General features: G+C 43.1%; 4 protein-coding genes and 1 long non-coding RNA gene across 9 annotated transcripts; 2 read left to right on the forward strand and 3 right to left on the reverse strand.

The window, feature by feature from the left end:
- Positions 1–14432: 14432 nt before the first annotated feature.
- LOC106611384 (synaptosomal-associated protein 25-B) lies at positions 14433–87074 on the forward strand. 4 transcript variants are annotated; one of them, XM_014211548.2, is made up of 9 exons: positions 14433–14675; positions 46759–46896; positions 49926–49946; positions 51148–51189; positions 71278–71326; positions 81326–81443; positions 85874–85993; positions 86138–86282; positions 86439–87074. In XM_014211548.2, the coding sequence occupies exons 2-9, from the start codon at positions 46825–46827 to the stop codon at positions 86499–86501; spliced, it is 630 nt and encodes a 209-aa protein (XP_014067023.1). In that variant the 5' UTR covers positions 14433–14675; positions 46759–46824; the 3' UTR covers positions 86502–87074. The 4 variants fall into 4 exon arrangements, with proteins under 4 accessions (XP_014067023.1, XP_014067022.1, XP_014067025.1 ...); XM_014211547.2 differs by lacking the exon at positions 81326–81443 and adding an exon at positions 81644–81761; XM_014211550.2 differs by lacking the exon at positions 49926–49946.
- Positions 87075–90611: 3537 nt separating this feature from the next.
- Positions 90612–92751, reverse strand: LOC123744625 (uncharacterized). Its single transcript, XM_045723690.1, has 2 exons — positions 91496–92751; positions 90612–91400 (listed from the first exon to the last, which is right to left on the reverse strand). Exons 1-2 carry the CDS (start codon positions 91739–91741, stop codon positions 90735–90737), a joined length of 912 nt encoding a protein of 303 aa, XP_045579646.1. The 5' UTR covers positions 91742–92751; the 3' UTR covers positions 90612–90734.
- Positions 92752–119771: 27020 nt separating this feature from the next.
- On the reverse strand, positions 119772–122174 carry LOC106611383 (thrombomodulin). Its single transcript, XM_014211545.2, has one exon. The coding sequence runs from the start codon at positions 121531–121533 to the stop codon at positions 120418–120420; it is 1116 nt and encodes a 371-aa protein (XP_014067020.1). The 5' UTR covers positions 121534–122174; the 3' UTR covers positions 119772–120417.
- A 2438-nt stretch (positions 122175–124612) lies between these two features.
- LOC106611382 (complement component C1q receptor-like) lies at positions 124613–126564 on the reverse strand. Its single transcript, XM_014211544.2, is given in 2 exon segments — positions 124613–124939; positions 124942–126564. Coding segments are annotated over 2 exon segments (1488 nt in total). The 5' UTR covers positions 126383–126564; the 3' UTR covers positions 124613–124892.
- Positions 126565–127519: 955 nt separating this feature from the next.
- Positions 127520–141962, forward strand: LOC106611391 (uncharacterized). 2 transcript variants are annotated; one of them, XR_006756817.1, is made up of 4 exons: positions 127520–127606; positions 140410–140468; positions 140856–140969; positions 141070–141962. It is a non-coding gene; the product is annotated as an uncharacterized lncRNA (long non-coding RNA). The 2 variants fall into 2 exon arrangements; XR_001330101.2 differs by lacking the exon at positions 141070–141962 and having other exon boundaries at positions 140856–141061.
- Positions 141963–144179: the final 2217 nt, after the last annotated feature.

Consider the following 144179-nt stretch of genomic DNA (forward strand, 5'->3'; position numbering starts at 1 on the left):
TTCTGCCCTATACAACTCAGTATAAAACTCCACAGTCCGCTCCCGCATCTCACCCACCACAGAGGTCACCCGCCCATCAGACAGCCGTAGACAATGCATACCCTTGGCTTCACTGCTCTGTCTTTCCAAACCAAATAAGAAGGAGCTGGGAGCATCCATCTCCTTGAGCATGGAGAACCTAGCACTTACAAGTGCTCCCTTTGCTTTACCCTGGAAAAAACAGCCCAGGTACTTACGTAATTCAGCTAAATTAACCTGGAGGCCTATATTGCCTTGCCCCACCATCTCTACCTCCATCTCACTAATACTACGCTTGAGTTCCCCCAATACTCTCCTAGCCTCTGAGGATGAGAGAGCTGTGTACTGTTGACAGAAAAGCCGAATTTAGACTTTCCCCACATCCAACCATTGACTGAGAGACTCATACTCCTCTCTTCGCTGCCCCCACCTTTCCCAAAAGGTCTGGAAACCTGAGCAAAAAGTGGCATCTTGCAAGAGCTTTACATTGAACTTCCAATAGGATTCCTGCCGGGGCCCTGGTGAAATAGACAGCCAAGCCATGGTTATGTTGTGATCCGAAAAACCCCACCGGGAGAATGGTAGCGCCCAACAGCCTATTGCTCCGATTTATGGACATGTAAAAACTATCAAGTCGGGCTGCACTCACCCTAGCCCCAAAAACCTTCACCCATGTATACTGTCTTGTGTTGGGATGTTTAGTTCTCCAAACATCCACTAGGTCGAACTGATTAATGATGTCCCTTAACACTCCCACTGACACTGAATGAGGCTCTTCCCCATTTCTGTCTTTTGTAAAATCCATTGTACAGTTCCAGTCCCCTCCGACCACCAGCGTCTCCTCAGGCGCTACCTGTGAGAGTTCCTGTCTAAGACTCCCAAATAGAACCCCTCTTTCTCCCTGTATTAGGCGCATACATATTTATAAAGACAAAACCCATGTTGTTAATTTCTGCTTTTACAACAAGCAGCCTCCCCTACACACCTCCTTTGAGGAGCACATTTTTACAGACAGACCTGGTGAAAAAAGGACTGCCACCCCTGCAGTAAGATTTGTCCCATGGCTCAACATACTTGCCCCTTTCCACCAGAGCCCCCAATCGACTTCATTCAACACATCACTATGCGTCTCCTGCAGAAACAACACCTGTAATTCTTTTTGTTTTACATATTCACCCAACACACTCCTCTTTCCCGCACCTCTGGCGCCATTTATATTGAGCGAGCCTACCCGAAGAGTCTCCATAAGAAGTGGGAGAAAAGCCAGCAAAGAAAGAGACCAATAGCAAAGCTCAAAAAGCCCCAGTGCCAGAAAAAACTATTAATCTAAACAGTGTCTGAAGGTAGACCCATACGCACTGTTGTGACCCACTTCCTCAACCTAAACTGTTTCCTGGGTGAGAGGACACCATGCCCCTCATTTTTCATAGCTGAGGGGCATGGTTCATAGCTTCATACATCATTCATAGCTTCATACTGATCTTACAAACTTTCTCGGATCAGAAAAAAAAGCCTCAAGATGAACTTTCTTCCCCTTGGTCTCATTCAGGAACCTTGTCAGTTCTCTCAACGTGTACTTAGACCCCTCTGCTTGACAGGCTGTCAGCTGCGGGCCCATTGAAGAGGAGTCTGAAAAAAATATCTCCTCATCCTCTTCCTCAGACTCACTTTCCTCCTCATCTCTATCTCCCACCCTGACCACCTGCCCTTCCTCTCTGGTCAGGGCATCCCCCACAGCAACAGGCAAAGTTTCCATGGTGCCTTTGACCACACCCTTTTTCCTTTTCCGCTTGACACCCTCCTCCTCCGCCCTAGTATTACACTTCCCCACTATACTCTCCTCATCCACTAGCATAACCTGACTAGACCCAGCCTCATCTACACCACCCTCCATAGCATGACTAGACCCAGCCTTAGCTACACCACCATCCATAGCATGACTAGACCCAGCCTTAGCTACACCACCATCCATAGCATGACTAGACTCAGCTACACCACCATCCATAGCATGACTAGACCCAGCCTCCGCTACCCCACCATCTCTAGCCTGACTAGACCCAGCCTCCGCTACACCATCATCCCTTGCATGACTAGACCCAGCCCTGTTGTCCGCATCTCATTACCCCCTGCACGTTGACCTCGATTTCCCCCACTGGCGCTTGTACCCTCACCTTGTCTATGGCCTTTATGTGGGCACGCAAATCTCTTATGCCCCAAATCCCCACACTCAAAACACAGTAGACTATCTGTGCTGGCAAACCCTGCATAGAGCCCCTCCCCATGCCTCACTTTAAAATGCACATTTAGCTGTTGCTCATTGTTAATCAGAAACATAAAGACTTGCCTCCGGAACGAAACAACGTGCTTAACGGCATCTGCCTGAAAATCTGCCAACAGTACACAAAAACCGCTAGCAAACTTACCAAAATGACTCAGCTCTTTCCTGATTTGATCATCCGTAATAAACGGAGGCAAATTTGCGACTACCACCCTGGTCGAAGGGGTAGAGAGGTGAAATTTGCACCAACACACCCCCTTACAAATATTCCACTAGCAATTAGCCTACCGACCAAATTTGCTCTTTTCATGAACACAACCACAGCTTTGTTCATTCTAGAAGCAGAATGTATAAATTCAGCTCCTACCTGTTCACCGACCGTGAAGAAGAACCTCCTCCACCTTAACTCCATTCTCAGGAACACACCTGAATCCATGCCGTGTCGACAGCGTCTCCTCCACGCTACGCTGAGAAGCCATCGCACACACCACACCTTCAAAACCCCAGGAAACTTACTCTGTCTTCTTCCACCCTAACTTTGAAAAAACTGTGGATACCGCTAAAACAAATATTGCATTAACCCTCCACCATAGAAAATTTTAATTGAAAGAAAAGACCAAGAAAATAATCAGCATGCACTGAGAGAGTGAGAGAGAGAGAGAGAGAGAGAGAGAAAGGGAATGATATAGTTTAGAGAGTATGAGATATAGATGATATAGTTTAGAGAGTATGAGAGAGAGAGAGAGAGAGAGAGAGAGAGAGAGAGAGAGAGAAAGGGAAAGAGAGAGAGAGAGCGAGAGAGAGAGAGAACGAGAAAGAGAGAGAGAGAGAGGGAGAGAAAGAAAAAGAGAACGAGAGAGAGAGCGAGAGAGAGAGAGAGAGAGCGAGAGAGAGAGAAAGAAAGAGAGAAAGAGGAAGAGAAAGAGAAAGAGAGAGAGTATGAGAGAGAGAGAGAGAGAGAGAGAGAGAGCGTGAGAGAGAGAGAAAGGGAAAGAGAGAGTATGAGAGAGAGAAAACGAGAAAAAGAGAGAGAGAGAGAATGAGAGCGAGAGAGGGAGAGAGAGAGAGAACGAGAGCAAGAGAGGGAGAGAAAGAGAGAGAGTATGAGAGAGAGAGAACGATAAAGAGAGAGAGAGAGTATGAGAGAGAGTATGAGAGAGAGAGAACGAGAAAGAGAGAGATAGTATGAGAGTGAGAGAATGAGAAAAAGAGAGAGAGCAAGAAAGCGAGAAAGAGAAGGAGAGAGAGAGAGTATGAGAGAGAGAAAGGGAAAGAGAGAGAGAGTATGAGAGAGAGTATGAGAGAGAGAGAATGAGAAAGAGAGAGAGCGAGAAAGAGAAGGAGAGAGAGAGTATGAGAGAGAAAGAGAAGGAGAGAGAGAGTATGAGAGAGAGTATGAGAGAGAGAGAATGAGAAAGAGAGAGAGCGAGAAAGAGAGAAAGAGAAGGAGAGAGAGAGTATGAGAGAGAAAGAGAAGGAGAGAGAGAGTATGAGAGAGAGAGAGAATGAGAAAGCGAGAGAGAGAGAGAGAGAGAGAGAGAGAGAGAGAGAGAGAAAGAAAGAGAGAGTATGAGCGAGAGAGAGAAAGGGAAACAGAGAGAGAGTATGAGAGAGAGAGAGAGACCTATCCATTTCTCCATCGTTGTTGATTATCAGCACCCTCCCTCTATATGACACAGGATCCACCTCCACCGGGCCAGTCTTGACACCACTGCCTGTGACAGCCCCTCCCAGTTCTTCCTGACCCACCTCTCTGAGCCCAGGTACACACCCAACATTTTAAGCCCTTCACAACCCCACTGCAAACCCCCTGGAAGCAGAGGGGCCCTATCCCCCCACGCCCCACATAACAGAGCTTTGCTCTTGCCCCAGTTTACCTTAGCTGAAGAAGCTCCCTCGTACACCTTCAGACTGGTCTCTAGTGCCTGCATATCCTGACCATCCCTGACCATCACAGAAACGTCATCTGCATATGCTGACACTGCTATGCCTGTCACCACATCCATGCCTGTCCGGCACACTCCCTACAGTCTCCTGCGTAGCAGGCCCCAAAAAGGCTCAATGGCTAATGTGTCTAACTGCTCAGATAGAGGGCATCCTTGTCTAATGCCCGTCTCACCCAGACTGGCCTACTGAGCCCCCCTCCCACCTTGACCATACATGACGCCCCAGCATACAACAGCTTCACACAGGTCAAAAAACTCTTCCCAAACCCAAACACAGACCACATTAAACAGATACTCATGATCCACTCTATCAAAAGCCTTCTCTTGATCTCAAGAGACCAGTCCAAAGTTCACATTAGAACCTATCGACAAGTCCAACATGTCTCTGATTAAGAACAAGTTGTCCGTGATTGAGCGTCCCGGTACACAATATGTTTGGTCCTTATGTACTATCGAGTCCAAATTGGACTTCAGTCTGTTAGAGAGGACCTTGGAAAATATCTTGTAGTCTGCACAGAGTAATGCCACAGGCCTCCAGTTCTTAAGTTCACACAAGTCCCCTTTTTTGGGCAGGAGAGTCAGAGCCGCCCCATGGTAGCTCATCGGCAACTCTCCTACCCCGACACATTCACACAACACGCAAAAGAAATCCTGACCAATAATTCTCCAGAATTTTTATAAAACTCCACTGGGAGTCCATCGACCCCCGGTGCACGACCGGGGGGACATCTGGGTTACGGCCTCTGCCAGTTCATGGGACAACAGAGGAATGTCCATTTCATCCCTCTGTGCCAGAGAGATATTAGGGAGTCCTGCGAACAAGACCTGAGCACACATAGGATCACACACTTCTGCCCTATACAACTCAGTATAAAACTCCACAGTCCGCTCCCGCATCTCACCCACCACAGAGGTCACCCGCCCATCAGACAGCCGTAGACAATGCATACCCTTGGCTTCACTGCTCTGTCTTTCCAAACCAAATAAGAAGGAGCTGGGAGCATCCATCTCCTTGAGCATGGAGAACCTAGCACTTACAAGTGCTCCCTTTGCTTTACCCTGGAAAAAACAGCCCAGGTACTTACGTAATTCAGCTAAATTAACCTGGAGGCCTATATTGCCTTGCCCCACCATCTCTACCTCCATCTCACTAATACTACGCTTGAGTTCCCCCAATACTCTCCTAGCCTCTGAGGATGAGAGAGCTGTGTACTGTTGACAGAAAAGCCGAATTTAGACTTTCCCCACATCCAACCATTGACTGAGAGACTCATACTCCTCTCTTCGCTGCCCCCACCTTTCCCAAAAGGTCTGGAAACCTGAGCAAAAAGTGGCATCTTGCAAGAGCTTTACATTGAACTTCCAATAGGATTCCTGCCGGGGCCCTGGTGAAATAGACAGCCAAGCCATGGTTATGTTGTGATCCGAAAACCCCACCGGGAGAATGGTAGCGCCCAACAGCCTATTGCTCCGATTTATGGACATGTAAAAACTATCAAGTCGGGCTGCACTCACCCTAGCCCCAAAAACCTTCACCCATGTATACTGTCTTGTGTTGGGATGTTTAGTTCTCCAAACATCCACTAGGTCGAACTGATTAATGATGTCCCTTAACACTCCCACTGACACTGAATGAGGCTCTTCCCCATTTCTGTCTTTTGTAAAATCCATTGTACAGTTCCAGTCCCCTCCGACCACCAGCGTCTCCTCAGGCGCTACCTGTGAGAGTTCCTGTCTAAGACTCCCAAATAGAACCCCTCTTTCTCCCTGTATTAGGCGCATACATATTTATAAAGACAAAACCCATGTTGTTAATTTCTGCTTTTACAACAAGCAGCCTCCCCTACACACCTCCTTTGAGGAGCACATTTTTACAGACAGACCTGGTGAAAAAAGGACTGCCACCCCTGCAGTAAGATTTGTCCCATGGCTCAACATACTTGCCCCTTTCCACCAGAGCCCCCAATCGACTTCATTCAACACATCACTATGCGTCTCCTGCAGAAACAACACCTGTAATTCTTTTTGTTTTACATATTCACCCAACACACTCCTCTTTCCCGCACCTCTGGCGCCATTTATATTGAGCGAGCCTACCCGTAGAGTCTCCATAAGAAGTGGGAGAAAAGCCAGCAGAGAAAGAGACCAATAGCAAAGCTCAAAAAGCCCCAGTGCCAGAAAAAACTATTAATCTAAACAGTGTCTGAAGGTAGACCCATACGCACTGTTGTGACCCACTTCCTCAACCTAAACTGTTTCCTGGGTGAGAGGACACCATGCCCCTCATTTTTCATAGCTGAGGGGCATGGTTCATAGCTTCATACATCATTCATAGCTTCATACTGATCTTACAAACTTTCTCGGATCAGAAAAAAAAGCCTCAAGATGAACTTTCTTCCCCTTGGTCTCATTCAGGAACCTTGTCAGTTCTCTCAACGTGTACTTAGACCCCTCTGCTTGACAGGCTGTCAGCTGCGGGCCCATTGAAGAGGAGTCTGAAAAAAATATCTCCTCATCCTCTTCCTCAGACTCACTTTCCTCCTCATCTCTATCTCCCACCCTGACCACCTGCCCTTCCTCTCTGGTCAGGGCATCCCCCCACAGCAACAGGCAAAGTTTCCATGGTGCCTTTGACCACACCCTTTTTCCTTTTCCGCTTGACACCCTCCTCCTCCGCCCTAGTATTACACTTCCCCACTATACTCTCCTCATCCACTAGCATAACCTGACTAGACCCAGCCTCATCTACACCACCCTCCATAGCATGACTAGACCCAGCCTTAGCTACACCACCATCCATAGCATGACTAGACCCAGCCTTAGCTACACCACCATCCATAGCATGACTAGACTCAGCTACACCACCATCCATAGCATGACTAGACCCAGCCTCCGCTACCCCACCATCTCTAGCCTGACTAGACCCAGCCTCCGCTACACCATCATCCCTTGCATGACTAGACCCAGCCCTGTTGTCCGCATCTCATTACCCCCTGCACGTTGACCTCGATTTCCCCCACTGGCGCTTGTACCCTCACCTTGTCTATGGCCTTTATGTGGGCACGCAAATCTCTTATGCCCCAAATCCCCACACTCAAAACACAGTAGACTATCTGTGCTGGCAAACCCTGCATAGAGCCCCTCCCCATGCCTCACTTTAAAATGCACATTTAGCTGTTGCTCATTGTTAATCAGAAACATAAAGACTTGCCTCCGGAACGAAACAACGTGCTTAACGGCATCTGCCTGAAAATCTGCCAACAGTACACAAAAACCGCTAGCAAACTTACCAAAATGACTCAGCTCTTTCCTGATTTGATCATCCGTAATAAACGGAGGCAAATTTGCGACTACCACCCTGGTCGAAGGGGTAGAGAGGTGAAATTTGCACCAACACACCCCTTACAAATATTCCACTAGCAATTAGCCTACCGACCAAATTTGCTCTTTTCATGAACACAACCACAGCTTTGTTCATTCTAGAAGCAGAATGTATAAATTCAGCTCCTACCTGTTCACCGACCGTGAAGAAGAACCTCCTCCACCTTAACTCCATTCTCAGGAACACACCTGAATCCATGCCGTGTCGACAGCGTCTCCTCCACGCTACGCTGAGAAGCCATCGCACACACCACACCTTCAAAACCCCAGGAAACTTACTCTGTCTTCTTCCACCCTAACTTTGAAAAAAACTGTGGATACCGCTAAAACAAATATTGCATTAACCCTCCACCATAGAAAATTTTAATTGAAAGAAAAGACCAAGAAAATAATCAGCATGCACTGAGAGAGTGAGAGAGAGAGAGAGAGAGAGAGAGAAAGGGAATGATATAGTTTAGAGAGTATGAGATATAGATGATATAGTTTAGAGAGTATGAGAGAGAGAGAGAGAGAGAGAGAGAGAGAGAGAGAGAGAGAGAGAAAGGGAAAGAGAGAGAGAGTACGAGAGAGAGAGAGAACGAGAAAGAGAGAGAGAGAGAGGGAGAGAAAGAAAAAGAGAACGAGAGAGAGAGCGAGAGAGAGAGAGAGAGAGCGAGAGAGAGAGAAAGAAAGAGAGAAAGAGGAAGAGAAAGAGAAAGAGAGAGAGTATGAGAGAGAGAGAGAGAGAGAGAGAGAGAGCGTGAGAGAGAGAGAAAGGGAAAGAGAGAGTATGAGAGAGAGAAAACGAGAAAAAGAGAGAGAGAGAATGAGAGCGAGAGAGGGAGAGAGAGAGAGAACGAGAGCAAGAGAGGGAGAGAAAGAGAGAGAGTATGAGAGAGAGAGAACGATAAAGAGAGAGAGAGAGTATGAGAGAGAGTATGAGAGAGAGAGAACGAGAAAGAGAGAGATAGTATGAGAGTGAGAGAATGAGAAAAAGAGAGAGAGCAAGAAAGCGAGAAAGAGAAGGAGAGAGAGAGAGTATGAGAGAGAGAAAGGGAAAGAGAGAGAGAGTATGAGAGAGAGTATGAGAGAGAGAGAATGAGAAAGAGAGAGAGCGAGAAAGAGAAGGAGAGAGAGAGTATGAGAGAGAAAGAGAAGGAGAGAGAGAGTATGAGAGAGAGTATGAGAGAGAGAGAATGAGAAAGAGAGAGAGCGAGAAAGAGAGAAAGAGAAGGAGAGAGAGAGTATGAGAGAGAAAGAGAAGGAGAGAGAGAGTATGAGAGAGAGAGAGAATGAGAAAGCGAGAGAGAGAGAGAGAGAGAGAGAGAGAGAGAGAGAGAGAAAGAAAGAGAGAGTATGAGCGAGAGAGAGAAAGGGAAACAGAGAGAGAGTATGAGAGAGAGAGAGAGACCTATCCATTTCTCCATCGTTGTTGATTATCAGCACCCTCCCTCTATATGACACAGGATCCACCTCCACCGGGCCAGTCTTGACACCACTGCCTGTGACAGCCCCTCCCAGTTCTTCCTGACCCACCTCTCTGAGCCCAGGTACACACCCAACATTTTAAGCCCTTCACAACCCCACTGCAAACCCCCTGGAAGCAGAGGGGCCCTATCCCCCACGCCCCACATAACAGAGCTTTGCTCTTGCCCCAGTTTACCTTAGCTGAAGAAGCTCCCTCGTACACCTTCAGACTGGTCTCTAGTGCCTGCATATCCTGACCATCCCTGACCATCACAGAAACGTCATCTGCATATGCTGACACTGCTATGCCTGTCACCACATCCATGCCTGTCCGGCACACTCCCTACAGTCTCCTGCGTAGCAGGCCCCAAAAAGGCTCAATGGCTAATGTGTCTAACTGCTCAGATAGAGGGCATCCTTGTCTAATGCCCGTCTCACCCAGACTGGCCTACTGAGCCCCCCTCCCACCTTGACCATACATGACGCCCCAGCATACAACAGCTTCACACAGGTCAAAAAACTCTTCCCAAACCCAAACACAGACCACATTAAACAGATACTCATGATCCACTCTATCAAAAGCCTTCTCTTGATCTCAAGAGACCAGTCCAAAGTTCACATTAGAACCTATCGACAAGTCCAACATGTCTCTGATTAAGAACAAGTTGTCCGTGATTGAGCGTCCCGGTACACAATATGTTTGGTCCTTATGTACTATCGAGTCCAAATTGGACTTCAGTCTGTTAGAGAGGACCTTGGAAAATATCTTGTAGTCTGCACAGAGTAATGCCACAGGCCTCCAGTTCTTAAGTTCACACAAGTCCCCTTTTTTTGGGCAGGAGAGTCAGAGCCGCCCCATGGTAGCTCATCGGCAACTCTCCTACCCCGACACATTCACACAACACGCAAAAGAAATCCTGACCAATAATTCTCCAGAATTTTTTATAAAACTCCACTGGGAGTCCATCGACCCCCGGTGCACGACCGGGGGACATCTGGGTTACGGCCTCTGCCAGTTCATGGGACAACAGAGGAATGTCCATTTCATCCCTCTGTGCCAGAGAGATATTAGGGAGTCCTGCGAACAAGACCTGAGCACACATAGGATCACACACTTCTGCCCTATACAACTCAGTATAAAACTCCACAGTCCGCTCCCGCATCTCACCCACCACAGAGGTCACCCGCCCATCAGACAGCCGTAGACAATGCATACCCTTGGCTTCACTGCTCTGTCTTTCCAAACCAAATAAGAAGGAGCTGGGAGCATCCATCTCCTTGAGCATGGAGAACCTAGCACTTACAAGTGCTCCCTTTGCTTTACCCTGGAAAAAAACAGCCCAGGTACTTACGTAATTCAGCTAAATTAACCTGGAGGCCTATATTGCCTTGCCCCACCATCTCTACCTCCATCTCACTAATACTACGCTTGAGTTCCCCCAATACTCTCCTAGCCTCTGAGGATGAGAGAGCTGTGTACTGTTGACAGAAAAGCCGAATTTAGACTTTCCCCACATCCAACCATTGACTGAGAGACTCATACTCCTCTCTTCGCTGCCCCCACCTTTCCCAAAAGGTCTGGAAACCTGAGCAAAAAGTGGCATCTTGCAAGAGCTTTACATTGAACTTCCAATAGGATTCCTGCCGGGGCCCTGGTGAAATAGACAGCCAAGCCATGGTTATGTTGTGATCCGAAAACCCCACCGGGAGAATGGTAGCGCCCAACAGCCTATTGCTCCGATTTATGGACATGTAAAAACTATCAAGTCGGGCTGCACTCACCCTAGCCCCAAAAACCTTCACCCATGTATACTGTCTTGTGTTGGGATGTTTAGTTCTCCAAACATCCACTAGGTCGAACTGATTAATGATGTCCCTTAACACTCCCACTGACACTGAATGAGGCTCTTCCCCATTTCTGTCTTTTGTAAAATCCATTGTACAGTTCCAGTCCCCTCCGACCACCAGCGTCTCCTCAGGCGCTACCTGTGAGAGTTCCTGTCTAAGACTCCCAAATAGAACCCCTCTTTCTCCCTGTATTAGGCGCATACATATTTATAAAGACAAAACCCATGTTGTTAATTTCTGCTTTTACAACAAGCAGCCTCCCCTACACACCTCCTTTGAGGAGCACATTTTTACAGACAGACCTGGTGAAAAAAGGACTGCCACCCCTGCAGTAAGATTTGTCCCATGGCTCAACATACTTGCCCCTTTCCACCAGAGCCCCCAATCGACTTCATTCAACACATCACTATGCGTCTCCTGCAGAAACAACACCTGTAATTCTTTTTGTTTTACATATTCACCCAACACACTCCTCTTTCCCGCACCTCTGGCGCCATTTATATTGAGCGAGCCTACCCGAAGAGTCTCCATAAGAAGTGGGAGAAAAGCCAGCAAAGAAAGAGACCAATAGCAAAGCTCAAAAAGCCCCAGTGCCAGAAAAAACTATTAATCTAAACAGTGTCTGAAGGTAGACCCATACGCACTGTTGTGACCCACTTCCTCAACCTAAACTGTTTCCTGGGTGAGAGGACACCATGCCCCTCATTTTTCATAGCTGAGGGGCATGGTTCATAGCTTCATACATCATTCATAGCTTCATACTGATCTTACAAACTTTCTCGGATCAGAAAAAAAAGCCTCAAGATGAACTTTCTTCCCCTTGGTCTCATTCAGGAACCTTGTCAGTTCTCTCAACGTGTACTTAGACCCCTCTGCTTGACAGGCTGTCAGCTGCGGGCCCATTGAAGAGGAGTCTGAAAAAAATATCTCCTCATCCTCTTCCTCAGACTCACTTTCCTCCTCATCTCTATCTCCCACCCTGACCACCTGCCCTTCCTCTCTGGTCAGGGCATCCCCCACAGCAACAGGCAAAGTTTCCATGGTGCCTTTGACCACACCCTTTTTCCTTTTCCGCTTGACACCCTCCTCCTCCGCCCTAGTATTACACTTCCCCACTATACTCTCCTCATCCACTAGCATAACCTGACTAGACCCAGCCTCATCTACACCACCCTCCATAGCATGACTAGACCCAGCCTTAGCTACACCACCATCCATAGCATGACTAGACCCAGCCTTAGCTACACCACCATCCATAGCATGACTAGACTCAGCTACACCACCATCCATAGCATGACTAGACCCAGCCTCCGCTACCCCACCATCTCTAGCCTGACTAGACCCAGCCTCCGCTACACCATCATCCCTTGCATGACTAGACCCAGCCCTGTTGTCCGCATCTCATTACCCCCTGCACGTTGACCTCGATTTCCCCCACTGGCGCTTGTACCCTCACCTTGTCTATGGCCTTTATGTGGGCACGCAAATCTCTTATGCCCCAAATCCCCACACTCAAAACACAGTAGACTATCTGTGCTGGCAAACCCTGCATAGAGCCCCTCCCCATGCCTCACTTTAAAATGCACATTTAGCTGTTGCTCATTGTTAATCAGAAACATAAAGACTTGCCTCCGGAACGAAACAACGTGCTTAACGGCATCTGCCTGAAAATCTGCCAACAGTACACAAAAACCGCTAGCAAACTTACCAAAATGACTCAGCTCTTTCCTGATTTGATCATCCGTAATAAACGGAGGCAAATTTGCGACTACCACCCTGGTCGAAGGGGTAGAGAGGTGAAATTTGCACCAACACACCCCTTACAAATATTCCACTAGCAATTAGCCTACCGACCAAATTTGCTCTTTTCATGAACACAACCACAGCTTTGTTCATTCTAGAAGCAGAATGTATAAATTCAGCTCCTACCTGTTCACCGACCGTGAAGAAGAACCTCCTCCACCTTAACTCCATTCTCAGGAACACACCTGAATCCATGCCGTGTCGACAGCGTCTCCTCCACGCTACGCTGAGAAGCCATCGCACACACCACACCTTCAAAACCCCAGGAAACTTACTCTGTCTTCTTCCACCCTAACTTTGAAAAAACTGTGGATACCGCTAAAACAAATATTGCATTAACCCTCCACCATAGAAAATTTTAATTGAAAGAAAAGACCAAGAAAATAATCAGCATGCACTGAGAGAGTGAGAGAGAGAGAGAGAGAGAGAGAGAAAGGGAATGATATAGTTTAGAGAGTATGAGATATAGATGATATAGTTTAGAGAGTATGAGAGAGAGAGAGAGAGAGAGAGAGAGAGAGAGAGAGAGAGAGAAAGGGAAAGAGAGAGAGAGTACGAGAGAGAGAGAGAACGAGAAAGAGAGAGAGAGAGAGGGAGAGAAAGAAAAAGAGAACGAGAGAGAGAGCGAGAGAGAGAGAGAGAGAGCGAGAGAGAGAGAAAGAAAGAGAGAAAGAGGAAGAGAAAGAGAAAGAGAGAGAGTATGAGAGAGAGAGAGAGAGAGAGAGAGAGCGTGAGAGAGAGAGAAAGGGAAAGAGAGAGTATGAGAGAGAGAAAACGAGAAAAGAGAGAGAGAGAGAATGAGAGCGAGAGAGGGAGAGAGAGAGAGAAAGAGAGCAAGAGAGGGAGAGAAAGAGAGAGAGTATGAGAGAGAGAGAACGATAAAGAGAGAGAGAGAGTATGAGAGAGAGTATGAGAGAGAGAGAACGAGAAAGAGAGAGATAGTATGAGAGTGAGAGAATGAGAAAAAGAGAGAGAGCAAGAAAGCGAGAAAGAGAAGGAGAGAGAGAGAGTATGAGAGAGAGAAAGGGAAAGAGAGAGAGAGTATGAGAGAGAGTATGAGAGAGAGAGAATGAGAAAGAGAGAGAGCGAGAAAGAGAAGGAGAGAGAGAGTATGAGAGAGAAAGAGAAGGAGAGAGAGAGTATGAGAGAGAGTATGAGAGAGAGAGAATGAGAAAGAGAGAGAGCGAGAAAGAGAGAAAGAGAAGGAGAGAGAGAGTATGAGAGAGAAAGAGAAGGAGAGAGAGAGTATGAGAGAGAGAGAGAATGAGAAAGCGAGAGAGAGAGAGAGAGAGAGAGAGAGAGAGAGAGAGAGAGAAAGAAAGAGAGAGTATGAGCGAGAGAGAGAAAGGGAAACAGAGAGAGAGTATGAGAGAGAGAGAGAGACCTATCCATTTCTCCATCGCTTTGCTCTCTAACTCTACAGCACAGGGCTACAGAGACCTGCTTCTCTTCATGGAGACCAATAACACCTGTCTAGAATATGACAGAATCACAGAGCCAATCTCTAGCCGGTGGTTAACATGATGGTTCACAGGTACTCAAAAAAGGAAGTAGCTTCTTTTGGACATGGCTTTTATCGTGAGCTGTCTGTATTATTTGGTATCTGTTACAAGTTCTCAACATCCCTACTAGTCAGACTAGCTCCTCCACAAACATCAGGGCAGTGTATATCAGTCACCTACCATATAACTTTTTACCTGGTTATACTTTATTATCAGTAACCACTAATGCCTAAACATCAAGCTGTGAGCCTCATCTTCATTATGGGCTTGTGACGTCAGAGAGCGCAACCATCTTTGTTGAGGGTGCAGGCTGTCGCTTGCAGGCGGGGCGGAGTTTCCTCCGAGGGCAATCCTTTTGAAGCGAGGCAGCAGTAGGAATTAGAAGGTGGGGGTAGCACCAAGGAGACATTTTCCAGTCCTGAACTGACGACGGTCCACTGAAAACAACTTCAGGTAGGTTGCTGAACGATTCAGTTCAGTTGAGATAAATAAAAACAATAGGTTATTTAATTAAAGAAAATAAAGAGTTTATTTCTAACGACTGAGCAAAAACAAGCAGTGTTGTGTCGCCGATTATTTTGTAAATCATGGTTTGTAAAGTCTATCTCAACCACTTTCAATGTAGTATTCTTTAGTTTCGTCAAAATAAATTACTTTTACATCGGTATCAAATCAGATTATATTGTTGTTAAAACAGAGTAAGGATTTAGCTTCGAGTAACGTCCCATTTTAATTCCCCGTGATAAAGCTGCTTATCAACGGTGTTGCATGTTGCAAAGAGCGCGCGGTACGAGTGTGGTCAATTTCAGAACCACGGACAGCGCTTGAGCGCTCATTCCAGAAACAGCCCGGTAAACCACAGGCTACGCTACAGAAACGTTGAGAGCATTAGTAAAGGTTTGTTTGTAGAAAAGCTGCACGGCACACCAATTTGTTTGGGAGAAAAAAACATTTTGCATGCTAGACCTGTTTTTTGTCGTTTATCTCACAGAAATTGGTCATTCAGCCTTTACCTCCTTTAGGTTGTTCTCTGAAAACAAATATCAAGATGCTGTTCAAACTTAATTGCTAAGATGGTGTGATTTTTCTATTGCCCTTTCTTTGTAATAATTTAGGTTCAAATGTTAGGTTATATGGAGATCAAGAATTAGTCTGTTTTGTTTAGTGCATGTGGCTGTGTAATGTCAAGCAGATCTCAAGCCAAAGTGAATGTGACAATATAACATGAGTTATATGACATTTGCACCTAATCCACCCACGCCTGCTGCCAGAAGATCACTCATGTCACTGGACGAGAACATGTGTATGTTTATAAGGTTCAAAGTGGTGTCGCCATCCAAAACCACACCTTAAAATAGTGAAAGTTCGGTCCGCCAACACAGGGACAGGAAGTGATGATGATATAGTCTGGTCCGCCAACACAGGGACAGGAAGTGATGATGATATAGTCTGGTCCGCCAACACAGGGACAGGAAGTGATGATGATATAGTTTACTCCGCCAACACAGGGAAAGGAAGTGATGATGATATAGTTGGGTTCGCCAACACAGGGACAGAAAATGATGATGATATAGTTGGGTCCGCCAACACAGGGACAGGAAGTGATGATGATATAGTTGGGTCCGCCAACACAGGGTCAGGAAGTGATGATGATATAGTTGGGTCCGCCAACACAGGGACAGGAAGTGATGATGATATAGTTGGGTCCGCCAACACAGGGATAGGACGTGATGATGATATAGTTTAGTCCGCCAACACAGGGACAGGAAGTGATGATGATATAGTTTGGTCTGCCAACACAGGGACAGGAAGTGATGATGATATAGTTTGGTCCGCCAACACAGGCACAGGAAGTGATGATGATATAGTTCGGTCCACCAATAGAGGGACAGGAAGTGATGATGATATAGTTTGGTCCACCAACACAGGGACAGGAAGTGATGATGATATAGTTTGGTCCGCCAACACAGGTACAGGAAGTGATGATGATATAGTTTGGTCCACCAACACAGGGACAGGACGTGATGATGATATAGTTTGGTCTGCCAACACAGGGACAGGAAGTGATGATGATATAGTTTGGTCCACCAACCCAGGGGCAGGAAGTGATGATGATATAGTTTGGTCCGCCAACACAGGGACAGGAAAGTGATGATGATATAGTTTAGTCCGCCAACACAGGGACAGGAAGTGATGATGATATAGCCTATCTAATACAGAATATGTAATCGGAAACCCCGGTGGAAGAGGAGCTGGAAGGTTGCCAGATTCCCTGTGCCGTCTCCCTCTGCCAAGGGGATATCCTTCACACGTCTTAATAGTTTACACTGAGCAAAAAGCCCCAGAGCATTAACCCTGGGAGTCCTGTGTATTTCTGTATATGTGTGTCAGAGGAGACAACCTTCTCAGTCTGAGCTATCCACATTGAGGTAGAATACAATACAACATTTTCTTTATTAGTCCAGTTACACAGATATTCTTTATTTATTGTTGTCATAGTACCCAACCTGACACGCAACACACACATCACAGGCTGAGATCAGCTGCTGCCGAGCAGCGCCCCTGGATCAAAGTGCCTTGCTCAAGGGCACAGCGGCGGTAGGTAGTATACGGGATATGTAGGTAGAGAGATCAAAATGTGTTTGTTTCTGTATCAGTGACTGTGTGCCCTACGATAGGCCTGTATAGTGTTGTTGCTTGAATACGCAGGATTCTATGTTATTTTCCAGGGTTTTGTCCTATGAAGAGGAAGCCTGCACTCTTCAACTCAGTCACACAAACAACGGGGAAGGAAAGCTGCTCGTAGAAAGCCTCAGACTCACCCGGATCACATCCATTCATTGGGATGATGATACTGAGGCACTTGATTATCTTTGCTTTGCACTATAGGCCTAGTTTTAATGGAAGCAGGGTCTAGCAGGGACTGGCAGACTGACTGACGTTTCAGTATGACCCCTGACCTCTTCCTGAGATACAGTGTGTAGGTAGAACTCCAGCAGCTTGACATCCAAACTGATTTCACAGTTGATTCACTTCGTATTCAGTCTGGTTTAACCACACTGATCTCTCCCATTCATTGTTCTAACTCAGGATAATGAGACATGAGCACTAGATTATCTCTGCTCCAGTTTTAATGGGAAGCAGGGAAGGTCTGACACACAGACATCTTTCTGAGACGGTGTGTATTTTAAATGACAGTACGTTGAAGTTGTTCACGAGTGTGTATTTACAGGTAGAGAATTGACACATTCCTTGTTGTCCATGGCCTTAATGCGGCTTATGGAGCCAGGGTTTGGTCAAGCAGGGTGAGAACAGAACATAACAGCAGGTGGTGACCTAGTGGCTGAGTTAGGCTGTGAGGATCACTCACTAACACAGAGAATGGGGACGGGGAGGGGGGGGTCCAAAGTGGTAGCCTAAAGGCTAGCTCAGTGTAAAAGATGCCCTTGTACTGATCTAGGATCAGTTTTACTGTCCCTAAATCCCAAACCCCCTAACCATTTGGGGGAGAAACATTCTTCATTGCAAGATTGTTAGTGTGAGTGTGTGAAACTAATTCTAAGTGTGTGGGTGTTAGTGTGAGTGTGTGTATCTATTTCTAAGTGTGTGGGTGTTATGTGTGTGTGTGTGTGTGTGTGTGTGTGTGTGTGTGTGTGTGTGTGTGTGTGTGTGTGTGTGTGTGTGTGTGTGTGTGTAAGAGTGTAAGAGTGTAAGAGTGTCAGTATAGGCATGATAGGTGGATATACAGAATAGGACTATATAAATACTGATGGTAATATACTAATGGTAATATATACATGTAAACAGCAATAATAGTGGCCAGTAGCAGGATAAATATATACTAATGGTAATAATCAATGAACAACAGCAAAGTGGTAGTAATACATCTAATCAATAATCATTTTAGCAGCAGGGTAGGTGTGAGGGTGTGTGTGAGTGTGTGGTGTCAGTAATGAGTGTGTAAGTGAGTGTATGTGTGTTTGTTTGGTGTGAGTAAGGGTGACAGTGAGGGTGTGTGTGTCTGAGTGGGTAGTGACCTGTGGATGTACAAAGAGTCAGTGTAGCTAGTCTGTGGGAGAGGGAGAGTGGTCTAAGCCATTTAACAGTCTTATGGCCAGGAGATAGAAGCTGTTTAGGACTCTGTTGCTCTGTGCGTTGATGCACCGGTACCGCCTGCCAAACGGGAGCATGGAGAACAATCCATGTTTTGGGTGGCTGGAGCCTTTGAACTTTCTCAAACATTGCTTGGCATATATGTCCTGGATGGATGGGAGCTCACCTCCAGTGAAGCACTGGGCCGTCCACACCACCCTCTGTAGGGCCTTCCGGTCAAGGGCGGTGCAGTTTCCATACCAGACAACCAGTCAGGAGGCTCTCGATGGTGCAGCCGTAAAAGTTCCTTATGATCTGAGGGGCCATGCCAAATCGTTTCAGCCTCCTAAGGGAGAAGAGGTACTGCCGTGCCTTCTTTATGACTGTGTTGGTGTGAGAGGACCATGGTAAGTCCTCATTGATGTGGACACAGAGGAACTAGAAGCTCTTGACCCTCTTCACTGCGGCCCCATAGATGGGGATGTGCACCGCTCCCCTACTTCCTGTAGTTCACCATCAGCTGCTTGGTCTTGCTGATGTTGAGGTAGAGGTTGTTGTCTTGGCACCACACTGCCAGGTCTATGACCTCCTCCCTGTAGGGCTGACTCATCGCTGTTGGTGATCAGGCCTACCACCATCAGTTTGTCAACCAACTTGATGATGGAGTTGCAGTGGCCCACAGTCGTACGGGAGGGTGCTCAGCACACTGTTGAGAGTCAGCATGGTGGAGTTGTTGTTGCCCGACCTCTCCACCTGGGGTAGTAAGAAAAGACAAGCGTGAACGTAAGTGCAAGAAAAATAATGTAATATCTTGATCATGTCTGTGGGGGTGTAGTTCAGGGGGAAGAGTCATTCATGATTTATTGTATTTAAAAATATATATATATTTAACCTTTACTTAACTAGGCAAGTCAGTTAAGAACAAATTCTTATTTTACAATGACGGCCTACCCAGGCCAAACCCTCTGTCATGATCGTGAGGAAAGACGGACCAAGGTGCAGCGTGATTAGAGTTCCACATACTTTTAATCCAAAGTGAAACTACAACAAACAATAAACAAACACCGACTGTGAACAAACAGAGCGCACATCAGCACTCAACAAAACAATATCCCACAAAGCAGGTGGGAGAAAGGGCTTCCTAAATATGATCCCCAATTAGAGGCAACGATTACCAGCTGCCTCCAATTGGGAACCATACAACTCACCAACATAGAAATAGAATGACTATAATACCCCCCTAGTCACACTCTGACCTAAACACCAGGGCGTCAGGGCGTGACAGTACCCCCCCAAAGGTGCGAACTCTGGCCGCAAAACCTGAAACCAGACGGGGAGGCTAGGGGGGTGACTAGTGTCGGTGGCGGCTCCGGTGCGGGTCGTAGCCCACCGACACTAGTCACCCCCCCTACGCTCCGCGTCTGGTTTCAGGTTTTGCGGCCGGAGTCCGCACCTTTGGGAGGGGGTACTGTCATGCCCTGACGCCCTGGTGTTTAGGTCAGAGCGTGACTAGGGGGGTGTTCTAGTCATTCTATTTCTATGTTGGTGAACCCGGATCCGGCCATGGCGCCGGGCTGAACACCGTGCCTGGACTAGGCATCGGCGCAGAGGAAGGCTCCGGCCTTGGAGCGGTACTGGATGCTGTGCCTGGACTTGGCACCGGCGCAGAGGAAGGCTCCTGCAATGGAGCTGGGTTGGCCGCCGTGCCTGGACTGAGCACCGGTGCAGAGGAAGGCTCCGGCCTTGGAGCGGGACTGGATGCCGAGCCTGGGCTGGGCACCGGCGCAGAGGAGGGCTCCGGCCATGGACATGGGTTGGACGCCATACCTGGACTGGGCACCGGTGCAGAGGAAGGCTCCGGCCTTGGAGCTGGACAGGACGCCGTGCCTGGACTGGGCACCGGCGCAGAGGAAGGCTCCTGCCAGGGAGCGGGACTGGACACCGTGCCTGGACTGGGCATCGGCGCAGGTTGCACCGGACTGATGACACGCTCCTCAGGTCGAGTGCATGGAGCCGGCACAGGACGTACCGGACTGGGGATTCGCACTGGAGGCCTGGTGCGTGGAGCCGGCACAGGTGGCACCGGACTGGTGACACGCACTTCAGGTCGAATGTTGTGCAGAACACACCTGCACAACATCTCCTCTCTCTCTCTCCCAACTTCTCCATCGCCTCCCTGACGGTCTCTGGTTCTTCAGAACGAGTGCGGGGAGCTGGCACAGGATGTACCGGGCTGGGGAGGCGCACTGGAGGCCTGGTGCGTGGAGCCTGCACAGGTGGCACCGGACTAATAACATGCTCCTCAAAACGCCTGCGCTACAGCATACTCCTAGCCAACATCATTCTCCGATATCCCTCCTCACACTGCTCCATCGACTCCCAGGTGGGCTCTGGCTCTCTCCTTGGCTCGACCGACCATCCCTCGTGCCAACCCCCCAAAGAAAGTACAGCGCGCACATAGGCACTAACTGAAACAATATCCCCACAAAGCAGGTGGGAGAAAGGGCTTCCTAAATATGATCCCCAATTAGAGGCAACGATTACCAGCTGCCTCTAATTGGGAACCATACAACTTACCAACATAGAAATAGAATGTCTAGAACACACCCCTAGTCACGCTCTGACCTAAACACCATAGAGAACCAAGGGCTCTCTATGGTCAGGGTGTGACACCCTCCCCTAACCCGGACGACGCTGGACCAATTGTGCACAACCCTATGGGACTCTCGATCACGGCCAGTTGTGATACAGCCCGGGATCGAACCAGGGTCTGTAGTGATGCCTCAAGCACTGAGATGCAGTGCCTCAGACCACTGCTCCACTCGGGAGCACTTGTATGGTAGAAGAGAGAAGAAAGAAGAAAGAGATGTTATTGACTTCCTGCATGACGACTGACAGTATACCAGAGTCAACAGAATTCTATCTATCTGTACTACTGTGCTGATCATGTCTCTATACACTCTTACGTTCAGCTGTCACCATAGGAGAACCCTTTGAATAATCCTTTTTGGTTCCAGGTAGAACCTTTTTGGCTCCAGGTAGAACCCTGGGTTCTACATTGAACCCAAAATAGTTCTACTTGGAAGCAAAAAGGGTTCTACCTGGAACCAAAGTGGGTTCTGCTATGTGGACAGCAGAATAACTATTTTAGAAAAAAATTCTAAGAGTCTAGGAAAGGAGTATTTCCGATCTTACCCCTGGAGGTCCAGAGTACTGCTGGTTTTCTGTTCTACCTGATAATTAATTGCAACCACCTGGTGTCCCAGGTCTAAATCAGTCCTTGATTAGAAGGGAACAATTTTAAAAAGCAGTGGAACTAGCTTTGAGGTCCAGATTTGAATTTGAATGCTCTGTAGTCTGTTTTAATCAGTAAGAAATAGGTGAGATTATATACACATCGCCAAAGCTTTGTGCAGACCTATATGAAAGTATGCTCTGTAGGATTTAAAAAAAAAATCGCAATATATTTTTTTGCTGATGATTATTCATTTAGAAATTATATGGGCAGGTTAAACTTCTAGCAGTTTCATCATCTTGGAGGTGGGTCTCGCCAGTCATCCTATTAAGACTTAACATTCCCCATACTGGTCAATTAAGCATTATCTATTGATTATGATGGACGCAAGTGTCCTGAAGCAGACACCAAGCTATGATGCCTCTTCCACAACAACGGATATGTAGCGTTCCATTTCCTCTGGCTTCTGTTCCCCCGTGACAGATCGTTTCTGAAACCCTTTAGAATCTGAGACTGCGACTGCCTCATTGATTTGAATGAGACTGCGACTGCCTCATTGATTTGAATGAGACTGTGACTGCCTCATTGATTTGAATGAGACTGCGACTGCCTCATTGATTTGAATGAGACTGTGACTGCCTCATTGATTTGAATGAGACTGTGACTGCCTCATTGATTTGAATGAGACTGTGACTGCCTCATTGATTTGAATGAGACTGCGACTGCCTCATTGATTTGAATGAGACTGTGACTGCCTCATTGATTTGAATGAGACAGCAGATCCGCAGAAACCCGTAATGCACACACACACACACACTCAGAAGAATCCCCAAAGCAAGGGCATGCTGGGAGATACAGTCATCCACCAGAGCTATGGAGCCTGTCAGACTATTTAACTAACAGAGAGGCACAACTGGCCCAGACCAGAGAGACAGTGTTCCTCATGAATCCAACATCTGTGTGAGTGGGAATTGGAAGTGAAGTGGAAGAGTAGAGTAGAGGAGAGGAGAGGAGAGGAGAGGAGAGGAGCGTGTCACATCTGGCTACAGGAGTGCAGCCCTGGCACTTTGAAGTCACCACAGAGCAAGGAATCTTTACAGCTCTGTGGAGGATGGCTATTAACATACAGCTCTGTGGAGGATGGCTATTAACATACAGCTCTGTGGAGGATGGCTATTAACATACAGCTCTGTGGAGGATGGCTATTAACATACAGCTCTGTGGAGGATGGCTATTAACATACAGCTCTGTGGAGGATGGGTATAAACATACAGCTCTGTGGTTGATGGCTATTAACATACAGCTCTGTGGAGGATGGCTATTAACATACAGCTCTGTGGAGGATGGGTATAAACATACAGCTCTGTGGAGGATGGGTATAAACATACAGCTCTGTGGAGGATGGCTATTAACATACATATAGTAGCATACTGGCTAATGGCTTGGCATGTGTCAGGTTCTATATATACATGTGTGAGGGAGGGAGATAAAGGTGTGAGCATGTATGTCTGTGTGTGCGTGCATGAGGGTGTATGTGTGTGTTTGTGTGTCTACTGTGTACGTGAGCGTATGCATGAGAGCGTTTGTGTGTGTTTGTGCATGCGGTTGTTTGTGTTGATGTATACGTGTACGTCCATCGTTAGGGAAAGAAACATCAAGTGAGGGGGTTGGGGGTTAAGAGAGAGATAAAGCGTGGAAGATAAATGGAGAGAGAGAAAGTGAAAGAGGGACTGTGTTATGCAAGTGTATGTGATTGGTGCTCTGCCTGAGGGGAGAGGGGAGAGGGGGGATGAGGGGCGAGAGGGAGAGGGGAAAGAGAGGGAGAGGGAGGGGGAGGGGGGATGAGGGGAGAGGGCGGGAAAGGGGGAAGAAGGTGGAGAGGGGGGTGGGGGTGTGAGGGGAGAAAAACAACCTATAACTAAATTCCCCAAAATATTTAGCTCCAGATATATAGCAAAGGGCACGTATGAGGTGGGTGGGAGAGGGGGGATGAGGGGGAGAGGGAATGAGGGGGGATGAGGGGGGAAGGGGTGGGGTTAGAGGAGAGGGGTGGGTGGGTGGGTGGAGGGGCTGTGAACAGGCCTACTCCACTAGATTAATACTGTGGGCTTTATCCTCTCTGAATGGGACACTGGCTTTAGTCCCATAATCCCCTCTGGGAAAGATGATTGCTTTGAATATCCTGAATACTGCATTGACATCATAGGCCTTACCACAACACACACACACACACACACACACACACACACACACACACACACACACACACACACACACACACACACACACACACACACACACACACACACACACACACACACACGCCTCGCTCTTTGAAAGTTATATAATGAGGAGATGAGATCTGTCCATTTTGACATCACATTTTAATGACTGTATTTAGTTGGTGCACAAGACAGTAGCGTCTCATGTCACCGTGGTTAATTGATTCTTTGTGGAGCACATGCTTGAAGGCAAATTATATTTACGCAATAATGCACAAAGGGGTGTGGTATAAGGCCAATATACCACGGCGAGGGGATGCTCTTTAGCACGACGCAACGAGGAATGCCTGGAGACAGACTTTAGACGTGGTATGTTGGTCATATACCACAAACCCCCGAGGTGCCTTATTGATATTATAAACTGGTTACCAACGTAATTAGAGCAGTAAAAATACATGTTTTGTCATACCCGTGGTATACGGTCTGATATACTACGTCTGTCAGCCAATCAGCATTCAGGGCTCAAACCTTCCAGTTTATAATTGTAGTTCTTCCCAGCTCACCAGACTTTCTATTTGTTTTTTCTTCAGTGTCTCAACAAGGATCCATAATATTCCATAACGCCATATTGTCACAGTGTGTTAGCACTAGCAGTGTGTGTGTGTGTGGTGTTTGCTTTGTGTTGTTTGTCGTGTTGTGTTGTGTTATGTGTCACTTGTGCACAGATGCACTGTCAGGGTTACAGGTAAAATGGCGATGCACAAACAGACTGTGTGTACATACACATTCTCAACTGTGCATGATAATGTACACTTGTAATGTGGCCAATAATGACAAACGTGCCTAAACACACACACACACACACACACACACACACACACACACACACACACACACACACACACACACACACACACACACACACACACACACACACACACACGCAATGTGTATTTTTTTATAAAGTGTGGAATAAATGAAAAAAAAAACAACCTATAATTAATAAATTATAAAAATATTTAGCTCCAGATACATAGCAAAGGGCACGTATGTATATTGATCTTGTGTAGGCCTGTCTCACATTTGAATCTTCTCTGTTTGCCGGACCGGGTTCAAACACATTTCGTTTTCTGTATCTTTCTATCTGTATTTTGACTGCTCCAGGGTTATTATTATTACTGCTGCTCTAGGGTTATTACTGCTGCTCTAGGGTTACTATTATTGCTGCTGCTCTAGGGTTATTACTGCTGCTCCAGGGTTATTACTGCTGCTCTAGGGTTATTATTACTGCTCTTGGGTTATTATTACTGCTCTAGGGTTATTATTACTGCTCTAGGGCTATTATTACTGCTCAAGGGTTATCACTGCTGCTCCAGGGTTATTACTGTCGCTCTAGGGTTATTATTACTGCTCTAGGGTTATTATTACCGCTCCAGAGTTATTATTACTGCTCTGGGGTTATTACTGCTGCTCCAGGGATATTACTGCCCGCTCTAGGGTTATTACTGCTGCTCTAGGGTTATTATTGCTGCTCTAGGGTTATTATTACTGCTCTAGGTTTGTTATTACGGCTCTAGGGTTATTACTGCTGCTCCAGGGTTATTATTACAGCTCTGGGGTTATTATTATTGTTCCAGGGTTATTATTAATGCTATAGGGTTATTATTAATACTCTAGGGTTAGTATAATTGCTGCTCTGGGGTTATTATTATTGTTGGTCGGGGGGTTATTATTGCTGCTCTGGGGTCATTATTAATGCTCTAGGGTTATTATTTTTGCTCTAGGGGGTATTATTACTGCTGTTATAGGGTTATTATTACTGCTCTGGGGTTATTATTACTGCTCTTGGGTTATTATTACTGCTCTGGGGTTAGTATTACTGTTTGACCACCCCTCATCACTGTCAAGCGCTCCCTAAAACACTTCAGCGAGCAGGCAATCCTAATCGACCTGGCCCGGGTATCCTGGAAGGATATTGACCTCATTCCATCAGTAGAAGATGGCTGGTTATTCTTTATAAGTGCTTTCCTCACAATCTTAAATAAGCATGCCCCATTCAAAAAAAAATTAGAACTAGGAACAGATATAGCCCGTGGTTCACTCCAGACCTGACTGCCCTTGACCAGCACAAAAACATCCTGTGGCGTACGGCATTAGCATCAAATAGCCCCCGCGATATGCACATTTTCAGGGAAGTTAGGAAACAATATACACAGGCAGTTAGGAAAGCAAAGGCTAGCTTTTTCAAACAGAAATGTGCATCCTGCAGCACAAACTCCAAAAAGTTCTGGGACACTGCAAAGTCCATGGAGATAAAGAGCACCTCCTCCCAGCTCCCCACTGCACTGAGGCTAGGAAACACTGTCACCACCGATAAATCCACAATAATTGAGAATTTCAATAAGTATTTTTCTACGGCTCCCCCATTTCTCCTTCACCGAAATTCAGATAGCTGATGTTCTGAAAGAGCTGCAAAGTCTGGACCCCTACAAATCAGCAGGGTTAGACAATCTGGACCCTCTCTTTCTAAAATGATCAGCCGAAATTGTTGCAACCCCTATTGCTAGCCTGTTCAACCTCTCTTTCGCATCGTCTGAGATCCCCAAAGATTGGAAAGCTGCCGCGGTCATCCCGATCTTCAAAGGGGGAGACACTCTAGACCCAAACTGCTACAGACCTATATCTATCCTACCCTGCCTTTCTAAGGTCTTCGAAAGCCAAGATAACAAACCGATCACAGACCATTTCGAAACCCACCGTACCTTCTCCACTATGCAATCTGGTTTCCGAGCTGGTCATGGGTGCACCTCAGCCACGCTCAAGGTCCTAAATGATATCATAACCGCCATCGATAAGAGACAATACTGTGCAGCTGTATTCATCGACCTGGCCAAGGCCTTCGACTCTGTCAATCACCACATTCTTATCGGCAGACTCAACAGCCTTGGTTTCTCAAATGACTGCGTCGCCTGGTTCACCAACTACTTCTCAGACAGAGTTCAGTGTATCAAATTGGAGGGCCTGTTGTCCGGACCTCTGGCAGTCTCTATGGGGGTGCCACAGGGTTCAATTCTCGGGCCGACTCTTTTCTCTGTATACATCAATGATGTTGCTCTTGCTACTGGTGATTCTCTGATCCACGCAGACAACACCATTCTTTATATTTCTGGCCCTTCTTAGGACACTGTGTTAACTAACCTCCAGACGAGCTTCAAAGCCATTACAACTCTCCTTCCATTGCCTCTAAGTGCTCTAAAATGCAAGTAAAACAAAATGCATGCTCTTCAACCAATCGCTGCCCACACCTGCCCGCCCGTCCAGCATCACTACTCTGGACGGTTCTGACTTAGAATATGTGGACAACTACAAATACCTAGGTGTCTGGTTAGACTGTAAACTCTCCTTCCAGACTCACATTAAGCATCTCCAATCCAAAATGAAATCTAGAATCGGCTTCCTATTTCTCAACAAAGCATCCTTCACTCATGCTGCCAAACATACCCTCGTAAAACTGACTATCCTGCCGATCCTTGACTTCGGCGATGTCATTTACAAAATAGCCTCCAACACTCTACTCAGCAAATTGGATGCAGTCTATCACAGTGCCATCCGTTTTGTCACCAAAGTCCCATATACTACCCACCACTGCGACCTGTATGCTCTTGTTGGCTGGCCCTCGCTTCATATTCGTCGCCAACTTCCTCATCCCCATACTGTTATTTTGTATTTTATTTTGTTTTGCTCTTTTGCACCCCAGTATCTCTACTTGCACATTCATCTTTTGCACATTCATCTGTCACTCCAGTGTTTAATTGCTATATTGTAATTATTTCGCCACTATGGCCTATTTATTGCCTACCTCCCTTATCTTACCTAATTTGCACACACTGTATTTAGACTTTTTCTCTATTGTGTATTGACTGTATGTTTGTTTATTCCATGTGTAACTGTAAATGAGAACTTGTTCTCAACTGGCCTACCTGGTTAAATAAAGGCGAAATTAAAAAAAAATACCACAATGTGCCATCACAGCAGCAAGATTTGTGACCTGTTGCCACATGAAAAGGGCAACCAGTGAAGAATAAACACCATTGTATTTATTTTCCCTTTTGTACTTTAACTATTTGGACATGGTTACAACAATGTATATAGACATAATATGACATTTGAAATGTCTTTATTATTTGGGAACTTCTGTGAGAGTAATGTTTACTGTTAATTCTTATTGTTTATTTCACTTTTATGTATTATCTACTTCACTTGCTTTGGCAATGTTAACATGTTTCCCATGCCAATAAAGCCCCTTAAATTTAATTGAGAGAGCGAAAGGGATATAGAATGCTTTGATAGTGTGGAAGCTGGCTGCACCTATTTCCCCTTCTTAGAGCCTCTAATGGGTTCCTGTCCTCCATCTTTGTCAGATTGCTTCAAATATTTAGCAGGCGAGTGCAGGCTAGGGGAGGGAGGGGTATGGCTGGCTAGCGTTGTGATGTTCTCTCCTGTACTATGTGTCTGGATGCCCAGAAACAGGACCGTCTGGGGGTGAGGGGCAAAATCAAACATGGAAGGATATCAGAGTTGACGAGCAACAAGGCATGGTGGCCTACATACAGTACTCACTGAGAAATAACTTCAAGTTTGGACTGCCAAGCAGTGGATACACACACACACACATGTTGGATGTCCTGTTTCCCTACAGCAGGTCTCTGTGCGTTGACTTCCTGTTTCACTACAGCAGGTCTCTGTGGGCTGACTTCCTGTTTCCCTACAGCAGGTCTCTGTGGGTTGACTTCCTGTTTCCCTACAGCAGGTCTCTGTGGGTTGACGCCCTGTTTCCCTACAGCAGGTCTCTGTGGGTTGACTTCCTGTTTCCCTACAGCAGGTCTCTGTGGGTTGACTTCCTGTTTCCCTACAGCAGGTCTCTGTGGGTTGACTTCCTGTTTCCCTACAGCAGGTCTCTGTGGGTTGACGTCCTGTTTCCCTACAGTAGGTCTCTGCGGGTTGACTTCCTGTTTCCCTACAGCAGGTCTCTGTGGGTTGACTTCCTGTTTCCCTACAGTAGGTCTCTGTGGGTTGATGTCCTGTTTCCCTACAGTAGGTCTCTGCGGGTTGACTTCCTGTTTCCCTACAGCAGGTCTCTATGGGTTGACTTCCTGTTTCCCTACAGCAGGTCTCTGTGGGTTGACTTCCTGTTTCCCTACAACAGCAATTTGCGGGTTGACTTCCTGTTTCCCTACAGCAGGTCTCTGTGGGTTGACGTCCTGTTTCCCTACAGCAGGTCTCTGTGGGTTGACTTCCTGTTACCCTACAGTAGGTCTCTGTGGGTTGATGTCCTGTTTCCCTACAGTAGGTCTCTGTGGGGTGAAGACCTGTTTCCCTACAGTAGGTCTCTGTGGGTTGACTTCCTGTTTCCCAACAGCAGGTCTCTGTGGGTTGACTTCCTGTTTCTCTACAGCAGGTCTCTGTGGGTTGACGTCCTGTTTCCCTACAGCAGGTCTCTGTGGGTTGACTTCCTGTCTCCCTACAGCAGGTCTCTGTGGGTTGACGTCCTGTTTCCCTACAGCAGGTCTCTGTGGGTTGACTTCCTGTTTCCCTACAGCAGGTCTCTATGGGTTGACTTCCTGTTTCCCTACAGCAGGTCTCTGTGGGTTGACTTCCTGTTTCCCTACAGCAGGTCTCTGCGGGTTGACTTCCTGTTTCCCTACAGCAGGTCTCTGTGGGTTGACGTCCTGTTTCCCTACAGCAGGTCTCTGTGGGTTGACTTCCTGTTTCCCTACAGTAGGTCTCTGTGGGTTGATGTCCTGTTTCCCTACAGTAGGTCTCTGTGGGGTGAAGACCTGTTTCCCTACAGTAGGTCTCTGTGGGTTGACTTCCTGTTTCCCAACAGCAGGTCTCTGTGGGTTGACTTCCTGTTTCTCTACAGCAGGTCTCTGTGGGTTGACGTCCTGTTTCCCTACAGCAGGTCTCTGTGCGTTGACTTCCTGTCTCCCTACAGCAGGTCTCTGTGGGTTGACGTCCTGTTTCCCTACAGCAGGTCTCTGTGGGTTGACTTCCTGTTTCCCTACAGCAGGTCTCTGTGGGTTGACTTCCTGTTTCCCTACAGCAGGTCTCTGTGGGTTTATGGGTGTATTTATGCCCTGGGTAATGCTTCTTTAATATAGTGTAGATGATGTAAACCTCCAGGACCAGAGGCCAGAGTGAACAGGTAATTTACCCAGCATTGTCATGCTAAAACAGGGAATGGGCCTTCTCCAAACTTTGCCACAAAGATGGAAGCACAGAATCATCTAGAATGTCATTGTATGCTGTAGCATTAACACTTCCCTTCACTGGAACTAAGGGGCCTAGCCCAAACCATAAAAAACAGCCCCAAACCATTATTCCTCCTCCATCAAAAATTACAGTTGGCAATATGCATTCGGGCAGTTTGCGTTCTCCTGACATCCGCCAAACCCACGTTTCCACTCCCCCAGAATCCAATGGCGGCACGCATTATGTCACTCCAGCTGATGCTTGGCATTGCACATGGTGATCTTAGGCTGCTTGGCCATGGAAACCCATTTCATGAAGCTCCCATTGAACAGCTATTGTGCTGATGTTGCTTCCAGTGGCAGTTTGGAACTCGGTAGTGAGTGTTGCAACCGAGGACAGACGATTTTTATGCACTACGCAGATCAGCAATGGGCGGTCCCATTCTGTGAGCTTGTGTGGCCTACCACTTCACGGCTGAGCTGTTGTTAATCCTAGATGTTTCCACTTCACAATAACAGCACTTAGAGTTGACCGGGGCAGTTCTAGCAGGACGACATTTGATGAACTGACTTCTTGGGAAGGTGGTATCCTATGACGTTGTCATGTTGAAAGTCATTGAGCTCTTCAGTAAGGTCATTCTACTGCCAATGTTTGTCTATGGAGAATGCATGGCTGTGTGCTCGATTTTATACACCTGTCAGCAACGGGCGTGGGTGAAATAGCCAAATCCACTTATTTGAACGGGTGCCCACATACATGTGTATACAGACATATACATATATATATACAGTGCCAGTCAAAAGTTTGGACACACCTACTCATTCCAGGGTTTTTCTTTATTTTTACTATTTTCTACATTGTAGAATAATAGTGAAGACACCAAAACTATAAAATAACACATATGGAATCATGAAGTAACCAAAAAGGTGTTAAACAAATCAAAATATATTTTAGATTTTAGATTATTCAAAGTAGCCACCCTTTGCCTTGATGACAGCTTTGCACACTCTTGGCATTCTCTCAACCAGCTTCACCTGGAATGCTTCTCCAACAGTCTTGAAGGAGTTCCCACATATGCTGAGCACTTGTTGGCTGCTTTTCCTTCACTCTGCGGTCCAACTCATCCCAAACAATCTCAACTGGGATGAGGTCAGGTGGTTGTGGAGGCCAGGTCATCTGATGCAGCACTCAATCACTCTCCTTGGTCAAATATCCCTTGCACAGTCTGGAGGTGTGTTGGGTCATTGTCCTGTTGAAAAACAAATGATAGTCCCGCTAAGCGCAAACCAGATGGGATAGGGTATCGCTGCAGAATGCTTTGGTTGCCATGCTGGTTAAGTGTGCCTTAAATTTAAAAAAAATCACAGACAGTGTCACCAGCAAAGCACCCCCACACCATCACACCTCCTCCTCCATGCTTCACGGTGGGAACCACACATGCGGAGATCATCCGTTCACCTACTCCAAAAATCTCAAATTTGGACTCATCAGACCAAAGGACAGATTTCTACTGGTCTAATGTCCATTGGTCGTGTTTCTTGGCCCAAGCAAGTCTCTTCTTATTATTGGTGTCCTTTAGTAGTCGTTTCATTGCAGCAATTCGACCATGAAGGTCTGATTTACGCAGTCTCCTCTGAACAATTAATGTTGAGATGTGTCTGTTACTTGAACTCTGTGAAGCATTTATTTGGGCCGCAATTTCTGAGGCTGGTAACTCTAATGAACTTATCCTCTGCAGCAGATGTAACTCTGGGTCTTCCTTTCCCGTGGCGGTCCTCACACGAGCCAGTTTCATCATTGCACTTAATGTTTTTTGCGACTGAACTTGAAGAAACGTTCAAAGTTCTTGAAATTATCAGAATTGACTGACCGTCATGTCTTAAAGTAATGATGGATTGTCTTTTCTCTTTGATTATTTGAGCTGTTCTTGATAGAATATGGACTTGGTATTTTACCAAATAGGGTTATCTTCTGTACACCCCCCTGGTTGAGAGAATGCCAAGAGTGTGCATAGCTGTCATCAAGGCAAAGGGTCGCTCCTTCGAAGAATCTCAAATATAAAATATATTTTGATTTGTTGAACAATTCTTGGGTTATTACATGATTACATATGTGTTATTTCATAGTTTTGATGTCTTCACTATTATTCTACAATGTAGAAAATAGTACAAATAAAAAAGACAAACCCTTGAATAAGCAGGTGTGTCCAAACTTTTGACTGGTGCTGTACACATCATCGGCTACAGTAGGCTACTAAATACCATTTCCAGTGGCACACTGACTCACCTAATGATGAAGATGAAGTCACGGTGATGGTCGACACGCTTGTCTTGGCAATAGCCTATCTCAAGATGCGGGGGTGCTTATTCGTCAACAGTAAATTTACCACGCATGGAACTGCATCTTGGTCCTATGATTTCTTAATCCGGCCCTGTGTGTACAACGTTTACTGGGAGCATGCATGTGAGCAAGCGTTTGTCAGAGTATATGAGTGCATGTGAGTGTACCGCTGTCTGTACATCCAGGATACGTTGGACCACAGCGACAGATCCAGGACAGTGGCTAGCATGTGCAGAGGCTAGGTCATGTCTCAGTGAACACGTGTGTTGGAACGTGTCTGTGTGTAGGTCACATCTTCACGGCTGAGAATTTGAGTGTTTCTATCGAGACATGTCACCACACACACACTCGCACAGACACACACACACATGAATTCAATGAAAACCAACACTAACACATGGTTATATTAAGAATATGGTACTTTTAATGTTGCCTAATTCTGGTCAGCTAATAGCCCAACCACGGAACATTATGGACTAAACGTTTACATCCTGTTGCTACGACAATACTGGTCAAATGAAGAACCTATATATGCAATGTGTGTGCTTGTCAAGGGAACTTAGTTTGTGTACAGTACAGGATGTGTGAGCGTGTGTGTGTTTGTGTGTGTATGTTTGTGTGTGTGTGTGTGTGTGTGTGTGTGTGTGTGTGTGTGTGTGTGTGTGTGTGTTTGCGTGTGGGTGTGTATGTTTGCGTGTGTGTGTGTATGTTGTGTGTGTGTGTATGTTGTGTGTGTGTGTGTGTTGTGTGTGTGTGTGTGTGTGTGTGTGTGTGTGTGTGTGTGTGTGTGTGTGTGTGTGTGTGTGTGTGTGTGTGTGTGTGTGTGTGTGTGTGTGTGTGTGTGTGTGTGTGGACAGATAAGAAGTAGGTGGAGGAGCAGATCTATAGAAGGTAACGCTGTAGTAAACACCCAAATTCAATCGCCAGGACAACGCCATACCTCTGCTACTGACAGATGATTTAACACACACACCACAGCTACACGTCCACTGGGTTGAAATGTACAGTAAATACATGTAACCAAAGGTGATTTATGTTAAGCATGATTTATATTTATCACTGGGTAAAGCAACATTAATGAGAACATTCTCATTTAGGGACATGTTCAGTTTTGTTGGTTTCATATAAAGTCATTGCTGTGTGTATTGTCACACACACACACACACACCATACCCATACCATACACACACCACACTCCACACACCACACACCACAAACCACACACCACACACCACACACCACACACAGATAGAGAGAGAACCTCCTGCATTAATAATGTTGACCTGGTAGCAACCTGTGAATAATGAAACACATCTTGCCTTTGATGTGAAGGAGACAGATGTGACATGGTAAAATGGCGGCAGACCCCCCCTCCCCCTCTCCCCTCCTTGTCCTTGACACAGCTGTTCATTGTGGCTGTGTTTTAGTTATCCAGCCTATGTAAACCTTTACGTCCTAAAGGCTGGGTAGAGGGCAACGTCTGGGCACTGGGCCCCTCCATGGCTCATAATGAAATACACTCAGAAAAACAGTTAGGGTACCAGTATTGTTTCCCTGTTGTTTATTTAACCTTTATTTAACTAGGCAAGACAGTTAAGAACAAATTCTTATTTACAATGACAGCCTACCCCGACCAAACCCAAACCCGGACGACGCTGGGCCAATTATGCGTTGCCCTATGGGACTCCCAATCACGGCTGGTTGTGATACAGCCTGGAATCAAACCAGGGTCTGTAGTGACGCCTCTAGCGCTGAGATGCAGTGCCTCAGACCGCTGCGCCACTCGGGAGCCCTAGAGCTCTATTGCAGGTAGATTTTTAGAACAGTTTCAATATGTGTGTTTTTGCACATTGATTGATTAATTTTATGCTAAGACAAATAACTTACAAAACAAAATGAATCCATTCTGTTAGTAGTTACTAAGATTGGTTTATACCGTTTAGATGTATTGTCATAAAGAGTTTAATTTCAATTATAAAATATTGAGTCAGGCACTCGCGTGCAGTCTAACCAGATGTTGTCTCTGGAAGTAGCCTAGACTAGCTAGCAAGCTAGTCAACTTCTTTCGGCCAATTAGCTTCAGCCAGATAGCTAGGTGGGACAACCACACATCACAGGCATGTAGTAGTAAGTACACATTCCTTTTCAAAGGGATGAGTTTTTTTATAAAATGACTTCATAACAAAAGTGATCCTATTTACATTGTGTAGTCATATTTGGACACTAGAATACATGTTTCTGACTAATATTGATGCCGTTTTTCTACCAGAGAAGTAGTTTTTTTTTGTTGCTTTCAGTTGCTCTTTGAAGGCCTAGTGCAGTCAAAAATGCGATTTCCCTGTATTTTATATATATATCCACATTATAAGGTTGGAATAATACTGTGAAATAGTGAAAAAAATGTTAATGACCTTTTAGTGTAAGAGCTGTTTGAAAAGACCACCTGAAATTTCAGCCTGTTTTGGTAGGATGGAGTTTTGGCCTTCCTGGTGATATCACCATGCAGTAAATTAGTTAATAGACCAATAATAAAGAGAGTTCCAAATCTCTCTGCCAATAACAGCTAGTTTTCAGTTTTCCCCTCTTTAAGAATATGTCTAAGAGTGTACTGGGAGTCAGTTGTATGGGAAACAGTGAGGTCAGCATTGTGCAGTTGCATGTAGGTTGTTTAGGCTGTTGCTTATCAACACAATGGAGCTTAGAAGTTTCAAAATCAAACCCTAACGTGAGAGTTAAATTAGTAAGATAGAGAAGAAAACCTAAAATACACACAAGTACATACGCATCTACTGTGCATCTCTGTGCTTTAGTCCCGCTTTCAATAGTTACATTGTTTTATTAGATTTATTTAAGATTTATTTATCCCAGGAGAACAAATTCTTATTTACAATGACAGCCTGAAAGTACTTCAGAACCAGAATCAGGCAACTATAAGGTTACGGGTGAGGCTGACAGAGGTCAAGTGAATGAACGAGAGAAAGAGATCGACCGAGAGATTTAAGTCGCTGGACTAGCTAAAGCTCTTGTATTTTAATAATACCTTTTCAGGGAGTCGGCAGAGGTAGTTGTCATTGAGAGCGTGCTGTGCTGTATTGTAGGTCACTGCTGTGGGCAAGGAGAGGGCAGAGAGGGCAGAGACACACAGACCGACTTGATCCTAAGGATAGGGGCTTTGGCACACATGGTAGAATATCAACTACAGAGTGCACCATTAACATGAACGCTAATCCTAGCAGAGTGACACTGAGACTCAATTTACCCAGAAAATGTACACTGAAAATGTACTTTGAATAACACATTTACTCGAAAAACAGTGCAGAAACCGTAATTCCGTTACCAAACCTTGCATCTGCACTGTTCTTCAAGTAAATATGTTTTTATACAGTTTTCTGTGGGAATTATTAAAAGTTGTCCTTGTGCATAGAGTTTTGTGGTTTGTTTATCTTTGCTATCATTGGTTGTTGTCTTCATGCTGTGTTCTGGAAGTTTTGCATTTTGGGTTCTCCAAGGACTGAGTGTCAAAAAGACAAGGGCAGGGTGGTCCAAAACCACACTTAATTACAGGACAGTTCACATAAACGTACATTATAGACATTCACTGTTAGTGGTTTATGGTCCTCAGAATGGAATTTTCCGTTCCTGGGATCTTAAAATAGCTGCCAGTTGGATGCCTGGTCTATGGGGAGAATGGTACTGTGTTAATCATGTCAGACGAGGACAAGCATAATCCATATCCCATCCACCCCCCTACCTCCCTCCCTGCCCCATTCTACCTCTATGGGCTGCCACTGCACTTCCTACTTTCTTCAATACAGTCTGCCCCCTTATTGTGAATGCCAGGTAATTTTCCCTATCATGGCTTTATCTCTTGCAGAGGGTTTGTGATTAGCATAAAATAAAGAGGAGGAAAAGTGAGGGGAGAGAGAAAGAGAGAGATTGAGAGAAACATATGGAAATATGGATATAAATAAGAAGAGGGGGAGAACAATGAAGGGAAATAAATAAAAGGAAAGAGAGAGTGTGCAGGTTGCAGTAAATAATATGGAGAGAGAGCGAGAGACAGAGAGAGAGACAGAGAGAGAGACAGAGAGAGAGAGCGAGAGAGAGAGTCAGACAAATGGAGACAGACAGAGAGAGCGAGACACAGAGAGAGACAGACAGAGAGGGAGAGACAGAGAGGGAGAGAGAGAGATGGATAGAGAGAGAGAGATGGAGAGAGACGAAGAGAGAGAGACAGAGAGAGAGAGAGAGAGAGAGAGAGAAAGAACACTAAACAAACAACAACACGAAGAATTATCTATCCAAAATGTAGATGTATGGGTAAACCACTTCTCCAATCTTTTTGGCTCTATAACAAAGAACAAACAGCAAAAACATACTGATGATCAAATACAAATCTTAGAATCAACTATTAAAGACTACCAGAACCCACTGGATTCTCCAATTACCTTGAATGAACTACAGGACAAAATACAAACCCTCCAACCAAAAAAGGCCTGTGGTGTTGATGGTATCCTCAATGAAATGATCAAATATAGAGACAACAAATTCCAATTGGCTATACTAAAACTATTTAACATCATCCTTAGCTCTGGCATCTTCCCCAATACTTGGAACCATGGACTGATAACCCCAATCCACAAAAGTGGAGACAAGTTTAACCCCAATAACTACCGTGGGATATGCATCAACAGCAACCTTGGGAAAATCCTCTGCATTATCATTAACAGCAGACTCATACATTTCCTCAGTGAAAACAATGTACTGAGCAAATGTCAAATTGGCTTTTAACCAAATTATCGTACGACAGACCACGTATTCACCCTGCACACCCTAATTGACAAACAAACAAACCATAACAAAGGCAAAGTCTTCTCATGCTTTGTTGATTTCAAAAAAGCCTTTGACTCAATTTGGCATGAGGGTCTGCTATATAAATTGATTGAAAGTGGTGTTGGGAGAAAAACATACAACATTATAAAATCCGTGTACACAAACAACAAGTGTGCGGTTAAAATAGGCAAATAATTCACACATTTCTTCCCACAGGGCCGTGGCGTGAGACAGGGATGCAGCTTAGACCCACCCTCTTCAACATAAATATCAACAAATTGGCGAGGGAACTAGAACAGTCTGCAGCACCCGGCCTCACCCTACTAGAATCTGAAGTCAAATGTCTACTGTTTGCTGATGATCTGGTGCTTCTGTCACCAACCAAGTAACATTTGTAATATCTTTATTATTTTGGAACTTCTGTGAGTGTAATGTTTACTGTTCATTTTTATTGTTTATTTCTCATTTAATTAATGATCTACTTCACAGACAGACAGACAGACAGACAGACAGACAGACAGACAGACAGACAGACAGACAGACAGACAGACAGACAGACAGACAGACAGACAGACAGACAGACAGACAGACAGACAGACAGACAGACATTGGCTCAGCCCTCACCGGGGTCCTACGACTGCCCTCCAATCAAACGGAGTGACAGAGGCATGTCCTGTGGAGGGGAATGGCGGCACTTTGCACGAGATGTCACATGGTAACAGAGAGAGGGGTTGTATTTGCGGTCTCAATTCATCTTTCCACAATCTCCTCCTTCTCAACAGGATCCCTCCTCTCTGACCTTCTTTCCATTTGAGAGGGGGGTAAGGAGAGAGGATGTGGGGAATCAAGGAAAGACAAATTGAGACAGAGCTATGGAATCTGAATTGAGAAAGAGCATGTACCATACACATGTTTTGAAGGTTTCCCTGCAGTAGCCAGTTACAGGTTTTGACCCTTACCAGGTCTATGTGTTGGGAAAGAGACAACAAAGGAGGGCCTACAGCAGCACCTAGATCTTCTGCACAGATTCTGCCAGACCTGGGCCCTGACAGTAAATCTCAGTAAGACAGAAATAATGGTGTTCCAAAAAAGGTCCAGTCGCCAGGACCACAAATACAAATTCCATCTAGACACCGTTGCTCTAGAGCACACAAAAAACTATACATACCTCTGCCTAAACATCAGTGCCACAGGTGACTTCCACAGAGCTGTGAACGAGCTGAGAGACAAGGCAACAAGGGCCTTGTTGGGCCTATGAAAAGGAAAATCAAAAGGAACATCCAATTCAACATACCAATTAGGATATGGCTAAAATACTGGAATCAGTTAATAAACCCATTGCCTTTTATGGTTGTGAGGTCTGGGGTCTGTTCACCAACCAAGAATTCACAAAATCGGACAAACACCCAATTCTGCTAAAATATCCTCCGTGTACAACATAAAACACCAAATAATGCATACAGAGCAGAATTAGGCCGATACCCACTAATTATCAAAATCCAGAAAAGAGCTGTTCAATTCTACAACCACCTAAAAGGAAGCGATTCCCAACCTTCAGTAACAAAGCCATCACATACAGAGAGATGAACCTGGAGAAGAGTCCCCTAAGCAAGCTGGTCCTGGGGCTCTGTTCACAAACACAAACAGACCCCACAGAGCCCCAGGAAAACAACACAATTAGACCCAACCAAATCATGAGAAAACAAAAAGATAAATCCTTGACATATTGGAAAGAATTAACAAAAGAACTGAGCAAACTAGAATGCTATTTGGACATAAACAGAGAGTACACTGTGGCAGAATACCTGACCTCTGTGACTGACCCAAATTTAAGGACAGCTTTGACTATGTACAGACTCAGTGAGCATAGCTTTGCTATTGAGAAAGGCAGACCTGGCTCTCAAGAGAAGGCAGGCTATGTGCACACTGCCCACAAAATGAGGTGGAAACTGAGCTGCACTTCCTAACCTCGTACAAAATGTATGACCATATTAGAGACACATATTTCCCTCAGATTACACAGACTCACAAAGAATTCAAAAACAAGCCCAATTTTGATAAACTCCCATATCTACTGGGTGAAATACCACAGTGTGCCATCACAGCATCAAGATGTGTGACCTGTTGTCACAAAGAAAAGGGCAACCAGTGAAGAACAAACACCATTGTAAATACAAACCATATTTATGTTGATTTATTTTCCCTTTTGTACTTTAACTATTTGCACAATCGCTACGGCACGGTATATAGACATAATATGACATTTGAAATTTCTTTATTCTTTTGGAACTTCTGTGAGTGTAATGTTTACTGTTATTTTGTACATTGTTTATTTCATTTTTGTTTGTTTATTAGCTATTTCACTTGCTTTGGCAATGTAAACATATGTTTCCCATGCCAATAAAGCCCCTTAAATTGAAAGTGACTTGAGAGAGAAGACCACTCAGTGCATTCAATTTCTCTCAAGTCACTCAGAGGTCACTGTCAGAGAGTCATCTCTGTCTTAAGAGTTCTCTGCTTATTCTATTCTGTCTAATAACAGGATAGTGTGTGCGTGTGTGCACATGCGTTAGTGTGTGTGTGCGTGTGTGTGTCTGTATGTGTGTGTGTGTGTGTGTGTGTGTGTGTGTGTGTGTGTGTGTGTGTGTGTGTGTGTGTGTGTGTGTGTGTGTGTGTGTGTGTGTGTGTGTGTGTGTGTGTGTGTGTGCCTATTCCATTTTGTGTAATGTCAGGCGAGTGGTGTCATCGTTGTCAACAGCAGCCCAGCTCAGTGCAGCCGGGGTGATCACAAATTGCAGGATGATCGCCTGCTGCCTGCCTGTCTGCCTGCTGTACCCCATGCTAAAGGTCAACTCTAAATGCCACAAAAAGGCAGAGATTTTTAGTAACATAACAGAAAACGACCATGGCCTATTCACTCACTGCAGTATTGTTTCTGAGGCTAGTCTGTTGTGATCAGACTGATATGATTAAAAAGGTACGGCATGATAACAGTTGGGCATTTGATCTCTGTTTAGTAGTTTGTCAGTGCAGAAAGGGGACTGAAAGGTTCTGTTAGACTGTTCACCAAGTAAACTGAGTGCTTTAGCAGTGAGGGGAGGAGTTTGTTGTCTAAGCGTGCTTATAAGTCTGACTCACTTGTGCTCTTTCTCTCTCTCTCTCTCTCTCTCTCTCTCGCTCTCTGTGAGGCGATCATTTATAATATGCTGACCTAATATTTGACCTATGAAGATGGTTATGTCATCCCAGCTAGCACATAATGTTCTGAGAACCATCCCAACTAGCACATAATGTTCTGAGAACCATCCCAGCTAGCACATAATGTTCTGAGAACCATCCCAACTAGCACATAATGTTCTGAGAACCATCCCAGCTAGCACATAACGTTCTGAGAACCAACCCAGCTAGCACATAACGTTCTGAGAACCAACCCAGTTAGCACATAACGTTCTGAGAACCATATGTTTCTTAGAGCTTGGTGAGAGCGTGGTTGTTCTATGGTTATTTTGCATACAACCTTCCCACAACTTTTTGGGAATGGTGCAGGATAGTTGCTTGGCTCTGGAACATTCTCAGCACATTAAAGGAGCTTGACAAGAAAATGTCATTACTTTAACAGAACGTTTCCTAAAAGTTCAAACATGGTTACATTTAATTTTGGTAGTGTTCTAGGAACATTCTCCAAATGCTTCGACATTGGGAATGTTCTCAAATATTTTAGAGAACGTTAAGAAACAACATTCTGTGGGATTTTCATTACTTCAGCATGACGTTTTCTACAGGTTTCCTCGTGGTTCTATTTAAAGCCATGTTCTCAGAACATTCAGAGAATTCCAACAGAAGAACCTTGTTTCTTAACGTTCTCGTGAACAATGTGAGAACCTGTAGGAAACGTTATGCTGAAGTACTGAAATTCCCACAGAAAAACTTTGTTTGTTAACGTTCTCTGAACTATTTGAGAATATTCCCAATGTCAAAGCAGTTGGAAAATATTCATAGAACACTACCAAAATTGATGTTAAATATAACCATGTTTGAACTTTTAGGTACCATTCTGTGGTATTGAGTTGAAAGGGGCAATTATGATGATGTCTTAGTGTTCATCTGAATGACAACTGGAGAGTAGTCAACACATAGAAGCCTATCAGCTGTCTCTGTCTTTGACCTGGGAAAGGGTGTGAGTGTGAGAGAAGAGGAAGAAAAGGAGAGGAGGAGGAGGAGGAGAAGAAAGAGGACAGGGGGAAAATAATGGATAGATGATGGATAGATGTAATAGAGGGAAGGGTAATCAACTGGAAAGGAGAGAAATTACTTATGAGAGGAGGAAAGAGCAGGAGGGAAAATCTGACAACAGACAACTGAAAACAAACAATGAGGAGATCAACATTTCCCTCACAGTGAAATGAAATGGTAAAGAAGTAAAAAGAGATTGAGCGAGAGAGAATGAGAGATAGAGAAATAGACAGAGAGGGAAAAAGAGAGAGAGAAAGACAGAGAGAGAGACATAATAAAGAAAGAGAGAGAAATAAAGTGTAGAAGAGAGTGGCAGAGAAAAGGAAAGGGACATTCACGTGAGAAAGTGAGATGATGGAGGACAGAAGCCAGCTGAAAGAGAGAGATCGAATGATGGAGAAGAGGAGGAATGTGCTCTGAAATAAATTAATTGGCAGAGGAGAGGAGGAAATGAACAAGGAAGAAGGAATGATAAGCGAGAGAGGGGGAGAGCAGAAGAAGGGGGGAAGAAGGAGAGAAAGAGACAGACAGAGAGAGAGAGAGAGAGAGAGAGACAGAGAGAGAGAGAGAGAGAGACAGAGAGAGAGAGAGAGAGAGAACAGAAGAGAGAAAGGAGGGAGAGGCTTTTAAGTCTGACTATCCTGTACTGTGGGCTACTGTTCCTTTCAGATCCAATACTAAATTATTAAAGATCTACGGACGACTCAGGAGACGCAGAGGGAGAGAGAGGGAAGGAAAGAGGGGGGAAATGGGGTAGAAAGAGAGAGGGAGTGGAAAGACATTATCTGACATTAAATCATAGGATCACCTGACCCTGCCTACCCCCACACCTGAAAATAACTTGATTTGGTTGAATTGGACTCTGATTCAATTGGTAATCACTCTCTTTCACTTGTTCTTTCTCTCTCGCTCTCGCTCTCTCTCTCTCATGATTTTCCCTATGTATGTATGTAGTATCTTCATTTTACCAGTTTCTCACAGAAGAAAAACAATCCTGCAGCAACAGGGTGATCATAATAAGATCCTACACATTGTACATCCTCCAATGAGGAATAACAACCAAACTCATTTTTCATAAATAACGTTTCCACGTCTTTGAAACATTGAGTGTCTGGCCGCCTGCCTCCAAGTGCATGGAAATAGAAACGTTATCGTTGACCTCAAACAAACGCTGGTTCTTACCGTGTTCCGATGCTGTGTACTTGACAGCAGTCACATGTTATGGTTTTCCGTCTGTCCCGACATCAAAGCATCTCAGAGAAAGAAAGATATACATCACTCAGCAGATAAATTGGCTATTTGTTGAGTTCAGATCATCGTCTTCCAAACAGGTTTTCAAAAAAGACATGTCATTATGACAACTGAACTTAGAATTACAAAGTGTAGTGTTGTTTATGTTTTTATGTTAATGGAATAACGTATAGTATAATGTATTTAAACTACATCATGTATAGACCTAGATATTATTTAAAGTAAATCTGTATAGTGCTAGATGTTATTTAAAGTAAAGCTGTGTAGGCCTAGATGTTATTTGAAGTACATCATCTATAGGCCTAGATGTTACTTAAAGTAAATATGTATAGGCCTAGATGTTATTTAAAGTACAGCTGTATAGGCCTAGATGTTACTTAAAGTAAAGCTGTATAGGCATAGATGTTATTTAAAGTAAAGCTGTATAGGCCTAGATGTTTTAAAATAAAGCTGTATAGACCTAGATGTTATTTAAAGTAAAGCTGTATAGGCCTAGATGTTATTTAAAGTAAAGCTGTATAGGACTAGATGTTATTTAAAGTAAAGCTGTATAGGCCTAGATGTTATTTAAAGTAAAGCTGTATAGGCCTAGGTGTTAGTTAAAGTAAAACTGTATAGGCCTAGATGTTATTTAAAGTAAAGCTGTATAGGCCTAGATGTTATTTAAAGTAATGATGTATATGCCTAGATGTTATTTAAAGTAAAGATGTATAGGCCTAGATGTTTTCATTTTACATTTTAATTTAACCTTTGTTTAAACAGATTTTTCTCATAGAGATCAAGTCTATTTTTCAAGACAGACCTGGTCCAACAGCAGCAGGGGGAAGAAAATGTCAGACAAAACAACTTACATATACTGACAATACATTGAACAAAACTATAGACACTTATAGTACAACAATTACATATTATGTAAAGAAATACAAATGTCAGAACTAAAAACCAGCTGTCCTAAAGACAATTACACTATTCTATTCTATATACTTACATCGACCAAGTGTTTAAACACCACCAACATGACTAAATCGGTACATTTTTAAATGTTCAGGAGAGAATTCCAGGACCACGGAGCTGAGTAACTAAAACTATTTCTTCCATGACCTGTTCTAATTCTTGGTATTGTTAAAAGCAAATCAGAATGGGACCGTAAATTATATTTATTTTTCTGACCTGATTAAAAAATAACAGCGATAAAGTGGCATTTTACCCAATATGGCCTATACAAGGTCAATGATGACCAGCCAACGGTGCTCTAGAGATCACAATGATGTGTTAGATGTGTTTGATTGGTAATGAACTTGAGGGCCTCATGATATACTGAATCAAGTGCTCTCAGGGTAGTGGTTGAGGCCTCCATATATAAACTCAGCAAAAAAAAGAAATGTCCTCTCACTGTCAACTGCGTTTATTTTCAGAAAACTTAACATGTGTAAATATTTGTATGATCATAACAACATTCAACAACTGAGACATAAACTGAAGAAGTTCCACAGACATGTGACTCATAGAAATGGAATAATGCGTCCCTGAACAAAGGGGGGTCAAAATCAAAAGTAACAGTCAGTATCTGGTGTGGCCACCAGCTGCATTAAGTACTGCAGTGCATCTCCTCCTCATGGACTGCACCAGATTAGCAAGTTCTTGCTGTGAGATGTTATGCAACTCTTCCACCAAGGCACCTGCAAGTTCCAGGACATTTCTGGGGGGAATGGCCCTAGCCCTCACCCTCCGATCCAACAGGTCCCAGATGTGCTCAATGGGATTGAGATCGGGCTCTTCGCTGGCCATGGCAGAACACTGACATTCCTGTCTTGCAGGAAATCACGCACAGAACGAGCAGTATGACTGGTGGCATTGTCATACTGGAGGGGCATGTCAGGATGAACCTGCAGGAAGGGTACCACATAAGGGAGGAGGATGTCTTCCCTGTAACACACAGCGTTGAGATTGCCTGCAGTGACAACAAGCTCAGTCCGATGATGCTGTGACACGCCGCCCCAGACCATGACGGACCCTCCACCTCCAAATGTATCCCGCTGCAGAGTACAGGCCTCAGTGTAACGCTCATTCCTTCGACGATAAACACGAATCTGACCATCACCCCTGGTGAGACAAAACTGCGACTCGTCAGTGAAGAGCACTTTTTGCCAGTCCTGTCTGGTCCAGCGACGGTGGGTTTGTGCACATAGGCAACGTTGTTGCCGGTGATGTCTGGTGAGGACCTGCCTTACAACAGGCAGGTCCTCACCAGTGAGGACTCTATGGATTTACAACCATCCGCCATTACACATTGTGTACAATTTGATAGGTAATTTATAAACCAATCTAGAGCATGACCAGTAATTCCACAGCATTTTAACCTTTACACCAACACACTGTCGTCCGGGTTAGGGGAGGGTTTGGCTGTTGGGGGTTGCAACGATGAGACAATATCGTAATCACGAAATTGGGGGAAAAAAGGGCGTAAAAATTACCTGAAATATATATATGCTTTTTGGATAAGGAGTAGGCTCCGGAAAACCGGGAAACCAGGCTCCGCTTATGTAAATATAAATCATAAATAACAGATTGAAGTGAACTGAAATAAAACCTGTATTACAAACAAAAATCTGCCAACTCCTCTCAGTTTAAAATCTACCTCCCCCTCTCCCGCTCTCCTATGGAAACACTTGAGATAAGTTTCTAATTTCCCTGGAGAAAGGTAGCCAGGGATGGATATGGATTTCCAATGCTCTCAAAGAGAAGTGGGAGCTAAAGCCATCTGTCTGGGAGGCAGAGAGGAGACCCTTGACAGGAGCATTACCATTACACAGTGACAATAACACTTAATCCTACCAGGGGTGCTGGTTTTAGTGTAAAGGCCTGACTGAACCCATCTCAACTATTATATGCATCTCTCAGAGCAGTGAGGGAGACCAGACTGGGATACCACAGGAAGGATAAGAGAGAGGGAAGGACTCTTCCTTGCGGGATTTGGCTGCTGTGTCTGTCTGATCTTAATCTCAGGTTAACCCATAACTGAAATCTTACGTAATTTGGTCAGCTGTGTGATTAAATTCTAGCTCTATACATGTTTTAAAAAAATGGAGAGTTCCAGTATGCAAAGTCTCCACCCTCACAAAAGGAAACTCTCTGCCAAAGCCCCATCCTGTTAAGTCCAACTAACCAGTGACAAAAACCCAAACACTGGAATTACTGCTACTTGTTATCCCACGCATCCCATTCATTCCCGACAGATCCTACGTTTTACGCAAATATATCTGTCCACGAGAGATGAGACTAGACCAGGGAGGGGCAACTCCAGTCCTAAGGGGGGCCGGAGCAGTGTCACACTTTCCCCCCATCCCTAGTAAACACAGCTAATTAAACTAATTGCATTCTTAACTGAAAATCATGATTAGTTAATTATTGGATTCAGTGTTAGCTGGGGCAACAGTGTGACATCAATCAGGCCCCCGAGGACTGGGGTTGCCCATCCCTGGTCTAAACGATGCTTCAGTTAAGGTGGTCGCAAATGTTTTACTTGTTTGACTCAAAACTTTGAGAACTGGGATAACTGTGAGCCATCCACAATGCTTAATGGTAGACTAGATTCATTATCAAAGAAACGTCCTATCCTACAGTATCTGAAATGCAGCTTGACGTGTGTGATCTCTCTGCATATATATAATCTCTAAGCAACTCTAAGTGAACATTTTTTTCTGTTAATCGCCATCAAACACTAATGTGATGATACTTACCGTGGTTGTTATTTTCTCTTTCCCTCTCTGCTTCTCTCTCTACCTCCGCTCTTTCTTCTCTCTCTCTCTCTACCTCTCTACCTCCGCTCTTTCTTCTCTCTCTCTCTCTACCTCTCTACCTCCGCTCTTTCTTCTCTCTCTCTCTCTACCTCTCTACCTCCGCTCTTTCTTCTCTCTCTCTCTCTACCTCTCTACCTCCGCTCTTTCTTCTCTCTCTCTACCTCTCTACCTCCGCTCTTTCTTCTCTCTCTCTCTCTACCTCTCTCTCTACCTCTCTCTCTACCTCTCTCTCTCTCTCTCTCTCTCTCTCTCTCTCTCTCTCTCTCTCTCTCTCTCAGTTTTTACAATAGCAGCCACTTTTCTCATTGTTTGGAGGCCGACGCCCATCTCACAACCCAAAAGCCATGGCAGATGAAGCGGACATGCGCAATGAGCTGGAAAACCTGCAGACGAAGGCGGACCAGATAGCTGATGAGGTAAAAACACACACAAAGACACCTACCACACACACCTCACACACACACCTCACACACATTTCCAACCTGAGTGACGGCTCACAGTAGACCTTCATTGTTTCATGAACACAAATGAGATCCACATCATATTTGAAAGCGTCTCAGAGTACGAGTGCTGATTTTAGGATTTAATTTGCCTTTTAGATCATAATGATGGTTGAATACGGACAGGGGGATCAGCACTTGTACTCTGAGATGTTTTTCTGAACATGGGCCTTGAGCTCCACACCTGAGACAGAAGGAGACAATTAAGCATCTTTATTGCATATCAGAGCTCTGTCAACTTTTTCGTCCCACTTTAGCTACGCTGTAAAACAAACTGTACTTGAGGGAAGAGAGGCTATGTGGGGTTATGCAAGTCATGAATTAGAAAGATGTTTGAGTGCTGTTTGACTATAAATAGACTGTATTGCTCTAAGCTAAGCTGAGTCAACCAGACCCTGCCTGAAACAGACCATTTTGTTTTTGGTCTGATACATTGTACGTGTGTACATTTGTGCGTGTGTGTTTATTTAATGAAGAATGTACAGCACATTGCTATCTCTAGCCTACTATTTACCTTGTATTTTACAATCTGTATAAGTTAACAGATTGTGTTTTACTTTGACAATGAGCTTTGTTAATATTTATCTAGCTACACTTACCCTTTTAGTCCTGCTTACATGGATAGAAAGAGATCAAATCTGTGTATGCAAATCATGATAGATCCTGTATTTATGCTTTGAGGCAGCCATATTGGGATGACTCATGTAGCCTACTAGAGACAGAGTGGTCACTAGCTGGTACAACCACAAAGTTATCAAATTTTAAACCTAACCCTAACCTTAAACCTAACCCTAACGCCTTACCCTAACTCTAAATTAAGACCAAAGAGCTAATATTTGTTTACATACATTTTTAGGATATACAGTGCCATACAAAAGTATTCATCTCCCTTGGTGCTTTTCCTATTTTGTTGCATTACAACCTGTAATTTAAATGGATTTTTATTTAGATTTTATGTAATGGACATACACAAAATAATCCTAATTGGTGAAGTGAAATTTAAAAAATAACCTTTTTTTTTAAATTCTAAAAAATAAAACACGGAAAAGTGGTGCGTGCATATGTATTCACCCCCTTTGCTATGAAGCCCCTAAATAAGATCTGGTCCAACCAATTACCTTCAGAAGTCACATAATTAGTTAAATAAAGTCCACCTGTGTGCAATCTAAGTGTCACATGATTTCAGTATATATACATCTGTTCTGAAAGGCCCCAGAGTCTCCAACACCACTAAGCAAGGGGCACCACCAAGCAAGCGGCACCATGAAAACCAAGGAGCTCTCCAAACAGGTCAGGGACAAAGTTGTGGAGAAGTACCAATCAGGGTTGGGTTATAAAAAAATATCCAAAACTTTGAACATCCCACGGTGCACCATTAAATCCATTATAAAAAAAATGGAAAGAATATGGCACCACAACAAACCTGCCAAGAGAGGGCTGCCCACCAAAACTCACGGACCAGGCAAGGAGGGAATTAATCAGAGCGGCAACAAGAAGACCAAAGAAAACCCTGAAGGAGCTGCAAAGCTCCACAGCGGAGATTGGAGTATCTGTCCATAGAACCACTTTAAGCAATACAATCCACAGAACTGGGCTTTATGAAAGAGTGGCCAGAAAAAGCCATTGCTTAAAGAAAAAAAATAAGCAAACACATTTGGTGTTCACCAAAAGGCACGTGGGAGACTCCCCAAACTTATGGAAGAAGGTACTCTGGTCAGATGAGACTAAAATTGAGCTTTTTGGCCATCACGAAAAACGCTATGTCTGGTGCAAACCCAACACCTCTCATCGCCCAGAGAACACCATCCCCACAGTGAAGCATGATGGTGGCAGCATCATGTTGTGGGGATGTTTTTAATTGGCAGGGACTGGGAAACTGGTCAGAATTGAAGGAATGATGGATGGCGCTAAATACAGGGAAATTCTTGAGGGAAACCTGTTTCAGTCTTCCAGAGACTGAGACTGGGATGGAGGTTCACTTTCCAGCAGGACAATGACCATAAGCATACTGCTAAAGCAACACTCGAGTAATTTAAGGGGAAACATTTAAATGTGTTGGAATGGCCTAGTCAAAGCACAAACCTCAATCCAATTGAGAATCTGTGGTATGACTTAAAGATTGCTGTACACCAGCGGAACCTCTCAACTTGAAAGAGCTGGAGCAGTTTTGCCTTGAAGAACGGGCAAAAATCCCAGTGGCTAGATGTGCCAAGCTTATAGAGACATAACCCAAGAGACTTACAGCTGTAATTGCTGCAAAAGGTGGCTCTACAAAGTATTGACTTTGCGAGTGAATAGTTATGCACGCTGAAGTTTTCATTTTTTTGTATTATTTCTTGTTTGTTTCACAAGAAAAAATATTTTGCATCTTCAAAGTGGTAGGCATGTTGTGTAAATCAAATGACACAAACCCCCCCAAAAAATATATTTTAATTCCAGGTTGTAAGGCAACAAAATAGGAAAAATGCCAAGGGGGGTGAATACTTTCGCAAGCCACTGTAGCCAATTTTGACTTTGCAGCTGGCCCATTTAGCAGAAACCACTCAGTTCTACCTCCAGGACAAGACACATGACAATAAACGTCAATCTGTTGCATGACAGGACCTTTGTTGACTCTTTGAGGTAGTGCCAGCCCTAGGACTGCCTGCTTGGTGTCAATAATAACAGACATTCAGATATTTGCCCATTATCAGCCAAATCCAACTTCGTGTCAAGATCACTTGAGTATTTGACTCGGTTGGTGGACCAAAACCTTGCATGGCACAGGTAGTAATTTTTCTAAAATGGCCCTCAGTCTGGTCTGGGTTGATAATCAAAGGGATGACAACATTTGATATAATCACACATCGACACAGATACATCTCTTGTCTTGTGAACTTTCCTGCATCTTTGGGAAAAGTGTAATATGATGCATTATTATGATCCCCCCGTCTGTCGCCCCGCAGGGTGAACGTGTGGCATCTGAGGTCGGTAACAGAATGCATTGTCTAATATCTCACCCTAACATACTGTCGCATGTAGCCTACTGTCCTTGGGTTCATTTGATCACAGATTGACAATGCGTTATAATCTCACATTAATTATCTCACATTAATCCCTGGTTCACTTGTCTTGTTATCCACGTCACTGTTATTCTCTCACTATTCTCCTCTCTCTGTTATCAAGCCCTGCGTGTCAACTACCTTTAGTCAGACATAAACTATATTTGTCATAAACTAAGTGTCATGGTTATGGGTTATTTATCCTACTGTGTACATGTTCCCATGGTGTTTTAGACAGTGTTAACTGTACATCTCTCTAGCCTGTACTTTCTGAGTGGGGCACAGCCTTAATTCAGATGGCCAGAATATACACTAGCTCAAACGGACCTATTAAACTTTCAGGAAGGGATAATGTAATCCAGCCGGCTCTGGAGAGACAGGGAGATGAGAGAGAGAGAGATTGGATAAGTAAAGGAATGGGAGGGAGGGAGGGAGGGAGGGAGGGAGGGAGGGAGGGAGGGAGGGAGATTGAGGAGGGGAAGGGAGAAGTAGAGCAGAGGAGAGGGAGATCGAGTGAGATAAATAAACACATTTAGAGGGAAATATATGTATGGAAAGGGGGATAGATGGAAAAGGAGGGAAAGAGTGAGGAGAACTGGTCAAAAATCCAGTGGGAATGTGAAGACTTGGTAGATCACCGTGGGTCAATGTTAATATGTTAATGATATGGTAATGATATAGCTCACTGTGTGTCAGTGTTAATGCTATGTTAATGGTATAGCTCACTGAGTGTCAATGCTAATATGTTAATGCTTTGTTAATGATATAGCTGACTGTTTGTCAATGTTAATCATATGGTATACCAGGTGTATGCCCCAGCAGGAGTATGCCCCACCAGGTGTATGCCCCACCAGGTGTATGCCCCAGCAGGTATATGCCCCAGCAGGTGTATGCCCCACCAGGTGTGTGGTACAGTTCAGTAGTAGAGAAGAGATTCACCACCAGGTGTATTCATCACCAGGTGTATTCATCACCAGGTGTGTGGTACAGTTCAGTAGTAGAGAAGAGATTCACCACCAGGTGTATTCATCACTAGGTGTATTCATCACCAGGTGTGTGGTACAGTACAGTAGTAGAGAAGAGATTCATATGACAACTCTCTAATATGGGTGTTTTCTCTCCACAGTCGCTGGAGAGCACTCGGCGTATGCTGGCCATGGTTGAGGAGGTAAGGTCAACATTACACACACACACACACACACACACACACACACACACACACACACACACACACACACACACACGCACACATGCACGCACGCATACACACACGCACATACAAAGTTCTCTTATTCTAATAGAGAGACAAATTAAACTTCCTAATTTCCGAGTGGAATATAAGCACTTGTACTTCCTTTGTAGTAAAGTTGAATTTTTGGTTCAGTATTACATTATTTGTTTTAGAAAAAAAGCACATCTCCTTACGTTTTAGAGATAGACTCCTCCCAGTCAAGGGACTAGCCTCAGTTCTACAACACTCCTACTTCCTTGAAGACAATGGCTGAATAGTGCTTTAAATGTACCGTCAATCTGTGACTGTGTCTGTTTCCTGAGTGCTTTAAATTGTATAAACAGACAGAGGATGAAGGGTCAATATTCCAGCATGTATTATACATGAGTAGGTCCACAGGAGGTTGGTGGCACCTTAATTGAGGAGAACATGCTCGTGGTAATGGCTGGAGAGGAATAGGTGAAATGGTATCAAATACATCTAACACGTTATCCATGTGTTTGATGCCGTTCCATTTGCTCCGTTCCGGCCATTATTATGAGCCGTCCTCCCCTCAGCAGCCTCCTGGAAGTAGGTAGCTTCACATACATAACCATGGACCATGTGACGCCAACACTGTCTATAATCCTAGACCACAACATGTATTTAATATGTATGGCTGTTATAAACATACCTTCTATAGTCTAGTATGCTCCTGAGTGGCACAGTGGTCTAAGATACTGCATCTCAGTGCAAGAGGTGTCACTGCAGTACCTGGTTTGAATACAGGCTGCATCACATCTGGCCTTGATTGGGAGTTCCATAGGGTGGTGCACAATTGGCCCAGCGTCGTCCGGGTTTGGCCGGGGTAGACTGTCATTGTAAATAAGAATTTGTTCTTATTAACTGACCTGCCTAGTTAAATAAAGGTTAAATAAAAAAAATGTAAACGTTGAGCTTCAGCAATACCACGTGTGTCTGTAGGCTAGCACTCCACCAGTTAAAGCACTGAAGAAGAAGTGGGTGGGGGTTCAGTGCTTGGTTGTAGTACTGTGCTTTCGGAAAGTATTCAAACCCCTTGACTTTTTCCACATTTTGTTACGTTACAGCCTTATTCTAAAATTGATTAAATTATTTTTTTCCCCTCATCAATCTAGACACAATACCCCATAATAATAAAACGAAAACCTGTTTTTAGAAATGTTTTGCACATGTATTTAAAATGTAAAACTGAAATATTCACATTTACATAAGTATTCAGACCCTTTCTCAAAGTACTGTGTGCATAAGTACAATGTTATTGTTTACCTAGGCTCGCGCCACTCCTAAGATAATACCTTCTTTATTTCACTAATGTTGTTCGTTCAAACGTAGGATATTGACCTGTCAAACATCACTTTTATAGTTGTAACTCTTTCACGGCTATGAGGCTTGGTTGTGAAGACTAATACCGTAGTTCTTTAGCTACCAAGACTTTGAGAAACCCTCCCACCCAGGTCAATACTTTTCCAAATATCCAATTACAGACTTCTTCTCTCAAGCACAGGGTGGTAGCCGTTGAGTGGGCTTTGAACTAGCGACACTAGGCTAATAGAATCAGCTAAGAGTGCGTATTGGTGCATGGAGCGTATCCGTTCAGCGCAGTGAAGCCCTCTCTTTGACTGAAGGGGTGTTGTTAAGTTTTGTGGAGGTTGTGAATATGTTGACTGACGGTTTCCTGATCTATCCATCTCCTTGATTTAATGTTGTTCGCTCTGCCTCTGTCCTCTAGTCTGTCTTTAATCAGCCCCACAAACTGAGTTATCCGCTGAGCCGCCCTGTTATGAAGCATTATAGCGCTACGTAAGGTTGTCATTGCCTGAGATGTCATAGACTTGATTGGGCTTTATGAATTTAGCAATGGAGCATCAGGCACATATTCCAGTTGACTATTTCAATGCAAAGATTTGAACCAACTAGTGACAGAGCGGTTAAATCTACCTGTCTGTCCCCCATGTACGCTTTGAGCCGTTCAGGATGAGAAGAGAGAGAGACAGTATGATAGTCTGTTATTATCAGGACTCTGTTGAAATGTTGGAGGGAGGGAGAGAGAGACAGTATTATAGTCTGTTATTATCAGGACTCTGTTGAAATGGTGGAGGGAGGGAGAGAGAGACAGTATTATAGTCTGTTATTATCAGGACTCTGTTGAAATGGTGGAGGGAGGGAGAGAGAGACAGTATTATAGTCTGTTATTATCAGGACTCTGTTGAAATGGTGGAGGGAGGGAGAGAGAGACAGTATTATAGTCTGTTATTATCAGGACTCTGTTGAAATGGTGGAGGGAGGGAGAGAGAGACAGTATTATAGTCTGTTATTATCAGGACTCTGTTGAAATGGTGGAGGAGAGAGAGAGAGAGAGAGAGAGACAGTATGATAGTCTGTTATTATCAGGACTCTGTTGAAATGGTGGAGAGAGAGAGAGAGACAGTATTATAGTCTGTTATTATCAGGACTCTGTTGAAATGGTGGAGGGAGAGAGAGAGAGACAGTATTAGAGTCTGTTATTATCAGGACTCTGTTGAAATGGTGGAGAGAGAGAGAGAGAGAGAGAGAGAGAGACAGTATTATAGTCTGTTATTATCAGGACTCTGTTGAAATGGTGGAGGAAGAGAGAGAGAGACAGTATTATAGTCTGTTATTATCAGGACTCTGTTGAAATGGTGGAGGGAGAGAGAGAGAGACAGTATTATAGTCTGTTATTATCAGGACTCTGTTGAAATGGTGGAGAGAGAGAGAGACAGTATGATAGTCTGTTATTATCTGGACTCTGTTGAAATGGTGGAGAGAGAGAGAGAGAGAGAGAGAGAGACAGTATTATAGTCTGTTATTATCAGGACTCTGTTGAAATGGTGAAGGGAGAGAGAGAGACAGTATTATAGTCTGTTATTATCAGGACTCTGTTGAAATGGTGGAGGGAGAGAGAGAGAGACAGTATTAGAGTCTGTTATTATCAGGACTCTGTGGAAATTGTGGAGGGAGAGAGAGAGAGACAGTATTATAGTCTGTTATTATCAGGACTCTGTTAAAATGGTGGAGGGAGGGAGAGAGAGACAGTATTATAGTCTGTTATATCAGGACTCTGTTGAAATGGTGGAGGGAGGGAGCGAGAGGAAAATAATCAATGCTGCTAGTCGGTGGCTATCTCCAGAGAGACGGGATCTGAAGAACATATGTAAATCCCTCATCTCTGACAGACAGACAGACAGACAGACAGACAGACAGACAGACAGACAGACAGACAGACAGACAGACAGACAGACAGACAGACAGACAGACAGACAGACAGACAGACAGACAGACAGACAGACAGACAGACAGACAGACAGACAGACAGACAGACAGACAGACAGAGACAGACAGAGATTCTAGAATGTAGAAAGAGATGGAAAAGATTCTAGAACGTAAACAAGATGACACTTACAGAAGGTGAAAATCATAGATAATATATGTATGGAAACACTTTTAAAATCTGTCCTACTCCTACTGAATGTTTGGTGGGAAAGTGGCAGTTGAAATCTGTCCTGCTCCTACTGAATGTTTGGTGGGAAAGTGGCAGTTGAAATCTGTTCTGCTCCTACTGAATGTTTGGTGGGAAAGTGGCAGTTGAAATCTGTCCTGCTCCTACTGACTGTTTGGTGGGAAAGTGGCAGTTGAAATCTGTCCTGCTCCTACTGACTGTTTGGTGGGAAAGTGGCAGTTGAAATCTGTCCTGCTCCTACTGAATGTTTGGTGGGAAAGTGGCAGTTGAAATCTGTCCTGCTCCTACTGAATGTTTGGTGGGAAAGTGGCAGTTGAAATCTGTCCTGCTCCTACCTAATGTTTGGTGGGAAAGTGGCAGTTGAAATCTGTCCTGCTCCTACCTAATGTTTGGTGGGAAAGTGGCAGTTTCAAATACACAGTAATACCGGTGTCATATGTCTCCATGTAATTGGGTCATTATGTGAAATTGAACCATAAATAATGCATGTTGAAGAGAAGCATCTGGTGCTATCAGGTCTATTTCCATGCCTCGTACTTTCTCTACATTTCTCAAACCTATATGTAGGTATGCTAGCTGTATTAAAATTACATGCACTAAATAATACATGGTATGAACAGGGCCAGATTAATGCAGGGGCTTACAGGGGTTGAAGCCCCTGGGCCCAGGCCCGTGGGAGGCCCAAGAGGCAGCAAACATTTTTATTATAATAATACATATATACAGTTTATATTGTACAGTATATATTAGATACAGTGCCTTCAGGAAGTATTCACACCCCTTGATTTTTCCACATTTTGTTATGTTATAACCTGAATCAAAAATGTATTCAATTGCGATTTTTTTTTTGTCACTGGTCTACACTGGTCGTGTAATGTCAAAGTGGAATTAAGTTTTTTGAAATGTTTACAAATGAATAAAAAAAAGTAAAGCTGAAATGTCTTAAGTCAATAAGTATTCAACCCCTTCGTTATGGCAGGTCTAAATAAGCTCAAGAGTAAAAATGTGTTTAACAAAGTCATATAATAAGTTACATGGACTCTGTCATATAATAAGTTACTCAATGGACTCAATCTGTGTGCAATAATACTGTTTAACATGATTTTTGAATGAGTACCTCATCTCTATACCCCACACATAACATTATCTGTAAGGTCCCCCAGTCGAGCAGTGAATTTCAAACACAGATTCAACAACAAAGACCAGGGAGGTTTTCAAATGCCTTGCAAAGAAGGGGACTTATTGGTAGACTGGTAAAAATAAAAAGCAGACATTGAATATCCCTTTGAGTATGTTTTTTTACCCCTTTCATTCTCCCCAATTGGTAGTTACAGTCTTGTCTCTTTGCCACAACTCCTGTGCGGACTCGGGAGAGACGAAGGTTGAGAGCCGTGCGTCCTCTGAAACACAACCCAACAAAGCCGCACTGCTTCTTGACACAACACCCACTTAACCTGGAAGCCAGCCGCACCAATGTGTCGGAGGAAACACCGTACACCTGGCAACCGTGTCAGAGTGCACTGCGCCCGGCCCTCCACAGAAATCGCTGATGCGCGATGGGACAAGGACATCCCTGCCTGCCAAGCCCTCCCCTAACCCGGACAATGCTGGGCCAATTGTGCGCCACCCCATAGGTCTCCCGGTCACGGCCAGCTGCGACAGAGAATGGACTCGAACCCAGAATCTCTAGTGGCACAGCTAGCACTACGATGTAGTGCTTTAGACAACTGCGCCACTCGGGAGGCCCCTGTGAAGTTATTAATTACACTTTGGATGGTGTACCAATACATCCAGTCACTGCAAAGATACAGGTGTCCTTCCTAACTCAGTTGCTGGAGAGGAAGGAAACTGATCAGGGATTTCCAATGAGGCCAATGGTGACTTTAAAACAGTTACAAAGTTTAATGGCAGTGATAGGAGAAAACTGAGGATGGATCAGCAACATTGTAGGTACTCCACAATACTAACCTAATTGACAGAGGGAAAAGAAGGAAGCCTGTACAGAATAAAAAATATTCCAAAACATGCATCCTGCTTGCAACAAGGCACCAAAGTAATACTGCAAAAAAATTGGCAAAGCAATTCACTTTTTGTCCTGGATACAAAATGTTATGTTTGGGACAAATCCAATACAACACTACTGAGTATCACTCTCCATTTTTCCAGCATAGTGGTGGCTGCATCATGTTATTGGTATAAACTTGAGAATAAACTGGATGATCTCCATTCGAGACTATCCTACCAACGAGATATTAAAAACTGTAATATCTTATGTTTCACTGAGTCGTGGCTGAACGACGACACATATAATATGTATACAGTTGGCTGGGTTTTCAGTGCAGGCAGGACAGGACAGGACAGGACAGAACAGCTACTTCTGGTAAGAAGAGGGTTGGGGGTGTGTGTCTATTTGTCAATAACATGTGGTGCTCGAGGTGATAAGCTGCAGACCACACTATCTACCAAGAGAGTTTTCATCTATATTTTTTGTAGCCATCTAGTTACCACCACAAACTGATGCTGGCACTAAGACCGCACTCAACGAGCTGTATAAGTAAACAAGAAAATGCTCATCCAGAAGTGGCACTCCTATTGGCCGGGAACATTAATGCAGGCAAACTTAAATCCATGTTAATCTAATTTCTACCAACATGTCACATGTGTAACCAGAGGGGGGAAAAAAACTCTAGACCACCTTTACTCCACACACAGAGATGCATACAAAGCTCTCCCTTGCCCTCCAGTTGGCAAATCTGACCATAATTATATCCTCCTGATTCCTGCTTACAAGCAAAAACTAAAGCAGGAAGTACCAGTGACTCGCTCTATACGGCAGTGGTCAGATTATGCGGATGCTACACTACAGGACTGTTTTGCTAGCACAGACTGGAATATGTTCCGGGATTCATGCAATGGCATTGAGGAGTGTAACACCTCAGTCACCAGCTTCATCAATAAGTGCATCGACAACATCGTCTCCACAGGGAACGTTCATACATATCCCAATCAGAAGCCATGCAGTACAGGCAAAATCCACACCGAGCAAAAGGCTAGAGCAGCCACTTTCAAGGAGCGGGACACAAATCTGGACGCATATAAGAAATCCCGCTATACCTTCAGATGAACCATCAAACAAGCAAAGCATCAATAGAGGACTAAGATTGAATACTACTACACCGGCTCTGATGCTCGTTAGATGTGTCAGGGCTTGCAAATCATTTCGTACTACAAAGGGAAACCCAGCCATGAGCTGCCCAGTGACGCAAGCCTACCAGATGAGCTAAATCTATTTTATGCTCGCTCCAAAGCAAGCAACACTGAAGAATGCATGAGAGTACCAGCTGTTCCGGACGACTGTGTGATCATGCACTCCATACCCGATGTGAGCAAGACCTTTAAACAGGTCAACATTCACAAGGCAGCGGGGCCAGAAGGATTACCAAGACGTAAACTCAGAGCATGTGCAGACCAACTGGCAAGTGTATTCACTGACATTTTCAACCTCTCCCTGACCGAGTCTGTAATACCTACATGTTTCAAGCAGACCACCATAGTCTCTGTGCCCAAGAAAGCGAAGGTAACATGCCTAAATGACTACTGCCCTGTAGCACTCACGTCTGTAGCCATGAAGTGCTTTGAAAGGCTGGCCATGGCTCACGTCAACACCATCATCCCGGAAACCCCAGACCCAGTCCAATTCACATACCGCCCCAACAGATCCACAGATGAAGCAATCTCAATCGCACTCCACACTGCCCTTTCCCACCTGGGAAATGTGAAAATGCTATTCATTGACTACAGGTCAGCGTTCAACACCATAGTGCCCACAAAGCTCATCACTAATCTAAGGACCCTGGGACTAAAAACCTCCCTCTGCAACTGGACCCTAGACTTCCTGACGGGCCGCCCCCAGGTGGTAAGGATAGGCAACAACACATCTGCCATGCTGATCCTCAACACGGGGGCTCCTCAGAGATGCGTGCTCAGTCCCCTTCTGTACTCCCTGTCCACTCATGATTGCACGGCCAGGCACGACTCCAACACCATCATTAAGTTTGCTGATGACACAACAGTGGGAGGCCTGATCGACAATGATGAGACAGCCTACAGGGAGGAGGTCAGAGTCCTGATCGTGTGGTGCAAGGACAACAACCTCTCCCTCAACGTTTTATTTTTTTATTTTTTTATTTTATTTCACCTTTATTTAACCAGGTAGGCAAGTTGAGAACAAGTTCTCATTTACAATTGCGACCTGGCCAAGACAAAGCAAAGCAGTTCGACACATACAACAACACAGAGTTACACATGGAGTAAAACAAACATACAGTCAATAATACAGTAGAAAAATAAGTCTATATACAATGTGAGCAAATGAGGTGAGATAAGGGAGGTAAAGGCAAAAAAAGATCATGGTGGCAAAGTAAATATAATATAGCAAGTAAAACACTGGAATGGTAGATTTGTAGTGGAAGAAAGTGCAAAGTAGAAAGAAATAATGGGGTGCAAAGGAGCAAAATAAATAAATAAATACAGTAGGGGAAGAGGTAGTTGTTTGGGCTAAATTATAGATGGGCTATGTACAGGTGTAGTAATCTGTGAGCTGCTCTGACAGCTGGTGCTTAAAGCTAGTGAGGGAGATAAGTGTTTCCAGTTTCAGAGATTTTTGTAGTTCGTTCCAGTCATTGGCAGCAGAGAACTGGGAGGAGAGACGGCCAAAGGAGGAATTGGCTTTGGGGGTGACCAGAGAGATATACCTGCTGGAGCGCGTGCTACAGGTGGGTGTTGCTATGGTGACCAGTGAGCTGAGATAAGGGGGGACTTTACCTAGCAGGGTCTTGTAGATGACCTGGAGCCAGTGGGTTTGGCGAGTATGAAGCGAGGGCCAGCCAACGAGAGCGTACAGGTCACAGTGGTGGGTAGTATATGGGGCTTTGGTGACAAAACGGATGGCACTGTGATAGACTGCATCCTGTTTATTGAGTAGAGTATTGGAGGCTATTTTGTAAATGACATCGCCGAAGTCGAGGATCGGTAGGATGGTCAGTTTTACGAGGGTATGTTTGGCAGAATGAGTGAAGGATGCTTTGTTGCGAAATAAGAAGCATATTCTAGATTTAACTTTGGATTGGAGATGTTTGATGTGAGTCTGGAAGGAGAGCTTACAGTCTAACCAGACACCTAGGTATTTGTAGTTGTCCTTATATTCTAAGTAAGAACCGTCCAGAGTAGTGATGCTGGACAGGCGGGCAGGTGGGCGCAGCGATCGGTTGAAGAGCATGCATTTAGTTTTACTTGTATTTAAGAGCAGTTGGAGGCCACAGAAGGAGAGTTGTCTGGCATTGAATGTGAGCAAGACATAGGAGATGATTGTGGACTACAGGAAAAGGAGGACTGAGCACACCCCCATTCTCATCGATGGGGCTGTAGTGGAGCAGGTGGAGAGCTTCAAGTTCCTTGGCGTCCACATCACCAACAAACTAACATTGTCCAAGCACACCAAGACGGTTGTGCAGGGGCAATCAAAGCCAATTCTCCCTCAGGAGACTGAAAAGATTTGGCATGAGTCCTCAGATCCTCAAAAGGTTTTACAGCTGCACCATCGAGAGCATCCTGATGGATTGCATCACTACCTGGTATAGCAACTGCTCGGCCTCCGACCGCAAAGCACAGCAGAGGGTAGTGCGTACGGCCTACATCACCAGGACCAGGCTTCCCGCCATCCAGGACCTCTATACCAGGCGGTGTCAGAGGAAGGCCCTAAAAATTGTCAAAGACTCCAGCCACCCTAGTCATAGACTGTTCTCTCTGCTACTGCACAGCAAGCGGTACCGGAGCACCAAGTCTAGGTCCAAGAGGCTCCTAAATAGCTACTACCTCCTAGCCATAAGACTCCTGAACAGCTAATCAAATGGCTACCCAGACTATTTAGCCCCGCTATTGTGATTTACTGCTGCTCTTTAATCATTTGACGTTCTTATCTCTTACTTTTAAAAAATATTTTCTTAAAACTGCATTGTTGGTTAAGGGCTTGTAAGTAAGCTTTTCACTTGTTGTATCCGGCGCATGTGACAAATAAAATTTGATTTGATGAAAACCTGCTCCAGAGCACTCAGGACCTCAGACTGGGGTAAAGGTTTACCTTCCAACAGGACAACGACCCTAAGCACACAGCCAAGACAACGCGGGAGTGGCTTCGGGACAAGTCTCTGAATGTCCTTGAGTGGCCCAGCCAGAGCCCGGACTTGAACCTGATCGAACATCTCTGGAGAGACCTGTAAATAGCTGTGCAGTGACGCTCCCCATCCAATCTGGCAGAGCTTGAGAGGATCTGCTGAGATGAATGGGAGAAACACCCCAAATACAGGTGTGTGCGCCAAGCTTGTAGCGTTATACACAAGAAGACTTAAAGGGTCTGAATACTTATGTAAATGTGATATTTCATTCTTTTTAATTTTGTATAAATTTGCAAACATTTCTAAAAAAAAACTGTTTTTACTTTTCATTATGGGTGTAGATTGATGAGGGAAAAACGATGTAATCATTTTTAGAATATGGCTATAACGTAACAAAATGTGGAAGAAGTCAAGGGGTCTGAATACTTTCTGTATTTAAAGTGTCTTAAAACCTTTCTGGTATCACTGGGACGCTAGCGTCCCACCTCGACAACAGCCAGTGAAATTGCAGGGCGCCAAATTCAAACAACAGAAATCCCATAATTAAAATTGCTCAAACATACAAGTATTATACACCATCTTAAAGATAAACTTCTTGTTAATCCAACCACAGTGTCCGATTTCAAGAAGGCTTTACGGCGAAAGCACACCATGCGATTATGTTAGGACAGCGCCTAGCCACAAGAGAGGACTCACAAAAGTCAGAAATAGCGATTAAATGAATCCCTAACCTTTGATGATCTTCATCTGCTGGCACTCCCAGGACTCCATGTTACACAATAAATGTTCATTTTGTTCGATAATGTCCCTCTTTATGTCCAAAAACCTTCGTTTTGTTGGTGTGTTTAGTTCAGTAATCCAAAGGCACAAAGGGAGCTCTCAACATCCAGACGAAAAGTCAAAATAGTACAATAAAGGTTCGTAGAAACATGTCAAACGATGTTTAAAATCAATCCTCAGGTTGTTTTTGTCATAAATAATCAATAATATTTCAACCGGACAAAAGCTTCATCAATAGAAAAGGAGAAACAAGAAAGGCGCGCTCCCGATCATGCGCTGGACTCATGTCTGGAAATTTCCACTGTCCTCTCATTGAAAGTGCTGTATCTCCCTCATTTTTCAGAGTAAAAGTCTGAAACAATCCCTAAAGACTGGCCACATATAGAAGAAGCCATAGATATAGTGAACTGGGTCCTAAGTCTTTGTATGGTGGATAGGCTTTCAATGGAAAAACAGCCTTTCAAAATAAAAGTACTTCCTGGATGGATTTTCCTCAGGTTTTTGCCTGCCATATCAGTTCTGATTTACTCACAGACATTATTCTAACAATTTTGGAAACTTTGGAGTGTTTTCTATCCAAATCTACTAATTATATGCATATCCTAGCTTCTGGGCCTGCGTACCAGGCAGTTTAATTTGGGCACGCTTTCCATCCAAAATTCCAAATGCTGCCCCCTACCCTAGTGAAGTTAAACGGATGTTGGGTCACCTTGAGCTGCCAGAACAGTTTCAATGCTCCTTGGCATAGATTCTACAGGTAGACCTAAACCATGCCAGGAAAATGCACCCCACACCATAACATCCATTTTATATCTCTCATTTACTCAAGTGTTTCCTTTCTTTTGTTAGTTACCAGTTGCCTACAGTTGGGAAAGCAGCCATTTGGGCAGCATGCGGATCAAATATACAGCTTGTTGAGTTGTGGCCATAGACATTTAATCCATAGAAGCATTTTTGAACCTCTTACCCTGGCAATTTGAGTGTGAAACTCATGGGTACACTAGCAATGGCTGCAAGTGCTTACTTGAATGGGAACTGCCATCTATGGATTATATTTCTATGGTTGTTTGCAGCTGTCTGTTTGCCTTTTGCGAATTTCAAAATACATTTGCGGGAAAAACGTACAGTTTGGAAAGCAAATGCCTACCTTTGAAAAGAGAAGACAAATCTGTCTGTTGAACCAATAGAAACAACAACAAAAAAACAAGTCCCAAGTGCATCTGCCATCACCATGACTAGTAGCCTATGGCTTCATCTTCATCATTAGGTGAGTCAGTGTGCTACTGGAAATGTTATTTAGTAGCCTGCTGTAATCCAGGCAAAGGTATGAATATCATATGTCATGCAACCAACTCTGGCCATCCAATGGCTCGGCAGCAATGGGATACATGGGTGGGGGGGGCTGGGGGAGGTCGTTGTCATATCGATTGCAGATCAGTACAGGAGACATCGATGAAATCAATGATAATCTCCATCTTACGGTCAGTAACACACCTCTCTCTCTATCTCGCTCTCTCTCTCTCGCTCTCTCTCTCTCACTCTCTCTCTCTCTCTTTCTCTCTCTCTCTTTCTCTCTCTCTCTCTCGGCTGGGCTGCGTACACAATAGTGCCCTGTATACTAGGCTACTATATGGGCTACTATATAGTGCACTAGGGAGCCATATGATGGAGCACTCTCGCCCACCACAGGTGTTGTGATTCACTCGGTCATGAACCTGAGGCCTGGTAGTCATAGCAACAGAGTAAGTCGTTAGAGCCCTACTACTGTATCGGTGAGGAGGAGACTTCACAGAATGAATCAGGGTGTGCTACGTCAAACATGCCCCTGTCAGATTCAAAGAGAGGACATGGACGTCAACCTTTTTAAAAGACATGCACTTAGTGTATGAAACTAGTACCACTGGTCACCAATGTGTTTTGCCTCTATTTTAAGATTCCTTTCTGTTGGTTCCAGAAGCACTTTGAACAAAACCTATGCAAGTCATAATGCAAACCCAGGCGATGTAATTCCCCCCGCCACATATCTTCTATCTTAACTGTTTCATAGCTCAGTTATTGATGTGTGAGTACTGACAGGAAAAAAGAAGTCTGATAGATGTGATCAGTCATGACATTAGGCCTGTCTCTCTACATTTAAATATTAACATTTTAGTGAATTAGCAGACGCTCTTACAGTCAGTGCATTCCAGTGGCTGTCAGTGCCGTTTCAGATCAGGGAGGACTATTTTTTCTTTTCATCATCGTGGACTTATTTCTATTACAGCATATTGGATGCTTCTCATTCATATTCCATTCACCCAGCTCAATGTAACATCGATAGGTTTAGGCTACTACGTAATACTCTAATGTTCCCTATAACCATCATGAGGTTGCTACAACCTAGCCTATGAATGAAAGTTTACAATGTAGGTGCACACAGGTCAAGAGAAACAATTTAGATGAAAGACAGTGACATATGGACAGACAGTGACACATTCAATATTGCCTTGCACACTCTTGCCTGCATCTAGCTAATCTAGGGTGTAATTGGACAAATTCAGCTATTTTCATCCCCGTTTCGTTTGCTTCCATTTAAGAAACCTTTTTCAACAGAATCTGTGGAATGAATACACACCTGATCACGCATAAACACAATTCAATTTCATAGCAGCCACGTTGTATTCATTCTAGCCTCTATGTACTCTCCTCCTCTCACCTTTTCCATTCATTTGAGACATTACTGTGCAGCCGTATTCATCGACCTGGCCAAGGCTTTCGACTCTGTCAATCACCACATTCTTATCGGCAGACTAAACAGCCTTGGTTTCTCAAATGACTGCCTCGCCTGGTTCACCAACTACTTCTCTGATAGAGTTCAGTGTGTCAAATCAGAGGGCCTGGACCTCTGGCAGTCTCTATGGGGGTGCCACAGGGTTCAATTCTCGGGCCGACTCTTTTCTCTGTATACATCAATGATGTCGCTCTTGCTGCTGGTGATTCTCTAATCAACCTCTACACAGACGACACCATTCTGTATACTTCTTGCCCTTCTTAGGACACTGTGTTAACTAACCTCCAGACGAGCTTCAACGCCATACAACTCTCCTTCCGTTGCCTCCAACTGCTCTAAAATGCAAGCAAAACTAAATGCATGCTCTTCAACCGATCACTACCCGCACCTGCCTGCCTGTCCAGCATCACTACTCTGGACGGTTCTGACTTAGAATATGTGGACAACTACAAATACCTAGGTGTCTAGTTAGACTGTAAACTCTCCTTCCAGACTCACATTAAGCATCTCCAATCCAAAATTAAATCTAGAATCGGCTTCCTATTTTGCATCAAAGCATCCTTCACTCATGCTGCCAAACATACCCTTGTAAAACTGACCATCCTACCGATCCTCGACTTCGGTGATGTAATTGACAAAATAGCCTCCAACACTCTACTCAACAAATGGGATGCAGTCTATCACAGTGCCATCCGTTTTGTCACCAAAGCCCCATATACTACCCACCATTGCGACCTGTACGCTCTTGTTGGCTGGCCCTCGCTTCATACTCGTCGCCAAACCCACTGGCTCCAGGTCATCTACAAGTCTCTGCTAAGTAAAGCCCCACCTTATCTCAGCTCACTGGTCACCATAGCAGCACCCACCCGTAGCAGCAGGTATATCTCACTGGTCAGCCCCAAAGCCAATTCCTTTGGCTGCCTTTCCTTTCAGTTCTCTGCTGCCAATGACTGGAATGAATTGCAAAAATCACTGAAGCTGGAGACTCATATCTCCCTCACTAGATTTAAGCATCAGCTGTCAGAGCAGCTCACAGAACACTGCTCCTGTACGTAGGCCATCTTTAAACAGCCCATCCAACTACCTCATCCCCATACTGTATATATTTATTTATCTTGCTCCTTTGCACCCCAGTATCTCTACTTGCACATTCATCTTCTGCACATCAATCACTCCAGTGTTTAATTGGTATATTGTAAATACTTCGCCACCATGGCCTATTTATTGCCTTACCTCCCTTATCTTACCTCATTTGCACACACTGTATATATACTTTTTCTACTGTTTTATTGACTGTATGTTTGTTTATTCCATGTGTAACTCTGTGTTGTTGTATGTGTCAAACTGCTTTGCTTTATTCTTGGCCAGGTCGCAGTTGTAAATGAGATCTTGTTCTCAACTAGTCTACCTGGTTAAATAAAGGTGAAAAAAAAACACATCAGCTGTATTTGACCAGGCAAAAAACCTTTCCAAGCCAAACCATGTCATAACCACTACACACAAACTACATTGTTGTCCCAATATTAGCTGAAGTAACGTCCAAGTCAACATGGCTAATATAACTAATGCGTTAGTAAACCCAGTACAATCATATGTTACAGTACATAGTCAGTAAACAGTTACACCGGCGGACCCGGTGGCAATAAATTAATAAACCCCAAATCTTACCTTGACTTGGAAGAGTTCCTGTGTTGCCGGTCTGTCTGCTGGACTGTCAGTCGACAGAAAGTCTCTGGTTGTGTTCCAGAGACTTTGTGTTGACTTTGTGCTGACTGTATTTAAATTTCCAACCGTTTCAACATGTAGCCACAGCGCCATGCTTCCTAGTCTAATGTGCATTTTGTCAGAAGTGATTTTTATGCACTCTGGGAAAAGGGAGCGTTCCGTGACGCCGACGTAATATCTGTGTTCACGTGGGCATGGCCACTGACTTGGTTAAGACTTTATATGAAAGACTATTATCTCATTTAGAAGGCTAACATCACTTTACATCTTTAATCATATTCATTCACCACATTTGGATGTGAATCTGATCACTGGGAAATATACACATTCAGAGATAAAGTTATGATGTTCTACTGTCCTTCATGAGTTCCCAAAACACAACTGATATGACATAATTGTTCTTCGAGTACCCACGGATCACTCCAACCGCTTGGATTTACAGAGATATTGTTTAATTCCCAACTTTTGGATGATGGTGTTTTGGGCGGGAAGAATGTCTTTGTTCTCTATAGGTTTCTTTCCCCTCAATCCTGCCAAACTCAAAGTTTCTACACAGTACTTACGACCGGTCATAAAACTGGTGGGGGAGAGAGACAGAGAAAATGTGGGAGGAAAATCTGGCGCCTATGATCCTCACACAACAGGGCAAGTCATGACACTATAATGTGCTCCTTTCTGCAAGTTTCCACACAGCTGAGTTCCTGCAGATAGTAAAAACACGGGATGTGTCACATGCTGCGGTCGCACCCAAACGGCTCTTAGTTATACGTTTCAGTCTTATGACTAAGTCACACAAAGACAAGTTTATATCAGGTTAGAAAAAAAACTAGCCTATAACAAGAGACAATTCTATAACAAGAGACAAGTAAAAAAACAGCAAAGCATTTCTGAATGTAATTTTTCCCCTCAAAGGGTTCTACCCGGAACCAAAAAAAAGGTTATTCAAAGGGTTCTCCTATGGGGACAGCCAGAGTGTAGTAAGAAAAGACAGGTGCAAGGTGAATTGTCCTCGCTGTTGTCTCTATGGTTCTCAGTTCATCTTTCCTTGATTCCTCACATCCTCTTTACTCGCCTCCTTTTCCAAACACATTGAAGAAGAAGGTCCTAGGGAAGGAACCTAAGACCTTCTACAGTCGGTTGAAATGGGGGTAAGGAGATAGGATGCTAGGAATCAAGGAAAGGCGAATTTTGTGTGTGAGCGTGCGTGCGTGCGTGAATGTGTCAAGGAATATCTCGTTACATTCCTTGGTATGTGTGCCCGCGAGCGTGTGTGCAACAGTCATTTCAAACACAAAGGTCAGGTTGTTGGAACCTCTCTGAGTAAGTGCAGTTTTATCACTGGACAGTCGGGGAGGGGGAGTTCAAACCCTGGAGGGATCAGCAAAATAGCATATTCCTTAGATTAGTAGAAGCTTCTGATGGAATCAGTAACATAACATATTAATTCGTTTTGTAGGAGCTTCTTTGTCATCCTTATATATATTGTGTTCTGAGTCGGTCTAATAGCTCACAATCATACATCCTCTAAAAGCAGTTGTGATCAGACCCACTTTGGGCCAAATAGGATAATTTTTTGTATTGTTTACCAATAGAGTCTTGTTTTGCTCAGAGGTAGTCATGTTGCATCTATCACCATAGCTCTGAGTATTTAGTTGTTTTTTATTAGGATGCAAACAGGAAACAAAACACAACAAATAGAATACATATAATACATAATATACATAATACAATACATAACACAATACATAATACAATACATAATACAATACACAATACATAACACAATACATAACACAATACATAATACAATACAAAATGCATAATACAATAGATAATACAATACATAATACATAACACAATACATAACACAATACATACTACAATACAAAATAAATAATACAATAGATAACACAATACAAAATACATAACACAATACATAATTCCATACATAATACATAATACAATACATAACACAAAACAAAACATAACACGGCCTTCCCTGTGGCTCAGTTGGTAGAGCATGGTGTTTGCAACGCCAGCATGGTGTGTGCAACGCCAGGGTTGTGGGTTCGATTCCCACGGGGGGACAGTACAAAAAATTAAATAAATGCATGAAATGAGATGTATGAAATGTATGCATTCACTACTGTAAGTTGCTCTGGATAAGAGTGTCTACTAAAATGTAACTGTAACATAAAATACAAAATGCAATACATAATAAAATACAACACAAAGTACAATGCGTAATACAATATGAAATACAATACATAACATAACACAATCAGTAATACATAATACACTACATAACAAAATACAGTAAAAAAATACATATATAGCAATACCTCCTATATTTCCTGTACATGCTATAACCATGTATAGATACTACTGCATCATCAAAGGAATTATCTAAGTGTGTTTCAGAGATGGACAGAATATGAATGTTTTCTGATGTTAGTAAAGTTGTCAATTTCATTAACCTTTTTTTCAGGCTACAAATATTAATATGAGCTATTTTTATTTGCTTGTTTGATTTTAGTGCTATTCTGAGAGGCTGATCCGAGGTAGACATGTCAGTGGCATTTACATTTGAGCCAATGGTACTGAGTGGGCTGCCAACAGTGGATTTCTTCCTAAGACCGACAGTTTCATTGCAAATGGTGGAATTCAATTCTATGGGCATATGATTACTGCTGACAATACCCTCAGAGCTAACAGTTAAAGGAACATAGACGAAGTTACTATCAGATCTATAACATTATATCCATTCATCAGAGAGAGACATCAGAGTTTGGCAAAGACTTTTTAAACCATATTTCAGGCAATTCTCAAAAATTACCTGTTGGTTTGAGAAGCCAGAATTACAATAAGATCCATTTTTATGAAATCAAATACTTCTGACATTTACATGAGTTACTCTCTACTTCAGCACTGGTAACATACACTGCGTCACCACGGAACACCTCATGGATAAAATGTACATTGACTCTATCTATAACCCATGTCCCATACGATGATCCATCCCAAATGGTTCCCTATTGTCTATAGCAGGGATCATCAACTCCATTCAGCCGAGGGACGATTTCTTTTTCTTGAGTGGATGGTCAGGGGGCCGGAACATAATTACAAATCATTTGTAGACTGCAAATTGACCGCAAGAAGCCCAAACAGATATAATATTTGATTAAAATATAATCATTTCAAACCTTGCTTACATTTATATATGATCAGATATACACTGAGTGTACAAAATATTAAGAACACCTTCCTAATATTGAGTTGCAACCCCCGCCCTCAGAACAGCCTTAATTCATTGGGGCATGGACTCTACAAGGTGTCGAAAGAGTTCCACAGGGATGCTGGCCCATGTTTACACCAATGCTTCCCACAGTTGTGTCAAGTTGGCTGGATGTCCTTTGTGGTGAATGATCATTTGTGATAAACACAGGAAACTGTTGAGTGTCACCCTTCTGAATGGCACACATAAACAATCCATGTCTCAATTGTCTCAAGGCTTAAAAATCATTCTCCCCTTCATCGACACTGATTGAAATGGACATCAGTAAGGGACATCAGTAAGGGATCATAACTTTCATCTGGAGTCACCTGGTCAGTCTATGTCATGGAAAGAGCAGGTGCTCTTGTGGGAATATGCGTGGGAATAATTTGGAACAGATTTCCAAAATTAAAATCAATTGGATCCGATTTGCTGGTGTTTTTACTGTATGTCCAATAATAAAAAATAATAATCACTTAAGGGGCCAATAAAATGACCTGGGGGCCAAATTCAGCCCGCGGGCCACTAGTTTGGGAACCCTGCCCTGTATAGTGCACCATATATAGAATAGGGTGCCATTTGGGAACGATCCACGATGTCATGTTTGGATCAATATGTGTTGAGGAAGTGAACTTATTAACTGTCAGTATTCCTCCATTTCTCTACTGCCGTGTTCTGTTCACACTGAACTGTTTGATCTCCACTGCCGTGTTCTGTTCACACTGAACTGTTTAATCTCACTGCCGTGTTCTGTTCACACTGAACTGTTTGATCTCCACTGCCGTGTTCTGTTCACACTGAACTGTTTAATCTCACTGCCGTGTTCTGTTCACACTGAACTGTTTGATCTCCACTGCTGTGTTCTGTTCACACTGAACTGTTTAATCTCACTGCTGTGTTCTGTTCACACTGAACTGTTTAATCTCACTGCTGTGTTCTGTTCACACTGAACTGTTTAATCTCACTGCTGTGTTCTGTTCACACTGAACTGTTTAATCTCACTGCTGTGTTCTGTTCACACTGAACTGTTTAATCTCACTGCTGTGTTCTGTTCACACTGAACTGTTTAATCTCACTGCTGTGTTCTGTTCACACTGAACTGTTTGATCTCCACTGCCGTGTTCTGTTCACACTGAACTGTTTGATCTCCACTGCCGTGTTCTGTTCACACTGAACTGCTTGATATCACTGCCGTGTTCTGTTCAGACTGAACTGTTTGATATCACTGCTGTGTTCTGTTCACACTGAACTGTTTGATCTCCACTGCCGTGTTCTGTTCACACTGAACTGTTTGATCTCCACTGCCGTGTTCTGTTCACACTGAACTGTTTAATCTCACTGCTGTGTTCTGTTCACACTGAACTGTTTGATCTCCACTGCTGTGTTCTGTTCACACTGAACTGTTTAATCTCACTGCTGTGTTCTGTTCACACTGAACTGTTTGATCTCCACTGCCGTGTTCTGTTCACACTGAACGGTTTGATCTCACTGCTGTGTTCTGTTCACACTGAACTGTTTGATCTCCACTGCCGTGTTCTGTTCACACTGAACTGTTTGATCTCCACTGCCGTGTTCTGTTCACACTGAACTGTTTAATCTCACTGCTGTGTTCTGTTCACACTGAACTGTTTGATCTCCACTGCTGTGTTCTGTTCACACTGAACGGTTTGATCTCACTGCTGTGTTCTGTTCACACTGAACTGTTTGATCTCTACTGCCGTGTTCTGTTCACACTGAACTGCTTGATATCACTGCTGACCTATCTTATACACCCCCCTCTTTTCTTCTGACCCGGGGTGTGTAGAGTAAAGATGCCGGTATCAGGACTCTGGTTATGCTGGATGAGCAGGGAGGTAAGTCCCTATAGAGACACAATAGTACACTCTAATATTGGACAACTGTACATGACTATATACACTAAATATAATGTACTACACTGTACACTGTACTGTACTGAACTCTATTTTCATAGTACTAGTATACTATGTACAGTTAGAAAGTTAAAAGCACCAGGGATTTTAAATTCAGTTATTTCTGTAATGTATAATGTCTAAACTGTTTGCTGTCTTGCTTGTATCTTTGTCTTATAAGAGGTATAGTACATTTCCTCAGTAGACAGTAACAATGAGCTGTAGTATTGAGGTTAACTGCTTGTTGACTCAATAGTGTATCTGAGAAAAAGCACGGCTACAAGAAACATGTGGCCTTGCGGTTCAGAGGTGAAGTTGTTAGTTGATAGCACATCCTCTTTACTGAGAGGACACACTGATCAGTTATACTGGTAATGACAAAACATCTCATTCACATGCACTCAAACAGGACACCTTTGTAGAATCCCTGGGTTAAGGCTTTGGTTAAGGAAATGGAACCTTGTGGAAGTGGATCAGATGGATAAGGTTGGTTAGGCAGGAGAAACAGCTTGATAGTACTGATTCCTAGTGGCTGGTGATTTTAATGCAGGGAAACTGAAATCTGTCTTACCTAATTTCTACCAGCATGTTACCTGTGAAACTAGAGGCGAAAAATCTCTAGATCACCTTTACTCCACACACAGACACATACAATGCTCTCCCTTGCCCTCTATTTCACAAATCTGACCATAGCTCTATCCTCCTGATTCCTGCTTAGAAGCAAAACTAAATCAGGAAGTACCAGTGACGTGTTAAATACGGAAGTGGTCAGATGACGCAGATGCTAAGCTACAGAACTGTTTTGCTAGCACAGACTGGAATATGTTCCGGGACTCATACAATGGCATTGAGGAGTATACCACATAAGTCACCAGCTTCATAAATAAGTGCATTGACGAAGTTGTACACACGGTGACCGTGCGTACATATCCCAACCAGAAGCAATGGATTACAGGAAACACCCACACTGAGCTAAAGGCTAGAGCTGCCGCTTTCAAGGAGCGGGATACTAATCCTGATGCTCATAAGAAATCCTGCAACGCCCTCCGACGAACCATCAAACAGGCAAATTGTCAAAACAGGACCAAGATCGAATCCTACTACACCGGCTATAATGCTTGTTAGATGTGGCAGGGCTTGCAAACGATCATAGATTACAAAGGGAAACCCAGCTACGAGCTGCCCATTGACGTGAGCCTGCTAGAAGAGCTAAATGCCTTCTATGCTCGCTTCGAGGCTAGCAACACTGAACCATGCATGAGAGCACCAGCTGTTACGGACAACTGTGCGACCACGCTCACCATAACCGATGTGAGGAAGACCTTTAAACAGGTTAACATTCAGACAGATTACCAGGATGCATATTCAGAGCATGCGCTGACTAGCTGGCAAGTGTCTTCACTGACATTTTCAACCTCTCCCTGACTCAATCTGTAATACTTACATGTTTCAAGCCAAACACCTTAGTCCCTGTGCCCAAGAATGCCAAGATACCGGTCTAAATTACTTTGAAAGGCTGGTCATGGCTCACATCAACACTATCATCCCAGACACCCTGGGTCCACTCCAATTTCCATACCACCCCAACAGATCCCCAGATGATGCAATCGCTATTGCACAATGCCCTTTCCCACCTGCACGAAAGACACATATGAGAGAATGCTGTTCATTGACTAAAGCTCAGCATTCAACACCATCATGCCCTTCAAGCTCATCACTAAGCTAAGGACCCTGGGACAATAACACCTCCCTCTGCTCCTGGATCCTGGACATCCTGACGGGCCGCCCCCAGGTGATGAGGGTAGGCAACAGGACATCCACCACGCTGACTTTCAATGCAGGGGCCCCTCAGGGGTGTATGCTTAGTCCGCTTCTGTACTCCCTGTTCACCAATGTCTACATGACTCCAACACCAGCTTGATAGTACTGGTTGGTTATGCAGGAGAAGCAGCTTGATAGTACTGGTTGGTTAGGCAGGAGAAGCAGCTTGATAGTACTGGTTGGTTATGCAGGAGAAGCAGCTTGATAGTACTGGTTGGTTATGCAGGAGAAGCAGCTTGATAGTACTGGTTGGTTAGGCAGGAGAAGCAGCTTGATAGTACTGGTTGGTTATGCAGGAGAAGCAGCTTGATAGTACTGGTTGGTTATGCAGGAAAAGCAGCTTGATAGTACTGGTTGGTTAGGGAGGAGAAGCAGCTTGATAGTACTGGTTGGTTATGCAGGAGAAGCAGCTTGATAGTACTGGTTGGTTATGCAGGAAAAGCAGCTTGATAGTACTGGTTGGTTAGGCAGGAGAAACAGCTTGATAGTACTGGTTGGTTATGCAGGAGAAGCAGCGTGATAGTACTGGTTGGTTATGCAGGAGAAACAGCTTGATTGTACTGGTTGGTTAGGCAGGAGAAGCAGCTTGATAGTAATGGTTGGTTATGCAGGAGAAGCAGTTTGTAGTACTGGTTGGTTATGCAGGAGAAGCAGCTTGATAGTACTGGTTGGTTATGCAGGAGAAGCAGTTTGTAGTACTGGTTGGTTAGGCAGGAGAAACAGCTTGATAGTTCTGGTTGGTTAAGGAGGAGAAACAGCTTGATAGTACTGGTTGGTTAGGCAGGAGAAGCAGCTTGATAGTACTGGTTGGTTAGGCAGGAGAATCAGCTTGATAGTACTGGTTGGTTATGCAGGAGAAGCAGCTTGATAGTACTGGTTGGTTAGGTAGGAGAAACAGCTTGATAGTACTGGTTGGTTATGCAGGAGAAGCAGCTTGATAGTACTGGTTGGTTAGGGAGGAGAAACAGCTTGATAGTACTGGTTGGTTAGGCAGGAGAAGCAGCTTGATAGTACTGGTTGGTTAGGGAGGAGAAACAGCTTGATAGTACTGGTTGGTTATGCAGGAGAAGCAGTTTGTGGTACTGGTTGGTTAAGGAGGAGAAACAGCTTGATAGTACTGGTTGGTTAGCCAGGAGAAGGAGTTTTATAGTACTGGTTGGTTAGGCAGGAGAAGCAGCTTGATAGTACTGGTTGGTTAAGGAGGAGAAACAGCTTGATAGTACTGGTTGGTTAAGGAGGAGAATCAGCTTGATAGTACTGGTTGGTTAGGCAGGAGAAGCAGCTTGATAGTACTGGTTGGTTATGCAGGAGAAGCAGTGTGATAGTAGTGGTTGGTTATGCAGGAGAAACAGCTTGATTGTTTGATTGTACTGGTTGGTTAGGCAGGAGAAGCAGCTTGATAGTACTGGTTGGTTATGCAGGAGAAGCAGTTTGTAGTACTGGTTGGTTATGCAGGAGAAGCAGCTTGATAGTACTGGTTGGTTATGCAGGAGAAGCAGTTGGTAGTACTGGTTGGTTAGGCAGGAGAAACAGCTTGATAGTTCTGGTTGGTTAAGGAGGAGAAACAGCTTGATAGTACTGGTTGGTTAGGCAGGAGAAGCAGATTGATAGTACTGGTTGGTTATGCAGGAGAAGCAGCTTGATAGTACTGGTTGGTTAGGGAGGAGAAACAGCTTGATAGTACTGGTTCGTTAGGCAGGAGAAGCAGCTTGATAGTACTGGTTGGTTAGGGAGGAGAAACAGCTTGATAGTACTGGTTGGTTATGCAGGAGAAGCAGTTTGATAGTACTGGTTGGTTAGGCAGGAGAAGCAGCTTGATAGTACTGGTTGGTTATGCAGGAAAAGCAGCTTGATAGTACTGGTTGGTTAGGCAGGAGAAACAGCTTGATAGTACTGGTTGGTTATGCAGGAGAAGCAGCTTGATAGTACTGGTTGGTTATGCAGGAGACGCAGTTTGTAGTACTGGTTGGTTATGCAGGAGAAGCAGTTTGTAGTACTGGTTGGTTATGCAGGAGAAGCAGTTTGTAGTACTGGTTGGTTATGCAGGAAAAGCAGCGTGATAGTAGTGGTTGGTTATGCAGGAGAAACAGCTTGATTGTACTGGTTGGTTAGGCAGGAGAAGCAGCTTGATAGTACTGGTTGGTTATGCAGGAGAAGCAGTTTGTAGTACTGGTTGGTTATGCAGGAGAAGCAGCTTGATAGTACTGGTTGGTTATGCAGGAGAAGCAGTTTGTAGTACTGGTTGGTTAGGCAGGAGAAACAGCTTGATAGTTCTGGTTGGTTAAGGAGGAGAAACAGCTTGATAGTACTGGTTGGTTAGGCAGGAGAAGCAGCTTGATAGTACTGGTTGGTTAGGCAGGAGAATCAGCTTGATAGTACTGGTTGGTTATGCAGGAGAAGCAGCTTGATAGTACTGGTTGGTTAGGTAGGAGAAACAGCTTGATAGTACTGGTTGGTTATGCAGGAGAAGCAGCTTGATAGTACTGGTTGGTTAGGGAGGAGAAACAGCTTGATAGTACTGGTTGGTTAGGCAGGAGAAGCAGCTTGATAGTACTGGTTGGTTAGGGAGGAGAAACAGCTTGATAGTACTGGTTGGTTATGCAGGAGAAGCAGTTTGTGGTACTGGTTGGTTAAGGAGGAGAAACAGCTTGATAGTACTGGTTGGTTAGCCAGGAGAAGGAGTTTTATAGTACTGGTTGGTTAGGCAGGAGAAGCAGCTTGATAGTACTGGTTGGTTAAGGAGGAGAAACAGCTTGATAGTACTGGTTGGTTAAGGAGGAGAAACAGCTTGATAGTACTGGTTGGTTAGGCAGGAGAAGCAGCTTGATAGTACTGGTTGGTTATGCAGGAGAAGCAGCGTGATAGTAGTGGTTGGTTATGCAGGAGAAACAGCTTGATTGTTTGATTGTACTGGTTGGTTAGGCAGGAGAAGCAGCTTGATAGTACTGGTTGGTTATGCAGGAGAAGCAGTTTGTAGTACTGGTTGGTTATGCAGGAGAAGCAGCTTGATAGTACTGGTTGGTTATGCAGGAGAAGCAGTTGATAGTACTGGTTGGTTAGGCAGGAGAAACAGCTTGATAGTTCTGGTTGGTTAAGGAGGAGAAACAGCTTGATAGTACTGGTTGGTTAGGCAGGAGAAGCAGCTTGATAGTACTGGTTGGTTAGACAGGAGAATCAGCTTTGATAGTACTGGTTGGTTATGCAGGAAAAGCAGCTTGATAGTACTGGTTGGTTAGGGAGGAGAAACAGCTTGATAGTACTGGTTGGTTATGCAGGAGAAGCAGCTTGATAGTACTGGTTGGTTAGGGAGGAGAAACAGCTTGATAGTACTGGTTGGTTAGGCAGGAGAAGCAGCTTGATAGTACTGGTTGGTTAGGGAGGAGAAACAGCTTGATAGTACTGGTTGGTTATGCAGGAGAAGCAGTTTGTGGTACTGGTTGGTTAAGGAGGAGAAACAGCTTGATAGTACTGGTTGGTTATGCAGGAGAAGCAGGTTGATAGTACTGGTTGGTTAGGGAGGAGAAACAGCTTGATAGTACTGGTTGGTTATGCAGGAGAAGCAGCTTGATAGTACTGGTTGGTTAGGGAGGAGAAACAGCTTGATAGTACTGGTTGGTTATGCAGGAGAAACAGCTTGATAGTACTGGTTGGTTAGGCAGGAGAAGCAGCTTGATAGTACTGGTTGGTTATGCAGGAGAAGCAGCTTGATAGTACTGGTTGGTTAGGGAGGAGAAACAGCTTGATAGTACTGGTTCGTTAGGCAGGAGAAGCAGCTTGATAGTACTGGTTGGTTAGGGAGGAGAAACAGCTTGATAGTACTGGTTGGTTATGCAGGAGAAGCAGTTTGATAGTACTGGTTGGTTAGGCAGGAGAAGCAGCTTGATAGTACTGGTTGGTTATGCAGGAAAAGCAGCTTGATAGTACTGGTTGGTTAGGCAGGAGAAACAGCTTGATAGTACTGGTTGGTTATGCAGGAGAAGCAGCTTGATAGTACTGGTTGGTTATGCAGGAGACGCAGTTTGTAGTACTGGTTGGTTATGCAGGAGAAGCAGTTTGTAGTACTGGTTGGTTATGCAGGAGAAGCAGTTTGTAGTACTGGTTGGTTATGCAGGAAAAGCAGCTTGATAGTACTGGTTGGTTAGGGAGGAGAAGCAGTGTGATAGTACTGATTGTTTAGCCAGGAGAAGCAGCTTGATTGTACTGGTTGGTGATGCAGGAGAAGCAGCTTGATAGTACTGGTTGGTTAGGGAGGAGAAGCAGCTTGATAGTACTGGTTGGTTATGCAGGAGAAGCAGCTTGATAGTACTGGTTGGTTAGGTAGGAGAAACAGCTTCATAGTACTGGTTGGTTATGGAGGAGAAACAGCTTGATAGTACTGGTTGGTTAGGCAGGAGAAACAGCTTGATAGTACTGGTTGGTTATGCAGGAGAAACAGCTTGATAGTACTGGTTGGTAATGGAGGAGAAACAGCTTGATAGTACTGGTTGGTTATGCAGGAGAAACAGCTTGATAGTACTGGTTGGTTATGGAGGAGAAACAGCTTGATAGTACTGGTTGGTTATGCAGGAGAAGCAGCTTGATAGTACTGGTTGGTTAGGCAGGAGAAACAGCTTGATAGTACTGGTTGGTTATGCAGGAGAAGCAGCTTGATAGTGCTGGTTGGTTAGGCAGGAGAAACAGCTTCATAGTACTGGTTGGTTAGGGAGGAGAAACAGCTTGATAGTACTGGTTGGTTAGGGAGGAGAAACAGCTTGATAGTACTGGTTGGTTAGGGAGGAGAAACAGCTTGATAGTACTGGTTGGTTGTATTAGGTCATTTCTCTTTTCAGGTTCTTACCTTTATGTTGACCTCAATTGCTTCCATTCAGAATATAAAGCAGACTGAGAATTTTAACTAAATAGACCTCCTTCTTCAGTTGTACGGACATCAGCTCTTCAGTCATGGTTGTCTCATGGCAGTAAGAAAGACAGTCCCAGCTCTTCATTAGACCACTGAATAATGTTATAGTGGTATAGAACTAGGCAGTTACATTGTAACAGAAGCACAGTCTTTCTAAACTAAGCATTCACAGCCCCTTCTGCATTCATTTGGACACAATGCAGTGTTTCAACATAAATATATTTTGTAGAACACATGTTATGCCTCTCTGACATGTGGAGAAAGCAATCATATCAGCTCTATTCGTGGTATTTTCATCTCCAACGTTCAGTGTGTTGCTCCCTCCCAGGTTCCAGCATGGCAGGGGTTTAATTTGTGTGTTCAACTCCATGGGATGTCTTCCTGCCCCCCGGCTCAGTTCCACATGTCACTGAGGTACCTAATAGGCCTTTCAGTGGAACATATAGCCTTTCTCTCTGGCTTCCTGAGTAATGGTACTAACGTCCCGCTCGCTGCAACCGCCACCACCACAGAGCAATCAATTCCCAGATTTAAATTACCTCAGCACCAGAGAGTCTAGAACCAGGTGCCAGTGTTGGAGAGATTCCACCTCCAGAGAGTCTAGAACCAGGTGCCAGTGTTGGAGAGATTCCACCTCTAGAGAGTCTAGAACCAGGTGCCAGTGTTGGAGAGATTCCACTTCCAGAGAGTCTAGAACCAGGTGTCAGAGCTTTTTGTAAAAAGCACCTGTGGAGTGACTTCAGAATTGATCTGATTGGCTATCCCAATTGTTACCATTGATTAGTTTAGGGCAGTCTTCCACCCTCTGATTGGTCGAGTGGTGTTGTGTAAAGATGCCCCTCTCTTTCTCTCTCTCTCACATTCCCCCTCTTCTCTAATCCCTCACTTTCCATGGGATTACCTGGGGAGGCTACTTATTTGTGTGGTAGTGTTGTTGGGGGCGACAGAGACGCCAGAGAGGATAACAATACTGTTCCCACTATCTGTCTGACTGGCAGACTGCAGATGGTCACACTACAGAGAGGGAGAGAGTGAGAGAGTGAGAGGGAGAGAGAGAGAGAGAGTGAGAGAGAGAGAGAGAGAGAGAGAGAGGGAGAGAGTGAGTGAGAGTGAGTGAGAGTGAGAGTGAGAGTGAGAGAGAGAGAGAGAGAGAGAGAGAGAGAGAGAGAGAGAGAGAAAGAAAGAAAGACACTGAAAATGTAGAAGGGAGAAAGAGAAGGAGTCAGAAAGAACAGAAGCAGTCTAGAAGTCTAGTTCACTGCTCCACATCTAGTTCCCTATTTCATCTTGTGTCTTTGTCCATTCTGTGTCCAGTGACCAGAGACATGTGTATCTGTCTCAAACATTGTGAGTTGTTTCCGCATCGCCACAACCCAGGGATTGTTTACAAATGTTCACACATCAACAAGCAAGCCACCCCAGCCATGAATTCCCTTACCCTGCCTTGCCTATGCTACAGACCACTCCCCTCTCCCCCTGGACCCACTCCAGGTAGATCTTGACCCTAACTACAGGTCTAGGATCAGAGTACCCACAATGCTAACCAAACACACCATTTAAGGAATCAACCAATACTTGACCCTGTATCAGTGGTTTAGGGAATGAACCAATATCTGACCCTGTATCAGTGGTTTAGGGAATGAACCAATATCTGACCCTGTATCAGTGGTTTAGGGAATGAACCAATATCTGACCCCGTATCAGTGGTTTAGGGAATGAACCATTATCTGACCCTGTATAAGTGGTTTAGGGAATGAACCAATATTTGACCCTGTATCAGTGGTTAGGGCAAGCTCTTGGGGTGAGGTCATTACTGTTGCTACCCAACTTACATATTATTCAAACATTCTGCTTGCATCCCCCATAATGCTTTTCACCTCATCCACTGCTTCACAACACTTGTTCAGTTCATCTACACCCCTCCTTCACTCATCCTGTTTATCTCATCTGTCTGTTTATCACTTGCTCTCTCTCTCTCTCTCTCTCTCTCTCTCTCTCTCTCTCTCTCTCTCTCTCTCTCTCTATCTCTCTGTCCCTCCCTCTCCCTGGCTGGTTTTCAATACACTGTCCCCAGTAACATAAATTGGTTAAAATAAGTATTTTCAACGTTTTGTCAACGTCTTTTCAAACCAAAAAATACATATTTTCTACCCTAAACACGTCTTGTCAACATCTTGTGCTCATAGGGGTGCTCTCTTTCCTAGGCCCTAGCAGTTTGAGAATGAGAGAGGCTATTTTGTATTGGAATCCAGCCTTTATGTGTCCTTTACTGTCTGTCTGTCTATCACTCTCTCTTGTTCTCTGTCACCTGTTCTCGTTCTCGCTCTATCTCTGTATCATGCACCCTCTCTCTCTCGGTCTCTCTCTCTCTGTCACCTGTTCTCGTTCTCGCTCTCTCTCTGTCTCTCTTTATCATGCACCCTCTCTCTCTCGGTCTCTCTCTCAAACACTAGTATAAGTTGTTTAAATGCACTGGCTTTAATGCTGTGAGTCTGAAAGTGTGGCCCAGAGGCAGTGTTCGGGAGCATCAGACCTGCCTTATTCTCACTTGTTGAATAGGCTAAATTCCACATTCTCTTAACATCTGACCCCAGATTGATCTATTCTTGCAATTGTAGTATATGACATTTCAAATTTAGCTCACAAAGTAGTTTGTGAGCTAAAAAAAAAAAAATGTAAGCTCTACTTTTTTTTATAAGGGTAGCTTTTGTGTAGCTTACCTTCTTCCAGTGTGAAGTAATTGGTAGCTTGGTAAACTATATATTTCAGAGTAGCTTCCTCAACACTGCCCAGAGGTAAGGGAAGTAGGCTAATCATTGAACGGATACTGGTTCAAATCATCGCTGAAGCAAACTGCTGTTAATTAGCTGAATGATTCCATGTGTTAAACTAAATAGAAAGCAATGGAAATTCAGATGGAAGTGTCTGTCTAGTAAATATGTATAGAAATACATCTACAGTACACTGTCTTTATTGACAAAAGAATCAGGTGAGTATAGCCTATTAATGTGATAATACAGTTTAAACCTACGTCTATTGTTCACCAGGGACCTCCTCTATTAGCCTCTGGTGTGATGACAGAAACCCTGCTTTCCTGGTACATCTTTCCAATACATCTTACTTCTTGCATTGCATTATGGTTGTGTTTGATAGGCTGTACCTTAGAGCGCAATCATCAATCCGATTCATTTCACTGCTCTCATTACCTTTGTCCTCACCAGAACAACTGGATCGTTTTGAAGATGGCATGAACAAGGTCAACCAAGACTTGAAGGAGGCCGAGAAAGATATGAAGGGTTTAGGGCAATGCTGTGTCCAATTATGTCCATGTGTTGCCAAGTAGGTACCGGTGGCGACGGGCCTGTGTGGTGTTGGTAGTGCTGTCCAATGTCTGTCTCTCTTGTCACAGTCAATGTCTCTTTTTGTCTCCTCTCCTTTGTCCTCCCGCTCTCCTCTTCTTCTTTTTTTCCTTTCTTTTTGTTTTTTTTCAACGTGCTCTCGTTCTTTGTGGGGGAAAATTGACTTGTGTTGATAATCAGAGCAACTGGAGCGGATCGAGGAGGGGATGGACCAGATCAATAAGGACATGAAGGATGCAGAAAAGAATTTGAACAATCTAGGGTCTCTCTGTGGTCTTTGTTCATGTCCCTGTAACAAGTAGGTGCAGCCTGCATTGCCTGACTGTCTGCCCACCTGCCTGCTTGCCTGCCTGCTTTAATGTCTTAACTAGTGTGCATGCTGCTTCCACCTGCACTTTGACCTAGAGAGAGAGAGAGAGAGAGAGAGAGAGAGAGAGAGAGAGAGAGAGAGAGTTTATGAGTGTGCGTGTGAGCTTGATGCATGCTAGTCCACTGTAACATTTTCTCCTTAAAAAAACTCACCCATACATACAGTACATACATCCACACGTTCCATAATATTCTTACGAGGCAGTAGGCCTAGAGTACGATTTAGCATGACCTGATTACTGCTGTTGTTTGTACATCAGTCATGTGCATGAACATGCTGCCCAACGCTTTCTATGCGAATACATGACAGTCACATAAACACACACAGATACACACAAACAGACACAGAGTTTTTGCTTTTAGCTTGTATCCAAGTCTCTTGCTGTTGCATTCACCATATAGTGGTACATGCTGTTTGGTAGACATATACAAACCTTGGACAGGGGAACACAATGCAATAGATAAAGACCACTCATTTGACTCATTCCTACCAAAAGAACAATGACGATTGTTTATATTCGATGAGGTATTGAAACAAACTGCTTAGTGGGAAGCTAATGGTCTTATGTCTGTTTTGAGATTTATGCATCTAACTTTGAATTTTACATTGAAAAATATATCTTCTGAAGCTCAAGTTAATTGTTCAAATCTCAAGTCAGAATTCGGGTCCTGAGATGATAGACCTAGGAGGTTCATGTGTGTTGAAACAGGAGGAACAGAAACATTTCAGGAAGTTCAGTTTACGTTCACAATGTTGTGTGAAATTTGATTTAGTATTTAGAAGTCACATACACTACATGGCCAAAAGTATGTGGACACCTGCTCGTCAAACATTCTTATTCCAAAATCATGGGCATTAATATTGAGTTGGTCCCCCCCTTTGCTGCTATAACAGCCTCCACTCTTCTGGGAAGGCTTTCCACTAGATGTTGGAACATTGCTGCGGGGACTTGAATCCATTCAGCCACCAGAGCATTAGCGAGGTCAGGCATTGATGTTGGGTGATTAGGCCTGGCTCGCAGTCTGCGTTGCAATTCATCCCAAAGGTGTTCGATGGGGTTGAGGTCAGAGCTCTGTCAAGTTCTTCCACACCAATCTCGACAAATAATTTTGTGCACATTTTTCTTTTCTTTTTTGGGTACTTTTTACCCCTTTTTCTCCCCAATTTCATGATATCCAATTGGTAGTTACAGTCTTGTCCCATCGCTGCAACTCCCGTACGGACTCGGGAGAGGCAAAGGTTGAGGGCCATACCTCCTCCGAAACACGACCCCGCCAAGGTGGACTGCTTCTTGACACACTGCTTGCTTAACTCGGAAGCCAGCCGCACCAATGTGTCAGAGGAAACACCGTACAGCATGCGACTGAAGTCATTGTCCATGCGCCCGGCCCGCCACAAGGAGTCGCTAGAGAGAAATGGGACAAGGACATCACAGCCAGCCAAACCCTCCCCTAACCCGGATGACGCTGGGCCAATTGCGCGACGCCTCATGGGTCTACTGGTCACGGCCGGCTGCAACACAGCCCAGGATCAAACCCGGATCTGTAGTGACGCCTCTAGCACTGCGATGCAGTGCCTTAGACAGCTGCACCACTTTGGAGGTGACAAACCATTTCTGGATGGACCTTGTTTTGTGCATGCGGGCATTGTCATGCTGAAATGGGAAAGGGCCTTCCCCAAACTGTTGCCACAAAGTTGGAAGCACAGAATTGTCTAGAAAGTAATTGTATGCTGTAGCGTTAAGATTTCCCTTCCCTGGAACTAAGGGTCTTTCCCTGAACCATGAAAAACTAAGGGGCTTTCCCTGAACCATGAAAAACTAAGGGGCTTTCCCTGAACCATGAAAAACAGCCCCAGACCATTTAGCGTTCTCCTGGCATCCGCCAAACCCAGATTCATCTGTTGGACTGCCAGATGGTGAAGCGTGATTCATCACTCCAGAGAACGTGTTTATACTGCTCCAGAGACCAATGGTGGCGAGCTTAACACCACTCCAGCCGACGCTTGGTATTGCGCATGATCTTAGGCTTGTGTGTGGCTGCTCGGCCATAGAAACGCATTTCATGAACCTCCCGACGAACATGCTGACGTTGCTTCCAGAGGTCAGTTTGGAACTCGGTAGTGAGTGTTGCAACTGAGGACAGACGATTTTTACGAGCTGCACGCTTCAGCACTCGGCGGTCTCGTTCTATGAGCTTGTGTGGTCTACCACTTCGTAGCTGAGCCGTTGTTACCCCTAGGCATTTACACTTACATAAACAGCACTTACAGTTGACCGAGGCAGCTCTAGCAGGGCAGAAATTTGACAAACTGAATTGTTGGATAGGTGGCATCCTATGATGGTGCCACATTGAAAGTCACTGAGCTCTGCAGTAAGGCCATTTTACTGCCAATATTTGTCTATGGAGATTGCATGGCTGTGTGCTCGATTTTATACACCTGTCAGAACGGGTGTGGCTGACGTAGCCGAATCCACTAAGTTGAAGGTGTGTCCACATACTTTTGTATATATAGTGTACCTCTTCTCAAGACAATTTGCCATCATAGGAATAGTTTATATTTCAAAGCTATTGTTTTATGCACATTTAACTGCTGTAGTGAGCGACAATGAAAAATGTCTATAAAGTCCAAGTGATTTTAAACCGAACTTGACTTCCTAGAATGTTTTTCTTTCTCTATATTGTACAGGTGTGTGTGTGTACATTATGTGCACGTGTTTGTGTGTGTGTGTGTGTGTGTGTGTGTGTGTGTGTGTGTGTGTGTGTGTGTGTGTGTGTGTGTGTGTGTGTGTGTGTGTATGGTTATGGGGTGTGAATGGATAGTACCTAAGGAGCCACTGCAAATCCAAACTATGGCTTCAGTCATGTTCTGAGAGTCAAGCCTTTTCTGTGTTCATAACATAATGTCCATATCATTATGTTCATTAGTGTTGTCTATGTATTTTCCTTTACTTACAGTTGCGGGCACCAAAAAGCTATATTTTTTAGATTTTTGATTTTTGATTTTTTTTTACAAATGATCACTTGCACCGTGTTACACACACATTGCAGCAAAGATTCTGCTAGCACCATGGCATGACCTACCTTTTTAGTGTCCCACATCTGAAAAAAATTTATAAATAAACTTTACTTTTATCATATGTATTTATTTATCTATTTCCATGTCGTTCTGTAATTCAGTATCATTAACTATCATGTTCTGGTTTATTCCTGATTGTGATCTAAACAGTTTTCCTCCAGTAACCAGAGGGTGTGGATATGATGTCTCCCTGTCTGTCTTCCTGTCTGTCTTCCTGTCTCCATGTCTGTCTTCCTGTCCCCTGTCTATCTTCCTGTCACCTGTCTATCTTCCTGTCTCCCTGTCTGTCTTCCTGTCGCCCTGTCTGTCTTCCTGTCTCCCTGTCTGTCTTCCTGTCTCCCTGTCTGTCTTCCTGTCTCCCTGTCTGTCTTCCTGTCTCCCTGTCTGTCTTCCTGTCTCCCTGTCTGTCCTCCTGTCTCCCTGTCTGTCCTCCTGTCTCCCTGTCTGTCCTCCTGTCTCCCTGTCTGTCTGTCCGTTGGTGTCGGTCTGTGGTGTCTTCTGCTCGGTGTTCTGTGTGTTTAATGTGTCTGTGTTGGTGGGAGGGTTTATGTCTCTTCTATCTACAAGTCTATAAAGGACCCCTTTTCTATCAACCACATAGACACAGTAAATACACTAGAATTCAATTGATCAGTAGGCCTACTCGGATCCGTTATTCATTGATAGACCTAACATATATAATATATATATATATGTCCCGAATATACCATTGGTATGCTGTGTTGGTGGGCTGCCTAAGATATCATTGGTATGCTGTGTTGGTGGGCTGCCTTAGATATCATTGGTATGCTGTGTTGGTGGGCTGCCTTAGATATCATTCGTATGCTGTGTTAGTGGGCCGCCTTGCTGTTACTATGCATGGCTTTTGTCATATTTATATTACATCAAATTACAGTTTACATGCACACAAGCACACACACTTACTCACCTACACAGACCCTGACTGGTACGTGTCCCTGCAGGATAAAGGGTGGGGGTCAGGCATGGGGGGCCAACCAGGATGGAGTGGTGAACAGTCAGCCAGGGGCTCGTGTGGTGGACGAACGTGAACAGATGGCAATCAGTGGGGGCTTCATCCGCAGGTGAGAGTGTGTGTGTGTGTGTGTGTGTGTGTGTGTGTGTGTGTGTGTGTGTGTGTGTGTGTGTGTGTGTGTGTGTGTGTGTGTGTGTGTGTGTGTGTGTGAAGCTACCGTTAGTTTCATGGAATATCCAATGTGTGTTTCCAGGGTAACAGACGATGCCCGAGAGAATGAGATGGATGAGAACCTGGAGCAGGTGGGCGGGATCATCGGTAACCTGCGTCACATGGCCCTGGACATGGGCAACGAGATCGACACCCAGAACCGCCAGATCGACAGGATCATGGACAAGGTACTGTCCATTATGTTGACGATGACAAATCAATCAATACATTTTCAGTGTTAGCGATTGGCAGCCCATCCTTGAGTTGACAATCCAAAGATTTATTGATTGGTAGTTGATTGCTTGAATGATTTCATATAATCTCAATTCTCTCTTTCTCCTCAGGCTGATTCCAACAAGACCAGGATTGATGAAGCCAACCAGCGCGCCACAAAGATGTTAGGCTAAGCTGCAGCAACAAGTGCTTTAAACCCCCGACTCCAAAACCCCCACCGTCACCCCTGCACCCCTCTCAAGCATGTCATGGGGTGGTGCAAACATGCTTTTATCATGGGACTTTTGCTTCGTTCATAACCAAGTTGGAAGGTGGTATTTACCACATACGACTGGACAAAAATCCATTTGAACGCCCCTCCAACTGGTAATTACTAGTGGGAAACATGGCTATCACCCCTGAGTTCCCACTTCTCCCATATGGTGACCTCAAGAGGTCACCTACTAAGGAAATTGCATCTATTACAGCATTTTCGGTAGTTAAATGTAACAAAAAAAACATTATTTATAAAAAGCCATATATTAATTTGATTTTTGAACACTTTACAAGCATGATGGCTGTGGTTTTAGTTCATGGTTGACTCAGCTTGTTGGCGATTAGCCAATCTGCGTTTCTCAACGTGGTCAAAGCATGTGAACCAACTAGTATTGACAACTTCACAAATGGTAATTGCCAGCTTCTCACTTGATAATGAATGTAGCATTACTCAGTAGGTTTGCACACATGCACATATCAGCCCCCCCCCCTCTTCCTGTTGTAAATGTTGTTCTGTGTCATCGGTCTTTGGCTTTTATTAAAATGAGTCCTGGTTAATCGTCTCATCCTCTACCTTCCACTCTCTCTCCTACTAAAGTTGTTCCTCTACCCTCCACTCTCTCTCCTACTAAAGTTGTTCCTCTACCCTCCACTCTCTGTCCTCCTAAAGTTGTTCCTCTACCCTCCACTCTCGCTCCTCCTAAAGTTGTTCCTCTACCCTCCACTCTCTCTCCTCCTAAAGTACATAGTGCTTCTTTGATGGCTTTAGGTCACTTGTGAAGATCTGTTTCTGTCTCACTTGTTTCCGTTTCTTTTTTATATATATACAGTAGGTATGTATTATATAAACTGTATTTACATCATTACTCTGATACGACGACTACTATTGCTTTACATGAGCCGGACACTGCGTCACTACATGTGGTTCCTTCAATGAGTCAGTGTTATGTCCATGTCAGACGCTGGTGCTCTGTTGTTGTTGTTGTTGTAATGCTAAAGGAGAAAAACTATCCATACAAGTCCCTTTTCATAAAACATTGTCAACTTCCTCCCAGACTCTCCTCCCAGACTCTCCCATTTAAAAAAAATAGCCATCTGGATAATGTGCAACTGTACTGGGAACATGACCAGTGGTGCATCTCTTTTTTCAGCCAGGCCCTTCCCTCAATGCAAGTGATTTAGCATTATCATTGACAAAGATGAGCAGCAGTAGACCATAGATAGTTTATCTAAAGTGACTATACACATTGTGTAGGTGAGCCCAGGTCTCCCAGGTGGAAAATGTAACCCAACACCTAGGGTTTGGCAGCACCATGCTCCAACCAACTGGACCACATCAACTCATTGTCAGGGGAAGACAGTATCTAAATACCCCCAGCCCCCCTCCAGACAGACCTGGAGATGGGATGAGCTGGGAGGGGCTGGGAGGAGCTGGGAGGGGCTGGGAGGAAGTGAGTGTCTGGGAGGAGGTGGGAATAGCTGGAAGGGGCTGGAAGGTGGGAGGAGATAGAAGGAGCTGGGAGGGGCTGGAAAGAGATGGGAGGGGATGAAAGGAGCTGGGAGGGGCTGGGAGGAAATGGGAGGGGATGAAAGGAGCTGGGAGGGGCTGGGAGGAGATGGGAGGGGATGAAAGGAGCTGGGAGGGGCTGGGAGGAGATGGGAGGGGATGAAAGGAGCTGGGAGGGGCTGGGAGGAGGTGAGTGTCTGGGAGGAGGTGGGAATAGCTGGAAGGGGCTGGAAGGGGCTGGAAGGTGGGAGGAGATGGAAGGAGCTGGGAGGGGCTGGAAAGAGATGGGAGGGGACGAAAGGAGATGGGTGGGGCTGGAAGGAGATGGAGGGGCTGGAAGGTGGGAGGAGATGGAAGGAGCTGGGAGGGGCGGGAAAGTAGGAGGAGGTGGGAGGGGCAGGAAGGAGTTGGGGGTGGCTGGGAGGAGATGTGAGGGGCTGGAAGGAGATGGGAGGGGATGGAAGGAGATGGGAGGGGCTGGAAGGAAAGGAAGTGAAAGAGGGAGAGAACAACAACAACCGGTCTTTGATTACTTAACCCAGGTGGGCTCCAATGCAGTAGCAGCCATTCATGGTTGGCCCATCAGTCTCTGGTTGTCTGGCTCAACCTCTCTGTCTTACTCCCATTGATGTACAGTAGCCCCGTGTGTGTTATGCATGTCCGTCAGCAGATAGAACTCAACATCTTATGAATAAGACTAAAGACTAAAATCTGTAAGTAACATCTGTAGGTAACACAGCATGCCCAGCAGTGTGTAGAACACTCCCATGCTGAGAGAATACCCTGCTTCCTGCCACTCTGCAATAGTGCCACTCATTCTGTTCACACATATCTTTCCAGATTGTGACCATCGTTGTAAAATAATATGGAAAAATGCCAATAAAAACAACATAACTGTAGAAGAAAAATGTATGTATTTTTTTAATTATTTCAAATGTATTCACTATTGTGTACTGCTAAACTTGGGGTGGCAGGTAGCCTAGTGGTTAGAGCGTTAGGCTATTAACTGGAAGGTTGCAGGATCAAATCCCCGTAGCTGACAAGGTAAAAATCTGCCACTGAACAAGGCTAGGCTGTCATTGTAAATAAGAATTTGTTCTTAAGTGACTTGCCTGGTTAAATAAATAAACTAGACTGGAGAAGCTAAAGGGTAAAGACTGATACTACACACAGGCAACACTCCACATGGAAGGAAAGGACTGTCATTACACTAATGGATACCCTCTTTAGGCCTTGTCCTTAAAGTGGATTAGAGCTTGCCCTCACTAAGAACACACACTCCCCCCTCTCTTGCTAAAACAGCTCATCCCTGAATGTTATGAGACAGGCTGATACAAACAGTCATTTAAAAGTGGGGTCATTTAAAACAGACATTATAATTGACCTTGAGCCTAGACTCAAATATTGAGCCTAAACTCAAATATTGAGTCTAGGCTCACATAACCGCCAACATATTTCAGACAGGGTTAGCTGACCAGTACATTAGCCCCAACATGTTTCAGACAGGGTTAGCTGACCAGTATATAACCCCCAACATGTTTGGTACAGGGTTAGCTGACCAGTACATAACCCCCAACATGTTTGGTAGAGGGTTAGCTGACCAGTACATATCCTCCACCCTGGAGCACCTAGAAATGTGTCATTATTAGGGTGAGGGGTCAACGGGGTCATCTAACTGCAGATGAAGAGACTACTAGTTCTGGTTTGAGATGGATGGTTGGGTTTGTGGTTCTGGTATGAGATGGATGGTTGAGTGTGTGGTTCTTCATCCTGCAACAAGGGAAGCTTTTGGGGATGAGATACAACTTGAGATAACAACATGCACCAACAACATCTATTGGAATAACAAACAACGACAAATGTAGCTTTTGATCAGAATTCACATCTCTGAAAGAGACAGTTATTTTAGTGTTACTGTGAATTTAAGTCATTGATTTGCTATTGGTTTCAACCTCAAAAATCAACATAGAAAAGTCTGAATACAAGAAGTCTATTTTCAGTCTCTATACATGTCCTGTACCTTTAGTTATACCACATCATTGTTGAATACTTGTTTCTGATTGGCTAGAAGGTCATTCTAGAACTTACATTAAGCCTCAAAGTCTAAGCCACTGGGAGGAACTGTTAAGATATGGAACTGTTTTACAGTTTTTCCCAATTGCTAAAACACAATTTTGCAAACTAGGCTGGTTTTATCAAAATAACTAATACAATTCACAAAACCACACACCCAAACTGCAAAATACCTCATATATCCTGCAAAATGAAGCACTGCAACCAAAACTACATATAGCATTATCAAAATCAAACGTTTGCACGAAATGGCACGCACTTCATTCATATTACCAGATTTTTGTCTAACCAACTATACACTGTTTGGGCATAATGAAAGGCACTCTCATCTTTAGTATGCTTTGCCATAATACTAAAATAGTTCAAATTGTAGAAAATTCTTCAGATGCACAGATATATTTGCAGATACACACACATGCTGTTGAAACCTTTTATTTGTCACCAAACAAGTCAGTGCAACATATGCACAACAGATGTATTTACATTGGACTGAACAAAAATATGAAAAAGAAAATTGCAGAAAAAATGTGCAGAAAAAATATATTGAAAAAAGATGAGGCAAGAAAAATAATTAGGCAGCATCTTGCCACACAGCTGGGTCTGGCCACAACGCCTCGTCCACATCACAGGCAATATCTTCCCTTGCCAGACATCGAGGGAAGAAGCGCCTTGAGTGCCTTATCCATCCCTGAATCGCACCCACATCAATCTCATCACATGCCTCTTCCATAGCCTGCACAAGAGGCATGCGCACAGAGGGCTGCCGGTCGTATACCTTCCACCGCCATGCCGAAAATAACTCTTCTATGGGGTTCAGAAATGGTGAGTATGGTGGGAGGTATTGCACGAGAAATGGTGGGTGGTCAGCAAACCAGTTTTGGACTGGGGCTGCACGATGAAAGCTCACGTTGTCCCATACTACAACGTGCTGGGTTCTTTGATGGTCTGCATCATTCATACGCTCTGGTGGTATGAGAATGTTGTGGAGTCTGTCAAGAAATGTGAGAATATGGGCTGTGTTGTATGGTCCAAGGTTGGCATGACGGTGGAGGACACCATGCGTATTGGAGATGGCAGCGCACATTGTGATGTTCCCACCATGTTGGCCAGGAACATCTATAATGGCTCTGTGGCCAATGACGTTTCTCCCCCTTCTGGTCTTTGCTAGGTTGAACCCAGCCTCATCTATAAAGATGAACTCATGTGGGATTGCATGAGCATCCATTTCCAGTGCTCCCTGAAAACAAAGAACAAAAGCAGTCAATATGGTGTTATCCAGTACACTGGGAAACAATGTTGCGTGTAGTGTACTGCAGTCAATATTGTACTTACATCCACATATGCTCGTCTGACCTCTTTGTTTCTTTGAGAGTTTCTCTCAAACGGCACCTTATAAAGTTGTTTCATTCTGATTTGGTTTCGCTTGAGAATGCGGGCCAATGTGGACAGACTGACTCGTTGAATGTTGTTGAATATGGTGTTGTCTTGGATGATGTAGCTTTGAATTTCTCGTAATCTGATTTCATTATTTTCCAAAACCAAGTGTACAATGGCAGCTTCCTGTACCCCGGTGAACATTTGGCCCCTTCCTCCACCATGGTTGCGTCTCTCAGTCCTTTAGAAAAACAAAAAAACTAAAATATAGGGCTTGGACAATGCAGCCTAAAGATATTTCCCCCACAATAGAGTAAATTCTACAGGAAATTTGTGCAGTTAGTGTATGACATCAGCCATTCATGAAGTAAACAGGTGTCACCCAACTGATACACTATGACATCGGGTGTACTACATAGTGTGAAAGAAATGTTGGTTACATACCTGTACTCCAGTCTAAATGTCCGGATGACACAGGCGACAGTAAAACGGCTCAAGTTAGGCTGCACACTCTGTCCAGCCTCTCGCATTGTCAGCCCATGGTTGATGACATGATCAACTAAGGTTGCTCTGATTTCATCTGAAAGTTTTCTTCTTTGGCCATAATCTTGTCTACCAGCTCTACCCCTACCTCTCACTCTTCCTCCCCCTCTCATTCTCACCCTTCTTCTCTCTGCAACGGCTTCCATTGTTGTTGTAAAACAAAAGGTGCTCACCTGTGGTCTTTTCATAGTGCTTACTTCCTGATTGAAGTGGTAACATTTAACCATTGAGGTGTTTGGCCAGGTGGCACATGCATTGGCCAATTAGCTCATGTCGTGTCATTTTGAATGGCAGTATTTTGAAATGGCAAACATGTGACTTTATGTCAGATTGTTGTGTCTTATGCAGAGAACCGTGTGCAGTGCATTTAAAAAGTGCCATTTTGAATTGCAAAATGTGTGTAAAGCAGAAAATGTGTTTAGACTTTTGGAGACTTGAGAAGAGGTTTTGCTCTCTGTGTGTCAGTTTAAATAATTGTGCTGTGCATGTCATTTTAGTGTGTTAGCATTTGGAAAATACCATCGATCATTCAGCTAATTGATTTTGAATTTTAGTACCCCTTTAGATATCCCAAAATTATATTAAACAATTATTTGAGAAAATATTGAATTTGGACTTTACTACTACAGCCCATAGAAACACATTGAATGACACATTAATAAATGGCAAAAAAAAAACAGTACAAAAATAAATCATAAGGAATAAGGTTTTGAAGTGTCTAAGAAAGCTCAGGAAATACAGTGGCTTGCGAAAGTACTCACCCCCCTTGGCATTTTTCCTATTTTGTTGTCTTACAAACTGGAATTACAATTGATTTTTTGGGGGTTTGTATCATTTGATTTACACAACATGCCTACCACTTTGAAGATGCCAAATCTTTTTTTCTTGTGAAAGAAACAAAAAGACAAAAAAATTAGATATCTTGAGCGTGCATAACTATTTACCCCCCAAAGTCAATACTTTGTAGAGCCACCTTTTGCAGCAATTTTTGCTGCTCCAGCTCCTTCAAGTAGGATGGGTTCCGCTGGTGTACAGCAATCTTTAAGTCATGCCACAGATTCTCAATTGGATTGTGGTCTGGGCTTCGACTAGGCCATTCCAAGACATTTAAATGTTTCCCCTTAAACCACTCGAGTGTTGCTTTAGCAGTATGCTTAGGGTCATTGTCATGTAGGAAGGTGAACCTCCGACCCAGTCTTAAATCTCTGAAAGACAAATAGGTTTCCCTCAAGAATTTCCCAGTATTTAGCGCCATCCATCATTTCTTCAATTCGGACCAGTTTCCCAGTCCCTGCTGATGAAAAACATCCCCACAGCATGATGCTGCCACCGCCATGCTTCAGTGTGGAGATGGTGTTCTCGGGGTGATGAGTGTTGGGTTTGCGCCAGAAATAGCATTTTCCTTGATGGCCAAAAAGTTCATTTTAAACAAGTCAGTTAAGAAGAAATTCTTACTTACAATGACGGCCTACACCAGCCAGACCAGGACGACGCTGGGCCAATTGTGCGCAGCCCTATGGGACTCCCAATCACGGCCGGTTGTGATACAGCCTGGAATTAAACCAGTGTCTGTAGTTTCACCTCAAGCACTGAGATGTAGCGCTGCGCTACTCTTCTCACAGATGGGGCACTGGGGACACCTTTCCCTATTGTGTGCACACTTGTGGGCTGTAAGGTCAGATTTTAGACCAAAGCGCTCTCCACAGTCAGAAGAAATAAGGTCTTTCTCCTTGATGTGCCATTATCTGGTGAGGTTTTAATTCTCTGGAACGTGAAAATCTTTTCTCACAAATAGGACATTGTTGAGGTGTCTTTCCAGTGTGTGTGTGTGTATACAGATGTTGAGTAAGGTCTGATGCTCTGTTGAACGTCTTCTGACAGTGAGATCAGTGGTAAGCTCTCTCACCAATATGTAAATGCAAGTGTTCTTTAAGATGCCCTTCCTGTGAGTACCTCTTCTTACAGTTAGGGCACTGATAGAATGTACTAGCAAGTGTTGATTAAGATCTAATGTCACCATGCGATATTTCCTGACATTGTAACTGCCTGTGTTTCTTTAAAGCCTGCACTGTCGAAAATGTTAGCCCACAGTCAGAGCAGTGGTGAGGCTTCTCTCCAGAGTGTACTCGCAGTAAGAACTGAACACTCTTTGTATGTCTTCTCACACTGTGAGCAGCGGAAAGGCCTGTCAGCACTGAGTTCACAACTGCTTTTTAAGACATTTATTGTCAGAGAATCTCTTCTCACATTCAGGACATTGGTAAGGTTTTACACAAGAATGTATCATCATGTTCTTTCAACTGATCTAATCTAGTGTACTTTTTAGCACACTCTGGGCAGTGGAAAGATTTTTCTCCTGAATGTAACAGCATGTGTTTCCTTAAACTTTGCCCGCACTCAGAGCAGTTTTGACCCTTCTCTTTAGGACGGACTCTCTTGTGTCTCTTTGACAATGTCACAGAAGCAACACTTCCTTTGCTACTTGCACAGTGGGAAGACATCTCTCCAGTGTGGTTGTGATCGTTTTTGTGGATCTCTTCTTATGTTGAGGGCTGTGGTGAGATCTCTTTGCTTCGTCAACTTCCTGGAGTTGCACCACTGATGTAGATAATTTCTCCACTGATGGGTCTGAGGACTCGGGACCCTCTCCTTGCAGGCATGACAACAGAAAAAACATGTAGTAATAAAGCAGAAGATACATTTCCATGATATATGAACTAACAAAGTACATCTTATAAACACAAGAGCACAGTTGGAATTTTTGCCGTAGATGTCTAACCATGACAGTCATTAAACAGTTATTGATTCACACACACATTATATATATATATATATATATATATATATATACACACACACACGCATATAGATATCCATCCATACATACATACATACATACATACATACATATACACATACATACATATATATGAATCAATAACTTTGGGATAGGATATATATATATATATATATATATATATATATATATATATATATATATATATATATATATATATATATATACTGCTCAAAAAAATAAAGGGAACACTAAAATAACACATCCTAGATCTGAATGAATGAAATAATCTTATTAAATACTTTTTTCTTTACATAGTTGAATGTGCTGACAACAAAATCACACAAAAATAATCAATGGAAATCCAATTTATCAACCCATGGTGGTCTGGATTTGGAGTCACACTCAAAAATTAAAGTGGAAAACCACACTACAGGCTGATCCAACTTTGATGTAATGTCCTTAAAACAAGTCAAAATGAGGCTCAGTAGTGTGTGTGGCCTCCACGTGCCTGTATGACCTCCCTACAACGCTTGGGCATGCTCCTGATGAGGTGGCGGATGGTCTCCTGAGGGATCTCCTCCCAGACCTGGACTAAAGCATCCGCCAACTCCTGGACAGTCTGTGGTGCAACGTGGCGTTGGTGGATGGAGCGAGACATGATGTCCCAGATGTGCTCAATTGGATTCAGGTCTGGGGAACGGGCGGGCCAGTCCATAGCATCAATGCCTTCCTCTTGCAGGAACTGCTGACACACTCCAGCCACATGAGGTCTAGCATTGTCTTGCATTAGGAGGAACCCAGGGCCAACCGCACCAGCATATGGTCTCACAAGGGGTCTGAGGATCTCATCTCGGTACCTAATGGCAGTCAGGCTACCTCTGGCGAGCACATGGAGGGCTGTGCGGCCCCCCAAAGAAATGCCACACCACAACATGACTGACCCACCGCCAAACCGGTCATGCTGGAGGATGTTGCAGGCAGCAGAACGTTCTCCACGGCGTCTCCAGACTCTGTCACGTCTGTCACATGTGCTCAGTGTGAACCTGCTTTCATCTGTGAAGAGCACAGGGCGCCAGTGGCGAATTTGCCAATCTTGGTGTTCTCTGGCAAATGCCAAACGTCCTGCACGGTGTTGGGCTGTAAGCACAACCCCCACCTGTGGACGTCGGGCCCTCATACCACCCTCATGGAGTCTGTTTCTGACCATTTGAGCAGACACATGCACATTTGTGGCCTGCTGGAGGTCATTTTGCAGGGCTCTGGCAGTGCTTCTCCTGCTCCTCCTTGCACAATGACGGAGGTAGCCGTCCTGCTGCTGGGTTTTTGCCCTCCTACGGCCTCCTCCACGTCTCCTGATGTACTGGCCTGTCTCCTGGTAGCGCCTCCATGCTCTGGACACTACGCTGACAGACACAGCAAACCTTCTTGCCACAGCTCGCATTGATGTGCCATCCTGGATGAGCTGCACTACCTGAGCCACTTGTGTGGGTTGTAGACTCCGTCTCATGCTATCACTAGAGTGAAAGCACCGCCAGCATTCAAAAGTGACCAAAACATCAGCCAGGAAGCATAGGAACTGAGAAGTTGTCTGTGGTCACCACCTGCAGAACCACTCCTTTATTGGGGGTGTCTTGCTAATTGCCTATAATTTCCACCTGTTGTCTATTCCATTTGCACAACAGCATGTGAAATGTATTGTCAATCAGTGTTGCTTCCTAAGTGGACAGTTTGATTTCACAGAAGTGTGATTGACTTGGAGTTACATTGTGTTTAAGTGTTCCCTTTATTTTTTGGAGCAGTGTATATATCAATAACTTTGGGATAGGATATGTTATTTCCCAACTCCTCTGTAGTAGTCCAATAAATAAGCTCGACATTTTTTTGAAAAACAGAGGTTGATGACAGCTTTGCACACACTTGGCAATCTCTCAACCAGCTTCATAAGGAATGCTTTTCCAACAGTCTTGGAGCTCCCACATATGCTGAGCACTTGTTACTACCTTGCATGAATTTGCAGGTAGCTAACCAACCAGGTTCAATGTTAGATGGCGAACATTAGGCTATAAGAAGCCAAGCAAATGGCTCTGAGATATGAATAAAAAGATCATACATGTAACGTTAGCTAGGTAGCTAACGTAACTTGAAATTAAAAGATTGTCAAAATTAGAAACGTATAATATCTGAAAATGTAGCTAGCAAGACTATGTTACCCATATGCATCATCAACTGTCTCCTGTCACGTATGCCATGGTTGCCCTTAGTTGGAAGAAGACGTAATCCGGAGACAGGTGTTTTCTCCTTAGCAATCACACTCAAATTCCACTGATTTCAAAACTCGGTCCTCCGGAAAGTGGAGAGCAATACTGACCAGCTCAAATAGACAGAAGCATGCTATATGGCAGACCAATCCCAACTCACCTCTTGGCCTGTCCAGCCCACTCATTATCTCAGCCAATCATGGCTAGCAGGAAGGTTGCTGTTTTTTTCTGTGGCTAAACCAACTAGGCTTGTAATGTAACAATTTTATTTGTATTTACAGATGGCATACAAGTTTGTTATTAAGGCACATGAAAGTTCACATGTTACAGAAGGCATTTCTGCCCCAAAAACAGGCATTTTCATTTAAAAAAAAGGTTACGTTCAAACGGCTCTCCTAGTGACCCACGACATACGCCTAGTTTCCTGAAACGGGTCACATATGGAGAATCTACTCTGCGTTCGCTAGCTTGAGCTGGCTAAAGTCAGCCACTAGCCATGCAGAGTGTTGGCAGTGGCGAGCTACAATCCATCAATCACGAGGTGTGATGTAAACAACTAATTAGATTCCCCACACGTGGGGGCCGCATGATCCTGCTCGGCTACTCCAGTCTAGGCAGCTCTGACTTGGAAAATCCTTCCTGCCTGTGCTAATTGTTTAGTACCTTGTCTGCTCTTCATTTGTTTTTCATCCTCTAATTAACTTCTCGACCTGTTCTGCCTCTGGATTATTGAGTCAAGGATTTATCTATACTGAACAAAACTTGTAAAACGCGTCATGGAATAATTTCTATGATTTTACTGTTTTTACAGTTCATATAAGGAAATCAGTTAATTGAAATAAATTGATTAAGCCCTAACCTATGAATTTCATGACTGGGTGGGCCTGGGATGGATCAAAATGATTGGCCCAGCCAATCAAAATGAGTTTCTACACAAAAGGTCTTTATTAAAGACAAAAATGCTCCTCAGTTTCATCAGCTGTCCGGGTGACTGGTCTCAGACGATTTCGCAGATGAGAAATAGTTTGTCGAGATTGGTGTGGAAAAACTTGACTGGCCTGCACATAGCCTTGACCTCAATCCCATCAAACACCTTTGGGATGAATTGGAACGCCGACTGCAAGCCAGGCCTAATCGCCCAACATCAGTGCTCGACCTCACTAATGCTCATGGCTGAATGGAAGCAAATCCCCACAGCAATGTTCCAACATCTAGTAGAAAGCCTTCCAAGAAGAGTGGAGGTTGATATAGCAGCAAGGGGGGGGGACCAACTACATATTAAGATATTCAACTAGCAGGCGTCACATACTTTTGGTCATGAGGTGAAGTACTAAGTCAGACAAACACCAACTAGACTAGAACAGGCACAAACCCACAGAACACAACATAAAAGCCAGCAGATATAAAGTAAAGAGAGAGTGGAGACTTACCGATTTGACAGCTGAGTTAGCTACCAAAGAGCCAAGGAGTCGAGGGAGAGTCAGCTAATCGAATAGCGATATAGTGAGGTAAAACAAAATAATATTTGTCTGTAATAAAGACCTTTTTGATATTTTAAATGTCAAATTAAATGGGGTAGGGATCCCGGATAGCACGTGTTTCATGTAGTTTTATTGAAGAAGCCAACAGTGCCTTAGCCAGTGTGTAACAACTTCTATATACCGCCTGCTGAAAAATGGCATCCGGTCTATAACCTAACAGTTCAGCACCTTACCAGCAGGTGGCATCCAAGCATTACTTTTTATTTTATTTAATCTTTATTTAACTAGGCAAGTCAGTTAAGAACAAATTATTATTTACAATGACTGCCTACACCGGCCAAACCTGGATGACGCTGGGTCAATCATGGCCGGTTGTGATACAGCCTGGATTCGAACCAGGGTGTCTGTAGTGACGCCTCTAGCACTGAGATGCAGTGCCTTGGACCGCTGCGCCACTCGGGAGCCCGTATAACAACACGGACACTTATTCCACCATGCCTAGATGGAATACAGCTTATGTAAACTAGACGTCAAAACGTTTTAGAAAATGGCACTTTAGCCAAACCTAACTATTTTCCTAACCTGCTACGTTAATTATCACCCGCTACGAAAAGTTAATTTTGACAAAAGCGGCATACCTTCTAGACAAAACGACCCCCCCCCCACAATGGTCTAGTGGGCCAATAAAAACAAACAGATATATGCCACCATGCGGCTGGATTGTTCCCCTCATAGGGGAAAATGACTTCAGAAGGAAACAACCCTTTTTAAGATCTTCTGTTGAGATTTATCCAGCGGGGATGAGATCTGAATTCAGGGTAAAGCCTTTATTATCAGTGATCAGATCGCGTATCGCTGGTAATAAAACCTGCTCGCTTACCTGCTTAATCATCATATTCCCAAAATCTTAAAATTCCTCTTTAGTGACGGACTGTCAGCAGGAATGTAAACTTATTCAATAAACATGTACATAAATACCTTTATGGAATGGCAAAGATCCGGTTTGAGGTACTACAAGGACCTGTTTAGGCTGGGAAGCATGCGAACATCTTAATAGCCGATCACTTATATCATGGTTCATCAGTCTACACCAGTCTCTTGGTAGTTATTGAAAAGGAACTAGTTTCCCCTTATTAGAATGAAAGATGTTCTTTTTCTAGTATAATATGGAATGCATGTTACAGTATACTACAGTTCTATTATCTCTAATGCATATAAGAATTTGAGGAATGTTGAGAAGTGTGTAAATGGTAAAGTTGGTTAATTCAGAACTAAAGTGTTGGGTAATTGGTCAGCTGCACAATTACATTTCTAGGTCCATACGTGTTAAGAAAAAGGGATTAAGAGATTCTAGAAAATGAGGAGCTTCACCCTCTCTCTTTACTAGTGACGAATCGAATGTCCCCTCTCCTTCCCGAAATTCAGAAGACGCTAACATCTGCGAAATCGTGATTTGTCCAAATAACCAGTGACGAAAACGCCAAAACACCAGACCTACTGCCGTTCGTTATCACACGCATCCCATTCCTTCCAGACAGATTCTATGGTACCAGTTATGTTTACATAGTCCATGAGAGAATATCTAGGTGGTAACTGGAAGTGGCATCTCTACACCCCTCTATGGCATAACAAGGCTATTACTTTCAGGTAATAAACCATTTGAGCCAAAAGCCTGGTGTGCAAAAGAGATCAAAAATCTAGGAGATATATTTAACTCAGAGGGTCTCCCTAGTTTTCCAGGAACTTTGTCTCTTTATCTTAGTCGACAGTCTACACTTTGTGCCTATGGTGTACCATTGGGTACAAATGTGGGAACTTGTCCAGAGGTTTGGTGTCTGCTATTTATTTTCATCTTCAATTACTAAAGCAAAAATATCTTCCAAATGGTTAAATCATGGGTAAAGTATTTGTCTGATGATGAGGCTATTGACTGGGAGAATGTTTGGGAGAATATAATTTCACTGATCAAAGAACACAAACCATCAATTCATTCATTGTAAGCTTTGTCATAGGTTGTACTGGACACCACTTATAATATTTCATACAAAACAGGCTTTAAGCCTAAACTGTAACCTGTGCCCCCCCTCAATAGACTTGGCACATATAAAACAGATGATTTGGGATTGATATGTTTTGGAGGAAAGGATAATCTATTCTGACTTCACTCTTTGAACCGATTCCTCTTCTACTTAATGACAATTCCAGTGAACAACAGTGTATGGTTTGGCCGGCTGGGTTGACTGCTGGCCAAAAATGTATTGTTCAGTGCTGGTTGCCACCACATGACCTTCATATAACACAATGGTTAGCATGTTTCCGCAGGTGTCGTTCAAGATATGATGGGAATGGGAAACTCTTCCCACAGTCAGAGCAAGAGTAAGGCTTCTCCCCTGTGTGAACTCGACGATGAGAGGTTAGATGACTTGATGTTGTGAAGCATTTCCCACAGTCAGAGCAGCAGTAAGGCTTCTCTCCAGAATGTTTTCGCAGGTGTCTTTCAAGATATGATGGGAATGGGAAACTCTTCTCACAGTGAGGACAGTGGTGAGGCTTCTCTCCAGTGTGTGTTCGCTGGTGCACATTCAAACCACTCAGTTGAGAGAAACTCATCCCACAGACAGAGCAGGAATAAGGCTTCTCTCCAGAATGTTTTCGTAGGTGTCTTTCAAGATATGATGGGAATGGGAAACTCTCCTCACAGTGAGGACAGCGGTGAGGCTTCTCTCCAGTGTGCGTTCGCTGGTGCACGTTCAAGCCACTCAGTTGAGAGAAACACCTCCCACAGACAGAGCAGGAATAAGGCTTCTCTCCAGAATGTTTTCGAAGGTGTCTTTCAAGATATGATGGGAATGGGAAGCTCTCCTCACAGTGTGGGCAGTTGCGAGACCTCTTAGCTTTGATCCCTTCCTGATGTTTCTTCCCTGATGCAGGAAATGTCTCAACTTGGTCAGAGGAGTTAGAGGTCTCTCCTGGGTGAATGACAACATAAAAACAGGTGAGCAGGTACAGCACACATCCATAATCATTGGATCAAATTAAAAGAAAGAAATGTGCCTGATAAAGCAAAGGAGTTACATACTGTAGGTGTGTCTGCTTGGAATTAATGCTACATCTGCTTTATCTTCTTTTCTAAGTGACAATACTGCTGTTGAGCATCTTTAAAGACCCACTCCAGACTTCCTATCACCTAATGTATCACTTGATGTACTTAACAAAAGGCACATCTCAATGGTTGGTCAAGGTGAGAGCTTAACACAGGAACAGGAATTCAGCGGGTTTTGTGAGATTCTGGCAGGTATGGCAGTGAAATTGGGAGTCTAGTTCGGGACAGGACAGGATCAACAGTCCACAGGAACAGGCAGTACAGGAAGTGTAATATTGCGTTTGCTTTTTAGGTGGAAATATGTCACGTGAGGAGCATTTCATATAAACAACAAATGTGTAGGGTAGGCCTAACATAGTTTACATAATAAAAACGTATACAAAAATGTAAGTCATTTCCACACTTCCCCTTCCGTCAGCTCACTCTTGCACATCTAGGACCCATCACTAACATTAACATTAGAGCCAAGGAAAGAAAAAAAATGTTTTACCTAAATTTGATGGAGTTGTCTTTGACAATGAAGGAACCAAGTACACGGCTTGTAAAAAATGCTGCGGTTTAATCAAATAGGCGAGAGCGACACGCAGCCTGAAGCGGCATAGCTGCTCATACTTCCAACAACTTTACCTTCAAACCAAATTGTTTGCACATTTAACTAAACCAATGCCTTCGGAGGTGAAGAGTGAAATAAAAATAGATTGACTTATGCAGTACTGGCCCTCAGGTTTTTTTAAATGTTTTATGTTCATGTTGTAAATGTTAATGTATTGTAAATCTTCATATGTGCTCAAATGTAGGCTGGTGCTGTGCTGAGCTGTAGGCCGGTAGTGTGCTGAGCTGAGCTGTAGGCCGGTAGTGTGCTGAGCTGAGCTGTAGGCCGGTAGTGTGCTGAGCTGAGCTATAGGCCGGTAGTGTGCTGAGCTGAGCTGTAGGCCGGTAGTGTGCTGAGCTGAGCTGTAGGCCGGTAGTGTGCTGAGCTGAGCTGTAGGCCGGTAGTGTGCTGAGCTGAGCTGTAGGCCGGTAGTGTGCTGAGCTGAGCTGTAGGCCGGTAGTGTGCTGAGCTGAGCTGTAGGCCGGTAGTGTGCTGAGCTGAGCTGTAGGCCGGTAGTGTGCTGAGCTGAGCTGTAGGCCGGTAGTGTGCTGAGCTGAGCTGTAGGCCGGTAGTGTGCTGAGCTGAGCTGTAGGCCGGTAGTGTGCTGAGCTGAGCTGTAGGCCGGTAGTGTGCTGAGCTGAGCTGTAGGCCGGTAGTGTGCTGAGATGAGCTGTAGGCCGGTAGTGTGCTGAGATGAGCTGTAGGCCGGTAGTGTGCTGAGATGAGCTGTAGGCCGGTAGTGTGCTGAGCCGAGCTGTAGGCCGGTAGTGTGCTGAGCCGAGCTGTAGGCCGGTAGTGTGCTGAGCCGAGCTGTAGGCCGGTAGTGTGCTGAGCTGAGCTGTAGGCCGGTAGTGTGCTGAGCTGAGCTGTAGGCCGGTAGTGTGCTGAGCTGAGTTGTAGGCTGGTAGTGTGCTGAGCTGTATGCTGGTAGTGTGCTGAGCTGAAGGCTGGTAGTGTGCTGAGCTGTAGGCCGGTAGTGTGCTGAGCTGTAGGCTGGTAGTGTGCTGAGCTGTAGGCCGGTAGTGTGCTGAGCTGTAGGCTGGTAGGCCGGTAGTGTGCTGAGCTGTAGGCCGGTAGTGTGCTGAGCTGTAGGCTGGTAGGCCGGTAGTGTGCTGAGCTGTAGGCCGGTAGGCCGGTAGTGTGCTGAGCTGTAGGCCGGTAGTGTGCTGAGCTGTAGGCCGGTAGTGTGCTGTGTGCTGAGCCGTAGGCCGGTAGTGTGCTGTGTGCTGAGCCGTAGGCCGGTAGTGTGCTGAGCCGTAGGCCGGTAGTGTGCTGAGCCGTAGGCCGGTAGTGTGCTGAGCCGTAGGCTGCAGTTTTATGCCGATGCTGTGCTCAGCTGTAGGCTACAGTTTAATGTGCTCAGTGCTGTGCTGAGCAGACGATCCTGCTGGGGTCTCTGTCCTCACCTCCAGCCTTAATCCATCTACATTTAGGTCATTTAGAGTACGCTCTTATCCAGAGAGACTTAGGCAAAACAACCACATAACTGTCACATATTGCATTAATGAAATGTTCAATACTTGGTAAACCATAAACTATTAAAACATTTAGGTAATTTAATAAACTATTTGTATAGTTTATTCGCCATTAGTCAGGAACTCCACACAAAATTATTTTTCTGGGTGTGCGCCAGCTCATGTTTTTAATAATACTTGGTAAACCAACGCAATAGCCTAAATATTTCTGCGGGCAAAAAAAGAGCAAGAGATGGGAGTGATTTTTTATCAGGAAGGGACAGGAATGTTCCGGGGTTACAGAACTGTTGCGGGATCTGGACAGGGAAAAAAATTGCCAGGACAAGAAGGGACAGGAAAGAATTTTCACTCCCGTGTGAACCTCTAGGTGTCCTCTGACATGGTAAAAGTGTGGTTGTGGTGGGGTGCTCTTTTGTCCTCAATTGCTCCTCCATTGTTTCCACATGCAACTCCTTCAATTGCCAAACCTTAATTTCATAATTGTGTCTAAACATATTTCACCCTGTGTGTGTGTGTGTGTGTGTGTGTGTGTACTTTACTGAATTTATACTTGGAATATACTTCAAATCAAATTTTATTGTTCACATACACATGTTTAGCAGATGTTATGCGGGTGTAGCGAAATGCTTGTGCTTTACTTTTTTTAACTGGAAAAGTTCAAAGATAGCTGGAGTGGGAACCGTTAAATCAACTAACGTGTTACTGGATCATCTGACATGCCTAAAAATAGTACATTAAATCTGCTCTTACCATGATCAGCAGATTCCCCAATGTCTTCCTTCTGTTCTTCATTAATGGCGACATTTAGCCCCAGTGTTTGACTGCTGCCTGCCAGCTCTACTGATGCCATGTCTGGACTCTCTCCTGTGTAAATGAGAATAGAAAAAAAAACGTGTCAAAATGTGACATATGCATTTAACTAACATGTTGCATTCACTTGAGGAAATAAAATAAATACTAAAACCATGTAACAAAGTGGTTGGCATGCAACTAAATAACCTAACTGTGTACTTGATATCTGCCTGGCTCGATCAACAACAGCCCCAGGTATTACATTTACATTACATTTAGTCATTTAGGTATCTTAAGGTATCTTAAGGAAAAAAAATAAAATTGGCATCTTAAAAATAATATTCTAATAAATCAGTCTCTCACTAAAAGGCAAGTATGAAAACCAGCTGGCACTGTGGCCCTCGAGGACCAGAGAAACAGTGTATCCGCTGTTGATAAAACCTGGGATGTAAATCTTAAGTGAAAACGGTAGCAAACTGTTTGGCCAGTAACCGAAAGAGTCGGATCCCCGAGCCAACTAGATGGGGGGGGGAGATCTGTCGATGTGCCCTTGAGCAAGGCAGATAAGAGCATCTGTTAAATGACTAAAATGTAAAAATGAATACGCAGTGTGTATAACAGTATCACAATGCAATGTAAAGTGGTAGAAACATTTGAATGAGCCATGTTGAGAATACAGTATTCTATATACATTACAATACCTTATGAACATACACAAGGAACCAAACACAAGCAAAAGGAACGAAACAGGAAGGGACCTACCTGAATGTATCCAATAAAAACTCTTATTTACATTGTAAACGGTTTCTGTTGTAAACGTTTTGCAATAGACCAAGGTTTTGCTACATTCTGCAACTAATGAATACACCCCTGCTCTCTTACCTTGGTTGTAAACGCTGTTGATAAAACCTGCTCTCTTACCTGGGTAATCCTCACATTCCCAAATCTTCACTTCCTCCTCTTTATCTTTCGTGATGATATTCAACAGGAGTGTTTGACTGCTGTCTTTCACTGATGCCATTTCTCCTGCGGTGCCCAGGGGACTCCTTTATCACAATCAGGACCCAGTCAATACAGGCTTGGGCTCCGTTTGGGTGGAGAACGGCAGGCTAGTTATCTTCACTCTCCTTAAGTAAAGACCAGATAGATAAACAACCTGTAAAAGAAAAACCTGTATAAAAAAAAATGCAGGGCTGTTATGTAATTTGGTGACTTGCTATCTAGTTAGCACACACAGCCATTGTTTTCTGATGTAGACAGTGATTTAATCAGTGTTGCTACGCTAATTTAGTGACCCGTACCGGGTCTCGGCTGGCTAAGCTACGAAATAAAGTATCACATTGCAAGATAACCGTAACTAGCAATATGTTATTTGGGGTTTGGGTTTTCGCCACAATGTATTGCTAGCTACATATTAACCTATTTTGATCAAGTATGTGATGGCATTTGTTTTTCAATTGATTAACTTTAGCAAATAGTTGAGTAACATTAGCCAGTCCTTGCGGTTTTGTCTAGTCCTGGCTTTTATTAAAATTCACTTTTATTTCAATTTACTTGACCAGGCCTTGCCTGGCCCCTGCAACAGACTCCTCGACAGGGTGTTCTTACCTGAGGCCTTGCTTCGCTAAAACGGAATCATAAATGCTTTTTGTGTACTGGATTAAGTTATGTGTCCATTGTTTATCGAATACAGTATTACTTATGGCTTAATATCTCCCCCAAAAAAAGATCAAAACAAAGGCGATGGCAATTTTCACATCTTCTTTTTCGACAGACTGGGCTTGTCAAACTACACAACCGTAGGGGTGCGCCACCTGTCTGCGGGAGTGTGCATCGCAGGGCGTAATATAATCATTACTCAGGTTTAGGTTATTGTCCCTCACGATGAAATCGGAGAGGGGTTTCGCCGGTGAAAAGAGCCAATAATGAGCGGAATGAGCTACTATCGCCTACCATTGAAGCACAGATAGAACAATGAGACAGATATTTCACTGGACGTATAAAAGTAAAGCATCCGCTGGTTGTTTTACACTCACTCGAGAACTGACCATATAATTAATCAACTTCATTATGTTGTATTCCTCACCAAACTTAAGAGATAAAACAATTACTCTGTATAATTGACACTGCATATAACATATAATAATAGAATAAACAATTGTATTTAACATTTTAATTAGATCTGTGATCAGCTAGTTTATTTATTGGCCTGTATGTGTCCAATAGAAAAAATACTGGTAAGTCCTGTCTGCACAACCATTACAATTATCAGAGAGAGAAAATAATTTGGGACTTAGTAATTGCTCAGTGAAACATTGTTGACAGTATATTGACATTTTATTCACTCACACAAAAAAAATGCTTTGGGGCACCATTTGTGCCTGTAGGGGAACCCTATCTAACCATTTAAGATCAGATAAAACTCTTGGTGATGGAGGAGGCAGAGAAGGTGACCGTGGTCAACATAGAGGAGGCAGCTGACTAGGGGCCCGTGGTGATGGAGGAGGCAGAGAAGGTGACTGTGGTCACCATAGAGGAGTCAGCTGACTAGGGGCCGTGGTGATGGAGGAGGCAGAGAAGGTGACCGTGGTCACCATAGAGGAGGTGACCGTGGTCACCAAAGGAGGCAGTTGAGGAGGGGCTCGCGGTGATGGATGCTGTGGCAGATGAATCAGAATTAGTTGGGTAACATAGATAATTAAGATGTTTTATTTGCATAATATGCTTATGTGAGATACTAACAGATAATGTATCTGTTAAACCATGTGAAGGGATGGCGTGATTAATGGGGAACCAATTATTTGTCTCCACAATGTCTGTGCACAAATCACTCCCTCCTTTGGCATTGGGGGAAGGTGTAAGGCCGTGTCTGGACCATTGTATGTCCTCTTTGATGTTGCACTTATCCTGGGATAGTGTATAACCTAGAGGCCCACTCCACTCTGGAGTCAAGAGGGGGTTGACTTGAGATGGGAGTATCTAGAGTTGTCAACTGATTTATGCCATTGGATGAGCTAATGGTTCTGTACCAGGGAGAGACGGTTCCAGTTTGGAAAGGAGGACCAGACACTGGTCTATACAATGAAAACTGTTGATACAGCAGTTGCTGTCTGCTATGTTTTATAGATATCTTTCATACAAAACTTAACCTTTGTGTACTGTTCCTAAGATCTGTGGTTCGTCATGTACGTTGAGAAGGGTGGGTCTTGGGTATAAAAGATCTTTGTACTTTTGTGTAGTCACTTTTCAATGGTTCATTAGAGATAGCGCATCAGTGAAAGTCAAGTGCTTTTGCAAAAGCATCTTAATTATTAAAGATGTAGATTTAAGTATAACTCTGACTGGTGTGTGAAGTTTGTAACTCTCCTCATTTGGTAATGCAGAAATTAGCCACCACAATGCAGAGCAGGTGACCGTGGTCACCATGGAGGAGGCCACTGATCCCAATCAGGGCAGGTATGCGAGAAAGCTGAATCTTAAACAGAAATAACACTTGGGACTAAATCAAAGTTTCAAAGTTTCAAAGTTGAAATCAAAGTTTCCTCATTCCTAGAGTTTTCCAGACATAGCCTAGGTTACATGCCCTGAAATAAACAGGAGTAGCTGAGATGGCGCCGAAGAGGATGGCAGATGTTTTACATGCTCCTAACCAACTGTGCTATTTTGTTAGTTTTTTTGCGTTGTTTGTAACTTTTTTTTAAACTTATTTTGTACATAATGTTGCTGCTAGGGTTAGCTACGTCTGGTAAGACGAGGGGTGGGGGTGTGTGTCTATTTGCCAATAACAGCTGGTGCGCGATATCTAATATTAAAGAAGTCTTTAGCTATTGCTCGCCTGAGAGTACCTTATGATAAGCTGCAGACCACACTATCTACCAAGAAAGTTCTCATCTATATTCTTCGTAGCCATCTATTTACCACCACACCCCGATGCTGGCAATAAGATCGCACTCAGGCAACTCTATAAGGCCATAAGCAAACAAGAAAATGCTCATCCAGCAGCGGTGCTCCTAGTGGCCAGGGATTTTAATGCAGGCAAACTTAAATCAGTTTTACTAAATTTTTACCAGCATGTCACATGTGCAACCAGTGGCTCAAGAAGAAGCACATTAAGGTCCTGGAGTGGCCTAGCCAGTCTCCAGACCTTAATCCCATAGAAAATCTGTGGAGGGAGCTGAAGGTTCGAGTTGCCAAACGTCAGCCTCGAAACCTTAATGACTTGGAGAAGATCTGCAAAGAGGAGTGGGACAAAATCCCTACTGAGATGTGTGCAAACCTGGGGGCCAACTACAAGAAACGTCTGATCTCTGTGATTGCCAACAAGGGTTTTGCCACCAAGTACTAAGTCATGTTTTGCGGAGCGGTCAAATACTTACTTCCCTCATTAAAATGCAAATAATTTTATAACATTTTTGACATGCGTATTTTTTGATTTTTTTGTTGTTATTCTGTCTCTCACTGTTCAAATAAACCTACCATTAAAATGAGAGACTGATCATTTCTTTGTCAGTGGGCAAACATACAAAATCAGCAGGGGATCAAATACTTTTTTCCCTCACTGTCAGGGGAAAAAAAAAAAAAGGCTGAATTTACCAATTCTGTGGCGACAAAGGGATGCTGGACATGTTTTGCGGAGCGGTCAAATACTTACTTCCCTCATTAAAATGCAAATAATTTTATAACATTTTTGACATGCGTATTTTTTGATTTTTTTGTTGTTATTCTGTCTCTCACTGTTCAAATAAACCTACCATTAAAATGAGAGACTGATCATTTCTTTGTCAGTGGGCAAACATACAAAATCAGCAGGGGATCAAATACTTTTTTCCCTCACTGTCAGGGGAAAAAAAAAAAAAGGCTGAATTTACCAATTCTGTGGCGACAAAGGGATGTCCAGAGTTAAATTAGGATATTAAGATGTGTTTCTGTAACATGAACAATTCTCAGGTCAATAAACTGCAAACATGTGTATAGGGCATACATTCATTAGCTGACAATAAAATTCATACTTAATCGGTATTTTTCTGGATTTTTGTTGTTGTTGTGTTGTTATAGTTTGCTACGCTGACACGATTGCCTCTACACAAAACATTTCTACGTGACCGTTCTGTAACGTTGAGCCCTGCTGAACAGGTCCCGTATTTTTAGTAAAGCTCGCAATTGCTTGTATTACTACTACAATTACAGGAAATAAATTGTACATTTTACCTGTTATGATCATAACAACAACTAAGAATGGTTAACATGCACTTCGAACAGACATCATCTATGTGTTGTCTTCTTTGTCTTTTGGGTCACTGCTGTGTCCTCGCCGTACGGTTACGTCGCGTGACGTCACGTGACGTTGACACTCCTTTGTAGGAAGGGTATCATGATTCGGTTGACTCGGACACTATTATTTTATTATTCGATTTTTTTAAAGCATTTGATACATTTGAACACAAATTACTAATACATTTGTTGTACTGTACACATTTGGTCTCGTGACTAGTTTGTCTCTGTTATCGATATGTTTAATAAAGATGTTGATAGTTCTAATATGATTAATCGTAACACATCTAAAATATTTAATATTCACCGTAGTGTACGCCAGGGTTGCCCTATGTCAGCTTTCTTATTCATTTTAGTTGTAGGATTACTATCTATTTTCATTTTAAACAATGCTGAATTAAAAGGTATTTCAATATTTGGAAAATAACAAACAATATCTAAATTAGCAGACGATACAACTCTGTTTCTAAAAGACAAGGATCAAGTTGCTATTGCACTTAATATTATCAAATAATTCTCTTCTGCTTCTGGTCTGTAACTTAGTTTAAATAAATGGAAAATATTGTCCCTGCTGCATAACTCAAATTAACAATCTGTTGAGAATATTCCAGTGAAAGATCATGTGAAAATTTTAGCGGTGCACATGGTGAAAAACATTATTGCCCGTCAACATCTCAATTTCTCTCAGAGATGAAAGAAAACAAAATCCATCTTTAATAACTGGCTTTAATAAATGTTCAAAGCAGAGGGTCTGTCACGTTGTCTACCCTGCTCTATCCCTATTTGTAGCTGATCAAACTAGCAAGGATATCAACAAAACTTTTCTAGACTGTACATGGAAAAATAAAGAACGCAAACTTAAGAAGCCTGTAATATCAAACCAAAGAGCTGATGGTGGGCTTGAAGTTGTCATGGTTCCACCTGTCACCACAGGGCGGCAGAGACCGTCCTTGAGACAATAATGACAGGTGGTTTCTATCACTTATTATGATTTCCCTTTAAGAAAGGTGTGTTTTCTGTTTCCCTTTGCAGTAGCTTGATTCGTTTGCCGTGTGCGTTTGTCTCCTGAGTTTCTAGCCCTAGTGTTTGTTGGTTTCCTAGTGTTACTGGAATCATTCTGTTACCGTTTCTCAATAAAGTATTTTTGTTTATCTGGTCTCTTCTCTGCTCCTGGGTCCAACCTCATATTGTCACAGAAGTACTAGACCTCATTGATATCAACAATACCTTTAAAGGTAAACTGGATAAAAAATATGTCTGCTTAGCTCTGGAATCTATATGGTACTTCATACTTAATTCTTGAATTTTTGTGGATGTGCAACTATTCTCCAGCAAAATTATCCAATAAACTGTCCAAAGATTCACGAACAAGCCCTTAACGATGTTATGTCCACAACTTCTCCCCATACAAGGCACTTTTGTGGAACAACAAAGATATTGTTGTTAAAAAACTAGTCTTTGTTTTTCCCTAAGTGGTTGAAAGAAATATTATATTTGTGCTTGATTTATTTGATAAAGAAGGAAATATACTCTCTTATAGGAAGTTCTTAGAAGCATATAACTTCTCAATACATTATAAAATAATTTAATTCTATATGCAAACAATACCTTCAGGACTTACTCAATTAATGAAATCTCCTTTGTGTTTTGGAGAACATGTCAAGATAAATGCACAACTTATGTTAGAAGGTTTCCCCCTGCTGGATAAGAAATGTAATAATATATACATTTTTAACTCCAAGAACAAGATCTCTCCTAGAGGAAAATTATTCTGGAATGCATTTTTTACTGAAATTGAATGGAAGAAAGCTTTGTTGCTCCCTCACACATTTTGTAAATCAAATCAAGTAAAATAAAATCTTGCACAAAATAAACCCTTGCAATAAATTAATGGACTAAGAGGACATATGCCTTTTCTGTGATAAAGAAGGGGAAACTATTATACCATTTTTTTAATGAGTTTGACTCTGAAGTTATTTTGAAGCGAGTTAAGTATTAACCTTTTTAATTTCATCAATAAGACCCATGTATTTACAATGAAAGTTGTAATATGTTATTATTCAAATGAAAACAAAACTTACTGAATTTGTCGTTTATTTCTTCTGGTAAATTGTATATACACAAAAACAGATATTTGAAATCTGTCCCCAAAGCAATATATTTTTACTTGAAATCCAATATGAAATTAAATATCTAGAATTAATCAATAACAAACAACACTGTATTCTTACAACTCTACCATAGATTTGTAACTGTAACCCCTGACCTTATTTTATCTATTTTAATTTAGGAACTTTAACTTTTGAATGTCAATTCTTGTGATAAGTTGTTTTTACTTTAATGTTATTTTATGTTTCTTCAGAGAAAATATTCTTGTAGTGATGTCCTATGTTTTTATGTTATTGTATTGTAATTTGTAATTTTATGAAAATAAATAAAAAGGAAGGGTATCATGTGATCCTGTCAGATGTGTATTATTACTTTTTGATAGTGTTCATAAATTATTGTAGTTGCATCTGTCTTTACTTTGAATCACGTTTACGTTTGCTTAAGCAATATCCGTTTTTGTTTTTATCATGTATGCAAAAATGATGACCCGTTTTCTACCCTTAACCGGATAAGATGTGAACTACAAATATGGCGACATTTTGTAGTTTATTTTTCTGACCCTAACCCTAATCGGATTCTTATCAATATATTCGCCAATATCATTAAAATATGCCTGTAAATCGATATTTACCTTCATTAAAACCTACATAATGCTTTGCTGCATGAGCACATGCCAACTCAATGTTCAAATTGGTGCACTTTTTAAAATGTGTTTTTAAGTCCTTAATATTTAACTTTGAAATGTTGTAGCCTAAGGATTTAATTATGTCAAATAATGTTTGGATATACTCATCTGTTCTTGACTTACAAATCATTAAAGTTAGGGAGAAATTGCACCTTTGGGGGGCACTACTGAGCACCTCATGGCCACCGGGAGTATGAGATTTCACAAATATTTCTGATTCCTCCCAAGTATATTTTGTGCTAAGTCACAAGTCTGAGCTACAAAAAACAAAAAACATAATTTTGGGGATTCCATGACTAGACATGGCTTGTTAAAATATAAGGTTTTCTAGAGGTGTATAGAGGTTCATGGCAGAAAACATGTATATCTGTCACGCCCTGACATTAGAGATCACTTGTATTCTCTATTTGGTTAGGTCAGGGTGTGACTAGCATGGGAAATCTATGTTTCTATTTCTTTGTTGGCCTAGTATGGTTCCCAATCAGAGGCAGCTGTTTGTCGTTGTCTCTGATTGGGGATCATACTTAGGCAGCCATTTTTCCCACCTGTGATTGTGGGATCTTGTTTGTGTGTAGTTGCTTTCTGCACTGCATATAGCTTTACGGTCGTTTTTGTATTTTGTGTTTTTTTCCAGTGTCATTTTTAATAAAAGTAAAATGTATGCCTACCACACTGCACCTTGGTCTCATTCCAACAACGTGCGCTCCCTGTGGCTCAGTTGGTAGAGCATGGTGTTTGCAACGCCAGGGTTGTGAGTTCGATTCCCACGGGGGGCCAGTACAAAAAAAACAATTTGAATGCATGAAATGTATGCATTCACTACTGGAAGTCGCTCTGGATAAGAGTGTCTGCTAAAATGTAAATGTAACAATATCTTTGTAAATGTTTATAGAAACATGTTTTATATTGATATTTGAGCCTTGAGCACCTCTGAAAAATACTATTTAAACATTCATCAACCTTTATATGGCCATTCAACCCCTATACCCATTATTCACATAATGTCCATAACCGCACCTCTATTGCAATGGTTTTCAGCACAGCATATTTCTGATAAAAAAGACAGATAGGTACTGATTACTCACTGCCTAACTAAATACAGCAGCTGGGCCACTATTTGGCTTTCATCCATCAAATACATCCCTCTGTTAACCCAAGCAAATAAACGCACATGTCGCAAAACATGTCGCATGTCAGTAGGATGCAGTGGTAGCATACAGAAAGAATTCTCGTAAGGTAATAAACATACTAGCATGGTAGGCTATATATACAGCATATAAGCTATGATGATATACACTTAGGCCTATATGTATTATAATCTATACAGTAGCTACACCTAGCCTATTACAGGCCTATAATAAACTCCTCTATGAAGATGCGCTTCCTATTTGAAAGTCAGTCGGCAATATAATAAGCTATAGCCTAATAAGTTGTTACCTGTTACAAATGGTAACAGGAGCCCTGCACGGCCTAAAAAGTCCAACACTGTATCAGCCCCCTTTCAAAACGCCCTAATTCTTCATGACATCCCTGGCGCAGGTCCACTGATGTCAGGAATTTGCCTACATATTCAATCTAAGTATTTACTTTACAAAATGCTTTATTCCCATCACTTTTGCTGATTGTTTTCTCATTACTCCCAGTAAAATCAATAGGCCTACTAAAGTTGTTTAGACCAATCCACTGCTCGTAACCTGCACTATATCAATCAGCATTGTGCCAGGTTCCTATCTTAGTAGGCTATATTTTTGTTAACTGTATACTATATATTGTTTTATACGATAAATATATCAACTGACATCAATTCATTTTGATAAAACAACTGTCAAATCATGTGCAGCTGTAAATAGTGATACGTTATTGTCCTTCATCAGCCAGTAAGCTTCAGTAGGACACATGGAAAGAGCCCCTATGTCCCACCATTTGAAATGATGGCGTAGGGTACAATGCCCTGCTGAAGTATATGGGTTAGGCAACAGTACATTCCACACAATATCAGATTTTCATTGATACACCGCTAACTGATTTAAAGTCAAACATAAAAAACGAGTGTTAGGCTACTGTTAGATTTGGCGAATGACATTTTTAGAAAGGTATTGTTGTACTTACAGTGTTGAAAGGGGCAGCAATGGCTTACAGCATGCTGCCCCAACACTTTTTATTACAGCAAAATAATTCATTCATACTAATGTATGTAATTGATTGAAACACACAGAGCTGTTACTGCTCAATGCATTGATTTATTGACATGGTTTCAATTCCTGACAAGGTAGGCACGTTGCTAGGAACTAGGACAATGAGGGATGTGGAACTCAACTCCAGATAAGGTCAACAGTTGAAGAGAGAAGACACTGCTGGGAGGGGGGCCATAGGGGCCCACCCTGAAAACCATCTGACTACAGTCCTATTCCATACACACACTGCTGGGAGGGGGGCCATAGGGGCCCACCCTGAAAAACCATCTGACTACAGTCCTATTCCATACACACACTGCTGGGAGGAGGGCCATAGGGGCCCACCCTGAAAAACCATCTGACTACAGTCCTATTCCATACACACACTGCTGGGAGGAGGGCCATAGGGGCCCACCCTGAAAAACCATCTGACTACAGTCCTATCCCATACAGACACAGCTGGGAGGGGGGCAATAGGGGCCCACCCCGAAGACCACCTGACCACAGTCCTATCCCATACAGACATACTGCTGGGAGGGGGGCAATTGGGGCCCACCCCGAAGACCACCTGACCACAGTCCTATCCCATACAGACATACTGCTGGGAGGGGGGCAATTTGGGCCCAACCTGAAGACCACCTGACTACAGTCCTATCCCATACAGACATACTGCTGGGAGGGGGGCAATAGGGGCCCACCCCGAAGACCACCTGACCACTGTCCTATCCCATACAGACATACTGCTGGGAGGGGGGCAATAGGGGCCCACCCCGAAGACCACCTGACCACTGTCCTATCCCATACAGACATACTGCTGGGAGGGGGGCAATAGGGGCCCACCCTGAAGACCACCTGACTACAGTCCTATCCCATACAGACACTGCTGGGAGGGGGGCCACAGTGGCCCATCCTGAAGACCACCTGACTACAGTCCTATCCCATACAGAGACACTTCCATGCCCATAAGGGTCCTGGACTTGGGCAGGCCATGACAATTTAATTTTTATTTTTATTTCACCTTTATTTAACCAGGTAAGCTAGTTGAGAACAAGTTCTCATTTACAACTGCGACCTGGCCAAGATAAAGCAAAGCAGTACGACACAAACAACAACACAGAGTTACACATGGAATAAACAAACGTACAGTCAATAACACAATAGAAAAAAAGAAAGTCTATATACAGTGTGTGCAAATGGCATGAGGAGGTAAGGCAATAAATAGGGCATAGTAGCAAAGTAATTTCAATTTAGCAGATTAACACTGGAGTGATAGATGAGCAGATGATGAGCAGATGATGGTGTGTAAGTAGTGATACTGGTGTGCAAAAGAGCAGCAAAGTAAATAAAAACAATATGGGGATGAGGCAGGTAGATTGGGTGGGCATTTACAGATGGACTATGTACAGCTGCAGCGATCGGATAGCTGCTCAGATAGCTGATGTTTAAAGTTAGTGAGGGAAATATAAGTCTCCAGCTTCAGCAACTTTTGCAATTCGTTCCAGTCACTGGCAGCAGAGAACTGGAAGGAAAGGCGGCCAAAGGAGGTGTTAGCTTTGGGGATGACCAGTGAGATATACCAGCTGGAGCGCGTGCTACGGGTGGGTGTTGTTATCGTGGCTAGTGAGCTGAGATAAGGCGGAGCTTTACCTAGCATAGACCTATAGATGACCTGGAGCCAGTGGGTCTGGTGACGAATATGTAGCGAGGGCCAGCCGACTAGAGCATACAGGTCACAGTGGTGGGTGGTATATGGGGCTTTGGTAACAAAACGGATGGCACTGTGATAGACTACATCCAATTTGCTGAGTAGAGTATTGGAAGCTATTTTGTAGATGGCATCGCCGAAGTCGAGGATCGGTAGAATAGTCAGTTTTACTAGGGTAAGTTTGGCGGCGTGAGTGAAGGAGGCTTTGTTGCGAAATAGAAAGCCGATTCTAGATTTGATTTTGGATTGGAGATGTTTGATATGAGTCTGGAAGGAGAGTTTACAGTCTAGCCAGACACCTAGGTATTTGTAGTTGTCCACGTATTCTAGGTCAGAAGGGTCCCGATTATTGATGTTAGTCGGGCCAGCGGGTGCGGGCAGCGAACGGTTGAAAAGCATGCATTTGGTTTACAATACCAGTGAGAGGAACCTATTGTGTTTCTGCAACAGAGAAGGAGTCTTTATCTGGGACATTCAAGGTGTCAACTCTACCTAGTCAGAAGGTATAAATATGTGCTTGTGGGTAGAATAAACTTGGTTTGAGCTTTTCTGGTTGTCCGTTCCAGTTTTTTCTTTATTTGTTCAGAACCTAACATACTTTCAGGCCACTGCGGGACCTCAGCAACCCACTCCTGATGCAGAACGTTGTTGATTTCCAGCTCTACCCGGTTTCCATCAAGGAGACTGGTCTCCTCCTTCATTCTTTTGACATTCTGAAAAAATACAATTAAATTAAGGAATAACATACAGTTGAAGTCAGAAATGTACATACACCTTAGTCAAATACATTTAAACTCAGTTTTTGTCATGTCCTGACCAGTATAAGGGGTTATTTGTTATTGTAGTTTGGTCAGGACGTGGTAGGGGTGTGTTTGTTTTGTGTTGTCTGGGTTTTTGGGTTGTGTTCTATGTTTTGTATTTCTATGTTCTATTTTCTAGTTTTCTATTTCTATGTCTAGTTTATTGTTTTGACCTTCAATTGAGGCAGTTGTTCCTCATTGCCTCTAATTGAAGGTCCTATTTAGTAGGGGTGTTTTTCTATGTGTTTTGTGGGTAGTTGTTTCGTGTATAGCTGTATGCCTAACAGGACTGTGTGTCGTCGTTGTTTTTGTATACGTGTTTTTTTGTTTTGGTTTTCCTTCTTACTGCAAATAAAAAAGATGATGAGTATACAGACTCCCAGTGCATTTTGGTCCACTTTATACGACGGCCGTGACAGTTTTACACAATTCCTGACATTTGATCCAAGTAAAAATTGTCTTAGGTCTTAGGTCAGTTAGGATCACCACTTTATTTTAAGAATGTGAAATGTCAGAATAATAGTAGAGAATTATTTATTTCAGCTTTTATTTCCTTCATCACATACCCAGTGGGTCAGAAGTTTACATACACTCAATTAGTATTTGGTAGCATTGCCTTTAAATTGTTTAACTTAGGTCAAACGTTTCGGGTAGCCTTCCACAAGCTTCCCACAATAAGTTGGGCGAATTTTGGTCCATTCCTCCTGAAAGAGCTGGTGTAACTGAGTCAGGTTTGTATGCCTCCTTGCTCGCACACGCTTTTTGAGTTCTGCCCACACATTTTCTATGGGATTGAGGTCAGGGCTTTGTGATGGCCACTCCAATACCTTAACTTTGTTGCCCTTTAGCCATTTTGCCACAACTTTGGAAGTATGCTTTGGGTCATTGTCCATTTGGAAGACCCATTTGCGACCAAGCTTTAACTTCCTGACTGACGTCTTGAGATGTTGCTTCAATATATCCACATACTTTTCCTTCCACATACTTTTCCTTCCTCATGAGCCATCTATTTTGTGAAGTGCTCCAGTCCCTCCTGCAGCAAAGCACCCCTACAACATGATTGTCACGCCCTGACCTTAGAGAGCCCTTTTTATTCTGGTCCTCGTGTCCATCCTCATGAAGTTATGCAGGACACAGGTAGCCTTCACACACCTGAATTCCTCCAGGAGGCAGTACCAGATGGCCCTGGTCACCCAAACCTTGCAGTGCCCTACACGTTAATTGTATTCAATCGTTTTGAAGGAATCTCCAATTACAAGGTATCTGTAGGAATGTGAAAGACAATGTAATTATTAGACTTTTACATCACCAGGTCATTGTGGATTACTAAAGTATAATATCCCTGATAACAAATCATGATAACATTGGATTGATAGATGCATGGGCACACATATGTGTGTACCTTCCCTATCCAGAATAGCCTACTCACTTTGACAGTTGGGGCTGCTATCCTTTCACCCTCCTCCAAGACTGTTAGCTAGCTACCTACAAATGTACATTTTTACATTTTAGTCATTTAGCAGACGCTCTTATCCAGAGCGACTTACAGTAGTGAATACATACATTTCATACATTTTGTACTGTAATGTATTTGGAGTTTGTTTTTTACAGTGATAAATACATCAAGATAGCAGCTCATTTGAGTTAGCCTGCACTGTAGCTAGTTACCTAATAATACATCTTTTTTTTTTTTTTTACATTTTCGAAATGTATTTACTTACTTTTGGACAATTGGAAACAGGGCAGCAAAGTTTGTTTGCCACCAGAGCGTTTTAGAGGATATTAAATGTACACATTTAATAACCAGACCTTCATACAAACTTGCAATGCTGAATTCTTGACGCACAATGGAACATGCTGCTATATGCTGCCATATGCTGCCAGCACGCCCACAAGCGAGTGGGCGGCCTAAGCGGTACGCCGCAATTTACCGCTATCTAGTGTACATGCAACATAACCCGAAACCTTTTCCTAACCATAACCCAATTATCCCAACATGACACGTCAATTCTCCTAACCTTCCACTTTAATTACCATAACTTGCTACGTTAGTCATCCTAACCTCTCACATGAATTATCCTAAACTCTCACGTTAATTATCCAAACCTGCCTACTGGGCCTGGCTAAAATGCTACAAGGAAGCAGCAAGCAGCCACTCAAAATGTGTGCCTGGATAGTCTGAAACAGACCCCTGTGTCTTTTTGTACTTTGGATCTAATGGTAGACAAAGGAGAACAGTCATATCCTATTCCAAAATACTACTCATATAATGGAATGTTAATTGTATTTTCTTACACTGTAAAAGATGTGGTGATGTTAGGTACACCACGTCTACATGCAAAAGTTGATTAGTCAATGGGCCAAGTGAAATGAGCACGTTGATTTGTTTGTACATTTGTTTTGACAAATTGAGGTCATTGTAAACATTGAGACAGAAACTGCTGTATCTATGATATATATTTTTATTTCACCAAATAAAGTAACAAAAATGTGTCCCCTAATGGATGTTCTTGGGGCTTCATTTTACAATACTGATAATAACAACAGGGTCGAAAAAAAGTGATTCTACCAAACTACAACATCATGGGTAAGCTCAGGACCTCCCTCAGCCTGTACATTTTGACAATTCATAGTGTAGTACTAATTCTAACACTAGCAGTATAATAATTAGGCCACATTGATATTATCAAAAGCATGAATGGTCCGTGACATTAAGCAAGCAATTGTTATATTACTTTGATTGAAACAACCATATGCCCTTGTCTGGAAATGTGTATGCATCATTTGTAGGGTATCCATCAACGACATTTGTACTTTTATTTTGAATTTTTACTATTCATAAACAGTTTATAATTGTTTTTTATCATACACTATTTAGCAATCATTATGAGAATGTTCTACATATGGAAATGCTATAAGTCGTTCGTTGTTTCTTTTAGACAGCTTTACTTAGACATCTTCATTTAGGTTTCATAACATTTATGACAACATGGCTATAGAGGTAATATTGAACAACAGTCACAACAGTAGCATTAACTACTATTAATGTTGATAGCTTTTGCTCATTCCTTTAATGTGGCAGTCACTGGTTTCTATAACGCCTCATCATTACGTCCCTGTTGGCTATCAACATTCTGCTCATGACGCTTAATAACACAATACCGAACAACAAGTATCAGCACTATGACCGCAACTGCAATGAAAATCCATACCCAAATAAATCCCCCCGCTGTTGCTGATGACACATTACTTGTCAAGTTAAAACCTGGCGCTAAAAAGTCAGTGTGGACAGCCGTTGTTTGGGGTACACTTTCATTTCCGTCTGTTTTGACACATTTAACGAGATTTTGAAGGGAAAATCCTGCTCTGCATGAACAAACAAAACTTCCAAACGTGTTAACACAAAGTCCATCACAATATCGATTCTCGCATTCGTCAATGTCATGGCAATAATCATCACTCTTTATGAAGCCACTAGGACAATCACATTGTGTCCCATCGCTGTTTCTGTCGCATATTACTGGACATTTGGCCAAAGGACAGTGCATTTTACACAAGTTGGGGTTTTCGCTACTTGGAATATAGCTTTCATAACACGTGCATTTGTAGCCCCCAGGTACCTCTGTGCACATATGTTCGCAAGGAGCCTCAGCGCATCCATCATTAATAAACTCTTGAGCCTCCATATGCGGTGTTTGGCACGTGCTTTTATGAACATTCTGACACAAAAATCCATCGACTTTTTCCTGGCAAAGTCGTTCTGTCCACATTCGATCGGTAGTAACGGACACACACCGTGGAGCGCAGACATGTACGTTGTCTTTCCAGTTGCTGAATTCTGTGATTTGAAATCCAGTTGTCCACTGGTATCCTCTCAATTTCGATTCGATGTTGCTACATCGGTCATCTGGTAGGCGCAATCCAATCCAGAAGTCTCCCGTTACGCCTACAAGCAAATCTCCAATCATTTCGTTTGATGCTGCAGATCGAACGGTCAATAACTCTCCTTCCATCTTTTGGCAATTTTTTCCCGATGTCTGGAAATCGACAGCACCCAGGGTTACAGCGTTGCAAATGTTCCCCTTGCACACGCAGGTAGTCGAGTCAATGCTTTCCCCTCCTACCGTTAGCATTAACATGGTTATAATAATTATGGTTATCAAACCAACAACATGATTCGTTCTCCTTGCCATGATCGCAATGAACATCACAGGAGGATTCGTGGAGGTCAAAATCAATTTAGTTATACTGAGTAAACCATGAAAGGAGAAACCCTAGAGACAAAAGATTAGAGGAAGGAAGGAAATGGAAACTGCCAGATTTGTTTCTAAAGTTATGACGTTTAAGCCTGTCACCTTCATGGCATAGATATCCGATTTTACATGTGACTTTTTTCCACTGTTACCCACAGCCACAAGTGAAAACTTTAACCACGGTGGTCAGTTGTACACAGTTTTGGAAAACAAGGTGTTTTCGTTTATTTGAATTCATATTTCAACATGAATGTTGCATTCTAATCATTCGTTGACACGCCTTAAATCATTGCAATTCGTCAGAGTAATACAATTTTATAATATTATAAAAATATAACATATTTTTGCAATTAAGTGCACGGTGTGTGTGTGTGTGTGTGTGTGTGTGTGTGTGTGTGTGTGTCTTTGTGATTCCTTGGCATGCTGTCAAAAATGTCTGGATATTAGTGAAAGGAGTGTAAATTGAAGGGAACAAATAATATTTTTTTCCTTTGTAGGTGCATTGAAATATTTTGTTTTACTAGGTCAGCCATATTAGTATGGCACACCTGGAGCATATTTTCACCTCCGGATGAAAAACGTGCCCAAAGTAAACTGCATGTTACGCAGGCCCAGAAGCTAGGATATGCATATAATTGGATAGAAAACACTCTAAAGTTTCCATAACTGTTAAAATAATGTCTGTGAGTATAACAGAACTGATATGGCAGGCGAAAACCTGAGAAATATCCATCCAGGAAGTGAGATTTTTTTATGTTTGTAGTTTTATATTGAATGCCAATTCAGTAACCCATGACTTAGGTCTCAAATTGCACTTCCTATGGCTTCCACTAGATGTCAACAGTCTTTAGAAATTGTTTCAGGCTTGTATTCTGAAAAATGAGGGAGTAAGACCACTCTGAGTGAGTGGACCCTGGGAAGTCCCCAGACCTGTTTTCTGCGTGCTATTGTCCGGTTGAAATATTATTGATTATTATGACTAAAAACAACCTGAGGATTGATTATAAACATCATTTGACATGTTTCTATGAACTTTACTGATACTATTTTCATTTTTCGTCTGCCTGTTGTGACCGCCTTTGAGCCATTGGATTACTGAACAAAACGCGCCAACAAAACTGAGGTTTTTGGATATAAAGAGGGACTTTATCGAACAAAACAAACATGTATTGTGTAACTGGGAGTCTTGTGAGTGCAACCATATGAAGATCATCAAAGGTAAGTGATTAATTTTATTGCTATTTCTGACTTTTGTGACTAATCTACTTGGCTGGTAACTGTATGTAATGTTTTGTGTGCTGGGCGCTGTCCTCAGATAATCGCATGGTATGCTATCGCCGTAAAGCCTTTTTGAAATCTGACACAGCGCATGGATTAACAAGAGGTTAAGCTTTATTTTGATGTATAACACATATATTGTGTTATACAATTGTGTTACACAAGAATGTAAAATATTTGAATTAAGTATTTTTGAATTTTGCGCTCTACAATTTCACTGGATGTTGGCCAGGTGGGATGCTACTGTCCCACCTACCCTAGAGAGGTTTTTTAAGTATATTAGACTTTTTAAATTGCAGATGTAATCAATAAGATGTCATCTGTGAACTTGAAGCAAAAAAATGCTGTGTTGTTTGGATGACCCATTTGATGGGTTGCAAGCATTGAGTCACTTGGGTTGTTTTCTTGAAAAAGAGCAAGGTCGGATTGTTGTTGCTGTGTTTTTGATGTTGGGTTATTGAGAGATGACCCATTGAGTGGGGTTAATTCTCCCTCCCCCACGTTAGGCTGCGTTTCATTAATGTTTGATCCCGGGGGAGACATTAGTAATGGCTGCAGTTTTCGGGTTGGCTATTTGTTTCAAGTGTATTAGTATGTAAATAAATCTCTTTGCAAAAATGCGTCATCTCTCCCATGTCTTATTCGACTAGTAGTTGTTAATTTCGGATGCCTACCCTGATGTGAATTTTGTTCTATAGAAAGTATTTTAGCTAGCTCATGTTGACCAGCAGTGTGCTGTTCCTTGGCCTTCATTGAAAATAAGAGTTTGTTATTCACTGACTTGCCTGAAGGTTGAATAAAAAAATATATGCAAGTACACTACACATTAACTCACCACTGGGATTAAACACTACATAAGGATCTGTTAGCAGAAAAAAATATTTTATTTAGAAAAGGAAAACAAATATGTTTGCTTTACAGAACTTTTTGTTGTTGATGCCATTTTACAGCTAATTTCCTGCAATTCTACACATTTCACAATGGGGTGGGGAGACATTATTGCAGGTTTAAAATACGATTTCCTGCAATTCTACACAGAGCATGGAGGTCAGGGCCCCTGGGCACTTGCCCTACATGCTATTGGTAATTCAGAAATGATTATTACAAGTTTAGATAGCTGGCTAGACTAACTAAAATAAGTTATCGATCTAAAAAATGATAACTGACATGGGCTAAATGAGTGACCGTCAGTGAATGACATATAACAAGAGGAAAACTGTCGATGCACAACCAAGATTCGAAATTGCACCGTGTGTATTCTACTATTCCAATTCAACAGCGAGTTGAGACCCTGACTGACGTCTGTTAACCACGCACAACGTGACTGGACTAACTACCCGCACACAGCAATGGACTGTATAAAAAACAGCAAAAATATAAATAATGATTACCCAGCAATAAAGTAAGAAATAACCCACTCCTGGGTCAAAACACATGAATAACAATAACTCAGGAAACGAGTAAAAAGCAACCCAACATTTTTTTTGAGTGTATGACGATGCAATAACATTGTTAAACCATTATGAATAAAACATACTTAAAATTGGATATGTGCTTTGATGAAGTACAGGCACTGATCTCAGACACGCTGTAAAATGAAAACATTTGTATTCAGATTCTTCAACGATTTTTAAAATATATTTTAGTAGGTAATGCAATGTCTGAATATTATTTAGATTTGTTATCGTTTAACATTTCAAGAGTTCACATAATTTCAAGCTGTGCTTTCAAGTGACCCATCAAATGTTTCTAACCGAGTCTCTATACCAGAAGCCACCCAACAATAACTGTTAGCAGTGGCGATTTTCTTCCTCGCTTCTTTTTTTGAACGACTACATCGAAATATGACAATACAAGAGGTTACTGCAATGAGAATAAGTAGTGGAACAACAGAAGCAATGACGCAAATAAACAGCCAAGAGCTAAAAAAAATGTGATTATGCGTTGGCCCACTCATTCCAATGGTTTTGCTGGACGGCCTATCCTGCGTAATGTCATGCGTAATGTCATGCGTAATGTCGTGCGTAATGTCGTGCCTAATAGTATCTTGAGGTGGTCCGTGGGTGAACTGAGTCTCTTGTTTTAATTCAACCGGCGATGTGGTTATAGTGTCCATGGTCTCGTCGTGTTGGTCAGTGTCTCTATGGTCACTTGACGTCTCCGCAGTGGAGACAACAGTCACATCTCGAATGCAGGTGATTCCATTAGGGTGTAACCGGAAGTTCTGATGGCAAGAACACCTGAAACTACCAATGGTATTAGTGCACTTGTCCTCGCATTGATTACTGAAGCATTCGTCTATGTCTATACAAGTATGACCGTCCTCAGACACAGTGAACCCCTCGATGCAATGGCAGGAGAAGGATCCTTCAGAGTTAAGACATATTTGCGGACATCTAGATTCCGTGCACTCGTCGATATCGTGGCATTTGCCATCAACCATGGTGTAGCCTCCCTTGCACCTACATGTGTAACTACCTTGGGTATTGACGCAAGGATGACCATCACAGGCATTAATGTGGCATTCATCAACATCAATACAACCAAATTGGTCTCTATCCAATTGGAAGCCGTTTGGGCATAGGCACGAGAAGCCCGTTGGTCCTGTTACACATTGGTACTGGCATGGAGAACTGTGACAATATTCCTTTGGGCCACATGATGCTCTGTCCTGTCCTAACACATAACCGTCCTTGCATCCACAACGGACACCACCAGCGTCACTATCAAAGCACAAATGATCACATCCACCGTTTTTATAGCCACAGTTCTGTTTATCTGAGCCGCAAAACGGACCAGGGATAGTCCAACCATAAACACCATCCGTTAATTTACAAATAGAAACGTGATCATTGTCATTGCATTTTATCTCAGCATATGTTCCAAATGGGAATGCAGTCATGTTATTATCCCCATTTAATGGATTTGCTGAGAATGGGAGCATGTAATTCACTTGCTCTCCTCCTGCCAACAACAAAGGTTTACACATTCCCTTGAAATAGAATTTGCATGAGTAAAAAGCCTTGTCTTTGCAAGATCCATCCGTCCATTTCAATTCATTGCGACTCCATGAAGAATAATGTACCAACACGCAACGCTCCTCTGTGCAAGTGCTGCGAGGTTCCTTCTCCCAGTTCGAATATTGGGAATATTCCCCTCCAGATACCCACTTAAAACCGTTGAGATTCATGTCCCTTATAATGCAGTCGCCTTTACGCAATTTCAGTCCGATCCAAAATTTGAAGTCCAAATAGCGATGGCTTTCGTCGATCTGTGAAAGGGTTGACTGAAGTTCTGCTGTTTTGCTTTTGTCTTTAGTTGTTACCAAGTAACCTCCGTCACCATGGCATTTCAATCGAGCGTCTTCAAAGCTGACTCCCTCCATGTGAAAAGAGAAACAGGCATTGGATCTACACACAGTTGCTTCTCCACCGGTGTCTGCTCCAGTTGCTCCCCACATAGAGAGTTGCAGTAAAAGTAACAACAGCATCATTCCCACATAATCCAATAAACCAACAGCAATCATTGATTTGATTTATTACAGGCTACATTTACGCCTTATTGGCAAACGGACGACAAATTAGGCTTCCTATTCCTTGCCAAAATACAAGTGGTGCGAATTTGAATTGTACGTTCAAGCTCCTACATCCTGTTTTGTATATAAACATTTGACAAAAAAATTGCAGCAGATTTTTGTCTCCTGCAGAACAAAGTTCCATTGTGAAAACCAAAAACAATAGCAGCACCCTCATTGTTTTGACTTGTTTTCCTGATGGCTACGTGTTTAGTAAACGTGACAGACTGCTTGTTTGGACTACACCAAATTTAGCCGATGTTGAATTGCAAACGCAAAACATAGCATTTAATGATTTCACAATCTATTAAACCAATTCCCATACGAAAGTAACAATTTGGATGTAACAATTTTTCATAGCCTATCATATTTATTTCGTTTATTTCGAAAGCTGTTGATTTCATTATTTATTTATTTATGTTGAATAACTTAATAGGCTACATTTAAGTTTATAGAAATAAGCCTTCATTAAAAATTCCAAGTGGACAGACAAAAATGGCTTTCCAAATAGAAAGAATTCAAGAATTTGTTTCCATGTGTTGCAGAGAACAGGGCCTTTTCCTGACAACCATCTTTTAACTCATTTAAAAGCTCTGCTGAAACGAGAGCCCGGAAAAATCACAATAGTGAACTAGATGGTAACTTTACAAGTAAAGTTGTGGGGCTTGGAAGTTTAACAAGTTTTATGGTAACACTTTACTTGACACCCAGCATCATAACACATTACGACATGGTCATAACCATAACTTGTCATAACCTGTCATAATATGGTCATATTACTGTTATGACCCTTATATTTACACCTTCATTCAAACGTGTTTTTTCCCTGCCAAGAAGTTTCCTTCCATTTGAAAGTTTGTTTCTTAAGTCCTTTGTTGCAGTTGTAATTAATTCTTTACAGTCATGTTTTTTTCCAGCATATTTTAAGTAACTTGCAGAAAATACACTTTATGACACTGTCATGAAGCATTATGACCAACCTGTGTCACTTTACTTGGACTAAGATAATACACTTTATGACTGTGAAGAATTATTATGACATCATCAACAAATAAGCCAAAAAGGCAGATCAAGTACATGTTCTTATGTAAATCATCAGTCTAAAAGAGGGTGTCTTGTCCTGCTCCTGAAATCTGCTTCTGCATTCAACCCAGTATTCAGCAACAGAGCATTGGGGTGGGTGCATGTCTGACATCAATTTGTGCGCAATAACAATAATAATTTAACATGGTCAATTTCAGAAACTGTTATATAACATAAACATACTGTTCACTTGTAGGTTACGGTGTAATGGAATGTTTTGCCTTGTGTGGTAGGTTGTGTGGGTTTCGTCATCTTATGTCGGTGTCATAACCAGCCATAAAATAATGCTATATATGTCACAACAGATCAAAATATATGTGTCATCATGACAGTGTTATGACCATAATATGACAGTTTATGACAAGTTAAGTCAGCCGTTATGACATGGTTATGACTTTGTCTTAAGGTGTTATGACACTGTGTGTTACCAGTTTTACTTTAATTATATTTTTTGAATAGTGAAATAATTTCAAACGCCCATCCATAGTCATTAGTGGTCAATAGTTTTTGGTCAGTAGCTGTGGTCAGTAGTTGTGGTTCAGTAGTTTTGTGGTCAGTAGTTGTGGATCAGTAGTTTTGTGGTCAGTAGTTGTGGTTCAGTAGTGTTGTGGTCAGTACTTGTGGTTTAGTACTTGTGGTTCGGTAGTTGTGGTCAGTAGTTCTGGTCCAGTAGTTGTGTGGTCAGTACTTGTGGTTCAATACTTGTGGTTCAGTAGTTGTGTGGTTGTGGTCAGTTGTTGTGGTCAGTAGTTGTGTGGTCAGTAGTTATGGTTCAGTACTTATGGTTCAATAGTTGTGGTTCAGTAGTTGTGGTTCAGTAGTTGTGGCCAGTACTTGTGTGGCAAGTACTTGTGGTTCAGTAGTTATGGTTCAGTAGTTTTGTGGTCAGTACTTGTGGTTCAGTAGCTTTGTGGCCAGTACTTGTGGGTCAGTAGTTGTGGTTGTGGTTCAGTGGTTGTGGTTCAGTAGTTGTGTGGTCAGTACTTGTGGTTCAGTATTTTTGGTTCAGTAGTTGTGGTTCAGTAGTTGTGGTTCAGTAGTTGTGGTTCAATTGTTTTGTGGTCAGTAGTTGTGGTTCAATAGTTAAGGTTCAGTAGTTGTGTGGTTGTGGTCAGTAGTTGTGGTCAGTAGTTGTGGTTCAGTAGTTGTGGTTCAGTAGTTGTGTGGACAGTACTTGTGGTTCAGGTGTTGTGGTTCAGTAGCTGTGGTCAGTAGTTGTGTGATTGTGGTTCAGTAGTTGTGTTCAGAATTTGTGTGAATGTGGCACAGTAGTTGTGGTCAGTAGTTGTGTGGTTGTGGTTCAGTAGTTGTGGTCGGTGGTTGTTGTTCAGTAGTTATGGTTCAGTAGTTGTGTGGTCAGTACTTGTGGTTCAGTAGCTTTGTGGCCAGTACTTGTGGGTCAGTAGTTGTGGTTGTGGTTCAGTGGTTGTGGTTCAGTAGTTGTGTGGTCAGTACTTGTGGTTCAGTATTTTTGGTTCAGTAGTTGTGGTTCAGTAGTTGTGGTTCAATTGTTTTGTGGTCAGTAGTTGTGGTTCAATAGTTAAGGTTCAGTAGTTGTGTGGTTGTGGTCAGTAGTTGTGGTCAGTAGTTGTGGTTCAGTAGTTGTGGTTCAGTAGTTGTGTGGACAGTACTTGTGGTTCAGTAGCTGTGGTCAGTAGTTGTGTGATTGTGGTTCAGTAGTTGTGTTCAGAATTTGTGTGAATGTGGTACAGTAGTTGTGGTCAGTAGTTGTGTGGTTGTGGTTCAGTAGTTGTGGTCGGTGGTTGTTGTTCAGTAGTTATGGTTCAGTAGTTTTGTGGTTCAGTAGTTGTGGTTCAGTAGTGTTGTGGTCAGTACTTGTGGTTCAGTACTTGTGGTTCGGTAGTTTTGGTCAGTAGTTCTGGTCCAGTAGTTGTGTGGTCAGTACTTGTGGTTCAATACTTGTGGTTCAGTAGTTGTGTGGTTGTGGTCAGTTGTTGTGGTCAGTAGTTGTGTGGTCAGTAGTTGTGGTTCAGTACTTATGGTTCAATAGTTGTGGTTCAATAGTTGTGGTTCAGTAGTTGTGGTTCAGTAGTTGTGGCCAGTACTTGTGTGGCAAGTACTTGTGGTTCAGTAGTTATGGTTCAGTAGTTTTGTGGTCAGTACTTGTGGTTCAGTAGCTTTGTGGCCAGTACTTGTGGGTCAGTAGTTGTGGTTGTGGTTCAGTGGTTGTGGTTCAGTAGTTGTGTGGTCAGTACTTGTGGTTCGATAGTTGTGGTCAGTAGTTCTGGTCCAGTAGTTGTGTGGTCAGTACTTGTGGTTCAATACTTGTGGTTCAGTAGTTGTGGTTGTGGTCAGTTGTTGTGGTCAGTAGTTGTGTGGTCAGTAGTTATGGTTCAGTACTTATGGTTCAATAGTTGTGGTTCAATAGTTGTGGTTCAGTAGTTGTGGTTCAGTAGTGTTGTGGTCAGTACTTGTGGTTCAGTACTTGTGGTTCGGTAGTTGTGGTCAGTAGTTCTGGTCCAGTAGTTGTGTGGTCAGTACTTGTGGTTCAATACTTGTGGTTCAGTAGTTGTGTGGTTGTGGTCAGTTGTTGTGGTCAGTAGTTGTGTGGTCAGTAGTTATGGTTCAGTACTTATGGTTCAATAGTTGTGGTTCAATAGTTGTGGTTCAGTAGTTGTGGTTCAGTAGTTGTGGCCAGTACTTGTGTGGCAAGTACTTGTGGTTCAGTAGTTATGGTTCAGTAGTTTTGTGGTCAGTACTTGTGGTTCAGTAGCTTTGTGGCCAGTACTTGTGGGTCAGTAGTTGTGGTTGTGGTTCAGTGGTTGTGGTTCAGTAGTTGTGTGGTCAGTACTTGTGGTTCAGTATTTTTGGTTCAGTAGTTGTGGTTCAGTAGTTGTGGTTCAGTAGTTGTGGTTCAATTGTTTTGTGGTCAGTAGTTGTGGTTCAATAGTTAAGGTTCAGTAGTTGTGTGGTTGTGGTCAGTAGTTGTGGTCAGTAGTTGTGGTTCAGTAGTTGTGGTTCAGTAGTTGTGTGGACAGTACTTGTGGTTCAGGTGTTGTGGTTCAGTAGCTGTGGTCAGTAGTTGTGTGATTGTGGTTCAGTAGTTGTGGTTCAGTAGTTGTGTGGACAGTACTTGTGGTTCAGTAGCTGTGGTCAGTAGTTGTGTGATTGTGGTTCAGTAGTTGTGTTCAGAATTTGTGTGAATGTGGTACAGTAGTTGTGGTCAGTAGTTGTGTGGTTGTGGTTCAGTAGTTGTGGTCGGTGGTTGTTGTTCAGTAGTTATGGTTCAGTAGTTTTGTGGTTCAGTAGTTGTGGTTCAGTAGTGTTGTGGTCAGTACTTGTGGTTCAGTACTTGTGGTTCGGTAGTTGTGGTCAGTAGTTCTGGTCCAGTAGTTGTGTGGTCAGTACTTGTGGTTCAATACTTGTGGTTCAGTAGTTGTGTGGTTGTGGTCAGTTGTTGTGGTCAGTAGTTGTGTGGTCAGTAGTTATGGTTCAGTACTTATGGTTCAATAGTTGTGGTTCAATAGTTGTGGTTCAGTAGTTGTGGTTCAGTAGTTGTGGCCAGTACTTGTGTGGCAAGTACTTGTGGTTCAGTAGTTATGGTTCAGTAGTTTTGTGGTCAGTACTTGTGGTTCAGTAGCTTTGTGGCCAGTACTTGTGGGTCAGTAGTTGTGGTTGTGGTTCAGTGGTTGTGGTTCAGTAGTTGTGTGGTCAGTACTTGTGGTTCGATAGTTGTGGTCAGTAGTTCTGGTCCAGTAGTTGTGTGGTCAGTACTTGTGGTTCAATACTTGTGGTTCAGTAGTTGTGGTTGTGGTCAGTTGTTGTGGTCAGTAGTTGTGTGGTCAGTAGTTATGGTTCAGTACTTATGGTTCAATAGTTGTGGTTCAGTAGTTGTGGTTCAGTAGTTGTGGTTCAGTAGTGTTGTGGTCAGTACTTGTGGTTCAGTACTTGTGGTTCGGTAGTTGTGGTCAGTAGTTCTGGTCCAGTAGTTGTGTGGTCAGTACTTGTGGTTCAATACTTGTGGTTCAGTAGTTGTGTGGTTGTGGTCAGTTGTTGTGGTCAGTAGTTGTGTGGTCAGTAGTTATGGTTCAGTACTTATGGTTCAATAGTTGTGGTTCAATAGTTGTGGTTCAGTAGTTGTGGTTCAGTAGTTGTGGCCAGTACTTGTGTGGCAAGTACTTGTGGTTCAGTAGTTATGGTTCAGTAGTTTTGTGGTCAGTACTTGTGGTTCAGTAGCTTTGTGGCCAGTACTTGTGGGTCAGTAGTTGTGGTTGTGGTTCAGTGGTTGTGGTTCAGTAGTTGTGTGGTCAGTACTTGTGGTTCAGTATTTTTGGTTCAGTAGTTGTGGTTCAGTAGTTGTGGTTCAGTAGTTGTGGTTCAATTGTTTTGTGGTCAGTAGTTGTGGTTCAATAGTTAAGGTTCAGTAGTTGTGTGGTTGTGGTCAGTAGTTGTCTTCAGTAGTTGTGGTTCAGTAGTTGTGGTTCAGTAGTTGTGTGGACAGTACTTGTGGTTCAGGTGTTGTGGTTCAGTAGCTGTGGTCAGTAGTTGTGTGATTGTGGTTCAGTAGTTGTGTTCAGAATTTGTGTGAATGTGGTACAGTAGTTGTGGTCAGTAGTTGTGTGGTTGTGGTTCAGTAGTTGTGATCGGTGGTTGTTGTTCAGTAGTTATGGTTCAGTAGTTTTGTGGTTCAGTAGTTGTGTGGTTCAGTAGTTTTGTGGTCAGTAGTTGTGGTCAGTAGTTGTCATCAGTAGTTGTGTGGTTGTTGTCAGTAGTTGTGTGGTTCAGTAGTCATGGTCAGTAATTGTGTGGCTTTTGTCAGTAGTTGTGGTCTGTAGTTGTGTGATTGTGTTTCAGTAGTTGTGTTCAGAACTTGTGTGAATGTGGTTCAGTAGTTGTGGTCAGTAGTTGTGGTCTTTAGTTGTGGTCAGTAGTTGTAGTTAGTAGTTGTGGTCAGTCGTTGTGTGGTTGTGGGAGGTAGTTGTAGTCAGTAGTTGTGTGGTTCAGTAGTTTTGTGGTCAGTAGTTGTCATCAGTAGTTGTGTGGTTGTAGTCAGTACTTGTGTGGTTCAGTAGTCGTGGTCAGTAATTGTTTGGTTTTTGTCAGTAGTTGGGGTCAATAGTGGTCAGTAGTTGTGTGATTGTTGTAGGTAGTTGTGGTCAGTAGGGGTGTGGTTGTGGTTCAGTAGTTGTGGTTCAGTAGTTGTGCCTGCTCAGTAGTAGTGGTCAGTAGTTGTAGTCAGTAGTTGTGTGGTTCAGTAGTCGTGGTCAGTAATTGTGTGGTTGTTTTCAGTAGTTGTGTGGTTCAGTAGTCGTGTTCCCTCCAATTAGTACGATATGCATTAGCTATCTTGTTGTGCATTTTATGTTATTGTTATGTGTCTATGGCTATGGGTTAGGGTTAAGGTTAGGTTAAAGGGTTAGCTAACATGCTAAGTAGTTGCAAAGTAGCTCAAAAGTAGTACGTAGTTGAAAAGTTTCTAAAATGCTAAAGTTGTCCATGATGAGATTCAAACCCCCAACCTTTGGTTTGCTAGACATTCACGTTATATGCACACCCACCCACCCACCCCAACCATCACCCTCCTCCTTTTTTGCCTTATTAAGTAACCGTCTGTCTTACGTAACCATACCAAACGTATCATTTCATACTAATTTCAGTGTCCCGGATTTACATTTACTATGTTATGTCTAGTCTATGAGACCAGGCTGCATACACAGGCCCGATTGCTTCTGCCAAATATAAGGCCCTGCCCTGCCTGAAACCCAAAATAACTTCCTCAGTTAGTAAATCCATTAGCTGCTCCTCTCTGTCTGTCACTCGATCGCTTCCGCATACACTCTGCTCATGGCGACTCTGAGCGTGTGAGTGTCCTTAGCAACGGCTTCGCTTGGGCTGCTCTGCTCGACTTGAGAGAGCAGTTAGCCGTTAGCTACTTTTCGTCACTCTAAACTCCGACAAAACTCAAGGAACGTTATTATTTTCTGTGAAATAATCTCTCCTCTTACATTTGACGAGGCTGAAGCACTTCTGACTTCGTGTTTTGATCTTAGTCAGATATAACTGTACTGCGTAGCAGTGCACCAGAAAATTACTGAGATTCAAAATGTCAGCGGTCAATTTAGTGATACCCATGCCGTACCATAGTTACTGATGTGGACAAAGTTGCTGATTTGTGTCAAAAGTTGGATTATTGAATTTACAGTGAATGGATTGTTGGAAGCGATGTCAAAATGGGGAGCTTTAGAATGCCATGAAAGTGAATAAATATTGACTTAAAGAAGGACAAAAAAAAATTACAACTTAAAAAGTATAAAATATGTCAAAAAAGATGAATACAAGCAAATCAAACCAGATCAGTCTACATGTTTTAAAGTTTGAACGGCGTTTCTAGCTTAAACGGTGTAGAAGGAGTTGAGTGCTAAGTAATTATAATAGAAGGAGGTAGGTGGAACATTTACGTGGGTGTTTTTTTTGCTTCGCAAGCCCCAATCATTTCTAAAAAGATAAAGGCAGGGTGCTAGGAAGTTCATGGGTCAGGATGTGTGTGTGTACAGGATGGGGCCATATTTTTATGCGATTGTAGCGGGCTACTGATGGAAGCTCAGCCAATCTCACCACTCTCAGCCAATTTAACCCTGTTTTTACCCTTGCCAGACAGAGGGGCATTTCTTTTTTTTGTTATCTGTATAACTGATTTGAACCAAACATTGACAGATGTTCAAGATGTCTGTACATGATTGTGTTCTATAATGTTAGTGGTATTAGCTATCTTGTTGTGCGTATTATGTTTTTGTCATGTGTCTATGGTTTTATATAGTGGAGAAAAGTAAATGCAGGCATTTGATATGATTCCCATATGGAATATTATTTATAATAATATTTTGAAGTATCTACCCACCGGGCACAAGCTGGTTGAATCAACGTTGTTTGAATGTTATTTGTCAACGTAGGCCGATTGTGACGTTGAATCTACGTTTTAAACACATTTGGATTTGCAAAAAGTACTGTTTTCATATCATTTCAACCAGCTTTGCAAACACTGCAATGAGGGTAAAACTTCAATACAATGACTTAACCTGACTAACAGGGTTTTACAATATTCTATTAAACAAATATATAAACGTAAAGTGTTAGTCCCATGTTTCATGTGCTGAAATAAAAGATCCCAGAAAAGTTCAATATGCAAGAAAAGCTTGTTTCTATCAAATGTTGTGCGCAAATTTGTTTACATCCCTTTTAGTGAACATTTCTCTTTTTCCAAAATAATCCACCCACCGGACAGGTGTGGCATATCAAGAAGCTAATTAAACAGCATGTTCATTACACAGGTGCGCCTTGTGCTAGGATAATAAAATGCCACTCTAAAAGACCCACGTGGTGATCCGTGATTGACTGTACATTTTACATACATTTACATTTTAGTCATTTAGCAGACGCTCTTATCCAGAGCGACTTACAGTAGAGTGCATACATTTTTATTACATTTTTACATACTAGCCCCCCGTGGGAATCGAACCCACAACCCTGGCGTTGCAAGCGCCATGCTCTACCAACTGAGCTACAGTGGGACTGTAGACCCTGCAACAAACATCTCGTGTCTGAGCCGTTGAATTGTGACCCTACTTTGTCTCTAAACTGATGCTTAGCTTGTTTGATTGCCTTGTGGAGGGAAAAGCTACACTGTTTGTATTCGGTCACGTTTCCGGTCGCCTTGCAATGATTTAAAACAGTGGTTCACGCTTTCAGTTTTGCGCGAATGCTGCCATCAATCCACGGTTCCAGGTTGGGGAAGGTTTTAATAGTCACTGTGGGTACAACATCACCGATGCACTTGCTAATAAACTCGCTCACCGAATCAGCGTATACATCAATGTTGTTGTCTGAGGCTATCCGGAACATATCCCAGGCCACATGATCGAAGCAATCTTGAAGCGTGGAATCCGATTGGTCGGACCAGCGTTGAACAGATCTGAGCATGGGCGTTTCCTGTTTTAGTTTCTGTCTATAGGCTGGGAGCAACAAAATGGAGTCGTGGTCAGACTTGCCGAAAGGACGGTGAGGGAGGTCTTTGTACGCATAGTGGAAGTTGGAGTAGCAATGATCCAGAATACTGCCAGCCTGGGTCGCGCATTCGATATGCTGATAAAATTTATGGAGCCTTGTTTTCAGATTAGCTTTGTTAAAATCCCCAGCTACAATAAATGCAGCCTCAGGATATACGGATTCCAATTTACATAGAGTCCAATGAAGTTCTATCAGGGCAGTCGAGGTGTCTGCTTGGGGGGGGGGGGATATACACGGCTGTGATTATAATCAAAGAAAATTCTCTTGGTAGATGATGCGGTCGGCATTTGATTGTAAGGAATTCTAGGTCAGCTGAACAAAAGGACTTGAGTTCCTGTATGTTGTTATGATCACACCACGACTTGTTAATCATAAGGCATACACCCACGCCCTTCTTCTTACCAGAGAGATGTTTGTTTCTGTCAGCGTGATGCGTGAAGAAACCGGGTGGCTGTACCAACTCTGATAACGTATCTCGAGTGAGCCATGTTTCCGTGAAACAGAGAATGTTTCAATTTCTGTTGTCTCTCTGGAAGGCAACCCTTGCTCGAATTTCGTCTACCTTGTTGTCAAGAGACTGGACATTGGCGAGTAGTATACTCGGGAGCGGTGAGCGATGTGCCCGTCTACGGAGCCTGACTAGAAGACCACTCCGTCTGCCCCTTCTGCGGCGCCGTTGTTTTGGGTCGCCTGCTGGGATCCGATCCATTGTCCTGGGTGGTGGTCCAAGCAGAGGATCGCTTCAGGAAAGTCGTATTCCTGGTCGTAATGTTGGTAAGTTGACGTTGCTAGTTCTTCCCGGCTGTAAGTAATAAGACTTGAGATTTTCTGGGCTAACAATGTAAGAAATAATACAAAATACTACATAGTTTACATTTACATTTAAGTCATTTAGCAGACGCTCTTATCCAGAGTGACTTACAAATTAGTTTTCTAAGAACGCGAAACGAGGCGGTTTGGCTATTCTCTGTTGGCGCTGTCATAACACTAGTAATGGCTGCAGTTTTCGGTTTGGCTATTTGTTTCAAGTGTTTTATTCTATAAATAAATCTCTTTGCCAAAATTAGTCATCTATCCCATGTCTTATTCGACTAGTAGTTGTTCTGAAATGTTTATATCTTGCCTACATTTTACTCCCTCCTCTATGTTTAATATAACGCATACATGAATTATTCGGCTGCCTATCCTGAAGTGAAGTTTGTTCTATAGAAACTATTTGACTCTGATGTGTGCCACAGAAAGTATTTGACTCCAGCCACAAATTAAGGAAATTAGAAGGGGGGGGGATTTCAGCAAGGCCATTTTCTTGCCTGGAATCTTGGGCAGGAATTCTTTAGGGTTGGACTGTAAATTACATGTGATCATCTGGGATTATCTAACATCTGAGAATGGGCAGGAATTCTTTAGGGCTGGACTGTAAATGACATGTGATCATCTGAGATTATCTAACATCTGAGAATGGGCAGGAATTCCCTCGGATGAAGAGCATCTCCGTCTTCCTGATTATGTGCTGTCATCCAGGTGGAAATGTCACCTGCATATCTAATGTAGGAAAATAGATAAATTGAGTGTCCTGTGAATATGTTAATGTACGTGTGTGTGTGTGTGCGTGCGTGCATATATATCTTGGTATATATATTTTTTATTTTAATTTCAATTATTATCATTATTGTGTTTTGTGGTTGAGGGGTGTGAGGAGGTTGATAGGGATGGTAGAGGTGCTGGGGGTGGCCTATTGAGGGAGAAGGGACCTATTGGGGAGGGGATTCTTCATGGAGGCACATTCAGTCATAGTTTTGTCTCATGTTGACTTATATATTTGAACTTTCTTTCACATTTTTTATTCATTATTATTATTATTATAATTCTATTATTACTACTGTACCTACATTCTTAAAAACTAAAACAGAAAAAGTGTACAAAAAAAAATGTAGGAAAAGCCATAAGAGGGAAAAGCACGATGGGCAGAAAATGGCCTTGCCGAAATCCCCCCCTTGTAATTTCCTTAATGTTGTGGCTAGAGTCAAATACTTTCTGTGGCACATACTACTGGCCAACATGAGCTACCAAAATTATTATGAAGTGTGCCACAACACCGGTACACTTATTCATACATCCAGAGAGTATAACAGTACTGAGAAATGTGAGGGTAACTATGCATATGATGGTGTTCGGCAGGGTATATAGTACCCCATTCATATACGCTAACTACTTTAGAGACTATTGAAGATAGTATCTTCTGACCGGGGGCAGTTTTGTTAAGACCCCCGACGCTTGCTCTAAACATGAACACTCATCGCTTGAGGTACTGTTGGAGAAACATTAGGAATGTTTTTTTTATTTTTTAAATTTTTTTTTAAATATCAGCGAGAAATAATAATACAAAAAAAGCTAATTACTACACAACCTTTTTATAGGGTTACTGTTTCCACCCGTCCAAATTTCCATGGTACACGGTGACAGTAAGTAACATTATATATATTTTTTTGATTCTTTCTCGCTGACATGAAAGTTGACATGAACGATCAGTATCGAAAGCGATTATTGACATCTCTAAATGTTAAAACACAGCATCGAAATTGTAGTTTACGCAGAGCCAAATGTGGATGAATGTAATGGCTGAAAACCCTTCATACGGAGAAGGGCTTTCAAAAGCTAGGTATAGCAAAGACTGGTTGAGCATCCAGATTTCATTGAGGATTCAATAGATTTGAAAATCAACATTGATGGTGTTCCTCTCCAAATCATCTAGCTGCCAACTTATTTAGCTTTCATTTTTGTGTTTCTATTTATTATGGATCCCCATTAGTTGCTGCCAAGGCACTCTTCCCGGGGTCCAGCAAAATTAAAGCAGTTTATACAATTTAAAAAACATTACAATACATTCACAGATTTCACAATACACTGCGTGCCCTCAGGCCCCTACTCCACCACTACCACATAACTACAGTACTAAATCCATGTGTACGTGTGTATAGTGCGTATGTTATTGTGTGTGTATGCATGTGTCGGTGCCTATGTTTGTGTTGCTTCACAGTCCCTGCTGTTCCATAAGTTGTTTTTTAATCTTAATTTTACTGCTTACATGATTTCCATCCATTTTGTTTCCTTATTCTCTGGAGAGACTAAACCAGTGGCTGTGGATAAATACTTGAGTGATGTCCTGTCTGAGTCATGTCCTGTCTGTGTTGAAGGTGCTCCTGGTTTCATGTCCTGAAACATGCAGCCTGTCTTCCTCTCAGAAAACCAAGGTGTCGGCGGCTCTGATCTCCTTTCCAGGCTTATTGCCAAAATAATTATCCCAAATACAGTTGGCACTTAAAGGATGTAGCTGTTTGAACACCAATTTCTCTAGAATTTTGGCTTAAGAATGGAAGGTTGGAGATTGGCCAAAAATTGCTAAGAGCTGAAGAATCTAGATTACTTCTCTTCAGAAGGGGTTTTTAGTGCAGTGGGGAAAATACCCGTGTGTGATTAACAATAGCTTGCACTTCTTCAAATATGCAATTAAAAACTGTTTTGAAGAAGATGGTGGGGATAGGATTGAGAAGGCAGGTAGCATGCTTAAGTTGTAATATCACTTTCCTGATCATGTCTGTGTCAACCATGGAAAATAACTCCGTAGTGCCTTTGCGTGGTAGGCTAGGGCACATATCATAAAACTTCTCATCAGTTCTTGCTTGATTAATACTTATCTCTGAAATATGCTTTAAACTCATCAGATTTAGATGTGGAGGAAAGTTCACATATGTTTGCAGGGGCGGGATTTATCAGGTCATCAATGGTCGAGAAGAGCACTCTCGAATTATTCTGATTTAATAGTGATCAAGGTATAAAAATTGATTTGTTATTTATGCCAAGTTGCTCTCTCAGAATATTATAATGGACCTGCAACTTTGACTTTCTCCACTTCCGCTCTGCATTTCTGCAATTTCTCTTTAATTGAGTTAGTTTCCTCACTCATCCAAGGGCCTCTCCGTTTGGATGTCCTTTTTCAACTTTACTGGAGCTATGGCATTAATGGTTGCCCTTAATTTACTGTTAAAGTTATTAACTAAACCATCACAAGAGGAAGGCAGAATAGGTGGTGGAGTATTGGTCATACACTCAATTAAAATCTGTAGCAACTTCAGAGGTATTGCGTTCAGTATTACCCTGTGCTATGGGCAACAAGGTAGTAAAAAAACTCCACAGTGGTGATCAGATTAAGCAACATCAACAATAGAGGATATGTAAATAGAAAGCCCCTTGGTAATAACCAGGTCCAGAGTATGGCTGTGGTTATGGGTGGGCCCAGTAGAAAGCCCCTTGGTGATAACCAGGTCCATAGTATGGTTGCGGTTATGGGTGGGCCCAGTAGAAAGCCCCTTGGTAATAACCAGGTCCAGAGTATGGCTGCGGTTATGGGTGGGCCCAGTAGAAAGCCCCTTGGTAATAACCAGGTCCAGAGTATGGCTGCGGTTATGGGTGGGCCCAGTAGAAAGCCCCTTGGTAATAACCAGGTCCAGAGGATGGCCACAGTTATGGGTGGGCCCAGTAGAAAGCCCTTTGGTAATAACCAGGTTCAGAGGATGGCCACAGTTATGGGTGGGCCCAGTAACATGTTGGATGAAGTCCATAGAGATCAAAAGATTCATAAATTCAATGGCCTTGGAGTCAGTCTCTTTGACAACACGAATATTAAAATTGTTCTCCTGGACAATATACAATAGTTCAGATAAATCAGTAAAGTGCATGAAATCTCCAAGTAAAACAGAAAGAGAACTACATTCAAAAAATGTATAATCGGTATGTTTAATAAACACAGTTTGTACAGTTTGTGTACATTCAATTTACTTGCCATGGTTGTATTCTGTATATTGTGTGTTTAGAATCGCAGGAGGAATGTAGTCTCCCACCTCCAGCCACTACTGCCTCCAAGTTACAGTATGTAAGTATGGTAGCCCGCAATGATGACTAATCAGGCCCTTGTCCCTGAACCCTAGCCACTGAACAACCACCTTGCCTTTTAATAGACTGGGAGGACCTTGTACAATATTACTTCAACTGATCCTTTCAAATCTACAAGTATATGGCTAGTGGGGAGGTAGACTCAACCCAGACAGAAAAGTCCATTGTTAGTGTAGTGAAACGTGGAACTGAGGTGAAATCTGTCTGGATTTCTGGGGTAGAGGCTTGGGAGGCATGTTGTAGAATTGTGGTTTAAAGTTTGGTAATGTTTTTAAAAGGCTTCCACTTCAGTAACATTTAAACACTTGACAAACGTGTGTACTGTAGAATAAGGCTGGATGTTATTTTATACATATTTTATTTTCAGGCAGAGGTCTACCCAAGTCCCCACCAAAATATGCCCTGACGCACCAGAAAACCTGTGCCACTGCTACCAAGAAGCAAAACGCAAAAACGCAGCACAAGCCACCACGTAACGATGGTGAGGACGACCCTTCACAACGTACTCCAACCCCTTTCTCTTGATCAAAGGTATTCTAACTGTAAAAACAATAGGCATGATGTCCTGTGTTTTATTGCAGAGAATTATCTTGGTCTCACATGGCTTAACGCTGTAGCATGAGGGCTTGAGTTGTCCTTCAGTTTCTTAATTGAGGGATCTGCCCCCCACCACACCAAATTTATGCAAAGGATCAGACACTTTTCCTGAGACAGATGCAAGTACGAAACTCTCCATTTAGAATTTTGGTTTAAAGTTTGGTAGAAATTAGATAGTGTTTAGGTTGCCTTACAAATGTGTGCCTTACAAGCCCACACACACTACAATCTGCTCCAATGCACCAGAAAACCTGTGCCAGTATCACTTAGGAGCAAAAGGCTAAAACGCCCTGCAAGCCACCATGTATTGATGGTGAGGGGAAACGGCAAACTAAAACGCCCTGCAAGCCACCAAGTATTACAGGGGAGGACCCTTCGCTACGTAAGCCAACCCCTTATTCTCCATCTTGATCGATGTACAGTATTGTTGGTACAATTGTTGTCCAATATTTTAATGCAGACAATCTTGAGCTTACAAGCTCCAGGGATAGGTCATGTGGGAGACGGAGATCTCATTCTGCCTGTTCAGATGAGGAAGCCCCTTCACCAAAACCCTGCAAAAAGTCACATCCTTTTCCTATGCTGGAAGCAACTATGACACTTTTTTTTCACAGCCATTTTAAATAATATTGAAATTAGGGCGTTTATTTGGAAGTGAACACATGTAAAACTACTTTGTTTCAGAAAAGTGTCCTAGATCTCCTTTAGAAGATCCGTGACCTTCTAAAGGAGTCTGGTTGAGGTATTTTGACTTCAACCTAAACGAGACAAAGGAGGATTTAATAAAGATGGAAGAGCAGATAATAGAGAATCAAATGTAATGTTTCATTGGTATGAGTTGAATAACATTATATTGCCATATCAGGAATCAAGGTAAGACCCAAGTGCAGACTGTGTGAAGTAACAATGTTTATTGTAACCACAGGGGCAGGCAAACGACAGGTCAAGGCAGGCAGGGGTCAATAATCCAGAGTAGAGGCCAAGGTACAGGACGGCAGGCAGGCTCAGGTCAGGCAGGGGTCGATAATCCAGAGGTGGAGCAAAGGTACAGGATGGCAGGCAGGCTCAGGGTCAGGTGTGCGGGTAAAGGGTCAGGACAGGCAAACGTAAAAAACCAGGCAGACAAGAAAAAGAGAGACTAGGGAAAACCAGGAGCTGAGACAAAACACTGGTAGGCTTGAACAAACAAGACAAACTGGCAACATACAGACAGAAAACACAGGTATAAATACACAGGGGATAATGGGGAAAATGGGCGACACCTGGAGGGGGGTGGAGATAAGCACAAGGACAGGTGAATCAGATCAGGGTGTGACATGTCGTACTGGATGGACAAATCCTGTACATGTGTAATGCATTAATTGTCCTTTTGTAAAATTACAGATATCTCAAAGCTTGGGGGGGGGGGGGGGGTGGACATATTTTGTGTTCTTTACAGAACCCTGACAAACGGCCTTGAGTTCTATTCAGAAGCCTGCCAAAGGCCTCATGTCAACGATGAAATTTGAAAGGAAACAAAAGGAAGAGGGTCTTTGAGGACTCCAACCTTTGCAGCATCATTATAGATACAGTCAGAAACATGACCTTCTACATGCCAGTTGAATTCCTTCTCTAGCTAATATTTGTTTTCCCCCCTTTTACAGCAGGTGTGAGTCTTGGCGAATCAAAAACTACAGGCAGAAATACTACAGGCAATGTCAACCTGCCTGAAATGTGCAACAGACTGCAAGGGTGCAGTGGGGGGTTCACTGAGCAACGGGAATGAGGGGATGAAAGAGGTTTTAAGAAGTTAAAAGCATCAAAGCCTTTTTTGGTTTATTGTATATCTGTGTCTTTACTGAAGCCTGTGACAGAAATGCATGTTTTTGTCTTGTACATCTAGCTTGTGGTGCAATAAAGGTGTACATTTAATTGCATATCAGCTTTTACAAGGACAGAGGTTTACACAATGCTGTTCCACGATCCATCTCTAATTGTGTTACACGTCGTGACAGTAGCCAACAGTAGTACAGACCCTTAGTCCGGAAGATACATGTTGCACCTTGGGTAGAATGGTATTATACATATCGGGGTTCTTTTCAAGTATGGGCAACATCAAAGGTCCTGGTTGATAATTTTGGTCATGTAGTGTATGTGGACACCTGCTCGTGGAACATCTCATTCCAAAATCATGGCATTAATATGGAGTTAGTCCCCCCTTTGCTGCAATAACAGCTTCCACTCTTCTGGGAAGGCTTTCCACTAGATGTTGGAACATCGCTGCAGGGACTTGCTTCCATTCAGCCGCAAGAGCATTAGTGGGGTTGGGCACTGATGTTTGGCGATTAGGCCTGGGTCGCAGTCGGCGTTACAATTCACTCCAAAGGTGTTCGATGAGGTTGAGGTCAGCGTTCTGTGCAGGCCAGTCAAGTTCTTCCACACCGTTCTCAACAAACCATTTCTGTAGGGACCTCCTTTGTGCATGGAGCCATTGTCATTCTTAAAACAGGAAAGGGCCTTCCCCAAACTGTTGCCACAAAGTTGGAAGCACAGAATCGTCTAGAATGTCATTGTATGTGGTAGCATTAAGATTTCCCTTCACGGGAACTAAGGGGCCTAGCCCCAGACCATTATTCCTCCTCCACCAAACTTTACAGTTGGCACTATGCATTCTGGCAGGTAGCGTTCTCCTGGCATCCTCAAACCCAGATTCATCCTTCAGACTGCCAGACGGTGAAGCGTGATTCATCACTCCAGACAATGCATTTCCACAGCTCCAGAGTCTAATGGCGGTGAGCTTTACACCACTCCAGCCGATGCTTGTCATTGAGCATGGTGATTTTAGGCTTGTGTGCGGCTGCTCGGCCTTGGAAACCTATATCGTGAAGTTCGTGAGGAACAGTTCTTGTGTTGACGTTGCTTCCAGAGGCAGTTTGGAATGGACAGATGATTTTTACGTGTTACACCTGTGGTGGTTTATTTCTTTACTATCAAATGAGGAGAGACAAACTTATCACACAAGTCAGAGTTATACTTAAACTAAATCTTTAATAATAAGAGCTTTGCAATAGCAATGACTTGTCAACGATTCACCACCATTTCTAATGATCCGTTG

This window comes from Salmo salar, chromosome ssa09 (assembly GCF_905237065.1).
Source record: "Salmo salar chromosome ssa09, Ssal_v3.1, whole genome shotgun sequence".
NCBI lineage: Eukaryota > Metazoa > Chordata > Actinopteri > Salmoniformes > Salmonidae > Salmo > Salmo salar.

Bases quoted from the DNA above. Each gene is read 5' to 3' on its own strand.
- LOC106611384 (XM_014211548.2), top strand. From the start codon at position 46,825: ATGGCAGATGAAGCGGACATGCGCAATGAGCTGGAAAACCTGCAGACG. The intron at 49,947-51,147 runs GTCGGTAACAGA...TTCTCTCCACAG, and splicing joins GTGAACGTGTGGCATCTGAG to TCGCTGGAGAGCACTCGGCG. The intron at 81,444-85,873 runs GTAGGTACCGGT...GTGTCCCTGCAG, and splicing joins TTATGTCCATGTGTTGCCAA to GATAAAGGGTGGGGGTCAGG.
- LOC123744625 (XM_045723690.1), bottom strand. From the start codon at position 91,741: ATGTTCACCGGGGTACAGGAAGCTGCCATTGTACACTTGGTTTTGGAA. The intron at 91,401-91,495 runs GTAAGTACAATA...CTTTGTTTTCAG, and splicing joins TCAGACGAGCATATGTGGAT to GGAGCACTGGAAATGGATGC.
- LOC106611383 (XM_014211545.2), bottom strand. From the start codon at position 121,533: ATGTTCATTGCGATCATGGCAAGGAGAACGAATCATGTTGTTGGTTTG.